This window comes from Ambystoma mexicanum, chromosome 4p, assembly GCF_040938575.1.
Source record: "Ambystoma mexicanum isolate Mex_15411 chromosome 4p, UKY_AmexF1_1, whole genome shotgun sequence".
Taxonomy (NCBI): domain Eukaryota; kingdom Metazoa; phylum Chordata; class Amphibia; order Caudata; family Ambystomatidae; genus Ambystoma; species Ambystoma mexicanum.
The window spans coordinates 93,166,541-93,310,719 of NC_090927.1; positions in this window are offsets into that span (position 1 = coordinate 93,166,541).

Here is a 144,179-nt window from a genome sequence, read left to right on the forward strand (position 1 = left end):
CATCAGCAGGGCGTTCAGGCTGTAACACCAAGATGAAATGAAATCTAGCAGTTAAGCAACGGGATAGAAGGACCCCCTACTACATGCTTGGTTTCATGGAACAGAAGGAGTCACTCGCATTTCACAAAACAGCTGTCCAGGATTGGAACACGGCAGAATATATCTAATTGCAGGAAGCGTGGCTCTAAAAAAAACTCTGTTTTGGAAGGATATGTCTCGTTCATTAACACTGCAATAACATCTCTGAGGGGCTGACCAGCTGCAGGAATATTGATGTCAGTAAAAACTGGGACAGCCTTCGAACCAGTCATTTCAACTAACCACAGCCCATATTTGCAGATGACAATTCTAAAACAAAGGTCCCCTAGACCAGCCTCACAAACGAAAGAACCAAAATCCCTAATACTGATCAATACGTACTGCACCCCGAAAAAAAAGAGACTAGGATCAAATGCTGCGGGATGCAGTAAAAGCTCATAGATGAAGCATGTAACTTGCCCCATGCTTCCATTATTCTCTGTGACGACCTAAACCTGGTCTTTGGAGTTGGTGGACTAGCGGGTGGCCTAACACTGTCAAATACTGCGTGCCAGAAAAATAAAAGGTGTGGTGTGGGCACAGCTGATGAAATCCTGTGATATGCTGAATGGAGCTTTTGAAAAGGAAAAGACCTGCAAACCCACTTGGCATTCCAGCAACTGGTCGTCTGTAATTGACTACATCTTTGTCTCCAGAAGTATGATGGGGGCTATGAAATCCCTGGAAGTTATTGATATGTGTCGGAGCAATCACAACATACTAAGGGTTAGTGCCTTGAGAACATTACACCGCATCCTCACGTATATAAGACCGCAGGGACAAGGGCAAGGGGTGTTGGCATCCCTGCATGCCTGCTTTGGCCCAGGAGGGCCTCCATTTGTTGCTGCTGGCCACGCCCCCACCCTTTCGTGAAAGCCCCACACCCTGCCCCGCAAGGGTGAATCCTGCGGGGACAAGGGCGTGGGGTGTTGGTGTTCCACCATACCTGCTCTGACCCTGGAGGGCCTCCGTCTGTTGCTGCTGGCCACGTCCCCTTTTTTTCTCCTTCAAAGCACTGCACCCTGCTCTGCCAGGGTGAAGCCCGCGAGGACAAGGGCGCGGGGTTTTAGGGTCCCGCAAGGGTGTTATCGGCCTGCTGGGCTCTTCTTACCAGACTGGACACATCCCTGTAAGGAATGCTGATACTGATAGTCACAAGGTGAGAGAGAGTGTAAAAATGGGAGCCGGTAAGGGTGGGCATTACCGTGCAATGAAGATGACTACTGGATTGGCTGGAACCGCTGGAAGACTCACAATGGAGATAGCGGAGATTCCATGCGCCTCCCCTCTTACCCACCTATTTGACAGTGACTCTGCTCCTCTGTTCAACATGCAAATTTATCCCGGCCCCAAAACTAAACGCTTGATCAAGGTAGCGAGAAGAAAAGAGAGGGCTGTCGAGTGATTGTAGGAACCACCCATAAGTCTGCCACTGACATTTTTCTGACAGGTCCTCTGCCCCAGCAGCTATTTCTGCTACCTTTCCTGCTTTGGGCGGAGAAACTAGGGAGTTGCCCAGTGAGATCTCAATTAGTATTGCTAACACAGTGGGGGAGGCACACTGCCCAACAAATAAGATCATTCAAAGCTCTAAGCTCACTGCCTGGGAGGGGAACCAACAATTTCTTTTGACAACTGTGGGTCTCTACCCACTATACGGCTAATTTCGTTGCTGCAAATCCCAGCGTTGGTTCTCTCTGCAGAGACAAACAAAAGCTTGAGTACAACACACACTTGCCTTCTAAACCTCGGAGCCCCACTTGTATTGCTGCTGATGGGATATGCGACCCACTGGATAACGGAACTGAGAAAGCACTCACAGGCTTAGCCAAATTCCTCAAGGACTGCACTTATTGGCTTCCACCTTGGTTTCTACTGCGCCTTGCGGTCTGCCACCTAGGCCCTCTTCTGGTACTGTCCACCTGACATCTGATTTACTGGGCCGCGCTGCAGCTCACCTCCCGGCTACCTTTGTACCCCCTGCCTCACACCTTATGGACATGGTCACCGAAGGATCTACAGAGGAAAAGTGTTCCCCCAGTCCCACCGGTAGTTCCACTTCCAGCTCCTGGAGTGAGAATATGTTGGCAGTGCACTCGGGGACTAGTCCTTTCTCCGACTAACCCCCCTCTGGGCATTTAAGCCTCCTACTCAAGGAATCTCACTTCCCGTAGGTCCCCTGAAGAGGACAAACTTCCTGGGGTTGTTTGTACTGACTGTGTGATATTAGAATTGGCAGTTATTAATAAACTGCTACCTAATTGAGGCCCAGGGAAGGGGGGGGTGGGCAAGTGGGGTCGGAGAGGGCCCACCGAGAGACTCAAGATATTACCACTGCCGCTGTGGGGTTACATCCTCCACCCGCCAATATCAACACTTTCCCTGATGTCCTCAATGTCCCTACTCTGATGAGTCAGCTTCAGTGTGATCAGCCACTAAAATATAATGCTCCGGGAGAGATCCCCGACCACCCCATCCTGTTTGGTAAACCCCTCACCTTGACGGATGGTGCAACTAGTATCGAGAGCATTAAGCGCCCTGTGGTGAGGGTAACTGGTTCCTGTAATCTACGTCCTGGGGGGGTTTGCCCAAGCACCAACTACAGGGGAGGCCAAGTGGGCCCATTGTATTTCTTCATGGGGTACCTAACTTGCCTGACGGCGAGAACCGGGGGATGCCCTGTTGAATAAATGTCTCCATTGGCTCCACTCAGTTGGGGGCTGTCCTTTTCAGACCCGGGAGGCCATTGTGGGGTGTCGTGGACTGATCAGCGAAAACCCTAAGGACTCTGTTAAACTACTCTTTAGGGACGGTCAAATGGCCAGGTCTATCATTTATAGTAGCATTGCTGGCAGCATGACCCGTGACCCTGGGACTGTGGCTCCCACTAAACACTTCTTTACCAACAATACCTTATCTGGTTGAAATTCTATCCCTTTTGGCTCCCGGTGATCTGGCAAATATTGTAATACTTGAATTGTGGAACCAAATTTAGAGAAACTATCCCATTCCACATAACAGGGGCCATGATCAACCTTTGTGTTCCATTGTCTTCAGAGTTACTATCATGTTGTAATTTGTTTTGTTTTCGATTGTAAATATGGAAGTGTAATGCTAGAAATGTTTTGCTAGGATGTACTTTGACGGTCGTATGACCAAAGAAAGTTATTTTGACTGACTTAATGTATATAAGTCCAAACTACAGGTGGACAATGGAGGGGTCAGGTTAAGGCTTGCCAAAGAAGACATTGTTTTGGCCTGAAACCTACATAACCATCTAGAAGTAGGAGCCCAACTGAGTACTGGTACAGCCATTGCCTAGATGCCACTGCTCTTGACACATAATAAACCGAAGACCACCAAGCAGCCCATGCAAACAGCTCACAGACATGCTTACAACTTGGAAATAGCCAAAAAAAACGAAAGCTAAAATGGGACATGAAACTAATTATGGATACTGATGTGTCCGCAAGAGCAAAAAAAGGCAACGGACTGAAGAACACCTATAAGAACTGGGTGAAATCAACGAAAGGGGAAATGATGGTAAAAGATGCTCAGCTGATGCTAGAAGCCTTGATGAAAAAGAATATTTTAAGAGAGAAGTGAGCAATCATAAACTCTGCAACCGGTCCACAAAATCAAGTTTTGATTGAGTCGCTGAGAGAAACTGGATCAGATTGTAAGAGGACTTATATGCTCGACCCAAGGCTGAACCAGCCTGTAGGATCGTGTAGACGCCTTGGATTTTAAAGTATAGCCGTGACGACATAATCTCATTGATCATCCGTGCAAAAGCCTCACATGCAGATGGCCCAGATGGGCTGACGAACATGATGTTAAAGAAGAACCCAAAGGAATGGGCAGCACGCTGGACCTGATCCTGACATGAGTTCTGGAAACAAGATCTATCCCGCAGTCCTGGAAGGAGGCAATTGTAGTCCCAATCTATAGCTCTGGTGATCATACTGACCCAGGGTACCACCGGCCAATAGCGCTTTACATGTCCTAGGGAAATTATACTCAACATTACTTCGCCAGAGGCTGAAATAATGGGCTAAGTACTCAGGTGATCAAGATCCTTTGCAATTTGTGTTCACAAAAAGAGCTGGAACGTCTAGTCTAATCCATGGTTCCTCCTTGCCTTTCTGAAAAACAAAATGTTAAATTCCAAAAAGAAATGCTATTAGCATTCGACAGTATCAGCCACCTAAGACTCTGGGAATAACGAATAAATTGGAAGTGCCTGACGGAGTTGGCAGCCCAAGTGAAAGACATGCACTCAAACACATTGTTTAGAATAAAATTTAATGGGGATGGGCTGCTGTTGGCCAAAATCAGAACAGAATAAGGTATAAAACCAGGTTTCGGACTAGCTCCCTATATTTACAACCTGTACATTTCGGACCTCTGCCATTTCATGAAAGGATGAAAAAGATTCCTCCCAAAAATAGGGGGACAAGAGCTTACCCATTTGCTACATGCTCCTGATGGCTAGGACCCCATTAGTATTTCAGAGACAGCTAAAACGCTTGGAAGCATTTACTGAGCTGAATAACCTCTCAATAAATCGGGAGAAAACTAAGGTGATGCAACTCCAGAAGTTCACCAATGGGTAAAGAACCTTTGTCTGGACGATCGACTGAGGAAAACTGGCGGTTGTATAATCCTTTAGATACATGGGCTTGGCAAACCTAACAGAGAAAGAAAACAGGGCCAAGCTCATCTGGAAAGTGGAAGCGCTGACCAATCAAGCACTAATCTTGAAGAAAGCATTCCAGCGATCGAATTTTATAAGTCTAAAGTAGTACCAACACTAACGTATGGCTCAGAAACCATGGTGAATGCCCCTTGCCAACTATGGTCATTGCTCAAAGAAAATTTTTGGAAGTGGGTGCTGGGACTGCCAAAATCAGTACTCATTCATATTGTGAGACGAGAGCTGGGCCTAATTTTTCTGGGGGCTTCTGTGGACAGGAAATCTCTCTGCCTCTTTAGAAAGTATATAATGCAGAACCCGGTAAAAGGGTTCCAATTAATACAAGGAGAGATAACGAAATACGATAACATCATTGGCCTAAGCTGGGAAACAAAGGTGCTGCAAACTCCTATCCACAACGGAGACTTCACAGGAAGAGCTGGTGTCAAATTCAGATAAAGCCAAAAGAAAACTTTGGGAAAACGACTGGATTAGGACTGGTACTAAGGTGAACAAATACAAGATCCACAAGCGGCAGGGGCTTGAGGAAAAAACATTTGGTCAGCCACAATCCAACTTAAAGAGATTTCCAGATTCCAAATACAGATTCCAGCTGATGAAATTGAGATTTAATCTGCTACCAAAAATGGAGATTCTAGCAACTAGATCTAAAGCCCACACAATGGGCCTCATTACACGGAAGGCGGAGGACCAAGGTGCTATTAGCACCTTGGTCCATGCGGGTAAAATACTGGCACCGCCTCGGTAGAAAGGGGAATTACTGCCCTATTCCAAGGTTGGCGGGGTGGTAATTCCCCCTTCCACCACTGCCCTTCCCCATTCCCATTTTTGCCCCAGAGGGCATAATGGGAATGGGGAAGGTGCTAATTACAGCACCGCAATTTTGCGGTGCCGTAATTAGCACCAAGGTCCCTTAGCGGGTTGGTTTTTAACGCCTGCAAAAAGCAGGCGTTAAAGCACCAACCCGCTAAGGGACCTCGTAGTAAGGCGGTAATGGTTAACGGTCACCGTTACCATTAACGGTGACCATTAACCATTACCGCCTTCCGTGTAATGAGGCCCAATCTCTCCAATGTGTAGGTTTTGTGATCAAGAAGCAACCCAAGAAACCCTGCAACATCTTAGGACGACTTGTGCGGCTCTAACAGAAGCGAGATCCAAGCATTTAGCTAAATTCCTTAAAAACGCATAATCTTTATTGGCGGGTGAATGGTGGTCAATGGCTTTAAAAACGGAACGTGTCGGCCTTACTATTGCTATGATTGATTTATTTAGACAGTGTCAAAATTCATATAGTTAGCTGCAATAACTGCCACATACTAGAGGGGGGCTTGTCTGGTTGAAGTGAGCTTGTTTGACTGAAATTATATTCGATGAACTAGGAAGACTGTACTTAAAAGGGCTTTGACCTGTTAGAATAACTGAACATATCATTTCAATTGGTAAGGCTATTGGTGTTGTAAAGCAGTAATAGTCTGGAACACTGATGTACCGGGAACCATACAGTCTTTTTTGGAAAGTAATGGGAATTGTGTCATTGTGAACAGTTTTGTAATAAATTAAATGTACAATAAAAAACTAATCGATAGAAGATGTAACCAAAGACAAAACCACAGGAGCACAAAGTTGCACTCAGTGGGTCCATTGACAATGAGGCAGATATTTCCATTTCCAAATCCTTAACCACAGGAATCGCAGAAAGAAAGGGACCTAGGGACGATGGCCAAAATGCAGAGGTCCAGAAGGAAGATGCAGAGGGCGGACGGGCCCACCCCCTCCCACTTCAGTTTTGTCACCATTCAACTTGAGCCAGTGGTTACCCATCCATTCTACCACAACCTTCAGCCAACTCCCGAACCTGGCTTCCAACTCGAGGACGGCAGGTCAAAGCGAACCAGTATCGGAGTGTCATCTGAATACAAACAGCAAAGAAAGCCGTGGGGGAAGATGAGTTTGGTCAGAGGTTGAATATACACGTTGAACAGTACTGGGGAAATGGCAGACCCTTGAGGAACACCACAAGCGAGCCGTAGGCTTAGAGCAAAAAGGTGGGGAGAAAAAGTTTGTCAGCGTTCCGAAAGAAAAGAAGAAAAACAGGATAATACTGTACCAGAGAGCTAGTCACCGTCAGACAGTCCAGAAAGATATAATGGTCGACAGTGCCAAAGGCGACAGAGGTCAAGAAGAAGCAGTGCCCCAAAGCCACCTTGAATCAAAAATATGTGCCAGATAGTCCACAATGGAGACGAGCACACTCTTGGCTCTGCGTCCTGGTCAAAAAGCAGGCTCTGAGGGATGTAGACCTAGGATTTTTCAAGGAAGGAGCTAAGCATTGGACAGACTAAAGATTCTAAGAGCTTCATTAAGAATGGGAGAAGAAAGATGGGGTGAAAGTTGGTGGGAACAAGAGGGTCCAAAGACGGTTTCTTCAGCAAGGGGATGACTGTAGCATGTTTTAGGGAAGTTGGAATCTGTACAGTTTGAAAGAAGGCAGTCACTGCTTCCATGGGCAAAGGGGCAACCTGTGGCAAAATACCCTTAAGAATACCAAGTGGGATGGGGTCCATAGGGGACACAGATTTAAATGTAGAGACAGCCAGTATGATATCCTCAACAAAAAAAAGGGAACTTTGACCATAAAGTGGTAGAGGCCGAAATCATCGCTGTAATAGGTGGAAGTTGCGACCTGAATCCAGACAAAAGGATACAGGCACATATTTTATCGATGTTCTCCACAAAATAAAGAGAGAGTCACAAAGACCCTGAGAAGACGGGATGGAGTCAGGTGGAACATAAGATTGCGAACGCACAGTCTTGCAAAACTCTTTGTAGTGGTTAATAGATGCTTCTATGTGTTATGAGAAATAGGTCCGTTTGGCTGTACAAATAGCTTTATGGTAAGCAGCATAAATGTGCTGAAGAGACTTTTTAGTAGCGGAATCATAGCCAAGACACCATGTATGCTTTATTTGCCTGGATTGAAGGCGGAGAGCACCTAGATTGTCAGTGAACCAGAACTCAGAAGGACAAGCGCTTACTTTAAAATGTTTAGGAGGATCCAGACAATCGCCCACCACCACAAAAGTTGAAGATAGAGTACCTAAATCCCCTAAGCTGGTGTCAGCCTGGTGCACTTTTATCTGTTCGAAAGTGTCCTCCTTATACACTGAGCGCCTTTGAGTTTTACTGTCTACTTTTACTGTCTACTGGATCTCGTAAGTGTAGGGTGGCTGAGAGGAAATGGAGGGCTTCTTGTTCATCTTCTGACAAACTGGCCTGTCGCCTGCTCCAAAGGCAATACCAACTCCCTGTCCTCACCAAGAAGAGAGTCCACATTCAAGCTTGTGTCTCTGCGGCAGCTAACAACTCGGCCAAACTCTTTAAAATCTGCAAGGAGCTGGCCAACCATGTTGCAGTCTCTACCCCTCCTGTTACCAGCCAGGCTCTTTGCAATGCCCTTGCCTCTCACTTTATCTCAAAAATCTAGGACATCCTGTCCACACTCTCCACCGCTCCACCTCCTCTCCCCTCTCTGTCTGTGCTTGCTGACCTTCCTTCAGCCACTACCCCACCCTCCTTCTCATCCTTTCCTCTTTTCTCCCCTGATTAGGTCGCTAGACAAGTCTGATCTATGAAATCCTAGTCAAAACAGGTTCATCTGCTGGAAATGTTGCCCACCTGTCAGCTTAACCTTCATTCCAATACCGTTGGCTGTCTCCATGCCCACCAGTACGGCTTCAGAGCTGCCAGAAGCACAGAAACTGCTCTTCTGAAAATCTTTGAAGATCTGCTCTCCAACCTTGGCTCTAACATTCCCTCTGCCCTCATCCTCCTCGATCTCGCCTCTGCCTTCGACATGGTCAACCATGCCGTCCTGCTCAACCGTTTCCGTGATAACCTGGTTATTACTGATCAGGCTCTGGCCTGGCTGACCTCTTTCCTCTCTGATCGACCTTCCCGGGTCCAGCTTGGGTCCTTCCTATCATCTATCTTCCTCTCTACATGTGGTGTTCCCCAGGGGTCTATCCTCTCGCCCTGGCTTTTCAACCAATACCTGGCAACTCTCGCCCACTGCATTGCCATTTTCTGCTCAATTTCCAGTGCTACGCTGACGACAGAAACTCATTTTCAGACTGCCCTCGGCCACCTCCTCCCCCTCTCTCATCTCTGAATACCTAACTGCCATTCAAGATTGGTGTGCCGCAAATGATCTTTGTCTGAATGCCAGCAAGACGGCTCATCGGCACTCCTTCACAATCCTTTCCCCTCACTCTCTGGCCGGCTTCCCTTCACCATCCTCATACCCCCACCTGTGAGGCTAAGAACCTCAGGGTCATCTTTGACTCCACACTTTCCTTCTCCGCCCACATCTCTGAAGTCTCTAAAAAGTCAAACTTCCTACTGCACCTCCTCAGAGGTACTCTGCCTTTCCTCTCCTTCCCCCAGAAGCTCATGGTATCCCAAGCTCTGGTTCTCTCTAGGTTGGACTATTGTAACAGCCTCTTTCTAAATCTACCTGCCTCTACTCTCTGCCCTCTGCAACAAATCCAGAACAGGACTGCGAGACTTGTCCTTGGCCCCAAGCCCTGGGATCGTATCTCTCCAGCTCTGAAATCTCTCCATTGGCTCCCAGTGGATGCAACGATTAAATTCAAAACCCTCTGCATTGTCCACAAGGCTTTCTGGAGCCTGGGTCCAAAATACCTTCAGCTATCCCTCTGCAAATACCTAACCTCTCGAGCTCTTCGCTCCTCTAACTCCCTCAGGGTCAGTTGTTTTTCAAAGAAATGAGCTGAGGGTAGATCTCTGTCTTCGGCTGGGGCCTCCTTCTGGAACAGCCTTCCTGCCACTCTAAAACCTGAGGAGAGCCCGCTCCTGTTCCAGAAGCACCTCAGGACCTTCCCCTTTGCTTCTGCCTTCGCTTCCCCTCTCCTCTGCTGATCTGTTCTCTCTTGGCACCGTGCAGGTAGCCACCCCCTGTCCTCCGGGCACAGGTATCTGCTCTCCCTGCCACCCTCCCGCACTGCCTTCGGGCCACCCCTTGCACTTGGGTCTGTATCTGTACCCATATAGTCCCCCCTTTTTCTTCCTGCACTTATCAGACCTACAATGTCTGCTGCCTTAAACCCAGCACTTGCCAATTGCTGGCAGCACTACCAGTGTTTGTTGCTGTTATTATTTATTTGTTATTTATCTGTTTCTCCTTTGCTCCGCACTTTCCACTTCTCCCCCTTCCATGCACCTTTCCCCTCCCCCTCTCCCATGCACTTGCGCGTTCTCAATGTCACTGGGCCTAGTAAGATTGTTGTTTTGTTCTCCCCTGCTCCCCTCCCTTGCCTTGTCGTGCTCTTAAACACTTGTGTACAAGCGCGATAGAAATAAAATATCAATCAACTGACTCCAAGACTAAAATCGCTGGCAATCAAAAGATGTGCGTGCCAAAGGTGAAGATCAGAGATCAAGAAAAGCAGTGCAAAACATTGGATCGAGGCAGGGAGGGCGATGTTCACTTTCGATAATCTGAGGCCGACGTGACACAATTGCCAGTGCAATAATCTGGAAATTGGAGAAGGTTCTGGAAATACAAGGGGTCCCGAACAAGTTGGAGGCCAATAAAGGACACTCATTCAGTGGGACCAACTTCAATTTTGTCATCACAAGAAATATTTAGGGAGCTTGAATCTGCTAACCGCGATAAAGGGGGCATTAAGTGAGCAGTGGTAGGTACAATTCTCACCCTTTTTTTGTTTAAAAATTAAAACTTGATTTTAAAGTGTGCAGTTCTCTATCTGACAGGGGCTCTTGGGTAATCACTAATAGTTTCAAATATTCATTGTAGATTCCATTTCATCAAATGAACCATAAAGAAAGACACATTATGACAATGTAGAGTGTTGCTATCCCCTGAAGAATGTCCTGCACTGAATAGCCAAGTGGACAGAAACGTGTGCAATTTGGGACTGACACAACAGCCATTCAAGTTGTGTGAAAGTGATATATGTTGTGTAAAATTATGTAATTGAGTAGAGTGCTGGGATTTCTTGTAGTAAATGATAGGTTTTTCACGGTGTTGAAATGGTTACGTGGAATTTTATTCTAGATGAAATAGTTGGATTCATTTATGTAATATTGATCACATTTATAAAGGATTCAGTTTTTAATGATTGGACAATAAATGTGTACTTTCATAGTGTTGAAATTGCCTCAGATGGTCTGTCAGTGTGTTTCCATTGACATTATTTCAGGTAGAAGGTTTTCCCCGGTACCAGCATACATAGTCTACTCAATCGTATGGCATTATGAAGAAGAGTAAAATGCCCTTTGATGTAATTCCCTGTGATGTCAATCGGTGTTTGATGTCTGTTGTCGGACACCTGGCATTTTGTTGAATTGATGTCTCTGGGCATGTTGGCAAATACAAAATAGAAAACCATACAATAAAAATGGTGGGTGGAGATAAGCTAAAACACTGAATTATGGGAATTGTAGTCAAAGTACCAAAGTGTTCCATAATCTGATGTGGGAAAGAAAGCTCCAACACTGAATTCTGGCAGCTGTAGCCAAAGTGTCAGAAAAGATGGCGAGAGTCTCAAAAAAGAGAGTGACAGAAGGAAAGCAGAGGCAGTACATCCTGGAACTTGTAGTCAAAGTAGGCAAGTGTCTAATAAAGACTGTGAAAAAAAGGAACTTATTCTAGAAAACAGTCACAGTACTACAGCGCCCGTACAGATTCTGCAAAAAGGCAGCATCATCTTCAATCAGTTTCCTGCCTTCAGCAAAAGTATATGCTCTACAATGAGCAGCTGCATTATAAGTCTAAGGGCTGCAGTACAAGTTTGGCGGTATTTTGCACATAGATCTGCGATAATACCTCGTAGCATGAATTATCGTTGACGCCACTTGGTCCTACGGATTTACTGCAGGATTACAAGTGGTGGTAGGGTGGTGTAAATCCCCAATTTTGGAGTCTATAGGACTCCATGAGGATTAATACACAATTACTGCTGGAGGAAATTCTTTGAGCAGTAATTGTGCTGATTTTGGCGATAAACTCGCAGATTTTCCTACAGCTTATTGATATAGCAAAATCCTCCACCTCCCCGCCAAACCTGTAGTACTGATTTGCGGTAATGCTGTGGTAATTGAATACCCACCACATTACTGCTGTTTTTACCGCAGCTCCCTACTTTTAATAAGACCCAAAATTGAGATGAGCCATGTAATCCAAACGTTACAGGCTATGATTCTTTCCAAGCTGGACTATTGCAACAGGCCCTCACCGGTCCTACCAAAAACGAAGTCAAGAGAATGCCGGTCATTCAGAAAAGGGCAGGACCTCAAATGTGTTGGTGGAAGAATCAGGGGCATATAAGCAGAGCACTCATGAGTCTACACTGCCTCGCCTGGAGCACTCATGAGTCTACACTGCCTCGCCTGGAGCACTCATGAGTCTACACTGCCTCGCCTGGAGCACTCATGAGTCTACACTGCCTCGCCTGGAGCACTCATGAGTCTACACTGCCTCGCCTGGAGCACTCATGAGTCTACACTGCCTCGCCTGGAGCGCTCATGAGTCTACACTGCCTAGCCTGGAGCGCTCATGAGTCTACACTGCCTCGCCTGGAGCACTCATGAGTCTACACTGCCTCGCCTGGAGCACTCATGAGTCTACACTGCCTCCCCTGGAGCGCTCGTAAGTCTACACTGCCTAGCCTGGAGCACTCATGAGTCTACACTGCCTCGCCTGGAGCACTCATGAGTCTACACTGCCTCGCCTGGAGCACTCATGAGTCTACACTGCCTCGCCTGGAGCACTCATGAGTCTACACTGCCTCGCCTGGAGCACTCATGAGTCTACACTGCCTCGCCTGGAGCACTCATGAGTCTACACTGCCTCGCCTGGAGCACTCATGAGTCTACACTGCCTAGCCTGGAGCACTCATGAGTCTACACTGCCTCGCCTGGAGCACTCATGAGTCTACACTGCCTCCCCTGGAGCGCTCGTAAGTCTACACTGCCTAGCCTGGAGCGCTCATAATTCTACACTGCCTCGCCGTCCTGAGAAGAGTAGAGGTTAAATTTGTTTGCATCACCAGGAGAGCATCTTGGATGACCGCGCCAAAGTATTTGCTTGACCTCCTTTGCAAATACATCCAAAGGAGTAGGTCTGACAGTAAACTTGCCCACAGAACCTTCAAACCTAGGAGGCTTGGGGAAAGGAGACTGGAGTAGCAGGGTCTAAAATGTGGAATGCGATTCCCCCAGGAATGGAGACTGCACCAGGCCACCTGGAAAACAGGAAAGGAGTGAATACCCTCCTCTTTAGAAAATAATTCCCAAAAGGCAGCAGCCTATTCTCAGGAACAGTCCAATCTCCTTCCAGGATCTGGCGCCTACTTTATTAATCAAAGTTAAATAGTAGGTCTACCAAGTTGGGTTTTTGCTGCCCTGTACATGAACACTCTTCCAGGTGATCCTTCCCCGCCAGTCCTTTGTTCCCCTTTACCCCATACGTTTCTGCAGGCACACTGAAGTATCTGTGTCAGCCTCGCGTTCTAAAACACTAAATAAATAAACAAGCAAACAAGGAAATAAATAAATAAAATGGCCCAGTCTTGTTTTAGGTGGACTGACAGTGCCAGAGTTTCTTTCTGGTATACAAATACCCACATGTAGCAGTCCCTAATGTGAGCCAGACCAGGGCCCAATCGGTCAAAGTTAAAATGATACTAACCTGTTCCTTCTTTTGGGTTCACACACTTAAATCCACAGTTATAGCAGCACTTCTGGCATTTTGGGCAATCATAATCGGATTTGCACTGTGGCGGGGGTATCTTGATGGTACATCCTAATAGGTCTGGGCAGGTTCCATATTTCTCTGTAACAAATAAATCCATATTTTAAAATCTTTTTATTTTGAAAATTAACAGCTTTAAAACAACAGTTTATCTACAGTCTTCTATGGTTACTGCAAGGCACAGATTCTATGTGTATACCTGACTAAGATTCACCAAGAGCACTACTGGACTGTTGGTATAAGGACTAAGGTGCAAAGCATTGATAAATGGTGCATAATGAAAAGTGCTTAATAAAGTTTAAATGATTAAAAAAACAACAAGAGCCTATTCATTGAAATGCTTCTCACTGTAAAATTGCAAAACAAAACCGTCCGTCGATACGGTCATAAAATAATAACATCATATATTTATCCTTTTTATAACCTTAACACAATTACTGCTTCTTGATTAGGCCAATGTCGCAAACGTCAGAATGTGTTTAGTTAGGCTGCTGGGCATTTATTAACCACAATTCTTCCATTTAAAGATGGTGGTATTTCCTCTAGAAATGGAGGAATTACCGCTGGTGTGTTTACCACCGGCAAATGCAGACATGATAAAAAGCATGAAATGCAGAGATTGGAACAGGAATTTGGAAGAGTGGAATCTGAATCCAGTTCAAGGAAGAGACACTTTGGAGTCACAGAAACACCTCAATGACAAGCATCTCACCCAGAGTCGGCTACCAGCAATCAGTGCTCCCAATTGCTCAGCCAATTAATATTGTTTCTAAACATATATTGTTCACTGCATACTTTCTGCTGACATACATAACCTCTTGGCAGTGGCGTAACACAAAATGTTCCGCCCCAAACTCAGCAACAAATCACAGGTCATGCTACACTCTGAGCCGGCCTAGATTATCACGCCTGCACAATACGCATGAACTTGCTGCTGCTGAAAGGGTATGCCGCACACTGTACTAGCAGAAAGATATAAATATGTGTTTTAATGCAATATACAGCACACTTAGAGAAATATTGGCTAAAAAGAGTGTTTGCAATTGTTTTGTAGGGTAATATCAATCCAATACATGCAAGACACCAACATTGCACAGGTACATTAATACTTTGCTATTCAAAAAGTCATGCCACATTCAAAACATGTCCCACTGGCTGCACAATGTAGACCAGTCCAGACACGTAATAACATTACAGTAAAACATGACAGGCCATATTTAGACATACCTAGACTGGTTGCACAAAAATGCCAGTCGAAGCAATAACACTCATCAAGAAGAGAGCACACATTGAAGCCTGGGTCTCTGCAGCCTCTAACAAAAAGGCCAAACTCTTTAAAATCTGCACGGAACTGGTCAATCCAGTTGTGGTCGCCACCTCTCCTGTTCCCTCCCATACCCTTTGTATGGCTCTGGCCTCTCGCTTCTCTGCTAAAACTCAGGACATCCTATCCAAAATTTCCTTTTCCTCTCCCTCTCTCGGCCCCCCTTTGGCCATCTCTACCTCTCCTCCTCCTTTCTCCTCTTTCTCTCTCACAATACTTGATGACATTTGTAGACAAGTACAATTCATGAAAGTGTTGTCCAAACAGGTTCTCCCCAGCTCCTCCAGAACCATCAAGGACCATGTTGACACCCTTGCTGCAGCCTTGGCGAATTTCTGTAATCACTCTTTCACCACTGGAATGTTCCCCTCTCCCCTTAAGCACTCCCTTGTGCATCCTCTCCTCAAGAAGCCGCCTACCAATCCTACATGTCCCGCAAAATATCGTCCAATCTCCATCAGCCCTTTCCTGGGCAAATTCTTGGAAAAAAGCTGGCCATCTCCCAGCTTACTCTCCACATTGAATCTTTTGGTTGTCTCCATGACCATCAGTCTGGCTTCAGAGCTGTCCCATTCCTCCTTGATCTTTCCTCTACTTTCAACACAGTCAACCACGCCATCCTGATCAATCGACTACATGAGAACCTGGGCATCACAGTTCAGGCCCTGGAGTGGCTGACTTCCTTCCGCTTGGACTGCGCCTTGCAGGTCCAACTTGGTCCCTTTCTCTCTCCCACTTCTCTCTCTACCTGTGACATTCCCCAGGGCTCTATCCTCTCACCCTGGGTTTTCAACCTCTACTTGGCCCCTTTGGCCACCTGATCTCTACCTTCTCCTCTAACTTTCAGTGTTATGCGGATGACACTCAGCTTTCCTTCAGGCTCCTCTCCTCTCTTGCTCATTCTTGACTGTCTATCTCTGATACAGGATTGGTGCGCCTTCAACAATCTCTGCCTTAATGCCATTACGATGGAGATCCTTCTCATTGGGACCCCTGCTCCTGCTTTCCCTCTCTCACTCAGGCCGACCATCTTGGGCCCTTTTCCTTTGCCTTTCTCAAGCTGCCTTCCTATACTCCCCACCCTCTGCAACTAATCCACAACAGGACTGCAAGAATTATCCTTGGCCACAAGCCCAGGGATCATATCTCTCCAGCCCTGTAATCTCCCCACTGGCTCTCTGTGGTTGCAAGAATCAAGTTCAAGATCCTTTGCATTGTCCACAAGGCTTTCTGGGCTCAAGCCCACACTACATCCAACACTCTCAACAAAATATCTTCTTTCTCAAGCCCTTCCCCCAGCTACCTCCAACTCTCTGAGGTTTAGACGCTTCTCCAGGCAGAGAGTGGGGGGGTAGATCCCTCTCCTCTGCAGATGCCTCCCTCTGCAATGGCCTCCCTGCCCCTCTCAAACTTTAGCAGATTACTTGATGTTACAGAGCAGCTCAAAATGTTCATCTTCTCTGCTTTTGCTCTCTCCCTCCCCAGCTGACCTAACTGACCTACCTGTCTGCTGTACCGACTAGTTGCTTGGCTACCCTCGGAATCTCACTGAGTTCAGGCTCTTTCTTGATCCGTCACCACGCACTTAGGAGCTGTAACTGTAGCCCTACAGTCCCTTGTTCTCCTTGCACTTCCCACAGCCACACTGCCCTGGCTGCACTTACTCAGAGCATTATTGCCCTCAGTTCCCCTCCCTTCTTCATTGCACTTACCCCCCCTCCCTTTCCCCCTTGCATTTCTCGTTCTCGCACTTGCACGATCTGAATGACACAAGGCCTAGTAAGATATTTTGTCTTGTCCTTCCTCTATCTTCCCTCCCTTGCTTGTCACACCTAGAAAAACATGTGTAGAGGCTTGTTATACTAGACTTATATCATAATTTTATCACAGATGCCCAAAATAATATGCAATGCCGCAGTAAGAAACGGCTAGACTGGGAGCACTGTAACAATATAGCTGAATGTTATGAATAAAACTCTGAGCCAACAGAAACTCTTTGTATGGATTACGACGAGAACCCAATTCTTTTATTAACATAAACACTTTCTCTTTTAGGTTGTTGAAAAGGATACGTCTTTTCTCGGCTTCTCCAGCTTCTGTACCAGGATGTCACTTGAAGGTAAGTTCAGGTAAGAGTTATTATAGTTCTTTAGTGTCTTTTCTCATTCTGAGATTCTTTTCTTGTCTGTGCTATTGCTTTTATCCGTCTCTAAAATTGTCTTTCCTGTTCTGACCCTTTCCCTCTTTTTCTTCTCTTATCTCTTCCTGTGACTTAAATCTTAGCATCTGTACTCTGCTCTTTTGTTCCTTGCTGCTCTTTTGTTAACTTGCTGTTCCTTAAACAAGTATATAAGACAGCAGGATGTTGGGTCAGGTTGAAGTTTCCCAACAACTTCGCATTTGACTTTAAAATGTAACACTTCTAACATTCAGGCTCTCTTTCTTCAATGTAGGGTAGCACTTTAACGGATTCTCCTTTAAATCGCCTCTGGTTCTTCAATAACGTTATTTCTCTATCCCAAGGCCATCCTTCAATTCACTGTCCAGGACAGATTGCATTCTTTCCCCCCATTTTCAGCTCCTTAGTAAACCAGGGATCGTAGTTTATCCAGTAGCTCTACGGCCTTCGGCTCAACAGTTCGTAGTGCAATGGTGCTTTCGCTTCTACCTCCTGCGGCGACAACACACGCCTTTTCCATAAATAACTTCAACTAATTGTAATGAGTTCATTAAGTAAGCGCAACGGCGCTGAGTTCATTAAGTAAGCGCAATGGCGCTGAGTTCATTAAATAATCACAGCGACAACGGTTGCCTGGGACTCATCACACGTCCCTCTTCACACTCGTCAAACAGGCGTTCGTCACATAGTTTATCAACGGCCGTCCTCGAGTGCCAGCACAGCGTTTCCAGCCAATAATAGGTGTTAACAATAACCTCATTACTTTAACAGCTTCGCGTTACCTTCAGGCTTTCGTTGTACAATCATGCGTCACAAGCCCCCCGTAACGGACCTTCGTATCTATGTCAGGTCTGTGCGATAACGATCGCTACCATTTATGATCTGACTTCCTCTTTCCCGCAGCACCTCTGTGTCAGCAGGCCAACGGCAGGAATCCGTCAAAGTCCTTCGCACACACAGTTCCTCATCTGCCGCTCAGCTGATCCCCTTCGGCTCGACTCAATACGCCCATCTGAAACTGTCATTTTCTCGCTCCTCCTCTTGAGCCTCCGTCTCCTAGGCAACCAAACAGCACAGCAAAAAGGCATTAGAGGAAAGTCCATACAGGCAAGACTTCCTGGTTTATGCCTGTCTAAAGATTATGATGAATGTGAGTCTGTCAGGCATTTTCCACAACGTCACAAGCACCCAAATGCCAGTCTAGCCAGGTAATTACACTTAGCAGGACTGCTTTATCAGGAATGTGCAGCTAAAAAAAAAGTCATACCAAACTGAGGAATAACTAGACTGGCTGCACCAAAATGCCTCTCTAGCCACTAATGCCACATATCATGCCTGGTTAGCCTGGACATGGACAATATTATGATTTATCACATAATCTCGCCCCCCACACATCCCCTCTCCCTCCCATGCCCTACCCCAACCTCCAAAATCAGCTCCTTGGCCCAGATTTACCTTCACGTCCCTCTTCCTTGTCCCAGAGCTTTCGTTTGAGGTTCCTTGCTTCATAGGTAAGTACTGGTATGAGGAAGAGTAGGATTAGGAGTAATGAAGATACAGGTAGCTAAGTCAGGCATTACCTCCATGTACCTCTACCTCATCCCAGTACTTGTGTATGAGGCATAGTGCCTCACACACAAGTACTGCCTCATACACAAGTACAGGGACGAGGAAGAATAAGGCTTGGAGTAATGAAAATGACCAATATGTAATTAAGGCATTAAACACAAGTAGTGGCTTAACAATATTGAGTTCACTGGGCTTCAGCACTCACCCCCAGCCATTTTGGGCTATGTTGACTCAACCTGGCTGACCTTCAGAGCAGTTGCCGGACAGAACAGGACACAGATTTTAAACGGTACCTGGGTTTCAGTGTTAATAAGGGCTCAGCAATTACTGACGTAAAGCATTTCACTGTTAGTACCTGAATTCAAATGCCTCATTTTTTAGGCATTTTAAATTCTGATGTAGGTTTAATACTTTCATGCCAGGAAAATGATTGGAAGGGTAGAAAGGGAACAGGAGACCATTCATTCTCACAGCAGTTCATAATTGGGTGCTTTCACACTTAAACGGGAGAGTTAACTACTTGTAACACTGAAGCTGCATTAGAATAGTCTCATTAAAATGCATAAAGAAGTTAGATGCCTCCATGCAAATAAGTGTGCCCATCCCCCACCGCCAGTGAAGTTAGAGCCTCTCCCAACATTTGAAGCATCAGCCCTCCCAAAATGTAGGTTTTGTTGTGCCCTTGAACACAAGCACACACACCTATCACCATATACATGCACGCACACCCAGCCATCCAACCATTTAAGTGTGCACTCTTTCGCTATGAAGGCACACCCAGGCAGCCATCCCTACATTTAAGTGTGCACCTATTTTTATTTTTTTTATTTTTATTGTTTTAATTAAACCTTTAAAAAAGGTGAAACAGAATACATAACAAATCACAAAGGTGCACCTATTCACCATACACTCACGCAGGTTGCCACCTATACATGTGATTGTGCACCCTTTCACAATACACTCACACACAGACGTCATGGGGTTGAGGGAAGCCCTATTACTTGAAAAAGAAATGGTTTCTTTTTTTAAAATCACTGACTTCATAAAGAAATTATTTCCGTTAAGGACCGAACCATAACGGAAATCATTTCTTTATGAAGGCAGAGTGACTTCAAAAATAAACTATTTCTTTTTGAAGTCATAGGGCTCCCCCAAACTATGACATGGAGGCTTCCAGTCTGGGGTCTTCCATGTCATGGGGTGGGAGGAGCCCTCAGACTTCAAAAATAAAGTTTATTTTTGTAGTCACTGTGCCCTCATAAAGACATTGGGCCTCATTGCGACCCTGGCGCTCCCATAATGAAGGGTACGAGACCAGCACCCTTCATTACGGGAGCGCCTATTATGAGGTCCCCTTTGCGGGACCCGTTACAGACGTCTGGTAAAACCAGATGTCCTTTCCGGGTCCCGCAAGGGGCAGAGGGATCTAATAACGGGCCATTCGTAATGTCCCCGTTATTACCTCCCTCCCCATTCCCATTGAGCCCTATGGGGGCTCAAATGGGAATGGTGAATGGTTCCTTCAAGGAGGAATTACCGGGTCCTCCAATGTTAGAATGACCCAGTAATTCCCCATTGAAGGAACCCGGTATTGGAGCCCAGTATGGAGGCAGCCATGGCGCTATTAGCACCATAGCTACCTCCATACTCGTAATGAGGCCTATTATTTCTGTTACAGAATTAATTCCTTTCTGTAGGCAGAGTGATTTCAAAAATAAATTTTAAAAATTCATTCATTTTCTTGTCTCCAAGTGGGGCCCGCTCCCAGGGCATGTGCTAGCGTGGCTCCCCCTGCACTGCGGAGGCTGCAGTGGACCCTGTTACACCAGTGCCTCTAGGACCTGCACTTTGATATTTGGTGGGATGGATGTTCCTAAATGTAAGAAACGCATCTCAGCGTTCGTGGCTGGCCACATCTATACAATGATTCACGATGCTATTGTTAAGGCAGAACCATCATAGAATTCCTATTTGGAACCCAAAGCATGGATTACTACAGAGGACCAGCTTGAGCAGACAAGGGCCTGCTCAATGAGTTCTTACAGGATTTCTAAAGGGAGGTCTCCTCGAAATTGGAGATAGACACATACTTCTTTACTTCTTTACCAAATCCCCATTTGCGTCAACCATGCAATGAAGGTCCATGAAAAGATGGTAGTTTGACTAAAGTAGTATTTGTAGGATATCAAATAGGACCCTGATTGTGGCAGATTTCTTTCTGCTAAGGGAATCCCCCTGGACATTTTCAGTAATTTAATTGAAAAGAATCTGTATAAAAAGTAGGTCTAGTAAAAAGCCTTACCATCATTAAAAGGCCTGTGCTTCAAAAAGTGGTGTTAGTGGTTTCTAATCAGGTGAGTCCGTCGGCCTAGAGGTGGAGTAAGTGAATCAATGACATCCATATACAGATGTCACATATACATCATTTCTGCCATACAGCTCCTATTGACAAGCCTACAGCTGATTGACTTTTACTGAAAGGTGGCAATGCTGTCTATGTCATCAAGAAAGACATGCTAAAAACAGCTTGTATGTACTTTCCTTTACATGCCTACTGGCCTTAGGAAAATCAATTAATGATGTACAGTTTTCAATGGACTCAATTGGCTTTAGTAGCACCAAAGCTACTACTCAGAGAAAGTATAACAGACTTCTAAATAAGCTCAAACCCACACATCAGCATCATGTTCATTTTAAACGTGTAGGACATGGTCAAAATGTATTAGCAGCTTTTTATCTGATGGAGTTCATTAGAAGCCTCAAAGGCAAACATTAAGTCCGGCGGTAAAAGTGGCCGTAACAGATTTAGCACTGCCAATACTGCTCCACAGGACCAAGAGCCAGCACAAATACCGCCAACTGTAAAAGCAACAGGCACTATTACAGTTGACGCTATCAAAGCAGGTGCTATTACAGCCGGCCACAAGAGGCACAAACACAGCCACATCACAAGTCCATGTTCGGCGGTATTAGCGCCAAAAACCGCTGCTAATGCTGCCGAAAACATGGCACAGTTACCTCCAGCTTCCAGCTGGAGTTAAATGAACACATGTGCCTGAAATGAAGCCACAGGTGATTCCAATCCACACCAGATGGCTACATAAAGCACACTCCTACCACAAACACTGTTTCCAACACCATGCTAACACTATCCACTGTGAGCTGGGACAGGCAGCTGCTCATGCTGTGGCTGGAACTAGAGAGGCAGGACAACTAGGCCAGGGCAAAGTGAGCAGAAGGGGGGGAGGAGGATAAGGAGACACCTAGCAAGGCATGCACAATCCCCAGGGTTAGGCCCTCACCTTGGGCCTTCACCGACATCCAGTTGGTCACCCTGTACTGCCTCAACAGAGAGACCATAACAGAGCTGCTCACCACGATACAGGACAACATAGGGAGCAGGATTAACATCCGAACAGCTGTGCCCCCCACTGCTGAAGCTAGCGTCCATCTTACAATTCCTTGGAACTGGCATCTTCCAGGATTCTGGGGCCGTGATGCATGGCATGGCACAGACCACATTCTGTGCATAGGTGGGCTAGGTGCTTGAAGCTTTCTGGTGGCAAGTGCAATGCCACATCTCACTGCCTACCACCCCATCCCAGGTCAATGTCATGAAGGCACAGTTCTATGCCATTGCCCAAATGCCAAATGTGATCGCTGACCTGGACTGTACTCATGTTGCACTGGTGGCCCCCCAGTCCCACAAAGCAGTGTACCGTAACCGCAAGCACAACCACTCCCTGAATATGCAGTTAACCTGCAACCCCAACTTGTACATCACCCACTGCTGTGCCAGCTACCCTGGTTCCACCCACAATGACATGATCCTATGGAACAGCACACTGCCAGGATACATGGAGAGGCACAGAGGACAATGGGCATGGATAGTGGGTGAGTAGAAAAGCCAACACACATGCCGAAATGGGGGCGGGGGGTACGAATGACTACACAAATGATGGCATGACAAGTGAATATGAAATACGTACTTGACCACTTCCCACACCAACGGCACAGTACAAACCAGGGAGCATGCACATGTTGTACCTACCTGCATGGAGGTGCTGATGTACACATACAGTAGCAACTATAAACACCAACATTACTACAGGTACCACCACGATGCAACATGTCCTTAACAACGCAATGCTGACAAATGGCTACATCGCCTCACAACAACAACCCTGCCAGTACCACAGCCATGCACCCATGTGTGCCCAGTCCACAATGGCAACCCAGGTGATCAGGGAGAGCCCATGGGAAACCCAGCATGACACATGCACAGTGGAAATACACTGCCACATGAAAGCTGCACATGTCACCATCATACACCTTACATAAATTATGCTGCAAGGGAAAAGGGTGTCTGTGAAGCACAAACAATGCATGACATAAGTAACACTGCATGCACAGACAGACTAGACATCTGCTGTGAAATGAAGGCCCATATGCAGGCACAAGTAGTCTATTGACCTGATAATGTGCAAGTCCAACCCCACACCTTACACCATGACTAATGACTGTGCCGCCCGCCATGCAGTTGGCTCCAGATACCCATATCTCTCCCGGCTAATGACCCCTGTGCGTGATCCAGGAAAACCTCAGGATAATGCCTACAACCACGCTTACAGCATGACCCATGTGTGCATCAAGAGTGCCTTCGGCCTCCTGAAGTCAGGTCTCCCCTGCTCGACCATATCAGTGGAGTCCTGATGTACGCTCCAGAGAAAGCGTACTGAATTGTGCTTGTGTGTGCCATGCTGCACAATATCTGCCTGAAGAGAAATATTCTGCTTCCCCTTGATGTGGACATGCCACCCCCAGAGGAATAGAAAGCAGTGCATGTGGCAGAGCCAAATGCACGCATTGCCAGAGATGTGAAGGATGGAAGATCGGCACGCCAAGGAGTGATAAACAATTTCTTTTGAAACCATCACATGGCACGAGCCATGCGAGACTGTGACGCCACCTCAATCAATGAGCACAACAATGACACAATCAGGAATGTCCTCATATTGATGAAGTTCAACTGTTTTTATGGAATGAAGTGCCCCAACTATCGTCCCTCCCCCCACCAACAACTTCCCATCACACTATCCCCTCCTCACCTCTCCAATCCCCAACTCTCCAGCATGGCCACTCATGGCATTTAGTGTCTCAGAGCCCTTAACAACTGTGGCTCTTCCCCCACTGCCAGGACCCAGTGATTATGGGTGCAGAATGCCCTCTTGCCGGTGCCTCAGTGTGCCCTGTTGTGACCCCTCTATGGGAGTGGTTGATGTGGAAGGGACGGAGCCTGTCTCCCAGCTTTGCTGTTTTGGAAAAGAAATTTCATCAGAGGGCGCTGTGCTCGAAGCTGCGGAGTCGTAGTCCCTCGAGGGCCGCCGTCGATCATCAACGTCATCCTCAGTATAAAGGGCTCGAGCCGCGCCCGTTAGCTCAGTTCTGTTTTTACTGTGTTTATGGTTGCATCAGTTGATCAGGCTTTCAAAGTCCTTCGGCTCTTAAGGAAGTTCGAGTGCAACTGGTGTAAACTGTATGGAGGGGTAGGTTCGGGGGGGTGAGGAATACGTGGGAGGAACATCCAGTCGAAAGAACGTTACAGTTGGTAACTTGTTCTTCGAACGGATTGTGTCCTCCCACGTATTCCTCATCTTAAATAGGCTCTCAAATAAGTAAGAATTTGGAGGAGGTAGTACCAGAAATTTCAATCATGTATTGAATGAGGGATGGCTTTTGCAAAGAGGCCTCCTTGATAAGATGTAGAGCCCAAGCAGTAATGTTTTACAAAAGTGTGGATTGACGACCAGGTGGCCGCCACACAAATATCCTGCACTGGAACACCCCTCTGAAGAGCCGTGGAATTTGCCATGTCCCTGGTTGAATGAGCCCTTCGCCCATCCGGAGGCTCCTTCCCAGCCAATTTGTAAAGGAAATGCCACAATTATCCATCTGGATAGAGTTTGTTTAGACACTCCAAGGTCCAATTTGTGCCCAGTATATCGAGCAAAAGGTTGGTCACTTTGTCGGAAATTCGCGAGTCTAGAAATATAGAAACAGAGAGCCCTTTTTGGGTCCAGACTGTGTAATCTCTCCTCCTCTTTACTTGCGTGTGGAGGAGGGTAAAAAGAGGGTAGGTAATCTTCTGTGACAGGTGGAAATCAGAGACCTTGGGCCTCATTACGACTCTGGCGGTAGCCGTGCCCATACTAAGAGCACGACTGACGCTGGTAATGATTTTTTACCAGGTCCCAGAAAATGGCAATAACCGGGGCATGCTGACCTTGGCGGACCCGGTAATTGGCCTTTTCTGGGCTCCGGTAAAAATGTATCCCCATTCCCATTTGAGCCCCATAGGGCTCATTGGGAATGGGGAGGATGCTAACAACAGGCCCGCTAATGACAGGCCCATAAATAGCATCCTGGTCTGCTAGCGTGTCCCGATAAGGACGCCTGGCATGACCAGATGTTACTTAGTGGGACCCACTGCAGACCTCATAATAGGGCGGCCAGGAATGAACGGTGCCAGTCCCTTACTGGCACTGTTCATTCCGTGGCTGCCCGGTTCCTAATGAGGCCCTATTTTAGGTAAGAATGATGGAAAATGGGACTCTGTATTTACTCGACTGATGTGGAACCGTACAGGGCTGGCTAGCACCTCCTGGCCTGCAACAAGACAGATTACACCAGCGCAGGGAGCGCCTGCAGCGATTGTGGGCAGCAAAGGCAGAGTGTGTTATAACATAAGAGACATCAGCAGGCGTGAGGGACACATTGTAAAGATGGACTGAGGCATAATCCAAACGAAACACAGACTGCCTGCCACTTGAGAGTTCACCAGTAGGGCGGAAAAATAGTACTGCGGGTGATCAAAGCGCTATAGCTGGTGACACAGAACCAGACAACTGGCGAAGACACAATCTGATTGGCGGCTGAGTACCCCTGAAATGGCCGTGTGAGGCTACAATGCCCAGAAAGGGGGCATTAACAAAGTAGTGAGGCGCAGCCTAAGGTGACGGCGGGCTACCATAAGGACCTGGTGAGGTACTTGCACAGTACCTAAGTATAGTACAGAGTGTGCCGTGTTGGACATAAAACACATACCCCAGACATCACCGCACAGGCGGTTACATAACAAGGCAGTCAAAAGTCAAAGGATAGGTGCCGCAGCCACGAAAGACTTGGTGAAGTGCTGAGTTTGGAGCTCTATGCAAGAAATGCACCCATGGGACTGGTCACAACAAATGGAGGACAGACCACTAGCGCGTGTTACCCCAACCGCAAAACTACGAGGGATATGCGCATGTTTCACTTGCACCCAACCAGCACAGAAAACCTTTCGATTAGAGTGAGGAAACCACAGAGGTGCAGACGAACGTACTGGCCGCTGCCAACCCACGCAGGAAGGATTAACTGGTACAGGAAGTTCCAGACCAACGAATGAGGGGGGCTTAAGATACATTGGGGGTACGAAACAGTGCGGAAGCCATCAACACTGCAGGAGAGATGGCGTCCAAAACTAACAAAATTAAGGGGAAGCAATCTACGATGGACATTTTTACCAAACCACCACAGTCACCTGACACATCGGTACAGGCAGAAGGAGACACACAAGTGACTCCTGCCCCATTGCGTAATGATCATCAGATATTGGAAGCCATAGCTGAGCTGAAGGCTTCATGGGGAGCAACATTGACGCAGCCATGGCGGAACTGAAGACCGCACTGGAATTCAAAATAGATGTAGTCAGTGTGGACGTTAACCTCTTGAGGCAAGATGTAAGAACGCTAGCTGAACGCACAAGTGGCCTGGAGAGTAAGATGAAAACCAACGCAGACGTCAGCACGGCCAATGCCAAAGAGGTTCATGTATTACAGTAACAGATGCGCAATCTGGAAAGCCGAGCAGAGGAGATGGAGGGGCAGGCAAGACGCAACAACATACGGGTGGTGGGACTGCCAGAAGGAGAAGAAGGCACGGGCCCAACAAATTATGTGGCGAACATGCTAATACAAGAGATAGTTTAAACACTTTCTTGGCAACCTTTTTATGGACTTTGTTCCCGGCGAATTCCTTCTTTTTTGCTTTTTATATTGTTTGTAGGGTTTTGTCAGCTGCGGTATTGCATCAATACCATGATTGCCACTGGTAGAGTTAAGTCATTTATCAAATTCTATGCATTTCCACTTGCAACTTCCCTTTGCATATTATCCATGAGTGCCAAATAATTGTCTCCACACTTGATTGTTCTTTCAAAAATCCTTTATACTTTATTTCTTTTTTACATTTTTTTCTTTTTTTCTTCAAATATAATTTTGCCTCTCTACACGTGTTTCACCTTTGTTTAAATCACAAAGGATCTTCAGGAGAGATGTGGTAATAGTTTTATCTTTTAAAAAGACAAAAACATATATATTTAGTAAAGCATAATTCGACAAAGAAAAATCAGTTGTTTAGAAAACATCTTTTTCACTTATTTTTCATTCTACCATTTTCAACCTTTTTGTTTAAAAAGCAAATCATTGAAAATATATCACCATGGAAATGACACTCACCAAGTATATTTTTTGCCTCAATTCTTTTTGTATTTCCTGAAAGTTTTACTATTCAATCTTCTTGGGGTGTTTTTTTTACCCTATTACAATAAGAGAGCATACATTAGTTTAATTTAAGGTATCTAGTGGAATTAAATTACATTGTTTAAGAGTTTACATTTCAGTATTCTGTCAAGGTTTTAAGCAAGAGAGGGAATTCGGGGTTTTCCTAGCTTACCTTGTGTACTGCAGTGATCCGCTTGTCACTCTGGCTCCTATTCTCGCGCTCTGTTTACTAGTGAATCGCGCGTTATATTCTATTTACGTGTGACGTCATCACGCACATTTTTTACGTGTGCGCGGTGACGTCATCACGCATTTGCATGCGTGACCGCGGCCATTTTTGATGCCGCAATCATTAATACACATGATTTGCTTCATCATGTTCTTATTGTTGGATTTTTCATATGAAACAACTTTCGAAGTGAGTCACATTTACAATACAAGAGATAGGACCAGGTGTGCTTACACAGGGGTTCACAGTCGAAAGGGTGCACAGGACCCTGCTCAGAAATCCCCAACCGGGGGCCCCACCTCGAACAATCAAAGATTTTGAACTATAAGGACAAAGAAAAGATCCTAGAACACTTCCGCGAGGGAGGAATGATCAGCAGAGCGTTAACTGTCACAGAGTACCCGGACTACACCATGTTAGTACAGAGGCAACAATTACACTATGTAGCTGTTAAAAAAACGGCTGGGGGAACCCGGCTTTAAATACATGCTTTTATACCCAGCAAAACTGAAGATTATACACAGAAACAAGGCGCATTTCTTCGAGTCATCTAAGAAGGCTGCGAGCTGGCTAGACGCACCAGGTTGCCCGGAGGGAGCGGATGGCCAGGACCGGAGCAGACAGGATAAGTGAACCGGCTCCGCATTATTGATAGACTTGGCCAACGCCAGTTGGGTGGCCCCGATTTTGACATGTTAAGGGGGCAGTTCTGATACCTAAAGGGGCCCACTGTGAATATTGACTGCTATTTGTGCAAAGCATGTTATAGATGGCATACATAAGAAGATGCTAAATACAAGTGTGTGCGGTATACTGTAGCATTAAGGCGAGAGAAACGGGTCGGAGCACTCTAACCCCTAGAGGTTAGTGTACTTGGGATACCAAATAGTGTGGTGTCCCCCTGCTGTGATCCAAGTACCGGCGAAGGCCACGAAAGGACTAGATGCAGGGTAGCCTGAGATCCATGGATGGAGCTGGGCAACAGTTGGGGATGGAGGGTGTGGGGGGTTGGGAGGGAGTTGGGATGTTAAAAGTTGGGAGCGAGTTTACACCGATACATCACTACGGAAGACGAGAGGGGAGAGGGCGGGATAGGGTACAGATAAGATGGGGGATTTTAAGAGAGTGACATGGAACATTAGGGGGCTCAATAGGTATTTAAAAAGGAACAAGGTCATGATGTATTTGAAAAGACAGAGGATTGACATTGTTTTATTGCAAGAAACCCATTTAACAAAAGAGAAACAGGAATTGGTGGAGAGGAAATGGAAAGGGACTACCATAGGCTCAACATATTTGGCATACGCCAGAGGGGTTATTACTTGGATAGCACTGCATGTCCCTTTTAAGCTATTACAGTCCAACGTAGAGCTAGATGGGAGGATGGTGCTGGTTAGAGGACTAGTGGAAAACAGGGAGCTGAGCATTATTAACACATATACCCCGAACCATGATGCTACTAGCTATTTTAGGAACTTATACAATGTGATCAGTTTGAGATTTTAATCTGGTAGACGTGTGAAGATATATTTACTGCACCTAAGCTGATGGGGGAACTAGTACGGTCGTAATACAAAGCAAGAGTCCACTCTGACCATGTGCCACTGATTGTAACCTGGCAATAAATGCTACCCAGAGCACGGATCTCGACATGGAACCTTAGGGCTGAAGCCTTGAAAGACACAGTGTTCAGAGAGGACCTAAAGGAAATTGTAGAATATTTTGAGCACAACACGTTTAGTGTAAATTCCGCCGGCATAATATGGGAAGCATTTAAGGTAGTGGTGAGGGGAGCAGCAATATCTAAATCCAAGGGTCTGCAGGGTGGGATAATACATGAGCTACACGAAGCGCAGAAGAAATCAGAGACCATCATGCGTAAGGGCAAGCACTCCCCTGAGGAGACCAGAGCTATTGGACAGTTGCAACAAGATTGTAGGGAGTACTGGGAGAGACTATGTAACCTAAACGATAAAAAAATATGTGGAAAGACAGATTGCAGGGGGAGACAAGCCGGGCAGGTTCTTGGCCCGGCTATATAAGAGTGAGACGAGACGGCCAGGCAAACAATCAAAGCAATACGGGGCATGAATGGGCAAATACTGTATACCCGAGAAGGGGTTAACAGGTTTTTTAGAATTTTACCAGCAACTATATAGGGATGTAGAAGGGAGTGAAGGGGATGATGAGATGGAAACATTGGCAGACACTGGCCTTCCCAAATTGGGTACCGCAGAGAGGGAGACCCTAGAGGTTCCAATTATGATAGAGGAATTAGAAGTGGTGATCAAGCTTCTAACTGCTAGTAAGGTCCCGGGGCGGATGGACTCCCTAGTGAGATTTACAAGACGTTCAAAGAGGTGTTAGTCCCCCCTCTATTAGCAATGTTAAATGAAGCGTTAGATAAGGGGAAGCTGCCGGAATCCCTAATGGAGGCGATCATTATCCCACTTCTCAAGCCTAACAAACCATCCATGGACTGCGGGTCACATCGACCGCTATCCATGCTTAATCAAAATAGAAACATACTCACGGCAGTGTTGGAGAATAGGCTGAAGCCAGTTATCAACAAACATATACATCCCGACCAGACCGGATATGAACCGTGTACGAGCATATCTGATAATCTTAGAAGGTTACATCACGTCATAGAACAGACAGAAAAAGACCCACAGGAGGTTGCAATAATTTTGTTGGGTGCGGTGAAGGCCTTTGACTCTGTCAAATGGCAGTTGTTGACTGCAGCCCTTAGAGAATATGGGGTTGATCCCACGCACTTGAGGTGGGCACAACTACTGTACAGCGTACCACTGGCCCGAGTTCAGACAGGAGCAGATCGCTGGCAATTTAGTAGGGGTACTAGACAGGATGCCCATGGTCCCCGATGTTCTTTATTTTAGCACTGGAACCCCTGGCGATATAGTTGAGGCAACAACATGGAGAGGTGGGGATCAGTACGAAAGGAGGGCAACACCTGATATCAATGTATGCTGACCATATGCTGCTATATTTAAGATATCCCGAGGACAACCTACAGTATATTCTGGAAGTAATGGGGAGAAATGCGGGGCTGTCTGGTGTAACAGTAAATCCCAAGAAATCATGTATATTCCCCCTGGGTAGATACAAAGGGTTACCATGGGAGGAACCTCCGGTATTACAAATACAATGGAAGACCAGGACCTTTAGATATATGGGGATTGAGGTATATCATACGGTCGAGGCTGACTTCACTGGATTGAGGATTGGTGGGAGTTCAGGTAAGCTTGACTATTCAGGTAAGGCTCAGTAAAAGTTCTGTTGCAAGTTCAAAAGTCCAAGCTTAATAATAATGTTCATTGTCTTTTGCAGCAAGCGCTAATGCTTATGTCTTTTTTCCCCTTAGGGGCGGGGTTCGGAATGCCGGAGATATGGCGCCGACCCGAAGTGAAACGTGCAGTTCCAGTTCCAGTAAATGGCAGGTTAGTTCTGGATGAGCGCTCGGGAACTGTCTTTGCATACGCTCATTCAATGTCTTTGTCTTTTTTCCCCATAGGGGCCGGGGTCCGGAAAATGCCTGGAAGCGGCAAGACCCGAAATGAAATGGGAATGACCCAACAGGTAAGTCTTATTCCCTTCCTTCTCTCACCTCTTATTCTTGTCTTTTTCTCTAGGCTCTGGGAAGTGGCTGTGTATCCGGATGATCGCTGCTGAAGATGGAGGAACCCAGAAAAGGTGAGTGAAATGCAGCGCTGCAGCGATCGTAAAGAAATGCTTTTAAAAAATAATGTCTTCCCTTTCAGGATCGTCGGTGATGTCTCTGTGGTGCAGATTTAGCTGGTAAGGTCTCTTGTCTCCCTTTGCAGGTGACCCAGGATGCTGACAGGCGTGGCTGAAGTCCAGATGCAGGAGCTGACACGGTGAGCGTCCAGCTGCGAGGAGCAGAACAACGCGAAGCGTGAGTTGGTGATCGGGTGTGGTTTAAATAGCTTTGGAAGAAGTTCCCAGTGTGTATCCTTCCACCGATCAGGTATGTATCCTTCCCGACCACACCCGGGTGGAAAGTAGTCCCACAGGTAAAGTAGTTCCATTCAGGCCTCAAGAGGGACTGGTTGTAGCAGCATGGTCTGCATCAGGTAAGTGTACATTAAAACACTTGAACACATGTCTAGCTTTATGAGCCTGGCGCCTAAGGCGCCAGGACAGGGGTCCAACATGAGCCTGGTGCCTAAGGCGCCAGGACTGCGTCCAAAGGGCCCCAGCTTGGGCCCGCTGGCACTCTCCTGGGGGAAATGATGCCTGCCTCTGGGGTTGCTGGGTCGGACCTGACTCCTTGGAGGTAGGCATCATGACAGTACCCCCCCTCAAGGCCCCTCCCAAGGTTCTTCCCCTCTGGGGGTTTGGGCTTGTTCGGAAATCTCCGGTGAAACCTTTGCACTAATCGAGGTGCGTGGACATGGTTACTAGGCTCCCACGATCTCTCCTGAGGTCCATATCCCTTCCAGTCAACAAGATAGAAGAGTTTCGACTTTACCACCTTGGAGTCTAAAATGTCTTTAACTTCGAATTCTAATTCCCCTTCAATTTGAACTGGATCTGGAGGCTTGGACAATCGGGTTCCTGGTTGTACTGGCTTCAAAAGTGATGCATGAAAAACTGGATGAATACGCATGTTGGACGGTAAATCCAGTTTAAAGGCCACTGGGTTGATTATAGCTTTGATGGGATAAGGTCCTATGAATCTGGGATTGAAGGTTTGCGGGCCCTTGAGGGGTAAATGTTTAGTTGCTAGCCATACCTGGTCTCCTACTTGGTAAGGAGGAGTTTTACTTCGGTGCAAATCAGCGTTTTCTTTATACTTTTTCTTGGCTTGCTGTAAACGAGTTGCAGCTTCTTTGAAGGCTCAGGTTATTGTGGAATGCAGATGATTTACTGCGGGCATTTCCAGGGTCAGAGGTGGATCTAGGTCAGAGGTCCGAGGATGGTGACCATACAAAGTATAAAAGGGGGTTTGTCCGGTTCCAGAATGCACTGAATTGTTGTATGCATATTCTGCGATCCAAAGGATGTCTTTCCAATTTAACTCGGATTGGTGTAACATGCACCGAAGATATTGCTCGAGAGTCTGATTGGTTCTCTCGGTTTGTCCGTCGGTCTGGGGGTTGTGGCTGGTGGATAACCGCACATCTATTTGTGCTAGTTGGCAACACTTCTTCCAAAAATGTGAGATAAATTGACTTCCACGATCCGAGACTAATATGGAAGGGAAACCATGTATGCAAACTATATTCTCCAGGAATTCCTTGGCCAAGGTGGAAGCTGAAGGCAAACCCTTTAAAGGGATAAAGTGGGCCATTTTGGAGAATAGGTCCACAATTACAAGGATTGTGTTGTAACCAGCACAAGGAGGCAGATCTGTTATAAAGTCCATTGACAGGGTGTGCCATGGCACCAGTGGAATATCCAAGGGTTGAAGTAGGCCGGCTGGCCTTTTCTTTTGAGCCTTGTTTTGGGCGCAAATTCCACAAGACAGTACAAAAGACTTTATGTCTTTTCTCCAAGAAGGCCACCAGAAGTGGCGCTTGATTTTTTTCCTCCGTTTTAGCGATACCAGGGTGTCCTTCCATTAAAGATTCATGATGATGGGCAATAGCAAGTTCTTGCAATTCTTTACTTGGCAGAAACAACCGCTCCTGGAAGTAGGGTAAGTCATCCTTAACGGTGTAATGAGGACCCTTTTGACTCCATTCCAGTAAGGTTGAAGAGTCTAGAAGTTGTTTTACTTGCGTTTGGATATCCTCAATAGTTTGCAATGAAGTTAAGCCTAAGATTCTTTGCTCAGGTATGATGGGCACAGGTTCTAAGCTCGAATTAGGTTCTTGCATGCCAATCCGGGATAAGGCGTCCGCTTTTCCATTCTTGCAGCCAGGGCGATAGGTAATTACAAAATCAAATTCCGCAAAGAATAGAGCCCATCGGAGTTGTCGTGAAGATTGAGCTTTGGCCGTTTTTAAATACTGTAAGTTTCTGTGGTCCGTAATTACGGTGATGGTGTGTCTTGCCCCGAGAAGGTAGTGACGCCCAGCCTTGAAAGCAGATTTGATGGCCAGTAACTCTTTATCGGAATTTGCGTAGTTGATTTCAGGAGGAGAACATTTTCTGGACCAAAAGGCCACTGGGTGTAGTTGGTTAGTTTTTGGGTCTCTTTGCGACAGGACAGCTCCCATGGCCGAACTGGATGCATCGGTTTCCACTATGTACGGGAGATCAGGGTGCGGGTGCTTCAATACAGGTGCAGAGGTGAATTTAGTTTTCAGGTCCTGGAAGGCTTGTTCGGCCTCAAGAGTCTATTCGAAGCGTTTGTTTTTCTTTAGGAGAGCGGTGATGGGTTGGACTGTTCGGGAAAATTCCGGGATGAATCTTCGATAGAAATTGGCAAAGCCGAGCATGCTCTGAAGTCCCTTCACCGAGCTTGGAGATGGCCATTTGAGGATGGCGTCCACCTTTCGCGAGTCCATTCGGACTCCTTGAGGTGTCAGGATGAATCCGAGTAACTCAACTTCTGTGGTATGAAAAACGCATTTTTCGAGTTTTACAAATAATCTGTGCTGGCGGAGTTTCTCAAGAACTGCCCTAACATGTTTTCTGTGATCAGATTCTGAAGAAGAGTACACCAGGATGTCATCAATGTAAACAATGACACAGACATCGATAAATTCCCGAAGAACATCATTCATAAAGTACTGAAAGGCGGCAGGTGCATTGCACAAACCGAAGGTCATCACCTGATATTCGAAGAGCCCAAACTTGGTGCGGAATGCAGTCTTCCATTCGTTGCCTTCTTTTATGCGCACCAGGTGATAAGCTCCTCGGAGATCTAACTTGGTGTACACACAAGCGTCTTTCACCTGGTCGATAAGCTCAGGGATCAAGGGCAGAGGATAACGATTCTTAATCGTTATTTGATTTAGGGCGCGATAGTCTATACACGTTCTAAGGTCGCCTTCTTTTTTCGGCACGAAGAACAGAGCTGAAGAGACAGGAGACTTGGACGGGCGAATAAAACCATTGGCTAGGTACTGATCTAAATACTGACGCAAATGCAGGTTCTCAGGTTCCGTAAGAGCATAAATCCTACTACAAGGTAGTTGAGCATTGGGTACCAGATCGATTTGGCAATCATAAGACCGATGGGGAGGTAACGTGTTAGCCTGTTCTTTCTGAAAAACGTCTTGGAATACTTGGTATTCTGACGGTATATCAAGAATTACTTGAAATTGTGGGGCCTTGATCACATCAAACACGATTGCTTCCCGATGTCCATCCTGACCCACCAGTGTCACTTCAACAGTGGAATGCGTTACAAAAAACTTACCTGGAAGTCAAGCAAGTTTGGTTCTCACCAATCCGAAAATCCAGTGAAGTAACTGGATACCAACGCGCCCCTGCATCAGAAGCAGGATGGGGAGCTCGTCCTTCCAGACCCTAAGGTGAGACGCTACGAGGAATCACAGAAGGGTTTCGAGGAGGGCGAGAGGGGAAAGTGGGAGGCTGATTGCATTACCCCGCAGACAGTTAATCCCCTATTTTCGCCTACAGAAGGACACTTCTGCGAGCCAGACAAGCCAGATTTGGGGGCCCGGTCCAGTCCGTCTTCCGAACCCTGCGCATCACCTTAGAAGAGGTCACAGCAGCGCGAACCAGGCCAGCGCCTCCGTGGGAGTCAGGTGAGCGTTACAGAGGCTCACAGAGAGTATTCCTATCAAGAAGGGCATGAGGCAGGGGTGCCCACGGTCGCCTCTGATCTTTGATATGGCTATGGAGCCATTAGCACAGAGGGCCCGTGACAATCCGAGAATCCAGGGGGTGGAAGTGGATGCCAGGGGACCCCAAAAGGTAGCTCTTTACGCAGATGACATCCTCATGTTCTTGAAGGACACTGCAAACTCATTACCGAAGGCCACAGAACTACTAGATGAGTTTGCGAGGGTCTCAGAGTTTCACATCAACTATCCCAAGTCCAAGGCTCCTAACATCACTGAAAGGACAGAACAAATTATAGAATGGGAGAATCAATACCCTCTGAAATGGGAACAGAAATCGGTAAAATACCTGGGAAAACAACTGACCCCCAAGTATGAAAGACTATGCGGGGCTAATATCCCGGACCTACTGAAAGCATTGGCAGGGGACCTAAAGCGCTGGGACATGCAGGAGTTGTCATGGCTGGCACGGATAGTAGCGGTTAAAATGACCCTGCTCCCTAAGTTTCTGTATGTGGTAGGTGCCCTCCCAATACGCATCCCAGGCCCAGCTATCCAAAAATTACAGAAGTAGGTGAGGTCCTTAATCGGGGGGGAGAGGAAACCGAGAGTTCCAAAAAAAGTATTATTTAGATCACAAGCCCTGGGGGAACTGGGTGTCCCAGAATTGTGTAGGTATTTATGGGCAGCACAGATAGCACCGATGCTACGATGGCCATCCAAAGAAGGTCAAACCCGATGGGCAGCCTTAGAAAGTGAGGCAACCAAGACACCCCTGGGGAACCTAGGGTTCTTTTCTGCACGACACAGAGGCAAAGGAGGTACACTACTGGAATCGACTAAGGCCACCCTATGGTACTGGGACAAAGCACTGAGGGGTAAGAAGGTGAGTGTGGTGGGGGGGTCCTCTCACACCGGTTGCTTATAACCCAGACTTCCCCCCAGGGATGCAAGGCGATTTTTGGGTACATTGGGGGGGTAGGGAACAAACCTTGGTATTGAAAGACTTTTATGCAGAGGGAGCACCCTTAACATTTGAGGGCTGTAAGGCTAAGTTTTATATACCGGAACGCAAGCGATTTCACTATATCCAACTCAGACATTGGGTTTCAAACACAAAGGTCTGGGAAGGGGCAACTAGGGACCCGGTAGGGTTGGTGCTTACGATACAGGAGGGCCGCCTGAAAAAGGGGAATCAAAACTGTATCGACTGATGGGGGTGGTGGTCCCGGAAGAAACCTTTTCATATATGCAGAGATGGGAGGCGGATGTGGGGAGACCAATCTCCGGGGAAACCAGGGGCCGTATATGGCATAGAGCCGCCAAAAGCTCCAAATGTGCTTCAATGAAGGAGGCGGCATACAAACTTTGTCTGTGATGGTACATAACACCCTTACGCATGCACTCCATTAATCCGGAATACCCTGTGTCCTGCTGGAGAGACTGTGGACACAGGGTATTCCGGATTAATGGAGTGCATGCGTACCTAATCCACATGTGGTGGTCCTGCCCAGTGGCAGAGACCTACTGGAAGGAGATCTATATCAAAGAGAAAACAGGGGCGCAGCTTCGTTTTGACCCGCATGTTGTTTTACTGGGAGAGGCAGTTGAAGGGTGCTACGCGAACTCTGGGTCCAAGGCTACCCTTATTACTCACATGCTAAGCGCGGCCCGAATCACTTTGGCGCAAGCATGGAAGAAAAAGCAAGGACCGGTGGTAGCCATGTGGTGGGTGAGACTACGGGGAGTAATGGCTATGGAAAAAGTAATAGCGATAGCCCATGGATTTTATTCAAAATATTTGAACACTTGGCTGCCATTACATGAATTTACAGATCACAAGGAACAGATGTATTTCAAACGTAGGCTACTCCATAAAATTTCTGTTATTTGATAATGCGAACTTTGAGCTGGAAGAGCGATTCAACTTGTTGAACACTCAGGAGAACTCGAAAAGTGCAGTTCTTCACCCAAATGTTGGTGGGTTATGTTTGGGGGGGGGAGTTCCGACAGTTATTACTTACGAGTAAAAGGAACTATACAATTGGAACGGAAAAAAGGGAAGACATGGGCGAATCTATTGTTTATTACTTTCTTATGCACACATGTCTATAATGTATGCTCTTGAAAACTAAATAAAGTTGTTAAAAAATTCACGGCGTTGTGATATGGCCTTTAAATTTGACTTGGGCAAGAACAGTAGTAATAATTAGAGCTTTGTGAAACACTTAAATCAGTCTGCCTGTGTCTTCTAAGAACTCTATTATTAAATGTAATGGTACTCAATTTATCAAACGAAGACTGAACTGATCCACTAGGAATTCCAATGTTTGAATGCAGCTCGAACATCCCGTTCAGTGACTGAAAACACTGTTCTAAGTTGGCTACCATGGAAAGGGAAGGCAAGGCTCCTCTTCCCTTTCCATAGCGGCCAGAGAAGCTGGGAAGCTGCTGCGGCGGGGGCAGACTACGCCGCCGCAACACATAGGTAAGTGGAGTTGGGGAGGGGGTTGGAGGGTGGGAGGGAAGATGGCGGCCGTAGGATCCAGCCCTCTGGCAACTTCGAACGCAGGCTGCGCTTGTAGCCACCCGATTCACTGGTTCCCCCGCGCCGGGTGCTAATGTTGAATTTTGCACTGTCTCTGGGTTCCACCTTTGGCATTTGGAGACATTGGTGGTGCGCATTGATGGGACTGGAATGCATCTTATTAAAGCAATGTATTACAAGGACTTACCAGCAGCTGCTTCTTGACAACACTTACATTATTAGGTTGCACTGAATTGAAAAGCATCATGCGAACGAAAGACTGGACCCCGTATTGGATGGGGATTGAGGTTCAAAGGTTGGAGGAACAAGGAATTCAGAGGCGCGGACAGGAAATGAAGGCACGCCAGTGGAGGAAAAACTCCATATAAGTATGCCGAGACGGCTGCAAAAGCAGTCATACTTGGAATTGGAAAGGATTTATTGCAAATGGTGAGAAGGAACCAGGCTATTGAAAGAATCTGGAGGGCAGGTTCTCAGGTGTACATGTAAACAAAGAAGTGAGTGTTGGCTGCAAGGGCAAGAATGCATTTGGACAATTTCAAAATCATTTAAAACATGAAAAGAATATAGTAGCAGGGACAAAACGCCAGCTGTCTGCTTTTAAGTGGTAAAATAACAAACAGATGGTCAAAGTGCCATCCCTGAGGGTGGGGCTGATTTTCAATTAAGAAACCCATACGCTCAGGCAAATTCTTCTCAACCATAAAAGCTATAACTCGATGACATACCGTGGGTGAGAAAGCCCATCCCAGAGTGCACCCCTAATTTAGAAATGGATTTGTTCAGAGATCCCTTCCTCCATGCCATCATTCTTCTGCACATTGAGGAGACCAGATTTATATATTCTACAGCAGAACATGGCGAGCAGAGGCAGACGCTATCCATATCTCCGTGCAAATCCAAAGAAAATGTGGCTCAAGTGGCAACACTAGTGCACTATGTTATACAACTCCAGAGGAAAAATACATTGGTTAATGTTATTTATTGTAAGTGAAAATACCCAGTTAGAAATTAAATGTTACATATGTTGGTTTTAAATAAGGCAAGAGACCATAAGAGGCTTCTTTTAGCTCTATAAAACTGTAACCAATGACGGGTGGTGTAGTAGGACCGCCTCTCTCTTTCATTGTTACATTTGCCTTTCAATGCCATGTTCCCTCTCTGTTGCCCTGTGGGCACTCTGAAACACAATGTACCTGATGTGCAAGCGCCTTACAAATGCACAATAAATAAAATAAATGCATTGTAATTGGTCCTGGAAGATATGTTGAAAAACTATGTTTGGTATTGTGGTAATGGGGGTGGGGGTGAATGCTTGTAATAAGCTAAAAGAAATACCTGTAAATAGATGTATTAAGCTTGAAACTATACTAACTCTTTGACTCCTTTTTGCAGAGTTAACTTTCAGAAAACCATTCCTTTGGCAAATGATGATTCACTGATGAGATGAGAGGCTTGTTGAACAGGTGCCAGAAGATCCATTAGCCTTTCACATTGAGCTATCAAGTTTAATAATCTATGTCGCACTTTGAGTTTAAAAGTATGCTTTAACAAACGAATGCACGGGGGAACCATGAATCAGCCATCTTGCAAGTAAAATGGCTGACAACTGTTAAGTGTGCAGACCCCTCCCCCCCATCATAGTCTTGGAAGTGGCCAAACACTGCATAGTTTCAGCCTGGTTGCACTGAGGGGGGGTGTTGAAGGGCTGCTTGTTGTGCATCCTGAGTGTTCAGAGTGACAGTGGCTCTGCTGTGCAGGAGCAGAAACTGGTTCCACCATTGGAGCTCAAGAAGGCTTGTGGGAGCTTGTGTGAGCCTGCAGTGAGCCTCCTCCAGTGGTGGGGGTAAGCAGTTGACTCAGCGAGCAGAGCATGTATAATATTGATGCCGCCGCTGTCAAACGAGATTTGTGTGGTACTTGCAATGGAGCACCTCTTTTCTGATTGTCTTTGATTTCAATATTTTAATGATTGTTGTACTATTTCTTTTATTTAATAACCAGCCATTAATAAGTTTAATTGCGTATTATTAGTTCACATGTTTAAGGACAGCAATCAATCTATTTGCCATTTTTATTCTATACTTATTTAACATATCAGTTCATAGTGTGGAAACTGGCAGCATTGCGCCAAAGCTTTTTGGTGATCTCATTCAGTGAGTAGCTTCCCATCTGCACAACTGGGGCACAGTGTTACTTCCCATCTGCTCTGCTGGGGCACAGTGTCACTTCTCATCTGCACATCTGCACAACTGGGGCACAGTGTTACTTCCCATCTGCACTGCTGGGGCACAGTGTCACCTCCCATCTGCACAACTGTGGCACAGTGTTACTTCCCATCTGCACTGCTGGGGCACAGTGTCACCTCCCATCTGCACAACTGGGGCACAGTGTTACTTACCATCTGCACCGCTGGGGCAGTGTCACTTCCCATCTGCACATCTGCACAGCTGGGGCACCGTGTTACGTCCCATCTGTACAGCAGGGCCACAGTGTCTCTTCCCATCTGCTCTGCTGGGCACAGTGTCACTTCCCATCTGCACATCTGCACAGCTGGGACACAGTGTTACTTCCCATCCGCACAGCTGGGGGACAGTGTTACTTCCCATCTGCAATGCTGGGGCACAGTGTTACTTCCCATCTGCACAGCGTTACTTCCCATCTGCACCGCTGGGACAGCGTCATTTCCCATCTGCACAGAAAGGGCCCAGCTGTCTCTTCCCATCTGCACAGCTGGGGCACAGTGTTACGTCCCATCTGTACAGCAGGGCCCAGTGTCACTTCATATCTGCAAATCTGCACAGAGAGGGAACAGTATTACGTGACATCTGCTATCATGATCCTAAAAGTTCAGAAAATCCATAAATCGCACGACCAGGGAGTCTGGGTTTACACCTTGTAGCGGGATAATTCAATGGCCCTCTGCCATGGCCCTCATGTTACCATCAAGTTATGTTATTACCCAACCTCGCTATTAGCAGATGCGGGTGTGTTAGGGAGATTTATAATTGGTATGCTTCATCCTCTCTCCCAGTGAGACCCCTGCACCTTTTTGCTGGACTTCTGGACCTTTTCTGAAATCCTGAATGAGTGGAGCCTTTTCCACTCATTCATTCCTATGGGCTCTGTCTTTTGGAACTCTACTCTTTGTAATGTACCTGCCTATGGAGTCTACTTTCCTCCATAACTCTTAACGGCATCTGTATTTTACTGTTGCAGCACACAGCTCCTAATGGGCAGTGTTGCTGGGGACCCTTAGGGTCCTCCTTTGAGATTTGTTTTTCGTTATCTTAGAGCAACTACAGTTCTTAAGGATGTATCTCCTAAAACTTTATAGTCTGAGAGACTGGCACACACCACCCTCTGTGGAGGGCCAAAGGGCTACCTAGTATCCCCCTTCTCTCTGCTTCCGTGAATTTTTAGTCACATAGACAATCTCCTAATTATGGCTGGTGGCAGTGGACGTGTTCTACCAACTATTGTGTGGTTTTTCTACCGCAGGCTATGTGCATAGCCTTGGTAGTGCACAATAGGGACATCCAAATACCAACGTGGTGCCTCCCTTCTTTTTTTGACCTTAGTAGCATGGTTGTTCTCCATCAGCCCTTCTTCTCCCGTTCTAGGAGGGGGAGGCCTGTGTGTGTGGGTTTTGCCTTTGGCGGGAACCCTTGGGTGTCCCCGCCTAGGCTCCAGAGTGTCTGGAAGGAAGTGGTGAAGGAGTTTTCCACCTCCATGTCCTTTGTCTGCCAGATTGACTGAATGGGACCAGCTCCCACTGGGGTCTGGCTGTCCTGATTGGACAGCCAAATGCCCCTTTCTGTAAACTGCTGAGGAAGATTGCAGAGGATTGAATGCTGGAACTTTATAAAAGGTGAAGCTCCTGGAGTGAAAAGCAAATCAACGACTGGAAGCTGAAGTAAGCAAAGAAGACGACAACCCGAGGCACCTGCAGACCTTTTGCAACACTGAAACAACCACTGCTATCCTGACTCCATTTTTGGTGCGACAGAGGAACTACGAATAGGACGACACCTTTCCTTTGACTAGTGAGGACAATCAGTCCCAAAACAAGCTTTGATCTGAGCCATCTACCGAGGTCCTGTGAGCTTCCAGAGTTGTGGAACCCCAATACCAGGAAACCTGCTGCCCATTTGAGTGCATCATCGTGGAAAGGCCGAATTCATCCATGTCTGATGAGCCCTGAAGGACACTCCAGAGACACAATCAAACTTGTCCAGACCACCCCCCCCCATCAGAGCGTGGGAATGCAGGAACTGAAGGAGATTGACCAGGTGAATCACATCCTTTGTTGGTGCTGCAGAAAAGGTGCCAAAACTGCAAAGTGACCAGAGAAGTTGATGAAAGGTGTACCAGAGGTCCTCCTTGAGACTTCTGCAGAGTGATCCCATCCATTGTCCTGCTTTCATCATCAGTCCAAAGAATCCGGAGGTCGGGTCCAGAACTGCAACATCACAGAGCATACACCACAAACATTTTCTTCAAACCTAACGTACTGAGGGGAAAAGGATTTTCTTACCTTATTCCAGAAAGTTTCTCCAGAGTGTTGGAATACACTTAGAGGTGGGATCCAGGGCAGACCCCTCTTACCTCTGACTGAAGCTGCTGCTTACGTCACTTTAGCGAGTCCTTTAACAGGGTCTCTAATGTTGGTTAATTCTTCTTGTATCTACTTTCCTAGAGATAGAAAGATCCATAGGAACATTTGACTTCTGCTGCTTTTGAGGACATTAAGCCTCTACAAACTTCCTTTTAGCTAGTGTTTTGTTTTAGACTTTAAAAGATTTGCTCTGCAGGGAAACTGCCTCTAGAATCTGAAACTCTGCTAGGATAACACTAACCAAATGTTTTCCTTCCCAAAAATCACTATCTTGTAAGTGCATGCTGACTAAATGCAATCACTGCATTACTTTGTGGGTGCGCATTATTACCAATAGTACGGGAGACCTGTCAAACTCCTGTAACAATTGTATGCGTTCAGCAACTACCAACGAAGAAGTGGCCTTTTGAAAGTATGGAAAAGTATACCTAGATGTGTTGGTTTATTGTACTAGGTATTTAACAGTGACTCTGGTATAAATATAATATAAATGTATTTGTACGTGTTTCTTTGATGTGGATTCTTAGCTAGCCTCAGTGTACTTGCCTGCAGCTCACATCTTCCTCTTAAGATAAACCTGACTGCTCTGCCACTCTACCAATGTTCCTGGGTAGTACACACTGACACTGATGAGGTGGGGATCTAAAAACCACTGGGATAGCTTACTAAAGTCTTACCTCCAAGTGGGACTCTAGGAAAACTCCCCTAACACTGATGTTGTAGCTGGTGGGATGTGTGTAGGTTGGATTACAGTGACTCCTGGTTGTACTGTATTTCAAAGAATCCATCCTCAAGGCTAGAGCTAGTATACTGTAAAGTACTAAACCATGTCCACTATGGAAAACTATAAGACAGAGGCTCTTATATCTCTTACTATTTGAAAAACTGAAAGAAATGCGTAAGGATAAATGTCTTAGTACTAACGGAAAACCAGCAGAGTTAATCCAAAACTTGCTGGGTTACCAAACTGTGAGTAGGCCTGTAATCCATACGCCCACAACTGATCTGGAAAATAATGATGGTCAAAATGTAACCCTTAGTCCTCAAGTTCCAGAAAGTGAGGCAGATGATGATATGGGTTTAATATGATTGTTGATCCTGTGGGATGTTTTTACCCATGCATCCGAGCCCTACCACAAAAACTGTGCAGTACTGGCATTGAAAACATCATGATGGCCAGAGCTTCCCAGAAAATGCCCAGGGAAATGCATGAAGAATAGGCTGCCACCCATTTTTGCCGATGTTATGGGCACAGAAGGGCACTGCCTAAAACCACCATTGGACTACCCACACAGTAGCCTGAAACCATTGGGAATGGCAATGCTGATTGCCAAAAGCAACCTAGAATTGTGGGGAATTAATTTTCTTAAATCCCAAAAATGGGTGCATTACCAGTACTCACCACTATCAGAAAGCCGGCGTTTTAAAACAACACCAGACTGTGTAAAACTGAATAAATGAACCCAAAGCAGGCCAAAGAAAGACTTACTGAGAGGTGGATACAATCTAAAGTTATATTCTGAAGTGACTTGAATGTTCATAACAAGACTGGCTGAGCTCTGCAGGTCTGCAGCAGCCTAACTGAAACTGGATTAAAACCACCAAAATCGAAATGTTTAAATGAAATGAGTGACCTACTTTTGAGTGTCACATAGTCTGTAACTGTTAAAATGTCATAGTTTTGAACTTAGAATCAGCATTCTAGCTGCATATGTAAAAATTGTCTTGACTTAAACTGGGGAACAAAAAGTGACATTTTATCTGAAACCTGGCTTAAGGAACTGAATTCTGCCTGACATCTACCCCCACAGGAGTTAAAACCTGCTCAGCCACTCTTCCCCTGGCCAAAAGGAGTTGTCACCTCTCTGATTAGATTAGGGGTGGAGCAGCTACAGGGAGTTGAACAAAGGCCTGTCCTGGACCATGCAGAGGGTTTATTGGGGGGAGGCCATAAATGGCTTCCTCTTGAACAATGGGCCTTCCAGGGCCCAGGCAGATGGTTTATTGGGGGACCGTAAAACAGCTTCCTCTTGGCAGGAGCTGGGAGGGGCAGGGTCTCTGAGCTTGGCAGAAAATGGATAAACTGGTTTCTACACCATGTGACCTGGGAAACCACACCCCTTTGGGGCCAGAACATAAATCTAAAAAAATGGATCATTCATAGAGTGGACTTGTGAAAATGTTATAAGTGATATCATTATTCTTGTGATTTTTCTGTGCACATTTGAAGACGTGTTAGGACCCGGTGGTATGTTCAGGGGGGTTTTTAGCGGAAAAGAGGATATTACTCTAAATGTATGCATGTTAAAAATCGGACACTCCACCACCTAATGCCCACATGCTTTGCGAACATTTGTGTAAATGCGGGGACAAATCCAATATTGGTAACCCGACCAAAAAGTGAAATATGTTGCCATTTTTGAATGCAAGCCCCCAGGAAGAGCAGAGTTTGAACAGGGGATACATCAGTAAATGTGATGGGTGCATGTAATTTTAAACAAATGTGTACCTGTGCAAATATGTGTTTAGGTCAAATATAGATTGTGTGTAAAGTTGACAGGGGTGGGTTCTCTGTATCATAAACAGACCTCATCATGATGACACTTCATTTCATTCCCCCAATCAAGGGGAAGAGGAGGAAGTGGCCAATGACAAGTGGAGAGGGGTAGGGCCTAGAAAGCTAGCCTCTCCACCCACTTTCAAAACACATAAAAGCAGACAGTCAGGACAGATAGAGAGCTTGAATTCCATTTGCTGCGGAGCATGCTGCCGGACCATACCACTTCCAGAGATCCAGACTTCAAATCCATCAATCTCCAGAACCTGTAGCAGTACCTAGAAAGCAGAGCAGTATCCAGAATCCACAGAGGCTAGACCAGCAGAGCAGAGCTGACCCAGACCGCTGTTAGGAGAACCAGAGAGCTGACCCAGATCACTGTGAAGTGCCGAGACCAAAACCGGAGTCCAGTCCAAAACCTGACCAGATCCGTGGCGAGGCTTATTTCAAGAATATATTGTGAGTACCTAGCAGAACTGTGCAGAACCAATCTCTTAGTCAAATAATCTAATCCAAACTATTTTAATCTAAGTAGAACTGCCTCCTAACTATCACCTGTCATTTGCAAAGCTGTCACCTGTCATTTTCTAGCTGCAAGCTGTAACCTGTCGCTTTGACTTTCATCTGAAAGCTTAGAATCTCAGCTTTCCAGCAAGCCTAGAACCGACTTCCTACTCCTTATACTTTCTCCGTAATCACGATTCTCGCACCCGCGAATTTTGCCGCGATTTGCGATTTGGCCCGATTTCTTTACTTGTAAAAAGATAGCTGTTTTGCCTGAACTGCTAAATTTCGTTTGCCTCTTAAGAACCATCCCTGAATCATTGCTAGAGTGAGCCTGGACTAATATTAACTAGATACCACTCACACTGAACCTCTAGAGGGAATTAAAAGCATTTTAGCATATTTTTCACCTCATTGCTAGCACATATCAAAGCACTTTTGCCTGTGTTTCAAACTTCTGTAGTCTAAGCTTGCTGGGGTGAACTGAATTACATTTGATTGCATTTCTGAGAACTGTGTGCTTTCCTTCCATTTCCTTGGATTGCATAAAGGGGGGGAGTGGATTGCCAGAGAAAAGTGATTACATTGTTTTGTTGAAATCATATTGAGTATTTTCTGTACTGCATTTCATTCCACATTGCATCCATTTGAAATCATAAAAGTATTGTTGCTATGTTATCCACCCTATAACCACTCATCATTGATTATAAAGAAGTGTGCTAGTGCCAGACTATCCATTATTGATTACTGCTCAGATTAAGTGTGATATTCAATTATTAATTTATTATAAAGTGTGATATATATATTGTTTAAATTCTCGAATAAACCTTTTAACTTGCAAAACAGAACTACTTCTTGGCTCAGTGGGGTCAGGGGGATTCCAAGAGGGGGGTGTTATATAGGGGTAGTCATCCAGAACTCATGAACTGGACATAAAGATATATCAATAAGGGTTTCCATTCAGTATTCTAGACTAGGCATTGACTTAGCTGTAGTGTTGAATTGAATCCTCTTACAATCCATCTCCCAATCCTCTGACCTCATCCCTACTTGCATCTAACAAGTCAGCTGAGCTGGTTCTAGAGATGGAAAAAATGAAAATACAGTTTGAATTCAGGAAACTGGAGATTCAGTCTGAGATGAGAGACAAAGAAATGATAAAGGAACTGCAACCCAGGGAAAAGGAGATGCAGCGTGGGCTATACATGTCAATGGTATCCCTTGATTCCACTTCTGTTTCACAGTCCTCTTTGCCAGACTACTCCGGGAGCAGGAGGCCTCGTCTCCCCGAAGATTTGCTGCGTGCGTATGATGCTAAAACTGATATTCTGGATTGGCTGCGTACATTTGAATGTACATGAAAAGTGCCAGTATCTGTGACAGGAGTTTGTTCCATTGGTAATCTCTAGGCTCCCCCAGAATGGCTATGATGGAGTTGAATGATGCTGATAGACAAGATTACCAGTTGGTAAAAACTGCTCTTATTGCCAGGTTTGGGAAGACGTCTTCCCAATACCTAAAACGGTTTAGGGACCACAAGAATTGAGATGGTAACTTGTGGGCCACTTCGGTGTGTGAAAGCCTGACAAACCTAAATTGGTGGATTAAGGGCTACAGGTGGAGCTCTTATGAAGGCATGAGGTGTCTTCATGCTGAAAAGTATTCTTGATGCATGTTCCCCAGTGCTGAGACAGCACCTTGCTGACTCTAAGGAACTGGACCCCAAGAAGCGAGCAGTGGCTGCTGACTTGTGGCTGACCAACAGGGCACCTTGCAAGGAATCTGGGGCTCCTCACAAGCACTAGGGTGGGAAAAAGCATTAAAAGGATGAGAAGGATCATTCCAAAATCACTCGCCAAAAGAAGGACGCAAACATAACAAGGGAAAATATCCCCCAAATAACCTTATAGGGACAGTGAAACCCCTGGGCCCAAACCAGAGAGAAGTTATCAGAAAACCCCATTCAAAAAGACATTTGGGAAATGTGTGGTTTGTGGGTCTGGTGACCATGTGAATGGAGATCCCAGATGCAAAGGTTAACCTCAGGGATCCCCTCTGTCAGCTTAGCATTCACAGATGATGTGGATATCCCAAAGACAGGGAATAGGTTTGACCCTCAAGATGAAGAACCCATTGGTGTTCAAGCTAGAGTATCTTTAGTATCTCTGGGACTGTGGGAACAGAGAATTGAGGTTTATAATTCCATTCCTGATAATACTGAAGAGTATTATGAAGACAGCGTGCTTGTAAATGGTCAAGACAGCCCTGCCATGTGAGACACAAGGGACAATATAACTGTGGTAGATGAAAGTTTCTTTCAACCTGAGGAAGTTGCTTAAGCTCCCAAAAGGCTTACCCAGTTAGCAAGAGGTCCAGTCCAAATATGTCCCATACTACCAGCTATCATTAAACGGAATGACATGACATCATCATCTTCTTTGGTTTTAGTTTCCCATCTGAACCTTTCAGAACCTCTACCTTTGACTCCTCCTTTTTTTCTGTCAACTTTTCCACACATGCATCAGAGTGTTCCACACGTTTGGCAATGTCCAATTCATCATCTAGTTAGGTTCATCCTTCAACAACAACTCCTCTCTAATCTTGTTACTGTTTCAATGGATCATGAATTGGTCTTGAATACGTTCATCAAAAGTCTCTCCACATTTACGGGATAGAGCTAAATGGCAAAGTGCTGTTACATATTTTTCAACACTCTCCCCTGGTACTTGTCTTGGGATTAAAATGAAAACCCAACTTGCAGAGAGCCACTTCCAATTCATTCATGGCATCGCCACCACCATCCCCAACGAACCGAGGCATTGTATAACAATACGTGACTCTTCGTAACCCTGAAAATGCATCAACAAGGAGACTTTTTTATCATTAAAAAATTATTTTCCACCTGCTGTCTTTATGAAATGTACAAATCCTTTTTCCGTTAACCCCTTTTTACCTTAACTGGTACAGGAGAAGTCCTAAATATAGTGGGGCCAGGAATACCAGACACAGCCATTTTAATTGAATTATTTTTACTAAATAAATGCTACTACCAGCATACAGCACAAAACTGGGGCCAGTGTGCTCACAGGGAGCAATGTTGATCAATAGGACCTCTTTGGAAGATATAGACAAATGTGACACCACACTGTGCTTCTTACTATAGTCACACACTTCAGTGAAATTGAGCTGCATACCTTGAAGCACCACAACGTTAATCGTGTTGTCAATAGTCACTGCAGCTTCAGTAACAGTTGTCACAGGAACATGAGTAAATTCCAGTAAGCAGCTGCACATCGAACATACTTCTCCTTGACTGCGTAGGAAGCGTAGCATTATGGCATTACCACGGCAAGGAAACAGTCTCCAATATGGCTGATCCACGTAATGCACGCTGAAGAGTCCTTTTTTCTACCCTGTGCGGCTTCGCGGTCATGCTCCTTTCTACTGCTATAACGCAGACAAGTTGAACAATAATAAACAGTGCGCTTGTTGATGATCGCGAGGCCTCACACTCATGCACCACTATGCTGCTGCATCCTCTGAATAACACAGACTCCTTCGAAAACCGAGAGGCACCACTGATATGCCCAAACTTACTTTTAGCTGTCCTTCCAATGCAGACCGCTCCCCACTGCATCTCAGAGGCACAAGGGTCAGCCCGGGTGAGCTTCCACTGCAGAGAGCTCCGCTCTACGTCTTAGCAAAGCATGGATGGGGTACCTGCACCCACTCTCTACAGAGGATGGTGAGGGAGATAGCCACAGACACTCCTTCCATGAAGCACCGGGGCTGCAGGCAGATTATACGTCGGGACACAGGTACAGCACTCCGAACGCTGGCAGCATGCCCGTGGCATGTTCACCCTTCTGCTAACTCATCGCCATTGACATAGAAGCAGGATAGAACGCAGGTAAACTTCAAGAAGTACTTTATTTAAGATCACAAGCCTTCTCCCATCAGCTCCACTTCTCCAACTGCTGTGCAATGAACGTGGGACTATATTGTAATAAATAAATTCTACACTAGTATTCCGTGTTCTAAGATACATCATCATCTAAGACCCATCATAACAGTAAAGCACTGACTATTGGAACTGGGGATCATATCGAGCCTAGTGATAGAGTTAACATCAAGAAAGTGGTGATCAGTGAATTGACTGCATGAGAGAAGTATAGAGGACATACAATGCCCAGTATCCTATATTCTCTAAGGAACTTAGACGAGCGGATAGAGATGCCAGATAATCCTTAGCCTGGAGCGCTAGAGGAATCAGAAGACCCAGCACCATCCTTAGTGTCGCCATTAACAGCGTCAGCTGTTGGGGGCAGCTCCTCTGAAGTTACATGGGAGGTGCACCACTGTGCAAAGTCCTCACCTATCCCATCTACACAGAGGTATTTTCTCATTTGCCTCCAAAAATTGCAGGTACTGGTCAAAGAGCTGAATAGAAAAGTAGTTTATTGAAGAGAAGTGTGGACTCAGGAAGAGATCAGACTCGGAAGGATAGCTCAGGGGCAACATGCTTGCCTTGGAAGCAAGAGGACATGGAGCAACACAGGTTTATTCCCCGGGTCCGCGCTTAGAAGCCTCTGGGTATTAAGCACATTATAAATAACCAATCATAACATATCATGTATCATGTTGGAAGAAAGTTTGGACCATATGAAGGACATGATTCCCCAAATAAACAATGACCAGTCCATCTCTAGTAATAAAAAGAAGACAAATGGTGATGTTAAAAAGAAAAGCAGGGCGTCTCAATCAATAAGTATGATCAAGATAGTATCAGTGCCCCAGTTTCCTACATAGACAGACAGCATCAGCCTCTGTGAGCACAACAGGGGATCATTTATTTATTGAGCATTTGTTAGGCGCCTATACAACAAAATGGTGTTTCCAGGCTCAACATGGCAAAGTGGGGAGGGAACAAGGGCAGCAAATATTAATTGCAAAAAACAGTAGATATACAATTGTGGTCCTACTCGGCCTTGCAACATTCGGACCTGCAAGTGCAGAGATGAGAACACAGGAGGCAAGGAAAGTAGGGTGGGGTGGGAGGGAGCAAGGTATGGGCAAGTGCTGGTGAGAGCCCAGGAGGGAAGAGCCAAGAGATGCCACTGGTGTCACGACCCTCGCCCAAAACCCCCTCTGGCAAACCCATTGGCCAGGTGGAGTCAGGACTCGGGCCTCTAGAGCCTGGCATCCTCTTCCAAAACTCTCTTGGGGCCACTCCTGGCGCCTATGGCGCCAGGCTCATACAACATGAAAAACATGCGCTTGGGAACTACTTAATGTGTTGTCAACCAACATGGAGGCATCCACATAGCTTGGTTCCGAGGAACCAAGCTATGCGGTCTAGTGTTTTGGGTGTGGTAGCCTAGGCACTACTTTACCTGGACTATTTTGTTGGGGCTATTTAAACCACACCCGAGCAAGACAACATGCTTCGCGTTACTTTGCAGCTTGCAATGTGACGCTCACCGCGTCCAGCTATTCCCTCGAACCTCGGAGAAGCAGAACCTGCAAGGAGACAAAAGGAACATCATTAGCAGCAGCATCTTACCTGCAGTCTTTATCTTTAAACACTCGCAGCTACTGAGAACAGCTTCCTCGAATCTGCACGCCTCCCGGACAGAACGACCTGAAAGAGGAAGATAGAGGCAACATTAAAGAAGGCAGTAGAGACATTTGCAAATTACGAACTGCTGAAAAGGCTTACCTGGCTGGTCGCCTCTCGGGTGGCACCACTCCGGACCTTCCACTCGTGCTGAAGAACACCGCGACCGACAAGGAAGGAAAACACAGGTTAGCAAAGGCAAGACTTTGCAGCGCTGCGCATAGCGCTTACTTACCGCATCATAGCGTTCTTAATGCGCCATAATTTACCAGCGGGGCTCAACCAAGCCAGTTCGCGGCGCTGAAGCTCCGCATACCTAAGGGAGAAAAAAAACATTTTAAACAAAGAAAGGCATGCAGGATAGCAACAAAACTAAAGAACAGCAATAAGACCTACTGGAACAATATCAAACGGGCCGGCGTCAGTGAAGTAACTGGACCGCACACGCCCATGAAAGACAACGCGCCCCTGCAAAGAAGGCAGGACGGAGAGCACGCCTAACTCTACCACAAGGTGAGGAGAGGGTGCCAGAGGGACTCAAATCATACGGGGGTGGAGGGAGGATACTTACCCCAGTCAGTCAGTCTTGAACACAGTCCTCCTGTATTTTCAGGTAGAACCTTCCCCACAGACCACATCAGGGCAAAGCTGAGACGCATACCAGCTAGTAACCTGGCTGGGTAGCGTCCCTGTGGATACCAGGTGAGCGTAACAGCTGGCTAAGAGCTAGGGTGGAGGAATCCTAAGGGTGGGATGCAAACCACCGGTTAGGGGGCCCGCAAAGGCCAGTACTGGGGGGCTGGGAGGGTGTTGGTGTCGACTGGGCAGGGCCCTGGTGACTTGTTGTAAGATTCATGAAGGTCCAGGCTGCCAGTCCCAGTGGCAGAGGGGTGAGTAGCAGGGAAAGAAAAGATGGAAAGAGGTAGAGAAGAGCAGAGTTTTGAGGAGTTTCCAGAACTTAAGGAGATCCTGTTCAAGTATGAGAAGGGCAAGGAGGCTATTCAGAAGGGAGGCATCAGGCGAAGAGAGAGACCTGCCCCTCACTCCCTGCTTGGAGACTGATTTGACAGAGTTGGAGTTAGAAGAGCAGAGGGCACTAGCAGAGAAGTGTTTTCCTCTTGCAACTAAGTAATCCCTACTGTAACAGTGCCACGATACCTAAGGGCCACTTTGTGTGCTTTATACATGTAATAAATAAATAAATAAATAAATAAATAAATAAATAAAATAATGGACATTTGGGGCTGTTCTAAGGTATGTATAATAGCATCTATGGTCACAGATGGTGTCTGGTTAGAGTTTGGGGGTGCGGCCAATAGATATAAAATGTTGCTCAATTATAGACTACAGTGGAAAAAGTAGCTTCTGTACTTTATTTCCATACAATACAACTTTAAAAGTTTATAAGCACAAGACAATGGGAGGACGTTTGGCTCCTTTGGGAGATGTATAATGACTGCATAGTGGGTTATGCCACTCATTAATAGCAAGCAATCAAGCAGGGATCTTTTAGTGATAGAAAAATGCCTTCAGTTATTCACCAGTACCAACAGTGTAAATAGAAACAGAAACAGGACTACTCGGAATGACAATGAGCCTTGCTTGTTGCGGTGAGGAACAATGCAAATGTCATTTTGTAGCAATGCAAATCATGGCATATGAGGATGTTTAGATGCTATATCACACTTCTCCAGGTTTCATAGTCATGGTGTTTGTGGTGATGCTTAAAGAGCGTTTGCCTCCTATGACCAAAAGCCAGTGGAGCTTTGCTCGACTCACCCCCCCCCTCTAATGACTATTTAAACTGGCTTTTCCATAATATATTGTGGTGCCCTTATAGCGATGTGTTCAAGCAATTAAAATACAATAAAAAAGAATCAAAACCCACAACACAAACACAATTGTAGCTTTCACTACTGAGTGCACACTTATGACACTTGGAGCAGAAGGTACTGTTGTGACTTGGCTGCCCTAGGGGTTCTGTTCACTGACTTGCAAGCTGCATCACCTCTCCATGAATCAATACACCCAGGGATGGCTTCAAATAATCCCTCCCCTAATCAAATTGGGAGGATTAAGCAGCGTGGAAGGTCGCAGGCTGTCGGACGGCCCAACATCTACATCCATGCCTCTGCTGACAGCCTGCAATGCCCTCTTCACCTCCCAGCAGCCACCTGAGAGGGAAGCCCTGACGGACTGCATCATTATGGTTTAATGGCAGTGTGCTGCCTTGTCTATCATTTCTACAGTGCCGTTGCTGCTCGAGTACTGCTGCCCTGGGCTGACTGGTCTTCTCTTCCAGCTTCTGGATAATCCCAGGGAGCCAGCAGGCGAAGCCGGCACCCCATTAAGGCCCACACCAAGGCCCTTGCCTGTCCGGCCATGGCCGTCCTCATCCGTGTCATCTGCGAGTCGAGGCTGGCGGTCTGACTAACATCTGAGCAGGCTGCGACCTGTAAGCTCCTGAACGTGGCTCGGGGCAGATACCAGTTGTACAGCAAAATATACGTTTGAGGATGCCCTGGTCGGACCTGCCCAACATTAGGCATTGGTGAAATGGAGGGGGGCTGCCCACCACCTGCATTGAGCCTGCCTTCCCGGCGGCTCACCAGGTATGCCACTGCCCCCACTGAAGGGACACCACCACCATAGGTGGTGGCACATGGACATTGGGCTGAAGTGTAGCTGTGCAGGACCTAGCGCACCACTGAAGAGCACAACATACCTGCTGGTGGTACGCAGTGTGAGATGGGTGGAGAACAGAGAAGTGGAAGACACTGGTGGTGCACAGTAACGGTCAGTGGGAAGAGTTGCAGGGCTGGTACAGCAGTGTCAGCAGACGCACAATAAAGGAAAGCCCGCCAGATGAAAGCATGCTGCTGTCTTCTGCTGTCCCGGCTCTGAACTGCTGCAGTGATAAGCCCCGCACCCATAAGTGCGTGGAAGAGGAGGGGGATAAAACCCCCAGTGACTCAGCCTTGAGGTGTAAGCATGCCGGGTGAAAGGGCGCTGCTATCTTCTGCTGTCCTGCTGTCCCGGCTCTGAACTGCTGCAGTGATGAGCCCCGCACCCATAAGTGCGTGGAAGAGGAGGGGGATAAAACCCCCAGTGACTCACCCTTGAGGCTCAAGCACGCTGGGTGAAAGGGCGCCCCTGTCTTCTGCTGTCCTACTGCCCTGGCACTGCGAACTGCTGCAACGATAAGCCCCACCCCCATATGTGTGAGGAAGAGGAAAAGGAAAACGAGGGGGTTAAAAAACCCAGTGTCTCACCCTTAAGGTGTAAGCCCGCCAGGCAAAAAGGCATAACTGTCTTCTGCTGTCTGGAGCACTCTGGGGCAAAGAGGCCCGACTGAAAAAAAAGCATTGTGGAGTCCCTAGACTGTGCTTTTCCTGAAGGGGGAACGAGGGATGAGTCACTCAGAAAGGCAAGTGTTGGAGAGTGGAAGTGGTTGGGTGAAAAAGCGAAAGAAACGTTGACTCATTTTACATTGCTATGTCCATTCTTATGGGCTTAGGCGCGGACCCATTACCAATCCTACTTGACACGGGGCTAGGAACCACGAGGGAATCAATGCAATTCCTCATTAAAACTTTAGAGTGGAATGTGGTTTTTTGAGTCTGCAAGGTATGTTCACTGCGCCTGGCTTTTAAGAAGCAGGTTGTCAGGCATTGACTTAAACCACTCTTAGGCCACACTGAGGCTGCATGCTGTGGTCTCTTCCCTAGTCCATTTTGTCCTCTATATTGCAGTTTTGAGGTTGCAAGCCCTGCTCTCATCTAATGGTTGAAACCCAATTTCACGGATGTTAATTTTAACTTTTTGTTTTCTTGTCTTTCTTTTTTCGTCTTCTCTTTTAAGTACATGGTGTTATGGGCCTCTTTCCCTTAAATGAAGCACAGAGGCAAATGCACGTCTTTACATCTCTTTTACTTAACGTGAACTCCCGCCCGCAACTTTCCCACTTTCCCTCCCTCCTGCCCCGCCCCCCTCCCTCTTTCCATCTCCCTTTTACTTAAAGTGCCCGTGTCCTTTTTCCTGCGCAACACCCCCCCTTACTTATCGTCGAAGTTCATGTTCACATTTCTTCGATGAGCCGAGTGGGCCGTCTGGCCACCCTGTGGGGTCGTTTGGCTCGCTCTTCCCTTTCGTCCTCCTGTCCTGCCGGCAACAGCGCCTCGGGCGGGTCTGGAGGGGTCTCTGGGTCCATGGGGTCCTCTTCCTCTAGAGGCATGTCTTCAGTCCCGTCTTCTTGAAACATTCGTCTGAAGTATGACGCATTTTGGGTTATTTCACCTAGATCTCCTAGGGCAGTGATCATGGGTCCTTTCACTTCCGTCACTATCATGGGCTCGGGCCGGTGTCTCGAGTCTGTTTTCCGGCATTGGGCTTGCCTGACTAGCACGGTTTCTCCTATGGGGATCAGGGGTTCCTTGGCCTTCTGCTTCCGGTCAGTTCATTCTTTGGCTTTTTGTCTTTTCTCCACTTCTCGTTGTCGTAGCTTGTTGTCCTCCTCCGGCGTATAGTCCTTGAGTTGGGGAAGCCTGGACCGTGGTTTGTATTTAATCATAGGTTCGGCTGGGGTGTATCCGGTTGCCTCATGTGGGGTATGTCGGTAGCTTCGTAGCATTTGTGAGATGGCTTGTGGCATTGAGGCTTGGTCTGTTGCTGCTGTTTGGCGTGTGCGCTTAATGTTCGCCATGAATCGCTCTACCATCCCATTGGCCTGGGGCCATAGTGGTGTGATCTTCTGGTGATGGAATCCGAGGTGTGCCGCAAATTTCTTAAACTCTTGTCCTTGGAATGGGGATCCATTGTCCGTTTTCACTACGTTGGGGATGCCCCACTCGCTGAATAGTTTGTCTATTGTGCCTACCACGTGGTGGAAGGCCATGGGCTGTATGTGCTTTACCAGTGGGCATCGTGAGTACTCGTCTATGGCCACCAGCAGGTGACCTCCCTCTTCGAGTGGGCCGTAGAAGTCGAGTCCCACTCGCTGCCAAGGTCCATCAGGGAGTGGAACGATGCGCAGGGGGCAGGGTGGTGAGCCGGATGCATTTACTTGGCATGGGTTGCAATGCCTTAGTATGTCGTCCACAATGGTGTCCATGTGGGGGAACCACACCTGGTTTCTCAATATCTTCTTTGTGTTCGCCACACCTCGATGGCCTTCGTGTGCGATAATGACTAGTGGCTTCCTTAGGCTTTTGGGTGCTACCAGGCGGTTCCCTCTGAGCAGTGTGCCTTGGCTTGTTGTGGCCAGTTCATTGTGTATTTTTTCCATTCTGGCCAGGTCTCTTCTGTCGACTCCCCCCCCCTCTCCCGGCTCAAAGTGTTTGTTGGCCTCCTGTCGCCACTTGTTGGTGAGATGGATAGCTGCCTTGATGGTGGGGTCAGCCCTGCTCTTTTCCGCGAACAGTTGGGCAGTGATGGCTGGAGGAAGAGCGTTGTGTGATAGGTATGCAATGTATCCATCGGCTTCTCCTTGCATTGCGGTGTCGGGTGCCTCTTCCGGGTGCCGTGATAGATAGTCCGCTGGGTTTGTGTCGCCCCCAGGTTTGTGAATGATGGTATAGTCATATTCCTGGAGGCGGATGCCCCATCGTTCGATGCGCGGAGGCATCTTGATTCTCAGGTTGCCAAAGAGGGCCAGCAGGGCTTGGTGGTCTGTAACGAGGGTGAACATTTGTCCGATGACGAAATGATGGAACTTTTCGTACGCCCATACTGCTGCTAGGCTCTCCCGCTCTGCCTGTGACTATGCTTGTTCGGTGGGGTTGAGCGTGCGGCTGGCGTATGCCACAATGTGGGTTTTGGAGTTCTCTTGTGGGTCCGTTTGAGCTAGGATTGCACCAAGCCCCACTGGGCTGGCGTCCGAGATGATTTCGGTTTGCCATTTTGGATTGAAATATGCTAGTTGGCGATTGGCAGCTAGCTCTCGTTTTATTGTGGTGAAGGCCTGCTGGCATTGGTCCGTCCACTGGAAGGGCTGGTCTTTTTTCAGTAGCTGCCGCAGTGGGCACGTAAGTGAGGCGTATTGTGGGAGGTAGTGGGCGCAGTATCCCGCCATGCCCAGGAACGAGCGGAGCTCAGAGACGTCCTGTGGGTTGGGCATGTTTGTTATGGCACGGATCTTGTCTGGGTCTGCCTTGATGCCTTGGTCCGAGAAAATGTGGCCGAAGAGTGCGTGTGTTGATTTTGCATTTCTGGCTGTTGAGTGTCAGTCCGGCGTCCTGTAGAATGCGGCACACTTGGTGTAGGGCTGTGTCATGTTGATCCTGGGTGACACCGAAGATGAGGATGTCATCACTGTAATTGAACGCTTTGGTGACAGAGCAGATTAGTCTGTGGATCGTTTCCTGAAATATCTCGGCGGTGGACGAGATCCCGAAGTTGAGTCATTTGTAACGGAACAGGCCCTCGTGGGTGGTAAATGTTGTGATGGGTCTTGACGCGGGGTCAATGACGAGTTGGTGGTACCCCTGGTTGAGATACAGTTTTTAGAATTTTGTGGCTTGGTTGAGTCTGATTAACATGTCCTCGATGTTCAGGCCAGGGTGTCTCTCCCGTTGGATGGCGGTATTGGGGATCCTCATGTCCACGCAGAGACGGAGGCGTCCATCTGCTTTGGGGACGACTACGAGTGGGGATACCCAGGGCGTGGGTCCTGTTGCCCTTTCTATGATGTCATTGTCCAGTAGCGTTTGCAACTCATGGGATACTTTCGCTTGTAGGTGGAACCCTACCCGCCTGGGGTGCTGTGGTACTGGCTGTATCTTCGGGTCAATGTGTAGCTTGATGACATTGTTCTTTAGCATGCTTACTCCTTCGAATAGGGCCGGGTAGGCAGATTTCAGGTTTTCCATGTTTGGGGCGCTGTGGCGGATGGCCTGTATGAGGTGGGAGTTGGGCGGTACGCCCTTGATCGCTTCAGATTCGTCGTAGTGGATGCCGATGAGGCATAGAGCCATGGCAGTTTTGTGGCTCAGAAGGCATCTGGCTGTTGCCGGACTGTGAATGACGTGTATCGTGGTCAGTGCTCTCTTGCCCCTGTGTATGAGGTCACATGTGAATTGTCCCTTTGAGGTCAGTGGCTGTGTTGCTCCCCATTGGAATATTTGGCCGTAAGACGGTTGCAGGGGGAACTTGTTTGCTAGATGCTCGTATGTCAGGTGACTCATGACATTAACGGTTGCGCCTGTCTCCACCAGGAATGGTGTGTCTATTCCTCCCAGGTGTACTATCACTCTGGGTGCCGTGCTGTCATCGGAGGCCTCTGAGATAAGTCAAACATATTCCCTGCTGTATCGGTCGTATTCTGCATAGTGTGCGTGTTCTGTTGGATGTTCCTTAACTGGTGGGTTTTCGTATGGGTCTCTGGTGGCATCTTCTCTTTGGCGTTCTTCTTCAGGGCATGCTTGCATGTGATATATTTGTTCTTGGTTGGCGTATGTTTCGTCAGTTTGGTCTACCTGCAGGTTTTCGACTGCTCTGATGAATCCAGGATTGTTCGGTGTTCTGGGGTTGCCGGTGGGCTTGGCATATTCTCGTTCAGAGTATGGTCTTGGGTTAAATGGTCTCGGTGGCTCGGGCCGCGGCTCGAACCTCCTTGTGGTTATTTATTGGTTGGGTGGTCGATACTCTGGTAGTGGGGGTGTCTTCTCCCGGCACATACTCTGAAAGTGCTTCTCTTGTCCGCACCCCATGCACTTCTGTCCAATTGCGGGGCAGTGACCTTTGTGGGGGAATTTAACTCGCACCGGTAGCATTGTCTTTCGGGTGGCAGGCGTCTTGCGTTGTTCCACTGGTCTGCTCTGTATGTGTTGTTGTATTGGCGGCCCGTTTGATTGGCGGTGACGGCTGCGACAGAGTCTATCTTTTTCGGGTTCTCTATGTGGGTGGCTTGAACGTCCACACTTTTGTATACTCTGGCCAGTTCAGCTATTTCTTTTAAAGGAAGTGTTTTTTTTCTGTAGATGTTTGCGGAATATTGATGACAGGCATCTTTGCATAACTCTCAGATGGATGGCCTCGTCGTCATTAAAGTTAGCGAAGTCACAATACGCTATTTTCCTTTGCAGGCCCAATATAAATTGGCTGATTGTTTCTTGGGGTAGCTGGGTGCACTGATTATAGTTGTAGTGCTCATAGTCTCTGTTCGGGACCACTACCAGGCAACCGTTGATGGCTTCAATGAGTTTCTGGTATGTATTCCTTTCTGCTGTTGAGATGGTCTTGATGACACTTTTTATGTCTTTTCCCACTAAGTTTGTGAAAATGTCTAGTTTTTTCGGGGCGTCTTGGTTTCCTACCGCCCTCATAAATTCCTCGAACTCGTCTATCCATTCTTGCCACCTTTGCCCTTGGTTTTCTTGTGGTTCTAGCGAGAATGGGTTTGGGCGGCATAGGAAGGAGACTGGATTGGTGGGAGTCACACCAGGCGTGGCAGGTGCCGTGGCGTCTACTGCTGCGCTCCCTCCACTCCCCGATTGTGACATGATCACTGATATCGGGTGTCACGTTGCTTGTGGGTTGTTCCTGTGATTCTTCGCTTGCGTGTGGTGTGTGGCCCTGTGTGCGCGTTGGATTCCTCGCTTTCAAGTGTCCTGGCACTGGTTCGTGCCTATTACTCCTCGCTTTCAAGTGGTTTATGGCTGGCACCGGCGTGTGCCTGTGACTCCTCATTTTCAGTGGCTTGTGGATGGCACTGGCATGTGCCTCTGACTCTTCGCTTTCAAGTGGCTTGTGGCTAGCACTGGCATGTGTTTCACGTTCCTCGCTTTCAAGTGGGCCGTTAAATGCTGTCGCACCTTTCTCTGGCTCCCTGGCTTATGGCTAGCACTAGCATGTGCTTTAAGTTCCTCGCTTTCAAGTGGCTCATTAAGCGCAGTCGTGCCTTTCACTCTCTTCCCTGGGGTGTATGGGTTGCGTTCGGTACCTGCATGTGCGCTTGGCACCTCTCGATCTCCTGGGCGTTGCTCGGTGACCCGCTGGGCTCCTTGCCTTCGGTGGGTGCGCGTCTTCTTTCCTTTCCTCTGCGGGCTGCAGGGGCTCCTCCCTGGATCTGGCGTTGGTGTGTGTCCTGCGTCCTCTCCTCCGCGTCTCGCTGGGGCTCCTCTTCAGCTCTGGCATAGGCGCGTGTCCTGCGTCCTCTCCTCCGTGTTTCGCTGGGGCTCCTCCTCAGCTCCGGCGTGTGTCCTCTGACTTCTCTTCCACAGCGCGTTCTCTCCTCGTGGGCTGCTGTCGGCACCGGGTCCCTCCGCGACTCCGGCTGACCTCTTCATGCGCATGGTCTGGCTGTCTTCGTCGCCAGTTGTTATGGGCCTCTTTCCCTTAAATCAAGCACAGAGGCAAATGCACGTCTTTACATCTCCTTTACTTAGCATGAACTCCCGCCCGCAACTTTCCCGCTTTCCCTCCCTCCTGCCCCGCCCCCTCCCTCTTTCCCTCTCCCTTTTACTTAAAGGGCCCGTGTCCTTTTTCCTGCGCAACACATGGTTTTTTACTTCATGTGGATTTACTGTTTGTGGGTTGTTATATATATTAACTGTGACTGCGATTGTGTTGTTATGTGCTAAATGATCAATCTGAATAAAGTTTTTTTGAACAATAAAGGAAGATAAGGGACGCCGGCTGCCAGTGTGTGGAACATACTAGGTGATCATTGGCCTGAAGGGAGCGCAGAACTAAGACCCATACGAGACAAGTGGAAGGTGGGGAGAAGGAACACACACTGAGTAGATACCAGAGGAAGTAACCCACAACAACCAAGTAAGCCTGGCACGAATATCGCTTTTCAATGGCAGAGAAAGGATGGAAAGGGAAAGGCCGACAAATCATCATGGAGGCCTACGCACAGAAAGAGGATGGCAATCTGAAACAGCAGAGAGAGCAAGCTAGGACATCCTCAGCACAGCAGGTGACCCCACAAGAAGAAGGTCATATTCTGGCGGCTATAGCAGCATTGAAAACAGCACTAGAATATACAATTGACGCAGTCATAGTAGATGTGGGCCTGCTCCGACTGGATGTAAGGGCACTGGTGCATTGCCTGGGAACAGCAGAGCAACAAGTACAGGATAACTGTCACACCCCCATCCACATCCACAAGCCCTCCTATTGCATCCCGTAATTCCATCAATATACGGCAGAATCATAGTACACAACAAGACACCACACGCACCATTGCACATTCTCGCCTTCAGGTTTGCCGACAAGGGGCTGGCCGAACTCTGCGACACTGGTTTATGCCTCGCTCTCCATTCCTGCATTGGCAGTTGCCGTGGAGACGCGCCATGAGCATACCGCGTCTCCGCTGCCGACGCTTGGACGTTCTTCCTCCACGCGTCCAATCGCGTGTGCGCCAATCACGTGTGTGAGTCACGTGATCACTGGAGCGAGCGTTCAAAAGTGACGCGCGAACTCCCATCCACGCTTCACAGCTGATCTTGGTTGGACTACGGACGCTGCTATCCTTGATCTTGGATTTTGCCTTTGGATTCCGAACAGCTTCCTCTTTTGTACCTCGCCTGGACCTGCTTCTTCCTGGTTTTGACCTCGGCTACTCCCACGGACTGCTTCTTGGATTTCCCTTGTTTGGTACCTTGTCTTGAACCGCTCCCCCTGGACACGACCTTGGCTTTTCTCCTGGACTGCAATTGGATTATCCTTTGGTTTGAATTCAGCTCTCTGCATCACGTGCCATCTAGTTTGGCTCACAGTACCAGGTTCCGTATCAGGTGGTGATTCCATCCTTCAAGTGCTTTGCCAGGCTGCAACCTTGTCGTCAACCCTGCCGGCCCCTCAGACAGACACCCTACATCACATTCCAGACAACCACTCAGGGTAAGCTCCTTATAGGTAAACATTTAGGATTGTGCACAGGGTGTAATAGTTATCTAACCCGCGTGTTTGCCTTACAGTGGTCAGGGGAAAACATCTTCCGGCATTCCTGGTTCCGGCTGACGACATTCACCACCTGTGGCCTCAAGGGCTGCTCGGGCAGTATATTGACTGTTTGCTCGAGTGGAACTTGGGGACAGAGGTATCATCGCCTACACGACCATCAAGTCCTGACAATAACACAGCGAACATAGCCAGCGCTCAGACCCAAGTGGCGGATCTGATAGACAAGGTGAAGTTTCTGGAACACTGCGTGTAAGATGCAGAAGGAAGAGCACACAGGAATAATATTAGAATACTTGGACTCCCCAAGGGGGAAGAAGGAAAAGACCCTATGGAATATGTCGAGAATATACTACTGCAGAAGGTAGGCCCAGGGAAGTTGACGCAGGGATTCACGATCGAAAGGGCACACAGATCGCTGACGAAGAGGCAGCCGCTGGGCGCTCCCCCAAGCCCAATTATAGCCAGAATCCTGAACTATAATGAACATAGGGCCCTTTGAGTAACGAACATGCAATGGATGGTTTGCAAAATAACTCCAACACCAAATAAAAACCAACTCAGGAAGATGGCAAATGTTGCTGTTTTATTAACAATGATCTAAAACAGGGAGTTACAATGGACAGACTTTTGCTCGAGCTCTCGATTCAGTTCACATAAAATCAGTCATTTATACAAAGAATACATCAGACGTAACGTCATACTATGTGGCAAATAAGGAAAATTTATGAGGGGTTGTGATTGGTTCAAGGGGATGTTAGGCAGAATCCTGTGCAGTGCCCTTAGGGACCACTACAGACAATTAAGACCACAGGTGGCAATACAAGTTTTACCTTTGGTACAAGCCTGTACTACTAAGTTATAGTGGTAGCAGTAGTAGAGCAGCCAGGCTTATCTCAAGAGTATATGAGCAGTAGCAGAGATTACTCAAAGGGACCACAATTACTGCGGCTCAAGCAAACACTGACTCAAGGTTTCAGTTAAAAAATATAAGTACATTTATTTATAAAAACGTATCCGTGAAATGAAAAGCTACTGCGGCAAAATCACTTAGCACCTGAGATACCCAGAGGGAGTTGGAGGCAAAAATCACAGGCAATATTTAGGTTACGCAGAGAGCATCGAGAAACACTCGGAAACAGGAGTTCAAAAGTCAAAGGGCCGGAGCCAGGGTTAAATGACACCGGAGACCTGTTGCCGAAGATCACACCGTTAGACAGTTCACGATTCAGCGTAGCCCAAGAGCACTTTAATATTGTCAATGTTCGGAAGCAAAAGTTATAAGAAGGAGGGAAGACAAGGGCGAGCCTTGAGGATGAAGAAAAGGGATTCACCCAGTTTCCTCGAGCAGAACACAGTACCTTATTCCAATGGTGCAGCTGGTGTGCTGGCAGTTGTTCTTGTTGGTTTCCCACAGACCCACGATTCCTGGAGCTTCGTTGTGAAGGACGACATCTGAAGGTGGTCTGCACCACACAGGGATGAAGCCTGCAGCAGCGTCAACTAATAAAAGGTGCGCTCCTTAAAAACAGGAGAGGCTCGGCAGGTGGCTATCCGGACCACAGCAGTGTGCAGCGATTTCGACCACAACGGAGACCTCTGTCTGAAGAAGATGAGCTGGTTATCCCCACCAGACAATTTGGTCAAGTGGATTTATGCTTAAGGCTGTTAAAATAGCCAAAAGTATTACCACGTCTATCTAATATAATTGCGGTAGAACAGTTAGGGTAGATACCACTGCCACCAGCCAAGTCTAAATTTTAAAGGAGCGAAACAATGCTCAGGGAGGTACAGACATAAAAGGGGTACAGATTAGCCGTTTCTAGTACTGCATGTAAGATGGGGTGTACTGAGTCTGTGGTAAAAGTGACTATGTAAAGTAAATTGCAGCTTTACCTTTCTCTGGGAGACAGTAGTCAGCCCCAGCGAAATGGAGTCAGAGGGCAGTCTTAAAGTCAACACTGGGTTACTACACTGAAGGTGCTGTGTAACCCATACAAGAACAGGGGCACCTGGAGTGGTGTGCTCCAGTGCCCAAGATCACACAATGAGTAAAAACACATAGGCCAAAACACATGTAAGAGTGAAAAAAGGATGTAAACTCTTACCAGGTGTGTCAGAAATCCAGCAAAGCTGCTGGGGGACTCACTAGCTGAGGGAAATTAGCCTTAGAAGGAGAATTCTCCCTAACACTCGCTCCCCCCAGACTAAGGGACAGGAGGATTTAATCCACTCCTGGATGGATCTCATACCTCTAGTCAGTTCCAAACATCCTAGAGAGAACATCAGCATTTTGGTGTTGACTTCCTGCTCTGCGCTCAATGGAAAAATCAAATCCTTGCAGGCAGATTGACCATTGAGTAATTTTGGGTTTTCCCCTTTCATTTGCATCAGCCATCTCAAGGGTTGGTAGTCAGTCTGAAGGATGAAGGTAGATCCATACAAGTATGGTCTAAACCTTCAGTGACCACACAATAGCAAAGCATTATCTTTCTATTGTTTCCCACCATGTTTCTGCATCCTTTAACTTCCTGATGATGAAACAAATGGGGTGTTCCCTACCTTTCTCATCCAGTTGACCAAGGAATGCACCTATACCTACATTAGAAGCATCAGTTTGTACAATGAAGGGTTGGTGGTAGTCAGGAGCTCTTAGGACTTTAGCTTGACAAAGGGCTTTCTTTAGACCTTCAAAAGCTTGATTGCACTCCTCATTCCACCGGACCTTTTTAGGAAATTAGGGAGAGGAGGTGACATTCAAGGGAGAAGCTATGGTCCCATAGTTCTCTATGAAGTTCCTATAGTACTCAGTAAGACATAGGAAGGCTCTTACTTGGGTTTGAGTAGTAGGGGTGGCCCAGTTTTGTACAGCCTGTACTTTGCTAGGCAATGGACTTATTTCACCTCCACCTACCTCATGTCCAAGGTAGACCACTGAACTCTGACCAATTTGACATTTGCTTGCCTTTATGGTCAGATAGGCCTGTTCCAGAGCCTGCAATACATAACCTAGGTGTTCAATATGTTCTTTCCATGTAGGGCTGAACACTGCAATGTCATCCAAGTATGCCATGCAGATGTCCTCCATCCCATTTTGAACTTGATTAACCATCCTCTGAAATGTAGCAGGTGCATTCTTTAGTCCAAAGGGCATCACCTTGGATTGGTAGAGGCCAGCTGGAGGGGAGAATGCAGTTTTCTTCTTGGCATGGTCTGTCAGGGCTATTTGCCAATAGCCTGACATTAGGTCAAATGTGCTGAGATACTTGGCTGCACCAAGTTTGTCCACCAGCTCATCTGTCCTATGGGCATCAGTCGTGGTGACTGCATTTAAAGCACTATAGTCCACACGGAATATCAACTCCTTGGATCCTGCCTTTGGTACATGCACAACTGGCTAGACCATGGGCTAGTAGAGGGCTCTATAACCCTGAGTTCAAGCATCTTGTTGACCTCAATCCTTGTGTGGGATCTGATATTGTCTGACATTCTGTACCCCCTGCTTTTGACAGGTAAACAATCACCAGTGTGTATGTCATGCTGGCCCCAAGGGGTCAAGCCTGGTGAAAGTGAGAACAGGGAGGCAAACTGATTCAACAGTAACTTGCACTCATCCTGCTGGTCAGAGATGAGACTGGAAGAGAGATTAACTCCTTCCACTTGCTCATCTAAAGGTAAGCCTCTGAGGAGGTCAGGCAGAGGTTCACTCTCCTCCTCCTCCTGAGTTGAAGCTAGAAGCAGAGCTCCTATGTCAGGTCTAGAGACATAAGCCTTTAAACGGTTGGTGTGAAAGACTCTGGGAGCCTCCTTAGGGTTGCCTAAGTCCACCAGATAGTTCACTTCTCCAAGTTTACCCACAACCTTGAAGGGTCCTATCCATTTGTCCTGCAAGGCCCTCTGCCTTGTGGGGACCATAACAAGAACAAGATGGTCTTGAGTAAACTCAACCATGTTAGCCTTCTGGTCATGCCAAAGCTTGACCAGAGCTTTACCAGCCCTCAAGTTATCCCTGTTTCTGCCATCATGTGTGACATTCTCTTCCGGAGATCTATCGCATAGTCAGTCACTCTGGCTTGGGTGAAGGAGCACTCTCCAACCACTCCTTAATCAGGGCCAATAGACCTCTGACTGGATGGACATAGAGAAGTTTGTAGGGACTAAATCCTAGTCTCTCCTGAGGGACTTCTCTATAAGCAAAGAGAAGGCATGGCAGTAGAAGGTCCCACTTTCTTCTAAGGGGGTCTTCTAAAGCACCTATCATGCTCTTCATAGTTTTGTTAAACCTCTCTACCAGTCCATTGGTTTGAGGGTGGTAGGCAGTTCAGAACTTGTAGGTAACTCCACAGGTTTTCCACATGGGTTGCATGTAGTGGGACATAAAATTTGATGCCCTGTCAGATATCACCTCCTTAGGAAAACCTACTCCGCTCAAAATATCAAGTAGGGCCTTAGCCACAGCTGGAGCCGTAACAGTCTTCATAGGTATGGCTTCAGGAAATCTAGTAGTATGGTCCACTACAACCAGGATAAATCTGTTGCCTGAAGAAGTGGGAGGGTCAAGAGGACCAACAATGTCAATCCCCACCCTCTCAAAAGGAACTCACAACACTGGGAGGGGCACTAAGGGTGCCACATTCTTGGACCCACTCTTGCCAGAGGTTTGGCAAGTGTGGCAGCTTCTGCAGAATTTGTCTACTTCTGTACCCATCTTAGACCAGAAATTCAGCGATAGCTGTTAGGGAGAATTCTCTCTTTAGGCTGAATTTCCTAACCTAGTGAGTCCCCCAGCAGCTTTGCTGGATTTCTGGAGTTTGTTTTTTTTCCTCCTGCCAAGAGTGAGACTCTTTTCCTCCCACTCTTGGACATGATTAATTGTATTCATTTGACTGGTAATGTGTTTTATGGGCTATGGGGTCCTTTACTCCATAGGGTCTCATGAGTTTTTCCTATGTGTGTTACACAGCACCCTCCGTGAAGTAACACAGGGGTGTCATAATGACACCCCACTATAGACTCCATACCCTGGGACTGACTACTGTCTCCCAGGGCATGTAAAGTCACCATTGGCTTTACTAGTCCCAAATTATTAACAGAAACCAGTACAAACCATCATATTGTGGACGTACTGGTCGAGGGCAATTCGATTGCCCAGGGGTCTGTTAGTCGAGGGGGCACGTCTTCGTCCCCCCTGATCGAGTTTTGGCTGGTGGCAGCGGAAACTACTTTTAATATTCGACCGCAAATATTTTCCTATGGGATTTCCCCATTGTTCGAGGCTGCCAAAGTTAATTATTTCATTCTCATAGCCTCGAACATACCGCCGGTTTATTTAATTAATATTAGTTCTCCGGTTGGTATTTTTTGCCTAGACTCGATTCTAAAATGGCGTTTGTGTTATCTTCTTTGACTCCCACCCAAGTCGAGCCCTTTGTTCCACTTTTTTGGCAGGCTTCTCCACAGAAGCCTCAAAAGTGGTGCCACTCTGTTTGGGTACAACAGGGGGTGTGGGTTTAGGCACCATGGACCGAGTTACCTTGGTAACTCAGGTCGCACTCTTGTGTGATTGGCCCAAGTGGTGAGCCTCTCGGCTCACCACTTAGCATGTTTGAGTGACAGCTAGGCTGAGTGAATGGGGGTTTTCTACATAAAAGCAGGGCTTTGGGGACTGGAACTTCAGAAGTCGCCACAGGACCAGAGAATCCGACGAGGGAGAAGCTGAGCCGACCTACCACGACGACACCACCGGTGGAGCCCTGCAGAACTGACTCACCACTTCCCGACGACAGAGAAGATCTCCCAGCTGGAGAGGCTTCTTCCCCTGACTGGTGGGCACAACCAGTTTTCCTTTCTTTCTTCGCACCCCAGCCCGGTTTGTGGTCGAACTGCCCGTGCCAAGCACCCCTGTGGCCGGATAGCCACTCACCACTGAACCGTGAATCACTGGACCGCTCCTTGTACCTGAGAACTCCGCGGCTGGTTTCTTCCCTGGCAGTGCAACGGACTCCTATCTTCCTCCACGACGAGATCCTCTCTTCCCCCGGATGAAGCACCGATTTGCATCCTCTGCCAGGAACAACTGCCCCCGCTGGAGGATTCTCACCACTTTAAGGTACCGTGTCCGCCAGGCCTCCCTTTCTAAAGATTGCTACAAGGTAATAATAACTCCTTAACCTTCTGGACTGGGCTGGCCGCCTTGACCCTCTAACTGGTCCCTTTCTTTGGTCCAACTCTTTTTGCACCTTTACAAGACTCTTGTGCACTGCAACCGTGTGACCTTGGACACATTTCGTTTTATCCTCTTAAAGCGGATCCGGCCTACTGACTCTGAATTCACTGTGTTACTTTGCCTTCCTCTCTTGTGTGTTCGTGAAAAAGTGTTGGTATCTGTTTCAGTTTATTCTCTGTTTTTCTCTCCCTTTTTAAAGCGAGTTATTAGAGTGCCATCTACGTTAAGCGCTCAGCGCTGTCTGAAAATAAGTGGGGCTTTACTTAAGACTTGTCTAATATTCTTTTAAGGGAGTGTATATCTTTTAGTGACCGTGTTTTTGAATTGCTTACTATTAGTGCCTGTGTGGTTTTCTAGATGTGGTTTTAAATAAATAATCATATCTCTTTTACACCAAGCCCTGGTCAGCGTTTACTTGTTCTACTGTGTTCTCTTGACTTACTGTGAATACTCTGTATACTGCCTAACTCTTCTTAAGGGAAGTATGACTGCTCAGCCAAAGCTACCAAGTGAATCTGTGTGGTACAGACTGCTACCAAGTGGGTTTACTGCCAAACACCTGTAGTTCTAAATCTTTTGCAGTGGTCCCAGAGGGAACTGCTCATGTTTCTGCATAACAATAGCCTTTCCTTGGTTTTCTTAAAACTTAAGTGACCAGCTAAAGGTACCTCATGGGCTAACTGCAGAAACTGGAGTCGGTTCACTAGAGGTACTACCAGTCTTTTGTAGACTCCATGGGTTGACTCAGTTGGTTCACTGTAGAAGAGGCCATCTTCCCAGTGCAACCTATACTTCCCAGGCTCAGTCCCATTGAGCTGAGAAGTGGCCTAATAGTGGCCTAATATAATCGCGGTAGAAAGGTTAGGGTAGATACCACTGCCACCAGCCAAGTCTAAATGTTAAAAGAGCGAAACAATGCTGAGGGAGGTACAGACAGAAAAGGGGTACAGATTAGCCCTTTCCTGTACTCCATGTAAGATGGCGTGTACTGGGTCTGTGGTAAAAGTGACTATGTAAAGTAAATGGCAACTTTACCTTTCTCTGGGGGACAGTAGTCAGCCCCAGTGAAATGGAGTCAGAGGGCAGTCTTGAAGACAACCCTGGGTTACTACAGTGAAGGTGCTGTGTAACCCATACAAGAACAGGGACACATGGAGTTGTGTGCTCCAGTGCCCAAGATCACACAATGAATAAAAACACATAGGCCAAAACACATGTAAGAGTGAAAAAAGGATGTATACTCTTACCAGGTGGAAAGCAAAGTCCAGAAATCCAGCAAAGCTGCTGGAGAACTCACTAGGTGAGGGAAATTAGCCCTAGAAGGAGAATTCTCCCTAACAGGGGAACATCTAAGTGTATTTTCTATAAGGGGTGGGATTGTGATTGGATATCTACGGACAGGTGGACAACTTATGCCTACCTCTAAAACATGTAATCTTCAACACTATTAAGTACACAGTATATCATTGGCTCTCAAACTGTAAAGCCCTTAATTATATGGCCCTCTATAATTGGTTGGCACACTCGTGTCATGTCTGGAACATTCAGTTCACTTAGCAGCACGTAAGCTCAAACCCAGATGCCAAGAGGAGGACCTGACTTCACCTCCCCACCTAATTAGCCCACCATCTCTCATCACTCATGCCTTCTGCCATGAAGATTGTCTTTGAACTTGGCATAGCAGAGTATTCCTGTCTCTGGGACTATAAGGAAGTTCAGGCTTTCACTATCGTTGTTCTAAAACTCAGCGCTCAACTCTATTTTCATCCTTGGCTCACGTGACAGGAGACCACGATTTGGTCCATTTTGCAGTATTTAAATATCTTAAATGAATAAAACTTGGCATGATTGGTGTATTTTCTTAGCACCTTAACAAGGGACGATTCAGCTTCGCACGTTCACCGCTTTCAAGAATAGATAACCAGTCTTGGTTGCTTCAGCTTTGACACCAACCCAAACAGCCTCACCATTCGTGTTCACAAACTCAGCTAATTCTTGCTGCAATACAGCTCTCGGCTCTTCTCTCCATGGGTCCGGGCTTACTAAATTCATGACACTGGTATCCAGCTTCTATACAATGGCGGCTTCGCCTGCAGTCTAGTCACTAATTATAGACAGCTTCTAAGATTACTTAATCTACTTGCGTTACAGCATCTGTACAGTAATTGAATGGCTTGCATTTTCTGCAGTGCTTCTCACACAAGCAATCTTCTTTTCACATATGAAAGTTTACTTGATTCTTAACTTTGTCATCAGTTTCTATAAGGTCCATGCATTTTCTTCTTCAGCCAGTATTCTCAGGGCATCACGCTCATCTTTTGCGATGTCACCAGCTCCTCTGTCACTCTTTTCATATTCCTTCGGGGAGTTCCTCTTTCCGACTGTCATCTCTTCGGGGATACATTTGATAAGGTTTTCTCAGTGGATACCTTCTTTCAAATATTTGCTGTGGTATGGTCACAACTGCTGGTGTCAAGCACGGCAAAATCTCAGGCATCCAACAGACAGGCGGTAGGGGGGACGGGACTTCCTGCAGGGGCATGTAGCTGGTCCTCTACAATAAAGACTAGGAAAAGGTGCTTGCTTTCTCTGGAAAATGTGGAACTATAACGAGAACTCTTCGGAATTAGCGATACACCCTGATTACACTGCTCTGGTCCAGAGTCGGAGATATTTGTTTGGCCCGACTAAAAAAGGCTGAGGAAAGCAAACTTATGTTACATGTTGATATATCCGGCCAAATTGAAGATATTACAAAACAAGGGAAATCACACTTCTTTGACAGCACGGGGAAGGTGCAATCTTGGATAGATGCACAGGGGATACCGCAACCTCTGCATAGAAATAACGACACACCATAGTGGAATAACACCTAGCACAACCTGGAATACACTCTACCACACAAGCAATAGATCGGAATATGAGGACAAATGTACAAAGTGAGAAGGAATGCAGGGGCATGAGGAACTGGTACACCGCAACAACAACCAGGTGCCCACGAGATGGCTGCCCTGGCGGTGGCCACACGCCCTCATTTGAAACTTTAGATCTCAGTTTCAAGACGTGTTGCCCGATGGAGGAGAGCCGGGAGCAAGATAGGCAGCTGGACCTGAGCGGCAACATTACTGCTGTGCCATTGTTTGGTTTAGAAACTTTTTTTTGTTGCTATTGAAGCAATGAGGAGGGGGCAGAGGGCAAACAATGGGATATATTGTAGGGAACCGTTATGTTATCAGTCAGGTGGAACCATGAACATTGGTTATTAGGTGAGAAATGCACAACAGTGAGAAATAACAGAGAATTGGATCACCAGGGTGAGGTGATGATGCATGGAGGGCCACTAGGTAAACTAATGGGGCGGTGAGCTTCAGAAGGCCCAAATGTGAAAAGCTATAACAAGACCTAGGGGCGTGAATATCATCACCTGGAATATAAGAGGCCTTAATAATTATGTCAATAGTTTACGAATATGTGCCTACTTGTATAGGAAGGGCATCCAAGTGGAGATGTTACAGGAAACGCATCTGACAGCAGACACACAGGCCACACTAGCTGGGAAATGGGGAGGCAAACTATATGGCTTGCCATTCTCGGCGTATGCAAGTTGGGTCCTTATCTGTAGAGCGCCAACAGCCCCCTTTCAGCTGTTGGAGTTCAAAAAGGACGGCGAAGGAGAAATGGTTTTTGTATGCGGACTGTGGGAAATCAGGGAAGTCTGTTTTGTAAATACCTATGCTACGAATCATGATGCCACAGTGTACTTCAGATCGCTATATTCTAGGTTGTCTATGGACAGAGAGGGCACATGGGTGTGGGAAGGAGATTTTAACTGCACCCTTAACCCTGTGCTGTATAGATCGGATACTAAAAACTGGAGATTGCTGCGAGACTTAAGGCTAGCGGACATATGGAGGGAGAGGCATGGAGAAGAGCAAGGCTTCTCACACTTTTTGGACCCCCCACACGGTACACACGTGGATAGATTACATGTTCAAAGGCGAAGAAACATTGGAAGACTGTGCACATTAAATATGAGGCCCTGCCCCACTCAGATCATGCCCCACTATTAGCAACATGGCACAGCCCAGTCATGAGTCCCCAAATACCCACCTGGTGCCTGAGGGCGGAAGCATTGCAGGACGAGCTGTTCAATGACTACCTGAGGGCCCAGATAGAGGAGTATTTCTGCATCAACACAGATAGTTTAGCACAGATGAGTGCTGTATGGGACGCATTCAAAGTGTTTATGCGAGGAAAGGCGATAGGGAAAATGGGAGGTCTCAGGACAGAAACGCTGAAGGCCCTGGAAGACATTGAAAATGAGATAGCAAGTGTGGAAAGCATTGAGACAGGAGCACCTGTGGAATCAAGGTCGGCTGGTAGAACCGAGGCAAATATGCACGGGGGAATGGGAAAGGCTGGGATGCCTTGACATTGCAAAATATACCCTCACAAAGGGGGACAAACCTGGGCAACTGCTGGTCTGGTTATGTAAACGTGAAGAACTGAGAGATAGGATTAATGCCATTATCGATGCACATGGGAATTTAGTTAGAACCCAGGAAGGGATCAACTAGGTGTTCTCTAGATTCTATAAATACCTATACTCTGAGGAAGCAGTAGAGAGGAATAGCGATGTAGATGAGGCATTGGGGCAAATAGACCTGCCGAAACTACCAGGTAGACGCGTTGGATGCCCCACTGACACTGGAGGAAATAAGTGAAGTAATACGAGAACTACAGACTTCCAAGACCACGGCACCAGGTGGACTCCCCTGGGAGATTTATAAAACATATGCAGAAATACTGGCACCCAGATTGTTGAGTGTCTTCACAGAGGCATATGAACTGGGAGCATTACCCAGCAGCCTGAGGGAAGCACCTATCATAACAATCCTTAAACCAGGCAAGTTGCCTCAGTATTGCGGATCATATAGGCCCCTATCAATGGTAAATCAAAACTGTAAAATCCTGACGTCAGTCCTGGCAAACAGGTTAAAGAGGGTAATAGAGGACCTTGTACACACGGATCAAAGTGGATATGTCCCAGAGCGCAATACCACATGAAACTCGTGGAGGCTACACCACGTCATAGACAGTACTTACCAACAGACGGAAGCAAGTGCGGTGGCCTCATTAGATGCAGTCAAGGCCTTTAATTCAGTCCAGTGGGACTGGATGCTGGCTGCTCTGGCGCTCTTGGAATTGGCAATGTTTTTTAAAGTTAGGTAAAATTGATCTACACGGCACCCAGGGCTTGTGTGAATATGGGTAGACAGATTTCTGAAGCATGGGAAGTGCAGAAGGGCACTAAGCAGGGCTGTCCATTTTCACCGATGCTCTATATCCTAGCATTAGAGCCGCTGTCTGTGTTCCGTAGGAAGGAGTATGAAGAAGCAGGAATAGTTTTAGACGGGGTGGTACACCTGGTTTCCCTGTATGCGGACATGCTGATGTACATAAACAGGAGAGATGACAGCTTGGCACACTTATTAGACAGTAGTTACCAGTTTGCCAAGTTATCAGAGATCAGGGTAAACCAGGAGATGTCCTGTCTGTTCCCGTTCGTGGGGCTTAGGGACCTCAATGAGCGGTGCATGTCTCCACTAGGCCTCCGTTGGGGGACAAAAACCATTCGCTACCTAGGCATTAATGTGTGGCATTACCCAGCGGCACGCATAAGAACAATATGCAGAAAGCCATGGATGGCTTGGCCAGCTCTATGAAGTTCTGGAAGAAGCAGCCCCTTGGAGTACCAGGGAGAGCGGCTCTCCTGAAGATGGTTGTACTACTCCGTCTCCTGTATTGCTAAACGAACGTGCCTCTGCAGAGAGACCATGCTGAGGGCGGGATGAAAGTGCTCCACTCTGAGGGCTACTATTTAGTGGGGCAGTTGCAGCACGTGGTGCACTGGTTAGGAGGCCAAGCTTCAAAGGACACCTTGTTTCTACAGCCGTTGCTGAGGCGATATTTTCTGAAGGAAATACTACTGTGGGTGAAGGAGCTGGCTTTAGAGAGACCTTCCCAACTGTTGCAGCTAGGCAGAGATATATAGTGCAAAACTTGGAAACTTCTATGTAGTCCAGATCTCTACTCAGTGCATGTCCCCTTGGCGGGGCTCATTGGTGAACAGCAAGGGGCACTGGGACAGTATACAGACAATGGGAAGACAAAGGAGTAGCCATGGTTGGGGATTTAGTAAAAGACAATAAAATAATAACCTTTCTGACCCTGGTCAGCGAATATGACAATCACAAGGGTCAATTTCTGTTATATTTAAGCATGTCAAGAGAATTGGGAGGAGAGGGCTGGGCCTGCAGAATGAGGTGGGAACCGTTGAGAAATTGGACACTGTGTATGACGTGGCAGAAGGGGGACACATGGTCTCCAGATTATATGATGTTTTTGAGCAGTTGCGGAGCAAAAGCGGTGAAGGCGCACAGTAAATGGGAGGCAGACATAGGGAGAACCTTAACAGATGCGGAATGGGAGAGGGCACTGCTTTACACCAAAAAAGTATCAAGGAACGCCAGATTTAATCTCACCCAACTGTAGGTTACTCATAGAGCATATATGACTCCACACAGGTTGTCTCTCATGGCAGGCCAGGGGGACCAGACCTGCCCAAGATTCACACTGGAAGTAGCAGACTTGATGCACATATTTTGGGTGTGCCCTGTAATCCAGAATTTTGGGGGGACATAGCGAGAGGGTGACACGGGGAGGCATGCAGATGCAGACGTGGCCCCCGGAATATTGTTTACTAGGATTGTTCCCAAGGGGCAGGATGTATGACGCCCCCCTTCCTAAAATGAAATATCTGGTTTGCATGTTAGCGAAACGTAGAATTGCCATGGCGTGGAAATCGGCTGACGGCCCTAGAATAGGACAGAGCGCTGCAGAGGGGAATGCACGAAAGGAGCGAGGGAATTGAAGCTTGGCACACACTGATGCCGAGAATGTTTGCCCCTGAAGTAGGCGAGTCTCACTGAATGTATGTATGAGGAAGGAAATTTTGTACAAGTACAGGGAGGAACAAATGTGTGGTGAGACCATGCAGACCAGTGGGCAGGGATTGCTGTGGGAAACAGCGGCCTGATGGGAAGCTGAAAATGGGGAGGAATGTTGACATTCCTAGGGGATGCCTGAATTGATATGCGCCTGCATCCCTGTAATGACATGGTGATGCTTGTCTTGTATTTGTTTCTTTGTCTGTTCAAGAAAAAAACATGTTTATAAAAAATAGAAGGTGGTTGAGAATGCTCCATTAGTTAAGCATTATCAGACAATATGCCTCATTACGAGTCTGGCAGTAACCGGCCTGACTTCCCGGTGCCACTGGGACAAGTCCCGGCGGATTGGGAAGTCAGGCACTTGAAAATGTTGTTCCCCATTCCCATGGAGCCCCGTAGGACTCCACGGCAGTGGGGAGAGGGAAGGACCAGTACAGTTTCTAATGATGCCGGTGCTTCCATGTAAACTCTGTGGGTGGGTGCCATTGCATCCGTCAGGTCAGACCTGCCAGGTGCAGTGACCCCCGCACGCAGAATTGTACTGTGGTGGTCCGGAAAGGGTGCTGTTACGGTGCAACCGGCACTCTTATTTCCAGACAGACACAATTGTAATGAGGCCCAATGGGTCACTCTTAAGGAATTTCGATGGTTGATTCTTTTGAAAATCAAAAGGTAGTAACCAGGCTCCTATCAATTGGAAATTGCCTGTGTGAGAATATAGATTGATTTTTCTAATAGCCACATTACAGGGTTGAATGGGAATATCAAGTTGAGTAATGCATTTGAATATTGTCTTAAACCCGGTTCTTGAAGAATGTTCACCATGTATGTTAACTATGCAGGGCTACGTTTCAAATATAATTGCGTAAATCGTGTGAGCTGTGTTTTGAAAACGATCATTTGACTAGGTATAATAGTACTTGAGACTGTAGGAATGTCAATGGCATGTTGTGTCCTCGCAACTGTTGCATTTACATCTATTTTGTATTGTTTGTCTAGAACATTATCATGTTTGAGTTCTGCATGTATGCCAATTGGTTATTAATGGCAGTTTGGCCTGTTATGTTCTTATGCCCAGGCGGGCATTGGTTTGTCCAGGATGCGTGTGGTAGTGGAGCACTGCTGCCCAACCAATGAGACCCCCTCGATATCTCCCCTCGCCCCCAGGCAGGGGAGGGCACACCTCTGCCCTTTGCTCGGAGCACGTCCCTAGGTGGCCTGCCCCCCATGGCCTGGCTTGCTTTCAGAGGGCCATACTTTCTTCATTGCCACTACAGCAGGGAGCACGCTTCTTTCATCCTTACTGCTCCAGCTGGAGCGCCTCTCTTGATATCACTGCCGGGCCCGGGGATCTTTGCGGGGCTCCGGCAGTGGCACAATAGCAAACACTGCTGCCGCCTGCAAGGGCGGGGGCACCCTTGGCTGCCGGGGTTTGCATGCTGTCTGCCTCCAGGCCCCACACGCCCCCCTCAACGCCGGGGTCTGCAGCCAGGCAGGCCTGCAAGCGAGCTTTACTCTTTTCGCGGCGGATGCCGCTCACCAACTCTCTTTTCTGCCGGCGGCATCGGCCGCTCAATTACTCCACCCCCGGGCAGCACAAGACTTCCACTCCGGCAGGAGGTCCCATGTTCTTTCATGGGGCAGCGGGCGATCCGGTTCTTCTGGGGGGCACAGCCCATCTCTTCGCGGCGGATGCCGCTCGGCATGACTCCATTGGGAAAAGGGGGGGCAACAGTTCTTTAATGGTAGTGGGCGTGCTCCTGGAAAGCCTGACACCATCCGCGGCTGCAGCCGCTCATCTCGTTCCCCTTGGTAGCACAGTATCCGTTACTGTGGTGGGGGGCAGGCATGCTCCACCCCAGCCGCACGAGCACCCTCCTTTCAGAGGGCCGCGGCCAGGGCTGAGGCATGCAGGGCACATCCACCCATTTCGGCGGATGCCGCTCCTTCCCTCCTGGGAGCCGCACCTCCCTCGATCCCGGACGGGGGAGGGGCAGCGCCTCCCCTTCGCGGCCGACGCCGCGGGCACTTCTGCTCCCCACGGGGCCAGCTTTAGGCGGGGGTTGGTGGGGGTGGGTGGCAGTCACTCCCCTCCATGTTTCAGGCCTCAGTTGGGACGGGCGCACTGCTTCTCTTCTTGTCCCGCACGGGGGCGTCTCTCTTTCTATTCGCAGTCCCGGTGGATGCTGCATCGGGGCTATGGGCAGTTGTCATCCGGCCGCACGAGCACCCCTTTCAGAGGGCCACGGCCGGGGAACAATCACGAACATGGCAGGCTCTGCTCCTGGAAGCGCCAATGCCGCTCCTTCTTCTTCGTGGCGAACACGCCACTTGGGTGCCTCGGTGCAGTGTTGACTGCCAGCACTTTCTTATTCCTGGGGGAGGGGCGGCATACCTCCTCCCTTCGCGGGTGATGACCCGCGTATTCCAGTTTCGGCAGAGACCGCGGGGCAGTCTCTACAGATCTGGTGGGGGGGAAGGGAAACACACGCGGCCTCTCCATGACGCCGCCTCCCGCACTTCACACATAGGGGCCCTTCCTCCTTCGTTTTGCGGCGGATGCCGCAGGGGTAAACGGAAGCATCACTTTCTCCCCCGAAGAGCCGACACTCTCTTTGCGGCTGTGGCCGCTCCACTTCTTTCCTCCTTTTCGGCGGGGCACCGCAGGATGCACCCCAGCGCAGGGTGGCCCGGGCCATCACCGTAATAGGTGCGGTGGGGCGCGGGTCAATCCTGACTGCGGTGGGGGCCGGGTGCCGTACTCCGGAGGAGCGTCAAGATTGCTGGCACTTAGTGGGCTCGTAGTCCTCTCTCTCTCACCTTTTCAGAGAGACGACTTCCTCGTCGCCAATGTTGGGGGTCGCCGGCCATGTCCATCCGGCAGGCGCCCCCGGGGTGCTGCTTCCTCACAGCACCAAACAGGCCCAGCGCCTGTGGGAGCTTGGGGCCTGCCATGTCCATCCGGCAGGCCCCGTGGCACTATGTGACACCAGCGCCATCGCGGTGGGGGCACAGCCTGCCAGTCTCCTGACCATGCGGACCTAGGCCACCGTCCTGGCAAGGGGGTCCCATGGCAACAGGACCTGCAGGCCTGTGCCTCCACGTGTAGGCCTGCAGCCTACATCAGTAATGAGACACGGACTCAGACCAACCTCTTATGGAGTCTGCAGCCGTTCTGTCTCACGTGCCTGCAGGGGCTCCTTTTATTAGCTTGGGCCATGACACAGTCATGGCCCATCTTAAAAGGGCGATACACACACAGAGAAACACATCCCCTAAAAAGGGCAACGCACACACGAGGGTCCCACCTCACAAAAGGTATATTTAAAATAACTTTCTAGGTCTAAATTCCATCTTTCCCATTATGTCCCCATGACAAACCTGAGTGGGTCTTGAGAGGATATATAGCGTCTGCCCATGACTTGATGACTTGAGAGGGGCTTGGTCGAGTGCCGACGTTTAATCAGAACTCGAGAATATACCTCACGTGATCAGGTGTTCAGAGCCGGTGTACTCCTCACGTGATCAGGTGTATGCCTCACGTGAACAGGTGTCCGCCTCACGTGATCAGGTGTATGCCTCACGTGAACAGGTGTAAGCCTCACGTGATCAGGTGTTCAGAGCCGTGTACGCCTCATGTGATCAGGTGTACGCCTCACGTGATCTGGTGTTTCATATCCCATTGGACATCCTGTAGCGGGACGTGGCCTTGATGGCGCGCTGCTTTCTGGCAACGTGTTTTCCCTAATGTTTAAATCGAGCGAGTATGATAACATCTGGACACGTTTTCTTTAAAGCCTTGACCCCAAGATATAATATTTGAGCACCCTCGGTAGTGACGATCTCACCGTTGTAGACAGTGTATTGAAGCATGGTTGTATTCTAACTGGTGGTTGTGGTGTCCCCAGGCCTGGGTGGGGAGCGAGCGCGGGTCGCGGCAATGACAGGCTGACACAGAGCGGTGCTGTAAACCTCCTTCTTTATTCGTGCCTTAACATTCAACTAACTAGCCCCGCCCCTCCCGTGTCATTTCCCTTCTCTTCCCGCCCGGGTCCCTCCCGCCCCCGTCGTCCAGGATACGTCAACATGACATCTCCCCCCTTTTTAAACTGTTACCACACTCTTCGCAACAGGCGATGATCTGGCGAGTCTCTAGTCCATCTCCTCGATCCACCGGCGAGGTCTGGTCCGGACTCGCTGTGGTCGTGTCAGCTCAGCCCTTGGTGACGGTCTGCTCACGGCCGTCTCGGCTTCTGGATCTTGATCCGATTCGTCGGCGTCCCACGGATCCTCTCCTTGTTGATCACTAAATTCTTCCTCTGGTGGGGCCTGTACCCTGCCGCTCAGGCGTCTTGTTCCGGGCGGTGGGAGTTCCTTAAAGTGGAACGAGTTCCGGGTTATCGCTCCCGTGGAGCCTTGTGCAGTGATCATCGACCCCTTCCTCTGGGTAACGAGAAGAGGCTCTTCCCGAAATGCAGGCGTGTGCTTATGGGTCGAGGGTTGTCGAACGGTCACCACATCCCCTATGGTTATGTGGGATGTCTGGGCTTTCCTGCGGGCGTCGGTGTATTCTTTCATTCTGTTCTTTGCTGCTTCATCCCGCTCTCGGACTTCCGCATCCATCGCCGGGCGTGGTGTACTTGCCTCTGCTTGGGGAATTCGGGTTTGAGGGTTGCGCCCAAACATGAGTTCGGCAGGGGTCTTCCCTGTTGTGCTATGGGGCATTCCCCGGTAGTCCCGTAGTAGTTGGTTGAGTACCTGTTCATATGGTTGTTCTGTGAGGCGAGCAATCTGCAAGGCCTGCTTGAGATTGGCCATGAACCGTTCGATCATCCCGTTTGCTTGCGGCCACAGCGGGGTCACCTTCCGATGTCGGAACCCCAAGTATTCCGCAAACCTGGCAAATTGATGTCCGCAGAACGGGGCCCCGTTATCGGTCTTGAGTACTTTGGGCACTCCGTAGGCAGAGAAAATGTGGTCCAGTGCTGGGACGACGTGATGCGCGGCCGTGGACGAGATCATCTGTACTTCTGGATATCGGGAGTACTCATCCATTACTGCAAGGACATATCTTCCCCCTTCAATGGGTCCAAAGAAGTCGGCGGCCACCGCTTCCCATATGTTCTGCGGAAGTTCGGACATTTGTAGTGGCTCCGGATGTCGGTTTGGTGTGATGATGCAGCAGGTGGGGCATGCTTTCAGGGCGGCCTCCACTCGGGCATCCATTCGTGGAAACCACACCTTTTGGCGCAGCATGCGCTGTGTGGAGACAATGCCTCGGTGGGTCTCGTGTGCCAGGTTGATGACCTTCTCCCGCATGGTTGCTGGGATCACTAGCTTGCAGTCCTTGAGTAGGAGATGGTCTTCTGATACGGCTAACTCTTCTTTCACAAGGAGAAGTCGTTCCACGTCTTCCCATGTTTGGCCCCCTGCCGCTTTTCCTCTCTCCTTGGCCCTTCTCCATTGTCCAGATGTGAGACCTTCACATATGATGCGGCATGCAGGGTCGTTTTCAGTTTCTCTTGCCAGTTCCTCTGTGTTAACCCTCTCCGGCGTGGTTTGATGAACCAGGTATCTGAGGTAGCGGTCCGCCACCGACGGTTCAGGTCTGCTCTCGTCCCTCGGTCTCCTCGACAGGAAGTCAGCAGGGTTCTCACCCTTCCCTGGTCTGTGAATGATGTTGAAAGCGTAGTCTTGCAGACGTAACCCCCACCGGGCGATCCTAGGGGGCATCTTGGCTTGGGGATTGCCATAGAGAAACAGCAGCGCCTGATGATCGGTGACTACCTGAAATGGCTTTCCATACAGGAATAAGTGGAAGTGTTCGCATGCCCACACCACCGCTAGTCCTTCCTTTTCAGCCTGGGAGTAGGCTTGTTCAGTGGCGGACAAGCTGCGGCTGGCATAGGCTACCACGTGTCTCTGTTGTGGGTCTTTGGGATCAAATTGAGCCAGGATGGCCCCTAATCCCACGGGGCTGGCGTCCACTGTTAGTTCCGTTGTCCGGTTGGGGTCATAGTAGGCCATGTTCTCTGCCTTCGCAACCCTCTCCCTGATGGTTTCGAAAGCTCCTTGACATGCACCGGTCCACTCGAATTTCTCGTTCTGGTGTGTTAGTTTCCGCAAAGGTTCACTGACCGAGGCAAAATCCTTGATGTACCTGCTGCAGTAACTGGCTAGGCCTAGAAACGAGCGAAGTTCTGACACATTGAGTGGCGCAGCTGTGTCATTCAGGGCTGAGGCTTTGTCCGGATCTGGGGTCATCCCAACCTCTGAGAACACGTGGCCAAAGAATTTTAGCGTGCTCTTCCGGAACTCGCACTTGTCCTTGTTGAGTGTGAGGTTTGCATCGTGTAGAGCTTTGCACACCCTCATGAGGGTTTCGTCATGGCTCTTTACGTCAGTCCCAAACACCAGAATGTCATCCGAGTAGTTGAGGCAGTTGGGAATGTGCTTTATGATGTTATGGACCTCAGCTTGAAAGATCTCTGCGGCTGACGACACCCCAAAGCTCAGCCTTTTGTATCTGAATAACCCAACGTGGGTGACAAATGTGGTTATGTTGCGACTCTCGGGGTGTAAGAGCAGCTGATGGTATCCCTTCTGGAGGTCTAGTTTTGAGAAAACCTTGGCTCCGTTTAGCAGATGTATCATGTCCGTTATACGTGGCGCAGGGTATCTTTCCCTGCGGATTGCTTGGTTGGGACGTCTCATGTCGACGCACAACCTGATGGTTTCAGATCCCTTCTTCGGGACGGGGACGATGGGAGAAACCAAGGTGGTTGCTCCCGAGGCCTTTTCAATAATGTCCTGTTCCAGCAATTTCTTTAACTCATCCTCCACCTTTTGTTGGATGTTGACAGGGATCCCTCGGTATGGCTGAGCCACTGGGCATATGGAGTCGTCTATGTGTAATTTTACTTGTCGGTTCTTGAGTTTCCCAATTCCTCTGAATATTTTTGGATACAAGTTGTTGATCATGTCAATCGGGTCGATGTACTTGTGAACCATGATGTTGTATAGGATGTGTATCAGGCCCATATCTGCGGCGGCCTTGAAACTCAGGACACATCCGCTGTCCGTTTCGGTGGCCAGGACTCGGATTGGGACTTTCATCTCTTGGCCCTTGTATCGGCATAGCCCACTGAACCTTCCTACGCACTTGAGGGGAGTTTTCGCACCATAGGCGTAGATCTCAACGGTGGCTGGCTGGAGCTTTGGTTTCGGGGTTAGTTCGGCATACACCTGTTCACTCACCACGTTGACGGTGGCGCCAGTGTCGATGAGGAATTCCGTTGGTCTTTCCTGCAGCTTGATGATGAGAGTGGGGCTATGAGCGGTGGCTGTGGGATTTCCTAAAGCGTAAACATACACCTTCTTTTTGTGATCACTTCCGGAAGAACTAGGGTCTGATTCTGTGGGGGATTGTTCGACTAGATAGCGGACGTGGCGTCTTGATCTTCTTTCGGGTTTGGCCCGTGTCACGAATCTTCTCCTTTCTCTCCGCTTTTGGCGGTCGTCGCCGGAGTCCTTATCTCTCTGGTCACTTCCGTGTTGACTTGGAGGGTTGGAGGAGTTACTTGGGGTCGAGTGTGTGTTTGGTGTTCCCCCATATCGATTCCTCGAGCGACTGGTGCTGTCTCGGGGCCTCTCTCTCCCTCGATCCCTGAACAGTCTGCATACCGCTTTGAAATGGCCTTCTTCACCGCATGAGGTGCAGCGTTGTCCTATGGCTGGGCATGTCCCTTCATGGGGATATTCGAATCCACACTTGTAGCAGAATAGTTCTTCTGCCCTTTTCTCTAGGTGTAATTTGTTCAAATTCTCGCCCAGTGGTGTGCTCCCGAAGCTTTCTACTTGTCAGTCGATGGCTCTCTCGACCCTGGCCAGTGCCAGTATTTCCTCTAGCGTGCGGGACTTCTGGAGTAATTTCCTGCGGAATGTTTGGGACTCGCAGCCTGATATTATTTGCGACCTGAGGGCTTCAGTGTTCGAATAATTTGCAAAGTCACAGTGCTTGAGCTTTGTGCGGAGTCGCATTACATACGCGTCCATGCTTTCCCCTTTTGCCTGCTTTGTGGTGTGGAACAGGTGCCTTTCATAATCGACATTGGTGTGAGGCGCGAAGTATGCTGCCAGGGCGTCTTTTAGTTTCTGTATGGAGTCTGTGGAGTCCTGGGGCATTTCGTCTATGATGTCTCGGGTGGCGGAGCCGACCGCTAGCTTTAGTAGGCACACTTGCCTTGCATCCGCCACTGGCCCCGTGGCCCCCATATATAGGTCAAAGTCTCGAATCCATTTGGTCCACCTGGGGCCCATGTTGCTCGTGTCCGTCACGTCAAAGGCTCCAGGCATCTGGGCAGCCAGTGTGTCCGGCAGTTGGTAGGGCACGTGATCCAGCATTTGGTCTAGGGGTGCTGGGGGCCCATTTCCTGCAGCTCCCGCACCTTGGTTTGCATCCTGATCAGACATGGTGCTGGGAGCGTGGCTTCCTTATGCGGGATTCCGCTGTCGTGGTGTGATGGCCGCCTTAGGAGGCACGAGCACCATCGATGAGCACCACGCCTGTTGAAGCGCCCTGGCGTGGGCCTGGCCTGGTCCTAGGCCCTGGATTGTGGCTGCGTGAGGGCCTTCTCCCTCTCTCGGCGTGGGCCAGGGCTTGATCGTGACTAAGCACTCGGCCACTTGTGCTTGGGCACGCACCGTATCCTGCCGCGTATCACTACGCGCACGTGCGCTCGCCTGCTTCTCCGTGCTCACCGTCGCGGGCCGGATCTTCTCTCCGTCCTGCTGTTGCGTCGGTCGGCAAGCGTTCTCGTCGCTGTTGCGTGCCGATGCACGGCGCTCGTCTCCGGGGACCCTGCCTCTCAGAATCCCATCCTCGTCGCCATTGTGGTGTCCCCAGGCCTGGATGGGGAGCGAGTGCGGGTCGCGGCAATGACAGGCTGACACAGAGCGGTGCTGTAAACCTCCTTCTTTATTCGTGCCTTAACATTCAACTAACTAGCCCCGCCCCTCCCGCGTCATTTCCCTTCTCTTCCCGCCCGGGTCCCTCCCGCCCCCGTCGTCCAGGATACGTCAACATGACAGTGGTTGTGTTTTTTTTCTCCAGTCTTTCAGCACTTGCTTTCTAAAGGCATAGCTCTCAACTCACCCGCTTTTGGCGGGTGTCACCCGCCTTGTAAACAGGTGAGTCACCCGCCAAGCCTCGTGCACGCCCATTCATTTCAATGGGCCTCTCACCCGCCAAACACAAAATCGGGTGATTTCACCCGCCTTTGCATCGAAAAAGGTTGAGAGCTATGTAAAGAGTTTCCCAGACGCTGGAATATAAGTGATGTTGCTCTGCGGACTTGGTTGCCTCTATGGCCTCTATGGTAAAATGCACAGTGGTGCCATTACATTTTTTTTTCTGTTGGTGGTATATGAGACCTCTTCGAGTTTGTGTCTTGTGAGCATTGGTGGAAATGGAAAACCTTTGAAGGGGGATCCCACAAGGGCCGGGGAGAAGGCCGAGTTTGGAGGAGGGGGTAGAGTTCCGAGGCAGTGGGGCTGGTAGTTGAACTCCACTCAAGGGAACCGTTCAAAGTAATAGTCTAAAAATGGTACAATTTCTTTCACGGCACTTCTTTTCCAAACTCCATGCTGTACATCAATTCCATTTTAAATCACTTCCATGGCAGTGGTGCACGCAAATACATGTTCTCATTGCCACTTTAAAATTGCTTTTGGGTCCCAACATCTGATATGGGGCAGTCCTCAGCATCGCAAGACCTTGCCACATGACTGACATCCCGGGCAAATATTTATCACTCGCACTCATCATTGCCCCGCCTCACCCCCCTGTTTGGCTTTCAACAATGTGCTTTATAAAGATGGCTTGAAAGTTGTGGGATGTATTTACCCATGCATCCGAGCCCTACCTCAAAACTGTGCAGTATTGACATGGAAAACATCATGATGGCCAGAGCTTCCCAGAAAATGCACAGGGAAATGCATGAAGAATAGGCTGCCACTCATTTTTGCCGATGTTATGGGCACAGAAGGACACTGCCTAAAACCACCATTGGACTACCCACACAGTAGTCTGAAACCATTGGGAATGGCAATGCTGATTGCCAAAAGCAAACCCATAACTGTTGGGAATTCATTTTCTTAAATCCCAAAAAGGGGTGCAGTACCAGTACTCACCACTATCCAAAAGCCGGCGTTTTAAAACCACCAGATTTTGTAGAAAACTGAATAAATGAACCCAAAACATGCCAAAGAAAGACATTTTAAGAGGTGGATCCAATGTAAAGTTATATTCTGAAGTGACTTGAAGGTTTATAACAAGACTGGCTGAGCTGTGGATTTCAGCAGTTTAAGTAAATTTGGACTGAAAGACACTAAAAAATCTAAATGTTTAAATTGACTGAGTGACCTATTTCTGAGTGTCACATAGGTTGCAATTGTTTAAATGTCATAGTTTTAAACTTAGAATCAGCATCCTAACTGCATATGTAAAAAATGTCTTGACTTAAACTGGGGAACAGAAATGACATGTAGCTAAAAACTGGCTTAAAGAGATTCCAATTTTGCCTGGCAACTACCCCCCATCAGGAGTGAAACTTGAGTCACAGCTGTGTTCCCAGGCCTATCTGCCTTTTGCTGGCCACACTAAGGATATGCCATCTCTCTGATAATTGAATTAAGGGGAGCCCCCACAGAATACAGGAGCTCTGAACAAAGCCCTGTCCTGACCCAGGCAGATGGTTTATTGCAGATGTCGTAAATGTAGCTTCCTCCTGGAAGGACAAAGGAGGGGCACTGCCTGTGAGAGCAAGCTGGCTTGGCAGAACTGGAAAAACCAGAAATTCAACCTTGTGCTGGTGGAAAACCACACCCCTTTGGGGCCAGAACATAACTCTAAAAAGATGAATAACTCATAGTACGGACTTGTGAAAATTAATTAAATGACACCATAATTCTTGTGATTTTTCTGCCCACATTTTAAGAGGTTTTTAGAACCGGTGGTATGTGCAGGGGAGTTTTAGCGGAAAAGAGGATATTACTCAAAATGTGTGCATGTGAAAAATCTGACACTTCATCAACTAATGTCCATACTCCTTGCGCACATGTGTGTAAATTTGGGGTAATGTCCGGTATTGCAAACCAGTTAAAAAGTGCAAAATATTGCCATTTCTGAATGCAAGCCCCCAGGAAGAGCAGAGTTGGAACAGGGGATACCTCCTGTGATATGTGATGGGTGCATGTAATTTCAAACCACTGTGTAGCTATGAAATATGTATTTGGTTCAAATCTAGATTTGTGTGCAAGTTGACAGGAGGAGTGGACTTTCTGCAGGCTGTAAAATGACATCACTCTGACACAACTTAGCTCCCCCAATCAGGGGAGAAATGAAAGCTTGGCCAATGATAAGTGGAGAGGGGCTGGCTAGTGATGCTGCTCACACACACCCATTTTAAAAACACATAAAAGCAGAGAGACAGGACAGATAGGGACCTTCAAATCCATTTGCAGCTGGAAGCTCTGCCGGGAAAATCCATACTTTACCTCCATCAACCTTCAGAGACCCAGACCAGACCAGCAGAGTAGAGCTGACCTGTTAGCAGAACCAGAGAGAGCTGACCCAGATCACTGTGAAGTGCAGAGACCAGAGTCCAGTCTAAAACCTGACCAGATCCGTGGCGTGGCCCATTTAATTCAAGAATATAGTGTGAGTACCTAGCAAACTGTGCAGAACCAATCTTTTAGTTAACATAATATAATTCAATCTATTTAATCTAAGTAGAACTGCCTCCTAACTGTCACCTGTCATTTGCAAAGCTGTCACCTGTCATTTTCTAGTTGCAAGCTGCACTTGTCTTTTTGAACTTTAAAATTTGAAATCTGAAAAACGACCTTTATTTAATCGCTCATATCTCCGTGACCGTTTGTGCTAGAGACTTGCAGTAACTTTCCTCAGAAAGCTTAGAATCGTGGCTTTCCTACGAACCTAGAATCGCATTCCTACCCCCTATACTTTTGCCGTAATCGTGAAAAACGCACTCGCGAATTTTGCCGCGATTTGCAAATTTCTCCACGTGTGAAAACAGAAGATTCTTGCTTTCATTTGCCAAAAATTCGTTTAACCTACCAATTACTCCTAGATCCTTGCTAAAGTGAGCCTGGACTAATATTAACTTGATTTCACTCACCCTGACCCTCCTAGAGGGAATTAAAAGCATTTTAACATATTTTCACTCCATTGCCAGCACATATCAAAGCATTTTGCCTGTGTTTTCAACTTCTGTAGTCTAAGTTGCTGGGTTAACTGAATCACATTTAATTGCATTTCTGAGAATTGTATGCCTTCCTTCCCTTTCCTTGCATTGCATAAAAGGGGGGTGAATTGTCCAAGAAAGTGATTACATTGTCTTTTGCTGAAATCCTATCAAGTTATTTTCTGTACTGCATTTCATTCCACATTGCATCCATTTGAAACCATAAAAGTATTGTTGCTATCTTATCCATTTCATGTCAACTCCTTAGTGATTATAAAGAAGTGTGCTAGTGCCAGATTCTCCGTTGTTAATCTTTATCATATCATATTAAGTGTGATATTCAATTATTAATTTATCATAGAGTGTGATATATATATCGATTGTTTAAATTATCAATTAAACCTTTTAACTTGCAAAACAGAACTACTTCTTGGCTCAGTGGGGTCAGGGGGATTCTAAGAGGGGTGTTATATAGGGGTAGTCATCCAGAACGCATGAACTGGACATAAAGATATATCAATAAGGGTTTTCATTCAGTATTCTAGACTAGGCGTTGACTTGGCTGTAGTGCTGAATTGAATCCTCTTACAAATTGGGGGCTCGTGCCGGACGTTTGGGTTAGATCTACCATTTGTGCAGATTAATACAGCGTGCCAGCTGACCAGATACACATATCCGGTCGGAGCACACGCTGTGTTACACTGTAAAGCACTTCTCAAAGGAACGCCCTAAGAAAAAGGTCTGTTTTGCAAAAATAAAATACAAACTTCTGTAAGTCAGGACAGAGACCAATCTCTAGAATGACGACCTTAGTAGACATGAAAATAGCCAGAGAGCACTTCTTACATAAGTTATTTGTGAGAGGTGAGTGGACTCACCAGGACCAAACAGGCTGGTTGCAGGCCATCACACCCCAAATCACGGAAACAGGGTCAGATATATGGAGAGACCAGGGTCCCTTACATGTGGCCCTGAGTGAACTATATATGTCCTCTAAGGCCAAGGATGAGCACAACAAGATTGCCAGGGTAGCGGCATATTTATATTTACATATGGGAGCCATGCAGGACAAATGTGCTGAAGGCCAAGATTTGGTGAGTAGGCAACTGCTGGCATTACAGAAGGCCCAATCTGATCTGGAGTCTTCTGAGCAGAGGCTGCAGAGGAGCCAGGAGTCAGAAAATGATAGTAGGCAGTATATCATTAAAATAAAAGAGGACATGGATATACTGCAACAGGAAAAGGCTGACCAGGATACTAGATTTCTGGCCCTGCAGAAGGAGCACCAAGACAGTTTGGACTCCTTACTGCAGAGCCAGAAAAAGCTGGAGCAACAATTAGACTTTAACAGGGCATGCACGGAGCAGGTAGCCACCCTGCAAAGTCATCTAGATAGAGTGAAGGTAGAGAGCAACAAGCTGATTATGAAAGACCTGGATACCCAGGCAGAGTTTGATGAAGAACGCCAGAAAGCTGGTGCCTTTCAAAGGCAGAGGGACGACCTGGCGGCACAAATGCAGACTATTAGTCAGGAAAGAGACGCCTTAGGCCAGGAAGTCTGCCATTTAAAAAGAAAAATGGAAGAAAATCACCTGGCCCACCAGGGACTGGGTGACCTCCAAAAAGAACACCAGAACTTGTTAGAGCACACCAGGAGGGTGGAGGATGCTCTAGCAAGAAAGGAGCAGGCCAATAGGGACACAGCTCAGGAGGTAACCCTCCTGCAGCAAAGACTGGCCCAGTGCTCCAGGACCAATCAGGAAACACAGAGAGAGAATGAGGCTCTCTGCCAGCACAATGATAGGCTCCAGCAACAGGTAGCGATGCAGGAGAGACTGATAGAGTCTAGTAAGGCCTTAACTGAGGAACTGAAGGCACAAATGCAGGCTCTTGCATTGCAGCAGGGAGCAGGGGCGGATAGAGATGAGGTTCGCTGGGAAAGGGAAGCTCCGGAGCATAACCTCAGGAGCCCTAGTACCAGAGGCCCTCATACCTCTCAGTCACTGGACTCTGCCACCCCCATATTCCCTGGCGCACATGAGCACCGGGCCACAGGGATGGCAGACTACTATCCAGACAAAAGTATGGGGCTCATAGGCCAGTACCACCCAGGTATGGAGGGGCGGGCATCCGGGTATGGGCACCCCAGCACAGTGCAATTTAATGGGGAACCCCAGGAGAGTAGGCCCATTAAAGGCATCCTGAAAACCTCTGCCCAGTTAGGTCAGTGGGGGGGGTACCCATCAAATCCTGGCAGCAAGGAGGAATCTGAAAACTCCTATGAACTGCGCAGGACACAGGAGACGAGGTCCCCATATTCTGCCAGCCATTCCCAGGCTCGCAGAATCCGGGAAAACCTGGAAGAACAGACGGGAACCTCTGGGAGCAGTGCCTCTGAGTCAGAAGATGAATGGACCAGGGTTACCCGGACCAAAAGGGCCAATAAGGCAAAAAGGGCCTTGCTTAAGGACCCCTTAAAGCAGATTAAGGCGATCAGGAGCGTCATCACGCCTTACCATAAGAACGCTAAGTATTCTGTTTGGGAGCACTTAGAGTTGTTTGAGCAAATGATGGAGACTTTCCATTTGAAGGACAGCCAAAGCTGTATTCAATATGTAAAGTGGACCTTCTCCCTGGAATACTCCAGTTTCTTTGCGGGGCTGGAGGACCAAAATCATTTAAGATGGTCCACCTATAAGGCGGCCATCTTGAAACATTTTTCTGTTCACAGAAATCCTCAAGAGGCTCGCAAGGCAGCCTACAATTTGCAATGTGGGGAGGATCAGGCCCCACAAGAATTTGTGCAAGAACTGAAACGTGCTTTTGCGCAGACCACCAGAAGGGTGCGCACAGACAGTAGAGAATTCATTAATACATTTTTTCATGCCTTGTCCAAATACATAATGACCCAGCTCGTGAGGGATTTTCACGAGAAAAGATCTTTAGACTGGGTCATTGAACAGGCTACCCGGATCTATGAGGTGCAGAAACCGGTAGATAGCAAAAGTAATGCCCAGAAAAACCCCAAAGCCAACAGCACCCCTGCTGCTGCCAAGGTGGCAGAGGTAAAGGTCACCCCCGTTTTGGATTTGGAGATGGGGGGGCCTAAAAACCTACCTGCACCTAATAATGCTAGGCCCAGGAGGTCCTCGGGCCAGTCACAGACAGGGAGCCAAGGAGGCAGCCCCACAAATGGGGTCCCTCGCTCTCCTGATTATGTAAGTCCCCGTTACAAGGGAAATCGACCCATCCTGGGTTATGTGTGGACTCCTCCAGCCCAAAGGGGGGGATCCAGCCAAGCACCTAACCCAGGGAACTTCCCTCCTAACTTCCCACAGGAGGGCAGAAATTCTCCAAACCCTGGGCAGAACTTTTTCCCCAGGTATCCATCCAATTTCCAACCCCAAAATCATCCATCCTTCTTTCCCCAATTCCCTGAGCCCAGACAACCTAATCCGGGAGAGGGGAGGCCAAGGGTGGAGGGGTACCCAAATCTTCCCAACCCGGGGTATTACCAGAGGAGGGACAGCTACCCTTCCCGGGATCAGCCCAGGGGAGAAAACAGGGCTCCGTATCAGCCTGAGCGGGTTTCCCAGTTAGAGCGCCAGGTTCAAAACATGGCGCGGGATCTGGGTCACATACTGAGGGCTCAGCAGAACCCTCAGATGGGCATGCCTGCGCAGAACGCACCCAACTCTGGACCTGGTGCTCCAGAACAATGACGGGGGCAGCACCCCGATAACTCACCGGTTCCCAGGGAGGAGGCACAAGGGGAAGGGGGGTGTAAAGCCTTGGAGGAAGCTTCCTTCCTCACTTGTAAACAGCCCCTGGAAAGCCAGGAACCGGAAACAAAATCTCTTGCCCCTGAAAGTCTGCCTCCTAAGGAGCAGAGGGGGGGTAGGAGAAACAAAAGACCCAAACAGACTCAGTTTGAGGAGGAGGTACAGATATTCCAATTTGAGGGAGAGGGATCCTCAGAGGATCCTGGGAAAAGGATCTTCTCCTTCAGAGAGGGGGGAACTCCTCCCAAAGAAAAATGGGTCCCTAGGGATGCAAATCCAGACTGTGGAGATGTGGAGACTGAGCTACCGCCGCCCACCATCTCATCCCAGAACCAACAGCAAGAAAATCCCCTGGTTCAAACCCATCCTGGTGACTGCCTCCAAGAAGGGGGGGGCGGCCCAGAACCAGAGCCAGGGCAACCCACAATGGCTCTGATCTCCAGTTGCCAACTTTTTCTTTCAGATTCCCAAGGCTCTCCACAGAATTCTGCCCAAATTTCTTCTCTTGCGATGTCCAAAACCAGAAAGTTAGCCCACCAGTTGTCCAAAAATGTGCCTTATCTGTGCCCCCTTGAGGAGAAGGAGGGAAGATACTATGCCCCGGTACAAGTACAGGGGCAGGGTACAATTTCAGCGCTGGTGGACACGGGATCTCAAGCTACACTTCTGTCCAGAAGGGCCTTTGATGAACTGAATGCAGGAAGGGGAGAGAATTACCAAATTCCTCTCACCTCACTTCCTGGACAACTCCAGAACTTTGACGGGAAGGAAATTCCCGTCGAGGGGACGGCAGACTTGGACATTAAAATTGGGCGACACAAGTTGAAACACCCAGTCATAGTTGTGACTCCAGAGGGCACCCCTTGTTTACTGGGGAATGACCTCCTGAGAAGGTTGTCACCCCTAATAGATTGTGTAAACAAGGTCCTCTGGACCCAGACTAGCCGACCAATAAAATTAAAACAGAGTGTCAACCATGTTAGTTTAAACGGCACGTGCCACATGGTTGAACAAAAATCTGACCAAGTAGAATTTCACTTCCAGAATAGCCAAATTCCAGACGTGACAGTAATAGCAGTAGGACAACAGACTGGTGATGGAGGGTCCTCTCTATTTCTGAAAATCAACCTTCCTTCCAGTCTAAAATGGTACTCCACGCTGGAAGGAAACACTCTGAGATTCTATACTAATCCACAATCAGAAACTCCCACTCCTATAGTCCAGAAAGATGTGAAATCAGCTCAGAGCCTGGCTGATATTCAGCAAATTGGAGAGCAGTTGTTCATCCCTGTCCAATTAAATGATGGGAAGGACTCTGTTCTCGCTCGAGTGTGTGTGAACAACGGTAAGAGCTTCATCAGCGAAGCCATGTTTCGCCAACTCCCAAAAGATCCAGCCATTCCCACCTTCAAACTGATAGACAAATGGGAAATGGACCTGGAAGCACCTAATTCCAAACATCTCCTGCCAAGCAGGTGTATGCTCAAAATCTCCATTGGCAACAAGAGCATAGTCCACAATTGTTGGGTCGTGCGAGACGTCCCTGCCACCTTTTGCTTAGGCAGTGACATTCTCAATCGCTTTGCCATTAGTTTGGACCTAATAAACTTCAAAGCTTGGTCTCGATTAGCGGATAATCCCATGGGCTTTGATGATCCAGAAAAAGCTTTTAGGTCAGCTCAATTGCTACCTTATGCAGTTGAAATTCAGATTAAAGAGGAAGTCACCATCCCAGAAAGGACCCGACAATTCTCCCTGGAAGCGAAAGCTAAAAGAGGACAATATTTGCAAAACCCTGATGCTTACATACATCTAAACGCTTCTCTCCAACAGCAAGGGTTGGGGGTAAACCCAACTCCATTAGTCAACATAGAACATGACACCATTCCAATAGAGGTGGATAACAGCGACTTGAAGAGTATTACTCTAGCCGCAGGCACCATTATTGGAATGGCGGTTGATGACCGACATTTTTCCATCGACTTAGTAAATGAACTGTTAGGGCCAATCCCCAAGGACTGCTTTGACAGTGACAATGACGACAATACAACACCAGACAGGATTTTTACCCGGCATGGGGGGAACTTCCTGGTGTACACTTCTTGCCCTTATGGTAAGGAAGATGTGACTTGTGACTTCAGGAGGGATGAGGTGATTTTCCAAGTCCATGAGGGCTGCCTTTCCCACCTGAAGCCTCCAGTCCAAATCAGCACTCTGACCAGGGACTTCTCCACCCAGCTGGAGGAGGCCGCTGAGATAGCCAAACCAGAAGTCTTTCCAGGCTTCAGGCAGATGGTGGAAGAGAGAGTCAACCTAGCTGATGCCTGTGTGACTCTGGAACAAAAACAAAAGTTGAAACAAGTTTTCTTGGATTTCCAAGATCTCTTTGCGGTAGACTCATATGACTGTGGTCGCAACGACATCCACACAACAACAATCCCCACGGACCCTGGCATGACTCCTGTGTTTGTGAAGCAATATCGCTTGCCTCTCGCATCAATGGAGTCCCTTACTGAAATAATTAAAAACATTGAGTCCAGGGGAATAATCCGTCCAGTCCACAGCACCTTCAATAATCCGGTGCTGGGAATATTGAAGCCAAACGGCCAGTGGAGACTATGTGCTGACCTCAGGGAGCTCAACAAACGGGTCCATACTTCCCGATGGCCTCTGCCCTACATTGACCAAGGGCTGGCCCAGATCCAGGGGTCACAGGTATTCACAGCAATCGACCTGACCAATGGATACTGGACCGTGCCTGTCAGTAGGGAGGACCAATACAAGCTGGCTTTTACCTTTGGGGGCCAGCAGTATACATGGACCCGGACTCCCTTCGGATACCTCAACTCCGGTAATGAGTTCAATATTTTCCTACATAAGGCCATGCCCGACCTGGGTGCGAGGGGTAACCTGGCTTATGTAGATGACGTCCTCATCAAAAGCTCAACTGTTGAGGAACACATAGCGGAGATCGGTTATGTTCTGACACAGTTGAGGGCCGCCGGAGCAAAACTTTCCTTTCAAAAAGCACAGTGGTGTAGAACCCGTGTTAATTTCTTGGGGCATGAGATTACTCCTCAGGGTCTCTGTCCCCAGGAAAAGAAAGTGGAAGCACTTCAGAAACTGAAAGACCCCACAACTCTGCGGGAACTAAGGAGCCTCCTTGGACTGACTAATTACAGCAGAAAGTTCATTGAGGGCTACGCAGAGATCACCAGACCCCTGATTCATCTCCTGAAGGGGGGGGTCAAGTGGGAATGGGGTCCAGAACAATCCGAGGCGGTAAAACAACTCAAAAGAAGCCTCTCACAAGCGCCCTGCCTAGCTTACCCTGTCAGAAACAAGGAGTTCTTCCTGGAGACAGGGTTCTCTAATACGTGCTTGACGGCAGTATTATACCAAAAGCATGACAAGGTCAATAAAGTAATCTCCTATGCGAGCAAAACTTTATCCTCTGTGGAGGAAAAATTCAACGATTGTGAGAAGGCACTCCTGGCAACGGTGTGGGCATTGAAGAATTACCGCCCGTTTATCCAGGGGAACACATCATAGTGGAGACTCCACACCAGCCTTTGCAATATCTCCAAAGTGACAGAATCCGGGCCGGAAATGTGAGTAATTCCCGAATTACTTCCTGGATTCTGTCAATGCAAGGCTTTCCTGTGGAGGTCAGATATGGCCAAAACAAGAAGAGTCCCCTCGCGCAAGGTCTGGCTGACTTGCATGATTGTGCCAGAGAAAACTGTCTCGAGGACGAAAGTCTAAAAATCAAGGACAACACGGAGGCATACCTTAATTCCCCCCACAAAGTCTTTGAAGAAGACAAGTGTGAGGGAATGCCCACTGTCTATGTGGATGGAAGCTCTTACCATGTTGACAACAACGGGGAGAAAGAACTGGTGGCCGCCGTAGGGAATGCATGGGTGAATGAGTCCCCAGAACCCTCCGCTGGATACAAAATTGGTCCCCGAAGTAGTCAGGTGGCAGAATTGATGGCTGTGCATCAGGCCATCCTCACTGCTGTCCAGCATCAACTCCACGAACTGGTCATAATCACAGATTCGGATTATGTACGGAACGGGTTCGTGGAGCACCTGGTTAATTGGAAAGCCAGGGGCATGTTATGTGCTAACAACAAACCCTTGAAACATGGGAAGTTGATCCAAAACATTGATGATCTGGTCACCTCAAATGAGATGACCATCTATTGGAAAAAGATCAAGGGTCATTCCAAAGTAGAGGGACCAGACAAAACTGGAAACGACTTAGCTGATCAGCTGGCCAAAACCGGGGCCATCCAAGGGGATCTAATTGAGATTGAGTCCCTGTTGGGGGAAGTCCAGGTCACTGCTATCACTAGGTCCCAGACAAATGCTCACAATGATCTTTCAATTGCACAATGGAGCAAGGAGACCCCTGATGCGGATTTGATTACCGCTCAGAAGGGGGATCCAACAATTGGTAAATTTTACCAGCACATTGAGGACCCTGAGAACTTTCCCCTGACGGATACCGATTACATTGGGAAAGAGGACCTAAGAGTGTTGATGAAATGTCCAAAAATGTTCCGAATCCAAGACGGTTTGTTGGTAAGGAAATCCAAAGCTGGCCACGATCAGTGGGTGGTTCCTACCTCATTCCGAAGCCTGATGTTAAGTCACGCCCATGATGCGGCCACCGCCGGTCATGGGGGGTTTCACACAACACTGGAAATCGTAAGAGAGGTTGCATACTGGCCACACATGGGGCAGGACCTCGACCAATACTTGAAGGGGTGTCTTGTGTGTGCACAATTTCAGCCATCATCCCTCACGCACCGCGCGCCTCTCCAAAAGAGGGGGATGACACTGCCATGGTCAGATTTACAAATCGACTTTGTAGGCCCCGTGATTCGCTCGGCTAGGGGGAATAAGTACATGTTGACTGTGACATGCTTGTTTACCAAGTGGGTGGAATGTCTCCCAGCCCCAAATTGCAAGGCAGAAACCGCAGCTGCCTTGATGATTAACCACATCTTTTCCCGTTTTGGTCTACCTCAAAGGATTGAGTCAGACAGGGGTAGCCACTTCACCAGTGAAGTGATGACAAGGATGTGGGAGATACTGGGGGTCAAAAGGAAGTTACATATTGCTTACAGGCCAGCTTCTTCTGGAGCAGTGGAACGCTACAACCGGACAATTGTGAGCATCTTAAAAAAGTTTGTGGCAGATTCTGGGCCAAGTTGGGATATCCGATTACCCCTGGTCCTAATGGCCATCAGATCTACCCCTTCATCTGCAACCAAAATGTCACCATTTGAGTTGATGACTGGGCGCAAGATGGTGCTTCCTCAGCATTTGCTCTACAGGACCCAAGAGCAGACACTGATAAATGCCTCCTCAACTCATGAGTATGTGGAGAATTTAAGGAAACACCTTCAACATGCTTTTGCTTATGCTCAGCGGAATCTAGAAAGATCAGCTGATAGCATGAAGACCCACTATGACCTGAAAACTTCCAGGAAGGAATATCAGGTGGGGGACCGGGTCTATCTATACAACTTCCAAAGAAACCAGGCAAAACAGCGGAAATTTTTGCCTACGTGGAAGGGACCCTTTGAGATCATCGACAAGATCTCCCCTGTGGCCTACAAAATCCACATCCCCAAAGGTCCTTTGGCAGAGGGGGAAGACAAGTGGGTCCACATAAACCAGTTGAAATGTTGCCATCCCAGGCACACTCTGCAACAACTGGAGGAATCCACTGGAATCCTAGCGGGTACTGTCTCAGGCTAATTCAGTTCCAACCATAAAACATACCACATCTAGTCTCTAAAATATTGTGATTTGCATGAAACTGTCTCTTAGTTATACTGTTTTTTTTTCAAAATAAGAATGTAATGTTTCGTTATGATGAAATGCATATGCTGCCCCACTATCTCAACAGTGGTGGCAAAACGTCTATGAGTAGGTATTGCCGCTTTTGCTTTATCATCCTAGGAGAGATGAAACCATGGAGAATGACCAAGGAGGACGATCCGGAGACCGGGAACGAAGATCCAATGGGCCCGGGGTACCGCCCAATTTTCCCATCAGGACCGGCAAGGAGAACCGATCGATCCGACCGGATGGAGAAAAAGATGCTGAACTGTGCCATCTATTGGAAGAAGATGAGGAAACATCCCAGGTCTTGCCAGTCCCATTCGTGAAATAGAATGGCCATCGCCAGAGGGGGGCTTGTGGGATGTATTTACCCATGCATCCGAGCCCTACCTCAAAACTGTGCAGTATTGACATGGAAAACATCATGATGGCCAGAGCTTCCCAGAAAATGCACAGGGAAATGCATGAAGAATAGGCTGCCACTCATTTTTGCCGATGTTATGGGCACAGAAGGACACTGCCTAAAACCACCATTGGACTACCCACACAGTAGTCTGAAACCATTGGGAATGGCAATGCTGATTGCCAAAAGCAAACCCATAACTGTTGGGAATTCATTTTCTTAAATCCCAAAAAGGGGTGCAGTACCAGTACTCACCACTATCCAAAAGCCGGCGTTTTAAAACCACCAGATTTTGTAGAAAACTGAATAAATGAACCCAAAACATGCCAAAGAAAGACATTTTAAGAGGTGGATCCAATGTAAAGTTATATTCTGAAGTGACTTGAAGGTTTATAACAAGACTGGCTGAGCTGTGGATTTCAGCAGTTTAAGTAAATTTGGACTGAAAGACACTAAAAAATCTAAATGTTTAAATTGACTGAGTGACCTATTTCTGAGTGTCACATAGGTTGCAATTGTTTAAATGTCATAGTTTTAAACTTAGAATCAGCATCCTAACTGCATATGTAAAAAATGTCTTGACTTAAACTGGGGAACAGAAATGACATGTAGCTAAAAACTGGCTTAAAGAGATTCCAATTTTGCCTGGAAACTACCCCCCATCAGGAGTGAAACTTGAGTCACAGCTGTGTTCCCAGGCCTATCTGCCTTTTGCTGGCCACACTAAGGATATGCCATCTCTCTGATAATTGAATTAAGGGGAGCCCCCACAGAATACAGGAGCTCTGAACAAAGCCCTGTCCTGACCCAGGCAGATGGTTTATTGCAGATGTCGTAAATGTAGCTTCCTCCTGGAAGGACAAAGGAGGGGCACTGCCTGTGAGAGCAAGCTGGCTTGGCAGAACTGGAAAAACCAGAAATTCAACCTTGTGCTGGTGGAAAACCACACCCCTTTGGGGCCAGAACATAACTCTAAAAAGATGAATAACTCATAGTACGGACTTGTGAAAATTAATTAAATGACACCATAATTCTTGTGATTTTTCTGCCCACATTTTAAGAGGTTTATAGAACCGGTGGTATGTTCAGGGGAGTTTTAGCGGAAAAGAGGATATTACTCAAAATGTGTGCATGTGAAAAATCTGACACTTCATCAACTAATGTCCATACTCCTTGCGCACATGTGTGTAAATTTGGGGTAATGTCCGGTATTGCAAACCAGTTAAAAAGTGCAAAATATTGCCATTTCTGAATGCAAGCCCCCAGGAAGAGCAGAGTTGGAACAGGGGATACCTCCTGTGATATGTGATGGGTGCATGTAATTTCAAACCACTGTGTAGCTATGAAATATGTATTTGGTTCAAATCTAGATTTGTGTGCAAGTTGACAGGAGGAGTGGACTTTCTGCAGGCTGTAAAATGACATCACTCTGACACAACTTAGCTCCCCCAATCAGGGGAGAAATGAAAGCTTGGCCAATGATAAGTGGAGAGGGGCTGGCTAGTGATGCTGCTCACACACACCCATTTTAAAAACACATAAAAGCAGAGAGACAGGACAGATAGGGACCTTCAAATCCATTTGCAGCTGGAAGCTCTGCCGGGAAAATCCATACTTTACCTCCATCAACGTTCAGAGACCCAGACCAGCAGAGTAGAGCTGACCTGTTAGCAGAACCAGAGAGAGCTGACCCAGATCACTGTGAAGTGCAGAGACCAGAGTCCAGTCTAAAACCTGACCAGATCCGTGGCGTGGCCCATTTAATTCAAGAATATAGTGTGAGTACCTAGCAAACTGTGCAGAACCAATCTCTTAGTTAACATAATATAATTAAATCTATTTAATCTAAGTAGAACTGCCTCCTAACTGTCACCTGTCATTTGCAAAGCTGTCACCTGTCATTTTCTAGTTGCAAGCTGCACTTGTCTTTTTGAACTTTAAAATTTGAAATCTGAAAAACGACCTTTATTTAATCGCTCATATCTCCGTGACAGTTTGTGCTAGAGACTTGCAGTAACTTTCCTCAGAAAGCTTAGAATCGTGGCTTTCCTACGAACCTAGAATCGCATTCCTACCCCCTATAGTTTTGCCGTAATCGTGAAAAACGCACTCGCGAATTTTGCCACGATTGGCAAATTTCTCCACGTGTGAAAACATAAGATTCTTGCTTTCATTTGCCAAAAATTCGTTTAACCTACCAATTACTCCTAGATCCTTGCTAAAGTGAGCCTGGACTAATATTAACTTGATTTCACTCACCCTGAACCTCCTAGAGGGAATTAAAAGCATTTTAACATATTTTCACTCCATTGCCAGCACATATCAAAGCATTTTGCCTGTGTTTTCAACTTCTGTAGTCTAAGTTGCTGGGTTAACTGAATCACATTTAATTGCATTTCTGAGAATTGTGTGCCTTCCTTCCCTTTCCTTACATTGCATAAAAGGGGGGGGTGAATTGTCCAAGAAAGTGATTACATTGTCTTTTGCTGAAATCCTATCAAGTTATTTTCTGTACTGCATTTCATTCCACATTGCATCCATTTGAAACCATAAAAGTATTGTTGCTATCTTATCCATTTCATGTCAACTCCTTAGTGATTATAAAGAAGTGTGCTAGTGCCAGATTCTCCGTTGTTAATCTTTATCATATCAGATTAAGTGTGATATTCAATTATTAATTTATCATAGAGTGTGATATATATATCTATTGTTTAAATTATCAATTAAACCTTTTAACTTGCAAAACAGAACTACTTCTTGGCTCAGTGGGGTCAGGGGGATTCTAAGAGAGGGGTGTTATATAGGGGTAGTCATCCAGAACGCATGAACTGGACATAAAGATATATCAATAAGGGTTTTCATTCAGTATTCTAGACTAGGCGTTGACGTGGCTGTAGTGCTGAATTGAATCCTCTTACAAAGTACACAAACCCAAGGTATGCACGCACATATATAAATATAAGGATCTATATATTTGTGTGTAGACCTTACTAGGGTTTGTGTACTTTTCAAGCCATAATTTATCAAAATAGGAATATGTTTAGGCAAAATGTGTACAATTGTGGCACCACCCCCTTCTTGACACTACATATACCAGAATCCATTGCAAGGAAAGGGCACCGAGCCCCCAGCTTCACGTGTGTTAACCTGGTCCCTAGTCGAAGCTGGGGTCTACAAGCAAAATTGGAGGCTCGGTAATGTAATCTGCTCTGTGTGCGTTCGCACAGATCAGATTAGGTCACTTAGCCAGAGGCGTCTTTTTCCATCGGCGAAGCTGGGGACTTGGTGATCTTATCTGCTCTGGGTGCTGCAGAACAGATTAGATCACCAAGCCCTCAGATTCAGTGAGGGTCAAAGATGCCTTGGCGATTTGGGAGAGGGTGCCGGGATGATTATCATGCAGTCCGGGTCCCGAGAACCAGCTAGACATCTGATACCGGATCTCGGACCCGGCAAGACCCGGCCAATTGGCCAGAGCTGCTTGTGGGCATATATCATGGCAATGCTGGTTATGGGATTCCACTTGGGGATATTTTAATACCACAAAGCTTATTTAATATCAGATTTATAATTAAAGACTGTGGCTTCTAATGTGATTAGAAGTGTGATTTTCTTGTGCTTTCCTCGTAGAGCTTTGTTAGCAATCCACTAATTGCTTTTCACACTCTAATAGAAGTTGTGGCTCCCTGTGTTTTCTTATTAAGAGAATGGGCTGTTCACTGCTTACCACGTAGTCTTGTTTGTGATGTTCGCTGGCTATACTGATGTGTTTAGTGTGTACATAGACATGTGAGTTGATTGAGGATTTTTTTTTATAGATGGGGAGAAGCTGACATTATCATTTGACCTGAGGAAAGGGCAGGATCGAGGCCTGAACTGATTGATTTGTACTTCCTGTACCAGGTATGAATGATTTCTGTTATTGGGGTATGTGCTGGAGGTGAAAATGTAGGTTTCATTTGGAGAAATTCAGTATTTTCTAAGATACTAGCGTGATGGATAGCTGATTCAGTGTTTTTGTTTTTAATATTGCAGTATTGTTGGACGGCCCGAAAGATTAACACTTTGTTTTTGGAATTTAGAATTGTTGATGTACCTAGAGTTGATTGAATTCGTACAAAGACGCCAAATTATAGTGGAGTTTGATCTTCATGATTTTGCGTCCAAATTAGTAATCACATTAAAATTGAGGCCCTGAGGAATGAACATTTATAGTGATGTGGGCAGAAACATTTTGGGTCAGATTACAATATAACCATATATTCATAATAATCAAGGTTTAATTGGATTACACTCAGCTGTACCTTCTCACAACCCACCTCCTTCTATAGATACTGCTTGCTAATCTGTGCAGGTTATGTGATCTAAGCAGATACACAAGCCTCGGAGGGCATACACTACTCGCTATAGTCGTGTTTCTGATGCTTTATCTGCTTAGATTCACATGTGCCTACCCTTCCTCCCCTGCTGGCGTCGAAGGTGCATAGATGTTTCTTGCTCTATGTCTATTCTCTGCTTTATTACATCTGTGCTCACGCTACACTTCATGCAGCTCATTTCTAAAACAAAACAATCAGAGGGACCTTGACACATGAAGGACCATGGGTACAGTGGACGTCGCACTAGGGATAGTGTTGCTGACACAACCAGTCGACGTCCCTTTTCGAGTTTCGAAAACAAATCCTGTAATGCCCTGCGAATACCACTGGATGGCGGCCTATGCAAAGCATGTTAGTCTAAGTAGATACAGGCATCAGAGGTGCGATTATGGTGAGTAATGTATGATTTATATATATTTCTGAGGATCTGCTTAGAATCACATGCTTTTTATAGGCTGACATCTAGTGGACGTTGTTGAGTATTGCAGTTTTCAGAGTTCGATAAGGGACGTCGACAGGGCGTGACCATAGTGCTGTCCCTACTGTGATGTACACTGTACCCATGATCACTTACTTGTCGAGGTCCCTAAGATTATTTGTTTCCATCATTCTGGCAAGTCTTTTTTTCACCAAGCTCGTAGCTTGAGCTACCTTGTGAGTTAAAACTCATCCAAACCTCTTCTGTCGTTTGTGTTTCGATGCACTAATTCAACAGCTGTTTCCTCTGAACATCTCGACGGCTGATCCCAGTTTCAGAAATAGACATTCTGTTCTGACGACTGGCTTCGGGCTAACCAGTAGGGAGAGTTGGGGGGGTGATCCTTCTTTGTTAGAGAATGTATACCCACATTTTCTGCCCTTACTACATTTGTTCTGTTGCCTTTGTGTCCGCCTTTGGCTATAGAGCGCACCTCTTTTAAATTCTATGCCAAGGGCAACAGAAAATTCCTGTGGGTAAACAGAGTTTGCAACCACTGCCTTCCACGTGACCATCTCGCATCATGTTGTGTGACATGCAAGCGCTTTAGGCCCAAGACCCGAAAGGAAAGCTGGACCAAACGGTGAATGGCATACACTATGACGGTGGAATTGAATTCGGGCAAGGCAGCCGAAATCCAATTCGGAGCTCAAGGACACCACTGTGAAACAATCTAGTTCCTGAACGCTTGTCCCCAGCCTCGAAACAGTCGCAGAGCCCTGCTATTAGGAAAGCCTCTGGTGACACAGGCGTACGTACAGACATACACACACACACGCACATACTCCCTAGCCGTCCCTTGATGGGAACGTCGAGGGAAGGCCGCATGCCGTTGGTTGATGCCTACCAACTTAACGCCAACCACACTTGCTGTGGTTCCGCCTACGCGCCGACCACAAGGCATCACCCAGACACTCCGGCGAATGGCATGCACAAACACTGCTCGACGGTTGAGGCGGAAATGCAGAAGCCACAGCTGAAAATGCAAAAAAACACTTGAAAGTTTTTCTTGAAAAACTTTACAGAGAGCATTCTGTTCAGGACAAACTGGCCTTTCCGCCCTCTCGATGCTATGTGGAGGAATCCTCATCTTCCACCCTCCACAAGAATCCCCCTCAGGAGCCTGTGGACACCCATGGAGCGGATTGTCTGGTGCAAGCATCTCCTGTGGCCCCTAAGGTCACCCCAGAGCCACCAAGATCTATACTGTCTTCTTCCCCCTGGACTCCATGACAGTTTGAGGACTCTATGGGCAAAATGTAGTTCTTTGTGGACCTCATGAGTAAGCTGCACGCTTCCCCAAGGCCTGCTGAGCAGCCTCCTATACCTCCCGCAGTGTCCACAATACCTTCTCTCCCGGCCGGGGAGCCTTCACAGGGATCACTCCAAGACGACTTGCGGTCCACGCAACCTGACCAGGATATGTTCTTAGATGCCCACGATGACCCCAGCCAGGTGGATTGGGACAAGTATATTCAAGACCAGGATGACCCAGACATCATCTTTGTGGACCCTGTCGACCCCTCCCCTATTGCAACACAACCTCTTTACAATCAGCTGCTCACCATTTTGGCATCGACAATGAGGAATCCAGTCCCGCTTGGACCGACTTCGTTGAAAACATTCTCATCTAAAAAAGCCTGTTAGCCAGGCTATTCCTCTTCTAGATATCATCAAACAGAAGGTTGCTCCATCCCTCTCTTACCAGGGCAGTTAATCCACAGGTGGAGAAATCTTTTAAACCCTCTCCGTCAGATCCCCTTTACACTAAGGACCACATTAAGCCTGATTCTCTGGTGGTGACCACTACCAGGAAGAGAGCTGGTGTTCCACTCTCAATCTCTGAAGCACCCCCCAACTAGTAGTGCAAGAGGCTTTATATGCTGGGAAAGCATATTACAGCCTGTTCTGCATACCACACCCGGATAGCAAACAACACAACCTTGCTTGCCAGCTACAGTAGCACCCAGTGGAATGAGGTCTTGCAGCCTCTAAACTCCGTACCAGAGCCAGCTCGCACCCACCTTCTCAAGATCACCACTGAAGGCAAACAGGTTTCCAAGAGCATCCTCAAAAATGTCTTGGACTCGGCAGACTCCTCCGGAAGGGTCCTTGCAGAGGGTACTCTCTTAAAAAGACATTCCTGGCTCAGAGACTTGGGATTAAAGCCAGAAACACAAGCGGCCTTAATCAACATGCCCATCAAGGAGGGTCTCCTCTTTGGCATAACAATTACAGGAAAGAAGCACATTACCGAAGATAGACAAAAAAGAATACCCTTCACATCCAACAAAGTATGTCCATTAAAGTACCATGTACATGTATGTAATTACAGCAGCACAGTTCGACTATATATTACCCCGGACTACTCTTTTCAAACCAACATTTCTTTCACTCTAGCCCATTATATTCCAACATTCACACTCTTACTATTCCCATCTACACACCACCATTGCAACACGTATTCTATTGCTCAAAACAGCACAACAACCCTACATATTCCATCACACCACCACTCCCATGCTCACTAACCAACAACATCACACCTCTGAAGACTTTTACTCTCATAGCCTTCCCAACAACATCTAATATAACACCTCACAACCAAACAGCACTCTGCTAATCTCTCCAGTCAAACACACAAACCCATGCACCATACATGCATATACATTGCACAACTTTCCAATGCAAACTTTCTATTTTCCCAACAGACACAACAAAAATATAGCAGATAAGAATAAAACTACACCATTTAGTTATCCACCTCTAAAACAATGTTTAGAAAACATTAAAACAAAAGAGCTACTAACCTCACTCAACAAAACGAAACCAGCCACGACTAGAAAGATAAGGCCCATCTTGCAAAAAGTAAAAGTAAATAATTATGTACAAAGAAAAGCAGACCTAGTAATGAACCTAACCCTCCATCTACCAGTGTTAACATAGTCATGGTAAAGCAAGCCAAAAAAAAGTATGATATAGAAAATGTTTCACCATGGAGATCTTCACAATCTTATAAAAACAGCTGAAAAGTCACAATCTACACTTGAAATCTACCACACAAACTAATCCTGCAATCCTCTAATTGAAAGTGCTTTTCTACTAAAGAGAACATTGTTTGCATTGATTTTAAACAGAATTAAACCATGAACTGATTTAATCAATAAATTGCAAAAAACACTTCTGAACATGTGCAGTGTCAATATACAAACGTTTCAAACTTCTGTGATGGTGAATGGATTCACACAAGCAGCATAGAGCCATATTTCAATGAAGAAGCTTAGAAACAAGAACAACAAAAAAACAATTGCCATAGCCAATAATGGGGCAAGGGTATGACATGGTGGAACACACCATTATGGCAAAAGAAACCCTATATAAAAAAGTCCACAACAAACGTTGAACCAAATGATCCTTTCACCCAAACAAACCGTCCACTGTACAATTGGACATGCAGCTCAATGTGTAATGTATGCCAACAATCCTTTAAATCCTCAATAACTATGTGAAACTAAAAGACAAAAGTAGAATGAAACTTTACAAACCTTAGTCATGTCCAGTGCGCAGCCACACTGGTCTGCGAGGACATTCATTAGCCTGCATTTAAGGAACTGCTTGCAAAAGCACTTTCCACCACATCAAAATGTTAGCAACACACCATTCTACTATACACAATCTATACAGAATGTTGTGCTTCGACTATACTATGCATATACTATAATCCTGCTCTAGAACTGCAAAATTTAAATAACATTCTCCTACATGGAACAGCCAAAGAACTGCCTCAGGATATAGAGCTCATCGAACGTAAATACTTTGGAGCTGAAGTTGACTTAGAAAATTCTGTACCTTCAGAAAGCATTACCGAAATCCTCATAAACACCAACGTCCTAATAAAGACATGCAAAAAAGAAAGAGCTGAGCTTCAAAACACATCTGCTGAAATACCTGACCAAATATGTGTCTGTCGCAGAACGTTTTATAAAATGAGCACAAAAATAGTAGATATAGCCTGCAAAATAGAAGACAATGAAGAATCGCAATGGTTCCAATAAGCTTTATATCTAACAACATAAACTAAATACAAAATAACTTACCCCTCAACATTTTTCCCGTAGTGCAACACAAAGCTTGGCAATAACCAAATGCCATCACATGTTATAACTAATACCTTAGAAATGTCCCCACTTCCAAAAGCTGTACAACAATTTAACTTCTACAAGAGCATTATAATCCAAACAGCTCACCCGTTTACAGCTATAATACACCTTCAACCGAAATCAGCCAAATTACCTCCATCCGAGTTACTAAAGGGCATCCATGGCAAAGTAGTATATTTGCCATTCGATCTGAAAGAAAATGTGCAAACTCTAGGAGTACAACTACCAATAGATCAATCTTTCATTTGTGTCTGTTAATGGTGTGCCAACAAAAGACACGTACATTTGGCAACATCTAGTTGACTTAGAAAGAGTAAAATAAGCTCTACAATATCTAAAAGAAAACAATGACTACAAATGTATAAACCTAGAGGAAAACTTGAGAGAAACCACCCAAATTATTCAAGACTCACCAGCAACTGGCCAATTCGAACGTGTAGATCCTGTTACTGGAGCCAACATTTTAGACCAGTATACAATTCACCCACTACACTCCAAAGACACCATTGACAATGCATTAGTTACATATCAAATGCATCAAGCCAAAGGATCCCCAATGAGCATATGGGAAAAAAGCAGAGAAGCACGTTGTTTTCCTCTACTCTTTCCTATAGGAGAATATTGCTCTTTAAGAATGTATTCTGAAGACCCCAGATTCAGACAAAATGTTGAATACATTTTCCACATCCTCTTCGAAAGTGAACTATCTGCTACCCAACTGCTTCAGAAGATAAAAGACAAAGATTAAGTTTTGCAGTCATATCACAAATCTCTTGGCAAACATGCGTGCTACAAAAGAATACTGGTTCTGGCATCACGCTAATGTACCTTGTATGCTAAGGAACCTAGGTTCACCCCATGGTTTGTTACTTTAAGTTATCCAGAATACGCATGGAATGACTTGCACTACTTCTTACGTACTGCAAACCAAAATAAAGACGGAATCGATATAAAAACACCAGAAGAACTCTGTTCTCTTGACCCTGTCAATGTATCAAGCAACTTTTACCATTGCTTCATTGCCATGCTGCACCTTATCTACAGTAAAACTACCCCTCCGCTCAGAGAAGTCCAACACCTTTGGAGAAAAGAATATCAATCCAGAGGAGCACCACATGCTTTTGTGCATAACTTATGCTCCTAAATTTGGCCACGATAGTGATGCCACTGTTTTAGAGTTAATTGAAAAATACATTACTTGTGACATCCCTAGAAATCACAGATAGTGGCCTGCATAGACATGTCTTACGCTTCCAAAAACATAAGTGTGGCAAATACTGCTGACGTAGATATAAAAACAAAGACAAATACTATACGAAATGTCACTTTGGCTTCCCTAAACCATTTTGCAAAAAGGATAAGTAAATAGCTTGATGTCTTCTGTTAGACACAACGTGAAAGGCAAATCCCCTAAAAATACATACAACATTAAAAGGGACGAAGCATCCAAGTACATCAATGATTACAATGCATTGCAAACATAGATATACAATACATTGCAGACAATTCCACTGCAGTTCAAGATATGGCACAACCTATCCCACCAAAGCTGAGAAAACCGAGCTTAAACACCTCTAGGATGACATATCATCTGATAAAACATGTGGGAGCTACAAAGCTGCAGACTGTTTAACAGGTACAGCCTTCTATGGCAAATCTGTACACATTGTCTGGTTGAACCTTGGACCACCTTCATCCTGAACAAAGACTACTAAAATCCAACCAAGGGATAGAAAACATAGCCACAAATGATGCCTACAGCTAGGACATTTTAAAAAACAATTTAATTAGAAAATAATCTAATGATTAACATACAGAAATCCAATATTCTAGTAATGTCGAAAAACAAGATTCCACTATTTAAGTGGACCATGGGCAATAATCAGCGGATTGTTGCCGATGGTCAGATTCCATGAGTACACATTCCTTGGCCAAAATATTAACAACAATCTGGCATATAACAATGAAATGTGTGTGAGTGTTCAGTGTGTTCACTAGAACTGCTGTTCTTGCTGCACTACGAGAGTCAGTTCTGAGGAGAGTCTGTTTCCTATCTTCATTCGGAGGAGGCGGCCCCAATACGCTCAAACGCTCTGGCTACAGCTGAGGGTGGTGGAGTGTGTATGAGTGTTCAGTGTTCCGTGGCTCTGGAGCCGCCACTTGATGACACGACATTGATATTATTTGTCCTGCTTAACATAATCATCTACTCATACAAGTAAGTAATCGTAAAGACTACTCGCCATTTCTGAGAAAACTGTGGAAGGAGATACCATACTTCTAATCTTATTCCTGCTCTGCTCTTTTCTGAATCTTTGCGTGGTGACTGTTGGGCTCCTCCCTTTGTGCCACACGATGTATCCCTTTGGATGCAAGTGTTAAAGGACACCATGTTTTGCGAAGTGGCTCGCTTGCTGTGGGGAGTAATACACTATGACGCACCAAGCTACGCTCCGAAGTGCCGCCTCCAAAGGTTTGCAATCCACAAAGGTAAAAAATCCTAAGCTCCCTGTTGGGGAAAAAGCTTAACAGGATTCGTGAGCCCACACATATGCCTTTTGCACAGCCAGAGATCAGTGTCATTTGTTCTACAAAATCCACTTCAAAAACACACCATTCATTTGCTCTGACAGGCGACTCTGTTGCTTTCTAATGCAACTGCCAATAACAACTTTTTGCTCAAATGGGTTGTTAACTTAAAACATGCTTCATTGGATGGCGAACAAAATCTAGATGTGCAAAACTACAAGGACGATGCTATAGACATTCACCTGTCTAATTCCCCGGACCTGGTGGCACTTGTCTCCTCCTCAGGGTCTTCGGACAGCCATGAATCGAGCTGCGAAGGTGATGCCTTTGTTTCTAACAAAGTCCACTTGCCGAGTCACAATGAATATAAGAACCGCTTCAATTAAATTGTTGCTAAGATAGTAGCACAGTCTATTTTCCTAACTTCTGTGGCAAAAGATCAATCTGGAAATGGTCTCTGCATTTTCTACAAAATGTCCAGTACCTTCAGAAGAATGTAAATCAATACAAATGTTCCTAAAATACACAGGAACAGTGAACCCATACATGGAAACGGAGCAACTTCCCATTTTGGTAATGTTACCTCGCAAACACTTGTAAAATCTGCTAAAACCACATCTGACACGTGGATTATGAGGACTTTTATATTCCCCCTCTGATAAAAAGAAAAAGATACCCGACAACTAAAAGCAAAGATCTTTTTTGGAGTACGCAATCACACTTTTCGGACAAAACAGATTTTTACAGGGTTGTGAGACCCAAGCTAAAATGTCTTCATCCACCTAAAACAGAGTGTTCTTTTAAATACATCCTATTGGAACACACCATGCCAGATGTCTCAACTCGGCAGACTCTTCTACATGGTCCTATTAAGAAAGATGGTATACGGCTGTTTGAGGATCAAGTATGCTCTCCCGGGCCCTTAGTAAAGAAACTCTGGGAAATACAGTCAACTCCACTTCAACGCTGCCCCAATTTCTGCTGAACTTGATACAAAAAAGCAGCAGGGCAATGAAAGACCACAATCTGACAAAATAAGGCTACCCGTGCACAAGGATATGCTGATCATTGCCCCTAACGCCCTTAAAGACCTGGGAACATGGGACATTTGTGAGGAGATGGATCCTACTGCAACTAGTGTGTTCTTGAACAGAACTGCTTAATTGCTTACTTGCTATTTTTCAACAACTTCCGTACTTCGATTTAATTCAACCATCTGATATTTCTAAAATAGAATTGCTGAAGTAGGGCACCTAACAAACTGGGCATTTGTCGAATTTACTTCTCCCCTGACGGTTGGCCTATTGAAAACTCATGCAGATTTATTTTCTTCTTTGGGTCTTCTTTAATAGCGTGTGGAAAAGTCAAGAAATTAATTTCTAAAGTAAACTGAGAAGATGATATTCTTAGTGCTCACCGTGACTCACAATATACCTAGAGAGACACGCTTAAAACTCTTCAAGCCCAATGTGTTAAAGCCATTGAACATGTACCAACAGTAGAATACTGGCTGCTGCAACGCTCTTCCAATGGGGCAAACTGACCTATTGTCTTGTCTAAACGACACCTTTGGATATCATGGAATACTCAGGGTTTTAACTCCTTAACACATCCAGATGGCAAGAACTTGTTAGAAACTGCTCAGGTCTTCATTTTGCAAGAAACCTGGTATACCAAACCATTTTTTATTGATGGGTATTAGATTCAAGAGTCACTGTGTTAGAGCTGAACTTAAAAAGCTGCCTAATAGCATCACTGTGCTAATGCTCAATTCAGAAAGTGTGCCTAACAGCATCACTGTGCTAGTGTTGAATTCATAAAATGTGTCTAATAGCATCACCGTGCTAGTGTTGAATTCAGAAAGTGTGCCTAATAGCGTCACCGTGCTAGTGTTGAATTCAGAAAGTGTGCCTAATATCGTAACTATGTTAGAGTTGAACTTAGAAAGTGTGCCTAATAGCGTCACTGTGTTAAAGTTGAGCTTAGAAAGTATGCTTAATAACGTCACTGTGTTAGTCTTGAAATTAGAAAGTTGCCTAATAGCATCACTGTGCTAGTGCTCAATTCAGAAAGTGTGCCTAACAGCATCACTGTGCTAGTGTTGAATTCAGAAAATGTGCCTAATAGCATCACTGTGCTAGTGTTGAATTCAGAAAGTGTGCCTAATAGCGTCACCGTGCTAGTGTTGAATTCAGAAAGTGTGTCTAATATCGTAACTATCTTAGAGTTGAACTTAGAAAGTGTGCCTAATAGCGTCACTGTGTTAAAGTTGAGCTTAGAAAGTATGCTTAATAACATCACTGTGTTAGTCTTGAAATTAGAAAGTTGCCTAATAGCATCACTGTGCTAGTGTTCAATTCAGAAAGTGTTTCTAATAGTGTTACTGTGTTAAGGTTGAATCAAGAAGGTACTCCCAACATCATTGAGTGTGCCCTAACAGCGCCACTGTATTAAAGTTGAACTTAGAAAGTATGTCTATTAGCGTCACTGTGTTAGAATTGAATTTAGAAAGTATGCCTAACAGCGTTACTGTGTTAGAATCGAACTTAGAAAGTATGCCTAATGGCGTTACTGTTAAAGTTGAATCTACATGACATCCCCAACATCATTGAGCATGCCATAATAGCGTCATTGTGCTAGTGTTGAATTCAGAAAGTATACCTAGTAGCGTTACTGTGTTAAAATTGAATCGAGACGGTAATCCCAGCATCATTGTGTGTGCCCTAATCAGCCTCACTGTGTTAAAATTAAACTTAAAAGTATGCCTAAAAGCGTTACTGTGTTAAAGTAGAATCTAGAACGCATACCCAATATCTTTGGGTATGCCTGGTCGTATGCACTCTACTGATTTCCACCATATCACACTACTACGCTTACTCCATCAGTCACATAGAACACAGCGATACTATGACACATTCGGTATAGCTGTTCTCATAGTACTATGACCCCTCAAAGTATCCATCATTCTAATAAAACACAGCTAGCTGAGCACACTCCAACTAGGTTAGGCGTCTCCTCAGACCTAACGCAGCCAGAACTCAGTCTGAGTGTCCACCCTCCAGACTGAACACATCCAACTGATTTCCTCAGCACCACACTTACCGCTAAGAAGCAGCTATCATGCAACAAGCACACCAGCTGCACACATATCCGGTGCACCCATGCACTTTAGGACACTCTGGGCCTCATTACATGGAAGACGGTAAGGGTTAACGGTCACCAGTAAGGGTCCCAGTGACCATTAACCCTTACCGCCTTACTACGAGGTCCCTTTGCGGGACCCGACCTTAACAGCTAATTACGGTACCGCCTACTGTGTAATGAGGCCCTCTCTCTCTACTGATTTGAACTACGGGTTCCGAGGGCGTTCAACCTACCAGCACTTTGAGATCATACCAATGATACATAAGGTGCTATAACAAGGCTAATATTCAAACAACAAATCAGGTGAACAATTGTGAACACAACTTGTGATTTCCTTTCATTGTATATTGGTTCTCTGACATTCTGTTATTGGAATTTGTTATTTTACCATATTTGTGTATCATTTTTTAGCTATATGTGATGTGATTTAATTCATGTTTTTTCAATAAATGAATGATTGTATCTGTGGGGTACAGTGACCAGCCCAGCATAACTCCCCTACCTAACCAAACTACATCTCAGCAGTCACCAGCAGATTGGCTGTGCTGGCTCTGTTGAGCACTATCGCCTGGCATTAAAATTGCACTTTGCAGTCTCCAAAATGATGGCTGCGCCGTCTTACCACCCACACATGGGACAATATGAAACACAGAACAGCCAGAGAATTACTGCCAGTATTTTCTTCAGTTGCACCAAAGAAAAGAATTCAAAAGGAAGAACTGCTATGCTGCCTGCTCAAAACGTTTTCACTGAGAAAGAAAATATTCTGCCTTTTAAAATAACTGTGCCCTGATGCTCTTTTTCATCTGTTCAACAGTACACAGTTCTGATCCTGTGAGACCCAGCTAGGTCGCTCCATATTCCAGCAAAAAGGGGGCATTTCTCTTTGAATGACAGGCTGTGTCAGGCAAGATCTGTGAAATAACTAAGAACGTCACTTCAAGCCGTACGCAAAACGCTTTCCTTTTTGCAACACAATGACACAGATAAACCCTTCATAAGAAGCTCTCTCTTCCTCTTTGCTCATGTCAGTCTCATTGGGCCCTTGCTTTGAACAGATTCCTGTGTTGTAAAAATTGACCATGGCCATGGAAATGCTCAGAATAAAGATACCAGGAAAAGCTGCATTGTAAAGGGACAGCCAAGGAAAATGAACCAGGTGTAAAATGGTGTTTTTTACAAACAAGAAAATCTGTTTAAAAGTGAAATGTTGAATTAAGGCATATAAATGTGATGGGGGTTTGTTTTAAAACATTTGTAGGATACAGTTTTGCTTTCTGGTTCAGGAAATAAATAAATAAATACATTTTGCTGAAGCTGCTTTTTCCTGGCCTGGCTTCAAAGGACTTTGCTTCCTGGGAACAGTATTTGCCTCCCATTTTGTGGGGTAAGGTCGGATTTTAATTCTGTTTGCTGCCCAATATTAATCTATCCACCGAAAATACAGTTCATCGTGGTTTGAAGGAGCGTTGCAGGGGGAAATCCTAACTGGAGTGCTATCTACCCAAAAAGTAATATGGCTGTCATTCATTTGTGCTTTGTGTATGTTATATTAGAAGTTCAAACTAAGTGTATTCTATCATTTTACAGTATAATTATCACCCCACTGGTGATTGCTGCCCAATATTAAATTTGTGTGATTTTTATGAAAATTTTAAAATAAATATTGTATTGCCGCCCACCAGCCTGGTTCATGGTCCATTGTGGCCTGCGGTATTTGTAAAAGGGGGTGGGAGACGGGTTGGGTGCCATCTCAATCGGAATTCTTAGAAAATAAAGTAAAAGTGTTTTAATTGTGCTCTGCAGCCTAGGCCAGTATCAAGAGTTCTGGTCTCATGTGTGATGCCCCATTAGAATCCTTAACACATTTTAGCTTCTTATTGGTTGATGTGATGCCACTTTTCTCGCCTTTAAATCCCCTTGTTGTTTGTATATCATCAGTTATCATCAAGTCCTTAATGACGACTGCCCTAGCTCAAACTTCACCCTTCCAAGTTGGAATTTGTCTTCATCAGTCCCCCTGCTAAACAAGAACCTGTGCAACAATGTTTCAAAGATATGTCTCGAGAAGGGATTATATCCACACCTCGTGGATTCAGCAAAATACGTAGGCTTCACCATTTACAGAATTCTGTCCTTCAGTAACACATAGACAAGAATGCCAAAATGGCTCGAAATCGGCACCGTTTGCAAAATCAAACCCATCTTCCCGCCGCAGCACTTCTGGGACAAAGAGCAGGCCCTTGTGGTCTTGTAAATCGATGGTGGAAATTCCTTCCTGACGGGGCCCCAGCTAACTTCTTGGCTCCCCTAAAAGACATCCACCACGCTGCAGAACGTCCTATTACTGGTGCACAGACAATTGACTGACTCACCCCCATTTTATGAGAACTACAGTGGCTTCCTCTCCAGGCCAGGATAATGCTCAACACTGTAGCAACCATCTTCAAAGCAGTCCTGAGTAGCACACCAGCATACCTTGCGGCTAAGCCCCACATATCTGAAAGCACACGCTCTTCATGCAGTAAATCGACCAACCGGCTTGAATCACAACTCATACGGAAAGAGGGGACCCACAAACAATCCCCTTTTCACCCACCCATCCTCTGGAAAGCATAGCTTTTTTAACAACACCTGATCAAGGACTAATCCCAATGGCGCACAGACTGACACACCGAACTCTAATCACAATAGTGCACTACTGTTGATGCCAGCCAAACGCTAATAACCACACTTTGTACAGCGCGTCGCTGCTCTTGGGTTAGGTCTGTGCTTCAAACAATAAAATGCTTAAATAAAATTGGGCTCTAACAGTTGCATTGCTTCTAAAGTGCCTGAATAGAGGCAAAAAGCTGTGGTGTTAACAACAGAGACCTGAACTGTGAGCACTTTCCCAGACCAGTGCAGTACATAACGTATAACACAATTCTAATGTTAAGAAGTGTAGCACATGTCTCTTACATTTCTACTGTTTGCAGACTAAGCTTTGACTTTCGAAAACAAATCAAAGAAATACAATAAAATAAAATCACTATTGGAAGTCAACTGGCTTTGGAACATGGTGTATAGCAAAGAGGGGGTGCTGCTATCTCTCACCCAATGTCTTCCCACTGTCATCCAAGCAGAGAGAATGTCTGCACACTGCATGGCCTATGGCCTCAGTCGGCTATTTAAATTCTGTAGATCTGTAAAAGAAATATACAAGTCCAATTCCAAAAAGGCATTTGCGGAGGGTGTATTTGAACTCCACTCTCAACACAGCTCCTGATTTGGAGGGCCATGTGGGGCCAATTGCCAATCCAGCAGCATGGGATTGAAGCCTGCAGAAACGCAGAGGAGTTTTAACACATCCCCATATGATACTGTAAACTTGGCTCAAGCAAACCTTTGCACGTGGCCAGCAGCGTGTCTCTCGCCATACTTTGGACCTTGGAGAGAGGCGAGGCGCATTTACTTTCCCTTTAGGCATAAAGCAGATATCACTGGACTTGCTTCTGACCAGGCGCTGCATCATGTGTCTGCCGATATCTGAGCTTTCGATGACGCCTAGAAACCCAATCCATCGATGAGTAGATACATGCATGCATATATACACACATACATGGAGAGTCCCATATTGACTTTCCTTAACTGTAAAATCACCTTTTTATAAATGACATGGTTGTAGCCTATTCTGCATCTTGTTTATCTTTAAAAAGTATGTAATCTGAATGTAAATACTGCAGTATAATGACGTGGCTCACTTACGTTTAGTCACATTGATCATTATAGTTTAGTTATTGTGAATATTAAACTACAGGGCAAAATACCTAAGATAAAACATCATCGTGTGACTTGAAACCTGACTTCCTTTGTTACATTGTGATGCTGTGTGTAAGGGTACGCTGACACCAGCGCATAGGCAATAAGCAGGAGTGTTGCTGGGTCTGGAAAAGATCCCTGAGCTTCTATCCAGGGCTACAACCAAAAGACCTGGGGCTACAGCCCTCTCAGTCCCCCCCCCCAACCCACCCCCCTAGAAATGGCTCTGGCTACAAATGTGGTATTTGTGGCATTTCCTATGGCTGTGAATAGTGAACATTCAAATAACAGAGTTTTCAGGCCCAGTCAAGTGGCTCTCAACAATCAATAATCAATGATGGAGTCCTCAGAGGCTAAAGCCCAGCTTATATTCACAGCATAGCACTTAACTGTGACAGCACGCAATGCTTCAACACCTGAACTTACAATAGGAGCCGGCAGGACGGTCATTACAAAAACACCTACTTAACAATATGATTGGCTAGTCTACTTTAACCATGTACACATTGTATAAGGGTCAACAATCTCATTGGGTCACCCCTATCGGGTATCCCCTCCTACTAAAATAACAGAGTTACTACATCATTGCCCCCTTTTACTGTTGGGCAAAGATATCTACGATGGGAGGCATGGCATAAGGAACTCTGATTGGTTAGTACTAGCTCACCAGCCTTGGACATCTTTTGACAAGCTGTCAAACAAGATGTGACAATTTGTAAGGAGGGTGCCTCCCTAATTAATGAATATCCTCTCCTCATTCCCAAGCCATGAATCTATTTCCTTCCTTTGAACCTTGTATCTTCCTTCTCGTCTCAGTGTGTTCCAAGGGAGTTTAGCAGGTGCCCTATCTATCCCTGGCCTAATGAATGGACAGTGTTCTCTAGCCTGGATCACACGTGAGAGGTCCGTGGCTGAAAATCTGATTCTGCTATTTATTGGGTTTTTACCTTGGTTTCATCATGAGCGTTATATTTCTGGCGGCCACTCGTGCCACCGATCATTTGCCCCTTATGGATTCTTTAGCTCATTATCCTTGTTCACTGGCTGGACTTCAAGGTCTGAAGGTCTCGTCAATTACAACTTTAGCTTGGGTGTAACCATCATGCTTCCTGGGAAATGTTAGCTTGTCTTGGATTGGCTTGCTCCATCCTCCCTACGCAACATTCTAACTTTGTGTGTCTTAACTGCAAGCTACCGTCCGGCGCCTTAGAACTCAAAGTAATATTGTCTTTGTCAATTCAGCATCTTTGGTGGGCTTCAGAGTTTCACTGAATGTCTGTCCTGCTGCGGCCTTGTCTTAGGAAGATGGACTCGCCATGATTCGAGTCGTATTAACATTGATTGTTGAGCTCTCTGTGCATCTGCCATACGTTGATCTTCCTGCCCATGTGTGCAGCATCGCCCTATAGCATAACTATCCTAAACCATGCAGTGATTCCCTTTCTTGGTATGCAGGAAACCAAACTATATAGCTATTCTTTCTGTAATGCATTACTTGTATATCTAATGACCTGTTTGCATCCCTACACTAATGTTGGTCAATTGCCTATCAGGCTGGCTTCTTCTTTCAGAACGTTATAAAGGCGAAATGGCTGTCTCAGATTATACCGCTTTTCACCTGTGTATTATTGACATGGGTGGAGCACATAGCACCTCTGCAGGCAATCACATAATGTTGTGGCATGGGCAGAGGTGTTGGTAGGTTTGTAAAAGATCTGGGGCTAAGCCAAAGTGGGGACTTCTATCCAGGACTACAACCAAAAGACCCAGGGCTACAGTCGCCCTAGTCCCCCTCCCTCCAGCAACGCCATTTTTATCATAACAACCTGTTGAGGCGTCTATACGCGAGATGTTAAAGTCTTCCGGGCTGAGTCTTTGCTGCATGCTGCTGAATTTCCCAGAAGGAAAGGTGTTCAGCAGTATAAAACCTTGAGATTATTTCATGGAAGATTAAGGACGAGTGTTGTGCTTGCTGTCCATGGGTGTGGGTTATACTTACCCCCCATCCAAATTCATGTGTGCTAGCTCCTTGAATACACTGGCAGGGTAATTCATAGAATTTCGCACAAAAGTGGCGCACGCGGCTAGCGCACAGTGTGCGTGTGCGAATGTCTGCGCCAGCCGCATGCGCTAAAATCGATTTCCGCGCACAGCGTATTCATGGCAAAACCAGCCGTGGCGCAGCGTGGCGCAGCGAACCTGCAGCAGCACCAGTTACGCCCCCAAGAACGCCCTTGCGCAAGGAAAAGCCTTCAAAATCCCCAAATAATCGCAAAGGGCTGCGCTAACCCTGGGCCAGTTCACAGGGCTGGCAAACAGCAAATCCCAAGCGGGGAACGTGTATTTCAGTGGTTCGCGGGAAGTTCCACACGTGATTGTCCTGTGTACGTGTGCATCAGGGGTGCGCGGGAAGTATCACACGCAAAATCAGCAGGGTACGTGTATTTCAGGGGTGCGTGGGAAGTATCACACGCGATTCCGGCAGGGTACGTGTATTTCAGGGGTGCGCGGGAAGTATCACACGCGATTCCAGCAGGGTACGTGTATTACAGGGGTGCGCGTGAAGTTCCACATGCGATTTCAGCAGGGTATGTGTATTTCAGGGGTGCGCGGGAAGTATCACACGCAATTCCAGCAGGGTACGTGTATTACAGGGGTGCGCGGGAAGTTCCACACGTGATTTCAGCAGGGTACGTGTATTTCAGGGGTGCGTGGGAATTTCCACACACGATTGGCCCCGTGCGAGCAGGGTACGTGTATTTCAGGGGTGCGCGGGAAGTTCCACACGCGATTGGCCCCGTGCGAGCAGGGTACGTGTATTCCAGGGGTGCGCGGGAAGTTCCACACGCGATTTCAGCAGGGTACGTGTATTTCAGGGGTGCGTGTGAAGTTCCACACGCGATTGGCCCCGTGCGAGCAGGGTACGTGTATTTCAGGGGTGCGCGGGAAGTTTCACACGCGATTGGCCCCGTGCGAGCAGGGTACGTGTATTTCAGGGGTGCGCGGGAAGTTCCACATGCGATTTCAGCAGGGTACGTGTATTTCAGGGGTGCGCGGGAAGTTCCACACGCGATTGGCCCCGTGCGAGCAGGGTACGTGTATTTCAGGGGTGCGCGGGAAGGTGCACATGCGATTTCAGCAGGGTACGTGTATTTTAGGGGTGCGCGGGAAGTTCCACACGCGATTCCATCAGGGTACATGTATTTCAGGGGTGCGCGGGAAGTTCCACACGTGATTGGCCCCATGCGAGCAGGGTACGTGTATTCCAGGGGTGCGCGGGAAGTTCCACATGCGATTTCAGCAGGGTACGTGTATTGCAGGGGTGCGCGGGAAGTTCCACACGCGATTGGCCCTGTGCGAGCAGGGTACGTGCATTTCAGGGGTGCGCGGGAAGTTCCACACGCGATTGGCCCCGTGCACGCAGGGTACGTGTATTCCAGGGGTGCGCGGGAAGTTCCACACGCGATTTCAGCAGGGTACGTGAATTTCAGGGGTGCGCGGGAAGTTCCACGCGCGATTGGCCCCGTGCGAGCAGGGTACGTGTATTTCAGGGGTGCACGGGAAGTTCCACACGCGAATGGCCCCGTGCGAGCAGGGTACTTGTATTTCAGGGGTGCGCGGGAAGTTCCACACGCGATTTCAGCAGGGTACGTGTATTTCAGGGATGCGCGGGAAGTTCCACACGCGATTGCCCCGTGCGAGCAGGGCACGTGTATTTCAGGGGTGCGCGGGAAGTTGCACACGCGATTTCAGCAGGGTACGTGTATTTCAGGGGTGCGCGGGAAGTTCCACACGCGATTCCATCAGGGTACGTGTATTTCAGGGGTGCGCGGGAAGTTCCACACGCGATTGGCCCCGTGCGAGCAGGGTACGTGTATTCCAGGGGTGCGCGGGAAGTTCCACACGCGATTTCAGCAGGGTACGTGTATTGCAGGGGTGCGCGGGAAGTTCCACACACGATTTCAGCAGGGTATGTGTATTTCAGGGGTGCGCTGGAAGTTCCACATGCGATTTCAGCAGGGTACGTGTATTTCAGGGGTGCGCGGGAAGTTCCACACGCGATTTCAGCAGGGTACGTGTATTTCAGGGGTTCTGGGGAGTACTACACGTGAATTGGCTGTGTGGGTCCTCCCAGGTGTTTGCTCTACAACCTCCACGGCCCCTGCAGGCAGCCCACACCACGGGGGACTAACCTGCACCCCTGCTCATGTCCCGCAGGCAGCCCATCCACCATGGGCATGCCCCCCAGCCAACCCACATGTCACCTTGCACTACTGATCAACAATGCATGTCTCCCACCACCCTCAACCCCCAGCAGTGCAGGGGCAGCCTCCACCAGGCCCCCACCCATGTCTATCACCACCCCCAGCCACCAGGGGCAGCCTCCACCAGGCCCCCACTCATGTCTCCCACCACCCGCAGCCCCCAGCAGTGCAGGGGCAGCCTCCACCAGGCCCCCACTCATGTCCCCCTGCAACCCCACCCCCCAGCAGTGCAGCGGCAGCCTCCACCAGGCTCTCACCCATGTCTACCACCACCCCCACCCCTCAGCCACCAGGGGCAGCCTCCACCAGGCCCCCACTCATGCCTCCCACTACCCCCACCCCCCAGCAGTGCAGGGGCAGCCTCCACCAGGCCCCCACCCATGTCTACCACCACCCTCACCCCCCAGCCACCAGGGACAGCCTCCACCAGGCCCCCACTCATGTTCCCCTGCACCCCCACCCCCCAGCACTGTGGGGCACCTGCCAGCAGGCCCCCACTCATGTCCAACTCATGTTCCCCTGCACCCCCACCCCCCAGCACCGTGGGGCACCTGCCAGCAGGCCCCCACTCATGTCCAAATCATGTTCCCCTGCACCCCCACCCCCCAGCACTGTGGGGCACCTGCCAGCAGGCCCCCACTCATGTTCCCCTGCACCCCCACCCCCCAGCACCGTGGGGCACCTGCCAGCAGGCCCCCACTCATGTCCAACTCATGTTCCCCTGCACCCCCACACCCCAGCACCGTGGGGCACCTGCCAGCAGGCCCCCACTCATGTCCAACTCATGTTCCCCTGCACCCCCACCCCCCATCACTGTGGGGCACCTGCCAGCAGGCCCCCACTCATGTCCAACTCATGTTCCCCAGCCAACATGTCATCACAATCTAGATCCCCGGTCCCTATGGTCAGCCTCCAAATACAAAACACCCACCCGAGTATTGCATCCACCCACTCAGAAATGGCAATAACATGATAGAACTGCAATTGCAAGTTTGGAAACGAACACATGTCCCTCACATACACCCAATGGGTGTCAGTGAATCTCAAAACCCATATCATGATATGCATGAAACCAATGAGATGATACTACACATTGAAGTTTGATCAAAAAATATGTATTAAAGAAAACATGAATTGAATCAAAAATAAACTAACAGAAATGGGAATGTAAAAAAAGTAAAAAGAAGCATGTCCATGAAAAAATGCTAAACCAAAAATCAGAATCCAAAGGAATTGTGTCCAAAGTCACAGTCCAGAAAAGAAAATCCAATGTGAAATTATAATTGAAAGCCATTGCTCCATGGGTAAATGGTAAAAAGAAAAGAAAATCCAACAGTGAACTATGGACAGGTGAACAAGCCAGGGTCCATGATCCCAACAAAAGAAATGAAACCTATCTAACAACACTACCTAATAAAAAATAACTATATACAAAAATGTGGCCCATTGTCCAAAAGGTCCAAAAAAAATGCAAAAACAAAGGAAACCTAACACTAACTACATAACTATTTACATGGGCAGCGGGCTAGTCCAACGGCTCACTGGATGTTGTCATGGGCCAGGGCATCATCGAACTCCTGTTCAATGGCTTGGAGGCGGGCATGTTCCCTGGCCCCGAGGTCTCGCAGGGATAAAGCAGTGTCCAGCTCCAACTCCCTGCGAAGACCCTTGAGGCACTCAGCCCGCCTCAGCGCCCATCGCATGGAGTTCTCCGCCCTGACCATTGTGAGCCGTTCCTCCTCTGCCCGCTGCCACTCCGCACCTATCTGCTGGCCCAACCGCTCCCACACGGAAGCCACTCCCATTCCAGGGTTCTCCTGCCCTCCGGCCGATGCCTGCACCCCTGATGTTGATGGCCCCGAGCCATGATGCCTCCCACGTCGAGCCTGCTGCTGCCTCCGACGCAACTGCCTGTGCCAGCACGACGGCATCCAGGCTGATGGTATCCACCGACGCCGTCGTGCACGTGCCCTGCCCGATGATGCCGTCACATCCTCCATCTGCTGGGGTCCAGTTGCTGGGGTGTCCACCCCTGCTGGACCTCCGACTCCCGACTGTGGCAGGGATGGGATCCCCACCGAGCCGGCTGCATTGGTCGGGGCAGGTCCACAGAGGGCCCTGGTGGCATCTGGGCCGGAAGACGGCATGGAGAACGACTGGTGCATAGTCTCCACAGAGGAGGAGAGGGTCGCCAGATTGGCCGACACATGTAGGAAACCCCCGACCATGGCCGTTCCCAACTGGGCCACGTCGGCACGGTGCTCTCCGTGATGACGTGCATGCTCCTCCCATGAAGCACGCACCTCATCACGAATTGCACCTGTGCGCAATGCGACACCAATCAGGACCTTCTCCATACGGCCAGGGGTCCCCTCGTACGCAGGTGGAGGGGAGGCAGATGTCATGGACATCCCCCCTACCTGCGGACGGGCCTGGGATGGGGCATCCCTGCTGGTGCATGGTGGTGCAGTCACAGTGTCAGGGCCAGTGACATGCACAGGTCCCTCCACGGGGACCTGTACTGCCTCCTGCCCCTGGACTGCAACACTTGCACCAGCAGGGATGCCCCCACCAGGCCCCATGTGCGCCTCAGTAGCGGCCTCCTCCTCCTCTGTGGAAACCACCAACCTGGATGGCTCCACCCCGTCTTCCGCCGTTGCAAGCCCCTGTGGGGGCTCACCCAACCCTTCCGCTGCAGCCGTGGGGGCATCCCCGCCGCTTTGCTCCACAGAGCCGTCTCCGCCCTCTTCTTCACGTGGAGCTGTGTAGAGGGAGACATAGAACACAAGCATCAGGGTACTGTACAATGGTCCCCTAGACAGGAAGCAATAGCAGATGAGTGGCACTGTCAAAGATCACTTCCATCATGTCCCTCCACAACACATGGCTCAGTGCAGGTAAAACACATGCGGTAACAGGCATGGCGCATGCTATGGACATTAGCATACATGTCCAAGTGATTCTTGAAACATACACTGTTGTTTTGGAACTCACATGCATCATGTGCCATGCCTATCACATGCACACACTTCACCCTAGTTTCATCCATCTGGCCTCGTACACCACAGACACAGTGGATACAAGGATGACTAGGCTGCATCAGTGAACCTGAACATTGCAACAGACATGTGTCATGCATCCCTGGCATTCACAAGTCACAGACACGCAGGTCAGACACACAGACATGGACAGCATACATGTACATGGCATCAGCACCCATCCCTCACCCATGTCCAGGAACAGAGACTGGCATGCTTTCATGTGGCCATTCTGCATAGGGCAACCCATGTTGCATTTGAACACATGCACCAACCATGTGGTTCACACATTACTGGTCTCACATGCATGATGTCCCTGCACACACACATGCATACATGGCCTATGTCACACATACAGGCAAGTATCAGACAACCAGCACACTGCGACATGCCCTGTCTCACACAGCAATGCTTGGCCACTTACCGCTCAACTCCAGACGGGTCTGCCTTTCAAGGATCTGGGCGTGGAGCGCTGGGCGTACGCGTTCCAGGACCCTCATCTGGATGGTACTCATCCCAGCGCTTCTTGACATGTTGGTAGTCGCGGACTGCCACCCCCTCCGCGTTGATGGCAGTCACGATGTCCGTCCAGATCCGAGTCCGTCCTTCCTTGTTGGCGCGCTTACCTCCGAAGAGGGCATCATACTGCCCCAGGACTTGCTCCACCAGGACACCAACTTCGGTGGCAGTGAAGCTGGTGCCCCTCTGCCTCTCTGGCCAGGGGTTGCCAGTGGTGCCAGATGTTGCAGTGCCCGACATGGCAACCCCAGAGGCAGGAGTGGGTGGGCAACTGGGTCCTGGGGCTGGGCTGTGGAGCGATGGTATCCCAGTCGGGAGTCTTCTGTTCCAGCAGGGGTGGACACAGCAAATGGACCCCTGCAGATGGCTGATGTGCAGGCACCAAATGGCAGGGAACGGTGGCAGCAGGCAGGCAGGCAGGCAGGCAGCAGCAGATGGCTCATGGGAGGCTGCTCGGGGCTCTGGGGGGCAGTAATTCGGCCTTTTGGGCAGGAGCGTGGTCTTCCGTGTGCTTACGCGTGGCCAGCTTGATACGGAGTGATTTGGCACATAAAATCCTGCACGTCTGCGTGTAAATCGAGGAAAGGCCCTTAGCGCGTATGCACGTCAGCACGCATATGTGATTTCATTGGACCAAAGGCCCTTAGCGCGTGAGCGCGTCTGTGACGTGATGCGCGCGGGTGTTTCCCTCATTACACGTGATGACAGAGCACACGTGGATTTCCACCAATCGCGTGTGGAACTTCCTGCGCACCCCAGAAATACACATACCCAGGCAAATCGCGTGTACGCTCACTTCCCTCCGATTACACGCGATGACACTCGGACGTGCAGTTTTAGCACGTGTGCTCGCATATGCGATTTCATTGGCCCAAAGGCCACCATGCGCAGCTGTGACGTCACGCGCATGGCCGTAGAGAATGGCGCGTGTAAAAATGAAGAGATACACGTCCGAGTGTCAAAGCGCGTAATTGGTGGAAATGGCCTCATTGCGTATGCGCGTCTGTGACGTGTGTATAAAAGGTACGTGTAGAACGCCATTTCCTTGTACGTGCTTTTCTTGGAGAGCGAGTGTGTGAAATCTGTACTTCTTGTCGGTTCACACGCGATTTACTTCACGGCGTTTCCAGTTCGTACTCCCTGTTACCTCTGACAGCTTTTTCTCTTTTCCTCTTTTTCCTGGGCCTGTTTCCTCAAACAGCGTTCCCTACTACTGTTGTCCTGTCTCCTCAGACAGCGTACAATTCTTCTTTTGGCGGGGGTGTTGCCAACACGCACACGCGCATTTTTTTCACGCTTTTGTTCCTCGCGGACGGTGAGTCGCGCACGTATTTAACATCTGTGCTTGCCCCGTGTGTCGCGTACCCCTTCAGAGGTCATTCTAGGCTGCGTGTGACACGCATACGTTCATTCTTGTGTTCCTGGGTGCCACAGCATAGTGCAGGTTTATTATTCCACGCACGTGGTCTAGGAGGGGTTGCGTGCACCTTACTTCGCTTTTTTGGGGTGCCTGTGCTTTGCGTGACCCGTCATCTTTCCCCAGGGGTGACATACAGCCTTGCTAGAGCACTAGTGTACGATTACCATCTGGTACCCAACCCCTTTGGCCCCCAATTGCCCAGGACAATAGTTCACATTGACTCCCATACGCACAATAACATCAGTGCCATGGCTGGGAGGCGAACAAGCCGTAAGGGTGGCAAAGGTGGCCGAGCCCCAAGTGGTGGCCGTGGTGGCCGTGGTGGATCCGGTAGGGGACGTGGCCGTGACTTGCAGGGTGCCTCTAGCCCCCCATGTGTGGAGGAGCAGTCAGGGACACCCATGCCCCCCCCGGTTGAGGTTACCGTGGCTGACACCATCCATGCTCAGCCCTTGTTGGACCAGCCCACTGTGGAACCAGACCTGGCACAGGGTGACTCCATGGCTGACTTCCAGGTCAGCAGGTCTAGGCCACGTGCGCCGGTGAACGTTGGTGTCATCAGGCCACGTGGATCTGGGGCAGCTAGGTCATCTGCTGCCCCGCGTAGGCAGGCTGGGGAGGCTGCAGGGGTGCTGCGGCTCCATCCACCCCACCTCTCACACACCCATCCAGGACTGTGTCGGTCCAAGTCCATCATGCTGACATTCCCCCTGACACCATCACACTTGAGATAATGCCTGCACCAACTCCCATGCTGAGTGTGCAATCCCACGCTCCTGCCCCTAGTGTCCAGAGTGGCGCAGGACACTCCGGATCCCCACCACCTTCCAAGCGGAAGAGGAAGAGTGCTCGTCCAGTAGAGGCTGATGCCCCAGACACGGCTACACAGTCCGGCCCGTCAAGGAAGCCCAGCTTCAATGAGGCCGAACTGAATGCACTTGTAGAGTATGTGTCCGCACATGACCGTGAAATGGTGATTGTTGCAGGATCCAAGACCACAACTGCACAACGTCAGGCACACTGGCAGACCATTGCGGACATCATAAGTGCCCTTGGAATCGTGAGGCGCACAGCTAATGAATCTTACAAGTGCTGGAATGACCTGAAGCGCAGGGCAAAGAATAAGCTGGCCTCAAGTCATGCCGCAACTCTAGTGACTGGAGGTGGGTCTCCAGCAGACGACATAGAACTCACTCCACATGAGCAGGTTGCTGGGACCTACATCACGGAGGAACAGATCCAAGGCGTGGGAGAAGTGGCAGATTACGAGGCATTGTCCGGTGAGTGCACATGCATGTGTGTGTCATCCATGTGCATGGTGTGTGTGGGAGGGCTTCTGTTTGGGTGCCAGGGGAGGGTGTGTGTGCCTGAGTGGTTCGGCTCACCCATGTGCCTCTTCCTATACATTCTTGGCAACAGCATTTGGGTATAGCAGCATCCCTTCGGCCAACATTAGACATCCAGCCCAACACCACGCCAGTTGCCCTTGGAGTGTCATCTTGCCACAACACTGTTGCTTATTTACCTCTGTTTATTCAGGCAGATTGTTTGCATACCACCACTTTTACTCGGGATTTCTCAGTCCTATTGTCACATGTCTATGGTACAGTGGACTGGCTCAGTTTCGTGGACATGATTAGTTTGGACATGTCCCTGTGCTATAGGACCATTTTTGACTGGCAGCTGCAGGTTAAACATTTGAACCATTACAATGAAAATAATCAATCATATGAACAAACTGGACTGAATGAACAATTGGTGACCTCCTCTCCCTCTTCACTTCATGGCTAGGGTACATGACATCTGTGTGATGGCATGTGTATTTGACCTGCCAATCACTGGCCAATGTGTGATGCCACTGCTAGGCAGCATGCAGCAAATGTGTTCATCTTCCATCTTGGTGACATCAATGTGTGCCATCTGCCTCCCCATCACACGCAGTGACGGTGCATGCATGGGAGTGTTTTAGTCATGTGGGACATGTGTCAATCAAGTACTGTTTCTGTAGCCTCTCAGCCCTAATTGTGTGCCATAGTGCTAATGCCTGTTTCAATTTCTTTTATGTCTTTGCAGGGGAAGACGCACTTGATACTGCATGTGGTTGGGGATGTGGGGGCACCACCATGTCCACGGCTAGGCCCCGGCGTGTTGAGACATTGTGCAGGACACATGATGCCACTATGATCCTGCACACTACTGGGGCACATATAACAGCTGCCCGCCAGAACGGTCAAGGGAGCGAAAGCGTGACTTGAGCACTCTGAATGTACGCTCCACTATGCCCTGGGTTGCAATATGGGCTGTGTTGTATCTTACCTCTGGAGGCGTGATGGGGTTCCGAATTGGCGTCATCATGTGGGTGCTCAGAGGGTAGGCACTGTCCCCTGGTGAGGAGGTGATGGGTATCATTAGTGGTAGTGACATAACTCTGCATCTGACATGCATGCATGTGCAGTGGCATTCATACTCACCAAGCAGCCATGTATCGCCATGCCGCCCAGCTTCTAGGTCCCGGTTTAGGGTAGACATTCGGTAAATGAAGCTGTCATGGGTGGACCCTGGATAGTTGGCATATACTGAGGTGATGATTCCCTTAGCATTACATACTACCTGCACGTTGATGGAATGCCAGTGCTTGCGGTTCCTATAGATGTGCTCAGATGCCCTGGGGGGACGTAGTGCCACATGGGTGCAGTCAATGGCACCTAGCACTTTTGGGAATTGTGCCACACCATAGAAATCGAGGGTGGCAGCCTGCCTTTCTGCAGGTGTCCTGGGCAGATATATGTGCCTACGGACTGATGGGCGTGCAGTGATGATGTTCAAGACCTGGTGTAGGCAGCGTGACTGCGTGGCCTGTGACACCCCACCCACTATGGCACTTGTCCGCTGAAATGATCCTGTGGCCAAGAAGTGCAGTACATTGAGGACCTTCTCCAGGGGGCTGAGTGCTTGGGAGCACAGGGTGGGTGATGTGAGGTCATCCTCCCACTCACTGACCAGGTCCAGTATTATGTGGGGGGCAAACCTGTACCTCCCATACACCTGGTCATCAGGCATCCCAAAAGGGCTGGTTCTGGGAGTGAAAATTCGGGCCCTCACCATCCTCCTCCTCCTCCTTTGGTAACCCACGGCCACTGCTGCTAGGAATGCTATATTCATCCTGGCGTATGAGCTCGTTTGTTGTTTGCGCGCACTTTTATGCTGCGCGGGTCGACGTACGCCTGCTTCATGCTGGCGTACGTGTCTCAGGATTGAACCATTTTTCGGCACGTCGTAGGCGAACGTGTGAATCTTCCCGCCCACCCCAGGAATACACGTAGCACGCTCTCACAGGCCCAATCGTGTGTGGAAATTCACGCGCACCCCGAAGTACACGTGCCCAGGCCAATCGCGTGTGGGACTTCCCGCGCACCCCGAAGTACACGTACCCAGGCTAATCGCGTGTGGAACTTCCCACGCACCCCGTAGTACACGTACCCAGGCAAATCGCGTGTGGAAGTTCACACGCACCCCGAAGTACACGTACCCAGGCTAATCGCGTGTGGAACTTCCCGCGCACCCCGTAGTACACGTACCCAGGCAAATCGCGTGTGGAAGTTCACACGCACCCCGAAGTACACGTACCCAGGCTAATCGCGTGTGGAACTTCCCGTGCACCCCGAGGTACACATACCCAGGCCAATCGCGTGTGGAACTTCCCGCGCACCCCGAAGTACACGTACCCAGGAAAATCGCACGGCTGGGGGGTGGGGGGGTGGGAGACGTGAGTTGGACATGAGTGGGGGCCTGGTGGAGGGTGCCCCTGGTGGCGGTAGACATGAGTGGGGGCCTGGTGGAGGGTGCCCCTGCACTGCTGGGGGGTGGGGGTGGTGGGAGACATGAGTGGGGGCCTGGTGGAGGCTGCCCCTGGTGGCTGGGGGGTGGGGGTGGTGGGAGACATGAGTGTGGGCCTGGTGGAGGCTGCCCCTGGTGGCTGGGGGGTGGGGGTGGTGGGAGGCATGAGTGGGGGCCTGGTGGAGGCTGCCCCTGGTGGCTGGGGGGTGAGGGTGGTGGGAGACATGAGCTGGACATGAGCGGGGGCCTGGTGGAGGGTGCCCTTGGTGGCTGGGGGGTGGGGGTGGTGGGAGACATGAGTGTGGGCCTGGTGGAGGCTGCCCCTGGTGGCTGGGGGTGGGGGTGGTGGGAGACATGAGTGTGGGCCTGGTGGAGGCTGCCCCTGGTGGCTGGGGGGTGGGGGTGGTGGGAGACATGAGTGGGGGCCTGGTGGAGGCTGCCCCTGGTGGCTGGGGGGTGGGGGGTTGGTAGACATGATTGGGTCCTGGTGGAGGCTGCCCCTGCACTGCTGGGGGGTGGGGGTGGTGGGAGACATGAGTGGGGGCCTGGTGGAGGCTGCCCCTGGTGGCTGGGGGGTGGGGGTGGTGGGAGACATGAGTGGGGGCCTGGTGGAGGCTGCCCCTGGTGGCTGGGGGGTGGGGGTGGTGGTAGACATGAGTGGGGGCCTGGTGGAGGCTGCCCCTGGTGGCTGGGGGGTGAGGGTGGTGGGAGACATGAGTTGGACATGAGTGGGGGCCTGGTGGAGGGTGCCCCTGGTGGCTGGGGGGTGGGGGTGGTGGGAGACATGAGTGGGGCTTGGTGGAGGCTGCCCCTGCACTGCTGGGGGGTGGTGAGAGATATGAGTGGGGGCCTGGTGGAGGCTGCCCCTGGTGGCTGGGGGGTGGGGGTGGTGGTAGACATGGGTGGGGGCCTGGTGGAGGCTGCCCCTGCACTGCTGGGGGGTGGGGGTGGTGGGAGAAATGAGTGGGGGCTTGGTGGAGGCTGCCCCTGGTGGCTGGGGGGTGGGGGTGGTGGGAGACATGAGTGGGGGCCTGGTGGAGGCTGCCCCTGCACTGCTGGGGGGTGGGGGTGGTGGGAGACATGAGTGGGGGCCTGGTGGAGGCTGCCCCTGGTGGCTGGGGGGTGGGGGTGGTGGTAGACATGAGTGGGGGCCTGGTGGAGGCTGCCCCTGCACTGCTGGGGGGTGGGGGGGTGGGAGACATGAGTGGGGGCCTGGTGGAGGCTGCCCCTGGTGGCTGGGGGGTGGGGTTAATAGGGGACATGAGTGGGGGCCTGGTGGGGGCTGCCCCTGCACTGCTGGGGGGTATGGGTGGTGGGAGACATGAGTGGGGGCCTGGTGGAGGCTGCCCCTGCACTGCTGGGGGGTGGGGGTGGTGGGAGACATGAGTGGGGGCCTGGTGGAGGCTGCCCCTGGTGGCTGGGGGGTGGGGGTGGTGGTAGACATGAGTTGGGGCCTGGTGGAGGCTGACCCTGCACCTGCTGGGGGGTTGGGGTGGTGGGAGACATGAGTGGGGGCCTGGTGGAGGCTGCCCCTGGTGTCTGGGGGGTGGGGGTGGTGGGAGACATGAGTTGGACATGAGTGGGGCCTGGTGGAGGGTGCCCCTGGTGGCTGGGGGGTGAGGGTGGTGGGAGACATGAGTTGGACATGAGTGGGGCCTGGTGGAGGGTGCCCCTGGTGGCTGGGGGGTGAGGGGGGGGTGGGAGACATGAGTGGGGGCCTGGTGGAGGCTGCCCCTGCACTGCTGGGGGGTGGGGTGGTGGGAGACATGAGTGGGGGCCTGGTGGAGGCTGCCCCTGGTGGCTGGGGGTGGGGGTGGTGGTAGACATGAGTGGGGGCCTGGTGGAGGCTGCCCCTGCACTGCTGGGGGGTGGGGGTGGTGGGAGACATGAGTGGGGGCCTGGTGGAGGCTGCCCCTGGGGGCTGGAGGGTGGGGGTGGTGGTAGACATGAGTGGGGGCCTGGTGGATGCTGCCCCTGGTGGCTGGGGGGTGAGGGTGGTGGGAGACATGAGTTGGACATGAGTGGGGGCCTGGTGGAGGGTGCCCCTGGTGGCTGGGGGGTGGGAGACATGAGTGGGGGCCTGGTGGAGGCTGCCCCTGCACTGCTGGGGGGTGGGGGTGCAGGGGGACATGAGTGGAGGCCTGGTGGAGGCTGCCCCTGCACTGCTGGGGTGTGGGGGTGTTGGGAGACATGAGTGGGGGCCTGGTGGAGGCTGCCCCTGGTGGCTGGGGGGTGGGGGTGGTGGTAGACATGAGTGGGGGCCTGGCGGAGGCTGCCCCTGCACTGCTGGGGGGTGGGGGTGGTGGGAGACATGAGTGGGGGCCTGGTGGAGGCTGCCCCTGGTGGCTGGGGGGTGGGGGTGGTGGTAGACATGAGTGGGGGCCTGGTGGAGGCTGCCCCTGCACTGCTGGGGGGTGGTGGGAGACATGAGTGGGGGCCTGGTGGAAGCTGCCCCTGGTGGCTGGGGGTGGGGATAATAGGGGACATGAGTGGGGGCTTGGTGGGGGCTGCCCCTGCACTGCTGGGGGGTGGGGGTGGTAGGAGACATGAGTGGGGGCCTGGTGGAGGCTGCCCCTGGTGGCTGGGGGTTGGGGGTGGTGGTAGACATGAGCGGGGGCCTGGTGGAGTCTGCCCCTGCACTGCTGGGGGGTGGGGGTGGTGGGAGACATGAGTGGGGGCCTGGTGGAGGCTGCCCCTGGTGGCTGGGGGGTGGGGGTGGTTGGAGACATGAGTGTGGGCCTGGTGGAGGCTGCCCCTGGTGGCTGGGGGGTGGGGTGGTGGGAGACATGAGTGGGGGCCTGGTGGAGGCTGCCCCTGGTGGCTGGGGGGTGAGGGTGGTGGGAGACATGAGTTGGACATGAGTGGGGGCCTGGTGGAGGGTGCCCCTGGTGGCTGGGGGGTGGGGGTGGTGGGAGACATGAGTGGGGGCTTGGTGGAGGCTGCCCCTGCACTGCTGGGGGGTGGTGAGAGATATGAGTGGGGGCCTGGTGGAGGCTGCCCCTGGTGGCTGGGGGGTGGGGGTGGTGGTAGACATGGGTGGGGGCCTGGTGGAGGCTGCCCCTGCACTGCTGGGGGGTGGGGGTGGTGGGAGAAATGAGTGGGGGCTTGGTGGAGGCTGCCCCTGGTGGCTGGGGGGTGGGGGTGGTGGGAGACATGAGTGGGGGCCTGGTGGAGGCTGCCCCTGCACTGCTGGGGGGTGGGGGTGGTGGGAGACATGAGTGGGGACCTGGTGGAGGCTGCCCCTGGTGGCTGGGGGGTGGGGTTAATAGGGGACATGAGTGGGGGCCTGGTGGGGGCTGCCCCTGCACTGCTGGGGGGTATGGGTGGTGGGAGACATGAGTGGGGGCCTGGTGGAGGCTGCCCCTGCACTGCTGGGGGGTGGGGGTGGTGGGAGACATGAGTGGGGGCCTGGTGGAGGCTGCCCCTGGTGGCTGGGGGGTGGGGGTAGACATGAGTTGGGGCCTGGTGGAGGCTGACCCTGCACCTGCTGGGGGGTTGGGGTGGTGGGAGACATGAGTGGGGGCCTGGTGGAGGCTGCCCCTGGTGGCTGGGGGGTGGGGGTGGTGGGAGACATGAGTGTGGGCCTGGTGGAGGCTGCCCCTGGTGGCTGGGGGGTGGGGGTGGTGGGAGACATGAGTGGGGGCCTGGTGGAGGCTGCCCCTGGTGGCTGGGGGGTGAGGGTGGTGGGAGACATGAGTTGGACATGAGTGGGGCCTGGTGGAGGGTGCCCCTGGTGGCTGGGGGGTGAGGGGGGTGGGAGACATGAGTGGGGGCCTGGTGGAGGCTGCCCCTGCACTGCTGGGGGGTGGGAGACATGAGTGGGGGCCTGGTGGAGGCTGCCCCTGGTGGCTGGGGGGTGGTGGTAGACATGAGTGGGGGCCTGGTGGAGGCTGCCCCTGCACTGCTGGGGGGTGGGGGTGGTGGGAGACATGAGTGGGGGCCTGGTGGAGGCTGCCCCTGGTGGCTGGAGGGTGGGGGTGGTGGTAGACATGAGTGGGGGCCTGGTGGATGCTGCCCCTGGTGGCTGGGGGGTGATGGTGGTGGGAGACATGAGTTGGACATGAGTGGGGGCCTGGTGGAGGGTGCCCCTGGTGGCTGGGGGGTGGGAGACATGAGTGGGGGCCTGGTGGAGGCTGCCCCTGCACTGCTGGGGGGTGGGGGTGCAGGGGGACATGAGTGGGGGCCTGGTGGAGGCTGCCCCTGCACTGCTGGGGTGTGGGGGTGTTGGGAGACATGAGTGGGGGCCTGGTGGAGGCTGCCCCTGGTGGCTGGGGGGTGGGGGTGGTGGTAGACATGAGTGGGGGCCTGGCGGAGGCTGCCCCTGCACTGCTGGGGGGTGGGGGTGGTGGGAGACATGAGTGGGGGCCTGGTGGAGGCTGCCCCTGGTGGCTGGGGGGTGGGGGTGGTGGTAGACATGAGTGGGGGCCTGGTGGAGGCTGCCCCTGCACTGCTGGGGGGTGGGGGTGGTGGGATACATGAGTGGGGGCCTGGTGGAAGCTGCCCCTGGTGGCTGGGGGGTGGGGATAATAGGGGACATGAGTGGGGGCTTGGTGGGGGCTGCCCCTGCACTGCTGGGGGGTGGGGGTGGTAGGAGACATGAGTGGGGGCCTGGTGGAGGCTGCCCCTGCACTGCTGGGGAGTGGGGGTGGTGGGAGACATGAGTGGGGGCCTGGTGGAGGCTGCCCCTGGTGGCTGGGGGTTGGGGGGTGGTGGTATACATGAGCGGGGGCCTGGTGGAATCTGCCCCTGCACTGCTGGGGGGTGGGGGTGATGGGAGACATGAGTGGGGGCCTGGTGGAGGCTGCCCCTGGTGGCTGGGGGGTGGGGGTGGTTGGAGACATGAGTGTGGGCCTGGTGGAGGCTGCCCCTGGTGGCTGGGGGGTGGGGTGGTGGGAGACATGAGTGGGGGCCTGGTGGAGGCTGCCCCTGGTGGCTGGGGGGTGAGGGTGGTGGGAGACATGAGTTGGACATGAGTGGGGGCCTGGTGGAGGGTGCCCCTGGTGGCTGGGGGGTGGGGGTGGTGGGAGACATGAGTGGGGGCCTGGTGGAGGGTGCCCCTGCACTGCTGGGGGTTGGGGCGGTGGTAGACATGAGTGGGGGCCTGGTGGAGGCTGCCCCTGCACTGCTGGGGGGTGGGGGTGGTGGGAGACATGAGTGGGGGCCTGGTGGAGGCTGCCCCTGGTGGCTGGGGGGTGGGGGTGGTGGGAGACATGTGTTGGTGATCAGTAGTGCAAGGTGACATGTGGGTTGGCTGGTGGGCATGGCCATGGTGGATGGGTTGCCTGTGGGACATGACCAGGGATGAAAGGGTAATACCCTGTGGTGTGGGCTGCCTGCAGGGGCCGTAGAGGGTGTAGAGGGAACACCTGGGGGGACCCACATGGCCAAATCACGTGTAGCATTCCCTGGCACCACCGAAATACACGTACCCTGCAGAAATCGCGTGTGAATCTTCCGCGCACCCCGAAGTACACGTACCCAGGCCAATCGCTTGTGGAACTTCCCACGCACCCCCACCTAGCCAGGCCAATCGCGTGTGGAACTTCCCGCGCACCCCCACCTACCCAGGCCAATCGCGTGTGGAACTTCCCGCGCACCCCGTAGTACACGTACCCAGGCTAATCACGTGTGGAACTTCCCGCGCACCCCGAAGTACACGTACCCAGGCTAATCGCGTGTGGAACTTCCCGCGCACCCAGGAACACGCGCACACGCTATTTTTCACACAGCGGGTGTCTGTGTTTGTCGGTGCCCCTTTGCACCTCATTTGTCCTAGAGGGCCACTGTATGGGCCATTCATCATGGCTGTATATGGGTGCTTTTTGTTAGCGCACATTTTGGTGCACATTTTTTTCAGTCGCAGGGGCGCTACCGCCTGCTTTCTTGTGGCGTACTTGTTTGGCCCTGTGCGCGTCTTTGACCGTGCGCTGGTTTGCCCTATTCGATTCCATGAATACGGGTTGTAGGCGAGCGTGTGGGCGTTCCGCGCACTTGCCTCCTGTACTTCCCCCGTGACGCCCATATTTTCACACGTTGGTCCACATTCCGAGTGTTACGCCCCTTGTTCCGCCTACTTTTGTGATGTGCGCCGCGCTATGTGCGATTTCGCAGTGGCCGTGGCGCACGCTGTTGGATGACCTGTGCGCCGGCGTGCGCGGCGCACATTTTTAGCGCACATCCAATGTTTTTCTCGCGCACGGACTTCCATGAATCGCTGTGCGCTGCGATTTTCACACTTGCACTGCGATTTTCGCACTTTTCCTGCGATTCGCACGTTTTGGCACCTCTGCGCGGGAATTTTCGGCACACATTAATTCCATGAATCGGCCCCTGGGTCTGTAAATTGCCCAGGTTTCCATGTGTGAATTAAGAAAGCAAGTATTCCACCAACAGCAGGCAAATATTAAAGGAGCGTTGCTTGGTCATTTGATTGTTATCGAAGTTATCGTGGCTTTTTGTTGAATAGCATTTCACAATCCAGAGCTTTCAGAACAATGAGGCAATTAAAAGCAGGGATGGGTCAGGCCATGATGCCCTCCCTATGAGACGCCAGCTGCGGGTGCTTTCCAAACATTGACTCGAGTGCCATTTCAATACAGCGCACCTGCTATCTCCTCCTCTCGCACTCTGTCTTATGTGTGTCTCTGTCCTCATTCTATCTCTCTCAATACCCCTTCACATCTTTTTTTATGACACTTGCACTTTCTTTGCCCCTATATTATGAGAGTGGCATGTGTTCAAATAAATGTAAAATGCACTGAAGTGAATGTAATATGCATTGACATGACACATATTGAAATGGAAAGAACATGGATTGAAATGAATACGACTAGCATTAGAATAATAGAACATGGATGATTGAAATGAATGTCATATGAACTAGAATTAATATGATACCCACTGAAATGTATGTAACATGGGTTGGAATGAATATAGCATGGATTGACATTAATATATTAAATTAATGACACCCCACTGAAATTAATGTAACATGCATTGAAATGCATATACCATGCATTGACATGAATATAACATGGATTAGAATGAAAGTAACATGCATTGAAATAAATGACACCCTTGAAATGAACATAACAAAGTCTGAAATTCATATAACATTGTTTGTAATTCATATTTCATGAACTGGAATTCATATAACCTGCATTGAAATTAATGGCACCCATTGAATTGAACATGACACCCATTGACATTAATATATTGTGGATTGAAATGATTATGCATGTATGTCAATAATTAGGACATGAACTGAAATGTAAACATCATTTACCAGATAGCCCATTGCTCTGAGCCCTTCCTTTCCTTTCCTTATCGTAGTCCTTATCGAGATGCCTCATTCATAAAAAATAAGTTATTGTCCCTTCTGGGATAGGTAATGTGAGGGAGAAAGTCAGAACTTTAATGTGGAAGAGAAGGACTCAAAACAGTGGGATTACTGGTAAGCAATCTTAGTATTATTACCTTGTCCTCCTTCTTCATCGCATTACTTAATGCATCAGGTCATGAAAAGCATTTTACAGGGGCACTGCATAGCCATAATCGTTTATACAAGTTAAGTGAAGGCAGTGCAACCATCATGCCTCTTTATTGTTGTATTCAGTCATTCATGCATGACAGACGCTGAATCAAAGGATTGCCTCAGTAACTGTGACTAATTGGATCCTGCCTCACAGGAGTACAAGGATGAGTAGGGGTAAAATGGCCCACTCAGTCCTCACACCTCTACAAACCAAATCCAACCCAACCATAAAGGTAAAACAGGGACAGTTAAGAGGTATACCTCTGTGATGAATCTAATGATGTCATCACTCCTTTCCCTGAGGTGGTTTCTCCCAATGTGGCCAGGGGATGGCAGCCGCTACCTGATTCTGACCCTCTGGGCAGCTATATAAGGGAGTACCACCTCGGGGGATATGGCCCTCAGGGGAGGACACAACAGTATTGGGGAAAGTCACATATCCCCTATTCCCTATTATGGATGTTCCCTCCTTTCCTCATGCCTTAATGGCATATTGTGATACTCTTCCTCAACCACGTGCCAGATCTACCTTAAGTGTTCCCCTAACATGACACAAAGAACAATATATCAACCCCTGAGACGAGGAAAAGGCAGGGAGTAGCAATGATCACTCCCAAGAAGATCCCATACCAGCTTCCCCAATGTCTCATAAGGAACGACGTGATAACAACTGGGACGAGAAAGAGGGATAGAGCAATGAAGATCACTAAGAGCGGTAAGCCCTGTAAGAGGATTCAATTCAGCACTACAGCTAAGTTAACGCCTAGTCTAGAATACTGAATGAAAACCCTTATTGATATATCTTTAGGTCCAGTTCATGCGTTCTGGATGACTACCCTTATATAACACCCCTCTCTTGGAATCCCCCTGACCCCACTGAGCCAAGAAGTAGTTCTGTTTTGCAAGTTAAAAGGGTTTATTTGATGATTTAAACAATAGATATATATATGACACTTTATAATAAATTAATAATTGAATAGCACACTTAATCTGATATGATAAAGATTGACAACAGAGAATCTGGCACTAGCACACTTCTTTAATCACTAATGAGTTGACATGAAATGGATAAGGTAGCACACTGGTAAATAGGAACAAAAGTATAATGTGGTAGAGGATGCTTTATGTAGGCTCAGGTGGATGCAATATTCAATGAATGCAGTACAGAAAATACGCAATATGATTTCAACCAAACAATGTAATCACTTTTCTCTGGCTACTCCCCTCCCCCCCTTGATGCAAGGCAAGGAAATGGAAGGAAAACACACAGTTCTCAGAAATGCAATCAACTGTAATTCAGTTCAATCCAGCAAGCTTAAACAGAAATTTGAAAACACAGGCAAATGCTTTGATAGGTGCTAGCAATGAATGGGAAATATGCTGGAAACGCTCTTAATTCCCTTTTAGAGGTTCAGGATGAGTGGTATCTAGTTAATATTAGTCCAGGCTCACACTAGCAATGATGCAGGGATAGTTAGCAGGTTAAACGAATTTCTGGCAAATGAAATCAGGCAGCAGCAGTTTTTTTACATGTGAAGAAATTGCAAATCGCGGCAAAATTCGCGGATGCGTCGAGCGCTATTACAGAGGAACCGCAAGGACTATCTCTACCGTTTTGGGGTCCTAGGAAAGCCTGGGATCTCAGCTTCCAAATGAAAGTTATTGCAAGTCTCTAGCCCAAACGGTTGCGGAGATATGAGTAATTTAGTAAAGGTCGTTTTTGGTTTTGTAAATTTTAAACGCACACTTTTTCAAAATGACAAATTTTACTAGAAATGACAGGTGACAGATAGGAGGCAGTTCTACTTAGGTTAAATAGATTGAATTAGATGAATTTAACTAAGAGATGTGTTCTGAGTTTTGCTAAGTACTCACAAGAGATTTTGAACAGGAAAGCGACTTGGTCACGATCTGGTCAACAGTCTGGTCAGGTCTTTCCGGGTTCTGCTCACAGCGCCTGGTCTGGTCTCTGCTAGGCACAGCACTGCTTTCTCTCTGGTCTGGTCTCTGCTAGGCACAGCACTGCTTTCTCTCTGGTCTGGTCTCTGCTCTGGATAGATTGAAGTCTCTAGTTTGGCTTTCTGGAGTTTGATGGAGGTAAGTATGGATTTTTCCGGCAGGGCTTCCAGCGGCAGATGAAATTGAATGTCCCTATGTGTCCTGACTCTCTGCTTTTATCTGTTTCTTGAGAATGGGTGTGTGTGTTGCATCACTAGACTTGCCTCTCTCACCTGTCATTGGTTAAATTTTCATTCCTTACTTGATTGGGGGAATGAAATGAAGTGTCATCATGATGAGGTCTGTTTATGATACAGAGAACCCACCCCTGTCAACTTTACACACAATCTATATCTGACCTAAAAACATATTTGCACAGGTACACATTTGTTTAAAATTACATATACATGGTGTGGCTGAATTTAGCCATGTCTATGTCCAAATCTGCTCATTCTAGGAGCTCGCATTCAAAGAGTGTACATAATTGACTTTTTAACTGCTTTTTCAATTTCCGACATGGACCCAACTTTACATACATGTGTGCAGGGGGTAGGGGCATTAACTGATGAAGTTTCAGATTTTTAACATGCACACCTTTATAGTAATATCCACTTTTCCGCTAAAACCCCCCTGAACATACCACCGGTTCCTACCACGTCTTAAACTGTGGGCAGAAAAATCACAAGAATTATGGTATCATTTATAAAATTTTCACATGTCCGCACTATGAGTTATCCACCTTTTTATAAAACCATATCCTTGCTGCAGGGGTGTGTCTTTTCAGGTCACATGGTACAGAAACCAGTCTTTCCAGTTTCTGCCAAGCCAGCTTGCTTCTCACAGGCAGTGCCCCTCCCAGCTTCTCCAGGAGGAAGCCACTTTTTACGACGTCTGTAATAAAAACCTTTGCCTGAGTGGAGAGGGCTTTGTTCACTCTCTGGCAGAGCACAGGAAATTCCATTATCAGATAGGTGGCATATCCTTAGTGTGGGCAGCAAAAGGAACATTGGCCTGGGAGCATAGTTGTGACTCAAGTTTCACTCCTGATGGGATCCGTTGCTAGGCAAAATCAAGTTCCTTAAGCCAGACCTTCAGCTAACTTTTTGTTGCTTTTAAAATAACTTGTAATTTTACACATGCAGCTAGAATGCTGATTCTAAGTGCAAAACTAGGACATTTCAACAGTTACAAAGGCATGTGACACCAAGCATAGGTCACTCATTTAATTTAACATTTTCGATTTTGGTGGTTTTAAATCCAGTTTCAGTTAGGCTTAAGCTGCTGACTCCATAGCATTTTTGTTATAAGCATTGTTTTTGGGCTCTTCATTTCCCAGATTTTGTAGGCACACAAAACTCCATTCTGCCAAATGTCTGCTGGTGTTCAGTGAATATTTTGCACATGTTGCAAGGTTTGAAATAGGCATTTTGGCTTGCCTTCAGAAAAACACACAGTGGGTTTTAAAACGCCGGCTTTTGGATAGTGGTGAGTACTGGTACTGCACCCATTTTTGGGATTTTCTTGGATTAATGCATTCTAAACAGGAATGGTTCTTACATGGTAGTAAATCCTGGCTTAACATTGTTTTGATGGGGCTCCTTACAGTAAGATGGTTATGTGGAACCCCACAAAAAGGGTTGAATCTTTAAAGTGGTCCAATGAGTCACGATTTCAGCAACTTTTTGACATCAGTAACAGTGGATTTTGTTAACAAAGACCTTTCTTTACGCTGGTGGGTGGCAAGTTAGGTAACCATTTTGGTGGGCGCACAACTGCGCAGCTTTCCTGGATTTCGGCGCACATGTGGGTTTTCCGCCATCTTGAATTTCCTAAGCCCACAGCACCAAATGTTGTAGCAGGGTAGCTTAAACGTGGGTCAGGACACCCTACAAGCCCCCCCACGTGACTGCACTTTGAGTTTGGGTCGATGGGGAGTCGCGTGCCCAAGGGTTTTGACCCACGCACCGGTCTGTCCGCATAATCTTCTTCCTCTTCTGTAGATGGCACAGTTCAGCGTCTTCTTCTCCATCCGGTACTGATCGATCGGTTCTCCTCGCCGGTCCTGATGGGAAGATTGGGCGGTACCCCGGGCCCGTTGCGTCTCTGCTCCCGGTCTCCGGATCGTCCTTCTTGGTCATCCTTCATGGTTTCATCTCTCCTAGGATGATAAAGCAAAAGCGGCAATATCTACTCATAGACGTTTTTCCACCACTGTTGAGGTAGTGGGGCGGCATATGCATTTCATCATAACGAAACATTACATTCTTATTTTGAAAAAAAACAGTATCACTAGAGACAGTTTCATGTAAATCACAATATTTTAGAGACTAGATGTGGTAGGTTTTATGATTGGAACTGAATTAGTCTGATACAATACCCGCTAGGATTCCAGAGGATTCCTCCAGTTGTTGCAGAGTGTGCCTGGGATGGCAACATTTCAACTGGTTTATGTGGACCCACTTGTCTTCCCCCTCTGCCGAACCGCCTTTGGGGATGCGGATCTTGTAGGCCACAGGGGAGATCTTATCGACGATCTCAAAGGGTCCCTTCCATGTAGGCAAAAATTTGCGCTGCTTGGCCTGGTTCCTTTGGAAGTTGTATAGATAGACCCGGTCTCCCACCTGATATTCCTTCCTGGAAGTTTTCAGGTCATAATGGGTCTTCATGCTATCAGCCGATCTTTCTAGATTCCGCTGAGCATAAGCAAAAGCATGTTGGAGGTGTTTCCTTAAATTCTCTACATACTCATGAGTAGTGGAGGCATTTATCAGTGTCTGCTCTTGGGTCCTATAGAGCAAATGCTGAGGAAGCACCATCTTGCGCCCAGTCATCAACTCAAATGGTGACATTTTGGTTGCAGATGAAGGGGTAGATCTGATAGCCATTAGGACCAGAGGTAATCGGATATCCCAACTTGGCCCAGAATCTGCCACAAACTTCTTTAAGATGCTCACAATTGTCCGGTTATATCTCTCTACTGCCCCAGAAGAAGCTGGCCGATAAGCAATATGCAACTTCCTTTTGACCCCCAGTATCTCCCACATCTTTGTCATTACTTCACTGGTGAAGTGGCTACCTCTGTCTGACTCAATCCTTTGAGGTAGACCAAAACGGGAAAAGATGTGGTTAATCATCAAGGCAGCTGCAGTTTCTGCCTTGCAATTTGGGGCTGGGAGACATTCCACCCACTTGGTAAACAAGCATGTCACAGTCAACATGTACTTATTCCCCCTAGCCGAGCGAATCACAGGGCCTACAAAGTCGATTTGTAAATCTGACCATGGCAGTGTCATTCCCCTCTTTTGTAAAGGCGCCCGGTGTGTGAGGGATGTCGGCTGAAATTGTGCACACACAAGACAACCCTTCAAATATTGGTTGAGGTCCTGGCCCATGTGTGGCCAGTATGCAACCTCTCTTAAGATTTCCAGTGTTGTGTGAAACCCCCTATGACCGGCGGTGGCCGCATCATGGGCGTGACTTAACATCAGGCTTCGGAATGAGGTAGGAACCACCCACTGATCGTGGCCAGCTTTGGATTTCCTTACCAGCAAACCGTCTTGGATTCGGAACATTTTTGGACATTTCATCAACACTCTTAGGTCCTCTTTCCCAATGTAATCGGTATCCGTCAGGGGAAAGTTCTCAGGGTCCTCAAGGTGCTGGTAAAATTTACCAATAATTGGATCCCCCTTTTGAGCTGTAATCAATTCAGCATCAGGGGTCTCCTTACTCCATTGTGCAATTGAAAGGTCGTTGTGAGCATTTGTCTGGGACCTAGTGATAGCAGTGACCTGGATTTCCCCCAACAGGGACTCAATCTCAATTAGATCCCCTTGGATGGCTCCGGTTTTGGCCAGCTGATCAGCTAAGTCGTTTCCAGTTTTGTCTGGTCCCTCTACTTTGGAATGACCCTTGATCTTTTTCCAATAGATGGTCATCTCATTCGAGGTGACCAGATCATCAATGTTTTGGATCAACTTCCCATGTTTCAAGGGTTTGTTGTTAGCACATAACATGCCTCTGGTTTTCCAATTAACCAGGTGCTCCACGAACCCGTTCCGTACATAATCCGAATCTGTGATTATGACCAGTTCGTGGAGTTGATGCTGGACAGCAGTGAGGATGGCCTGATGCACAGCCATCAATTCTGCCACCTGACTACTTCGGGGACCAATTTTGTATCCAGCGGAGGGTTCTGGGGACTCATTCACCCATGCATTCCCTACGCCGGCCACCAGTTCTTTCTCCCCGTTGTTGTCAACATGGTAAGAGCATCCATCCACATACACAGTGGGCATTCCCTCACACTTGTCTTCTTCAAAGACTTTGTGTGGGGAATTAAGGTATGCCTCCATGTTGTCCTTGATTTTCAGACTTTCGTCCTCGAGACAGTTTTCTCTGGCACAATCATGCAAGTCAGCCAGACCTTGCGCGAGGGGACTCTTCTTGTTTTGGCCATATCTGACCTCCACAGGAAAGCCTTGCATTGACAGAATCCAGGAAGTAATTCGGGAATTACTCACATTTCCGGCCCGGATTCTGTCACTTTGGAGATATTGCAGAGGCTGGTGTGGAGTCTCCACTATGATGTGTTCCCCCTGGATAAACGGGCGGTAATTCTTCAATGCCCACACCGTTGCCAGGAGTGCCTTCTCACAATCGTTGAATTTTTCCTCCACAGAGGATAAAGTTTTGCTCGCATAGGAGATTACTTTATTGACCTTGTCATGCTTTTGGTATAATACTGCCGTCAAGCACGTATTAGAGAACCCTGTCTCCAGGAAGAACTCCTTGTTTCTGACAGGGTAAGCTAGGCAAGGCGCTTGTGAGAGGCTTCTTTTGAGTTGTTTTACTGCCTCGGCTTGTTCTGGACCCCATTCCCACTTGACCCCCCCCTTCAGGAGATGAATCAGGGGTCTGGTGATCTCTGCGTAGCCCTCAATGAACTTTCTGCTGTAATTAGTCAGTCCAAGGAGGCTCCTTAGTTCCCGCAGAGTTGTGGGGTCTTTCAGTTTCTGAAGTGCTTCCACTTTCTTTTCCTGGGGACAGAGACCCTGAGGAGTAATCTCATGCCCCAAGAAATGAACACGGGTTCTACACCACTGTGCTTTCTGAAAGGAAAGTTTTGCTCCGGCGGCCCTCAACTGTGTCAGAACATAACGGATCTCTGCTATGTGTTCCTCCACAGATGAACTTTTGATGAGGACATCATCTACATAAGCCAGGTTACCCCTCGTACCCAGGTCGGGCATGGCCTTATGTAGGAAAATATTGAACTCATTACCGGAGTTAAGGTATCCGAAGGGAGTCCGGGTCCATGTGTACTGCTGGCCCCCAAAGGTAAAAGCCAGCTTGTATTGGTCCTCCCTACTGACAGGCACGGTCCAGTATCCATTGGTCAGGTCTATTGCAGTGAATACCTGTGACCCCTGAATCTGGGCCAGCCCTTGGTCAATGTAGGGAAGAGGCCATCGGGAAGTGTGGACCCGTTTGTTGAGCTCCCTGAGGTCAGCGCAGAGTCTCCACTGGCCGTTTGGCTTCA